This window comes from Lonchura striata, chromosome 2, assembly GCF_046129695.1.
Source record: "Lonchura striata isolate bLonStr1 chromosome 2, bLonStr1.mat, whole genome shotgun sequence".
NCBI classification, from domain to species: domain Eukaryota; kingdom Metazoa; phylum Chordata; class Aves; order Passeriformes; family Estrildidae; genus Lonchura; species Lonchura striata.
Window position 1 is genome coordinate 63,043,826 of NC_134604.1, and position 144,179 is coordinate 63,188,004.

At 40.4% G+C, this 144,179-nt stretch overlaps 1 protein-coding gene and 2 long non-coding RNA genes across 3 annotated transcripts; 1 reads left to right on the forward strand and 2 right to left on the reverse strand.

Moving 5' to 3' along the window:
* Positions 1-25,112: 25,112 nt before the first annotated feature.
* Positions 25,113-30,080, reverse strand: LOC116183600 (uncharacterized). Its single transcript, XR_004148240.2, has 2 exons — positions 29,873-30,080; positions 25,113-29,544 (listed from the first exon to the last, which is right to left on the reverse strand). It is a non-coding gene; the product is annotated as an uncharacterized LOC116183600 (long non-coding RNA).
* Positions 30,081-30,191: 111 nt separating this feature from the next.
* LOC144245912 (uncharacterized) lies at positions 30,192-70,376 on the reverse strand. The gene is made up of 3 exons (XR_013339491.1): positions 70,130-70,376; positions 30,906-31,001; positions 30,192-30,268 (listed from the first exon to the last, which is right to left on the reverse strand). It is a non-coding gene; the product is annotated as an uncharacterized LOC144245912 (long non-coding RNA).
* Positions 70,377-76,051: 5,675 nt separating this feature from the next.
* RNASEH2B (ribonuclease H2 subunit B) lies at positions 76,052-115,655 on the forward strand. The gene is made up of 11 exons (XM_021526626.2): positions 76,052-76,151; positions 86,842-86,913; positions 89,827-89,934; positions 92,153-92,229; positions 95,478-95,598; positions 101,992-102,056; positions 103,284-103,389; positions 106,474-106,552; positions 107,336-107,378; positions 112,384-112,464; positions 114,381-115,655. The coding sequence occupies exons 1-11, from the start codon at positions 76,052-76,054 to the stop codon at positions 114,486-114,488; spliced, it is 960 nt and encodes a 319-aa protein (XP_021382301.2). The 3' UTR covers positions 114,489-115,655.
* Positions 115,656-144,179: the final 28,524 nt, after the last annotated feature.

Here is a 144,179-nt window from a genome sequence, read left to right on the forward strand (position 1 = left end):
ATGTAGGTGGGACCATATGGCACAAGTGTCTTTAGTAACTATAGAACACTCCTCTTCAGAGAATGAAGAAATAAGAGCTTGATATAGAAATGTTTTCCCAGGCGAAGTACTTGCTTATTATAGAACATGGAGGGAATCAAACTTGAGGCTCCTGCTAGGATCTGTATCTTTGATGGGGGTTTTTGGGCCACATGGATTGAAGAAACACTAGCAGAGATGGAAAATTGATGATAAACACAAGACTTACGTATGTGCCTGGCTAGAACAAATGCAAAGGGAATTCATCCTGTGCAGCTAAGGTTAGAAATAAAACCTGCTTTTCATCCTCATTGTTTTCCCTAAACATAGCTTCACTTTTCAGAGGAGAAATTGTGTAAAAATTTATTTGTTTTCTTCCTTATTTGTCAGGAAGCTAGAAATTCCATGCCATTTTATTTGTGGAGAATTCCTGAAACATTCAGTCACAATAGAGAGGATGGAAGAAAACCTAGGATAGTATGTTGGGTGAGGCAACACAGATGGTCCTTTCTAAGAAGTATGAACTGTGTGAAACCCTGTGAAGATACAGTGTGAGGTTTGCTGGAGTACTGGGCTTGCAAAGCCTAGGATGTAGCCCTAAGAAAACGTAAAGCAGGAATTGTTTCCTGCTGTTTTGAGTGGTTTCAGCATTTAGGGCCTGAATTAGGGTATTAGTCAAAGAGGAGCAAATTGAATTCCTGTATGACTGTAAGTAAATGCCTTGGGCAAGAGAGAGGTCTTTGTATTCATGAAGGACACATGGGAAAGAGGAGGGGGAGAGAAGATAACAGTTTGAAAAAGCAAGGACCTAGATAGTGCAAAAGGAAAGAGGGGATTATAAAAAATATGGTAACATAGTTATTCTCATTTGATTTTGAACTTCCATTTCCTAGAAGGGACAGAGGAACTGGTTTACAAGGAATTATCTCAGTAGTGGGTAACGGGGATACTGGCCTCAGGCTTGAAATACATTAAGGGATTGAACAAATTTACTGAGAATGCCAACTTTGATATAAGTGTCATGTGGGCCAGAACACAGACTGATGTGGCAGAATACACAAAGCTGCATAAATCTAGGCTGCAGTTATGGAAAAGGAAGTTATTACACTTAATAATGCTGGTGTTGGAAGAGAGAACTGCAGAAGAAGGGAAAGTCACCAGTCCAGGGAGAGGCTACTCCAAGAACATATTGAGAGCATCATCTTGCTTATGTGATTCAGTCATTTGACTCAGGAAAGGGAAATTTCACAGATGTACTATCTCCAGACACATCTTCTCCTAGTTCTTTCCTCAAGGATGTCTGGATAATGGTGTCTTGTGGTTAGCTGGACAACCTGTGCTATGTTGTCTGGATGCAACCCCAGTACTCAGTCTCTGATGGCAATCTTTCCAGCTAAAACAATGGTATTTTACATGTACCAGTGATGCAGACCCAGCAAATATATCAAACTATAACTAGGGGTTTTTGTTGTTGGTTTTTTTTTTTTTTTTTGTTATTTTGTGTGTGTGTGTGTGTGTGTATGTGTGTGTGCGCACGCGTGCAGGTGTGTTTATCACCATCCAATGATTTTATTTTAAATGAGCATGACCAAGCAAGGGGCCATGACAGCAGGAGCACATTGTAGGAGTTCTTGCACAAACATATTTGAGCTGTACAGGACATTCACATTCTTTTTGATCCCAGCTATTCCTGCACCAGCAAGGAGAGGATATCTAAAAGTAACCCCTGCACTTACTTAGCAAGCCTTTCACCTGACTAGTTTTTATGGAACTGCTGCCTTCAGCAAGACCAGAAAACTCTGGAAAGGCAAACATTTCTCATCTTCTAGTATTTCTTGGATCTGAATCTCTCCTACCTTTCTCTAAATTACTGTTTTCTTCTTGAGAGATTAAGACCCACAGGAGGATTTTCCATCTCTCTGCCTGGCCACAAGGACTGCTCACTGAACTTTGAAAGAAAGAGAGAGGTGATTGGAACAAACTAAGATTGTCTGCTTTCTTGATACTGTTGGTTCAAGGGAAGCTGTTTCTCTGAACAATTATAGTATTGCTAAGCAAGTTCAAAAAGGGAAGAATTCCCTGACTGATTGACTGATTGCAAAAAAAAAAAAAAAAAAAAAAAAGGAAAGAAAGAAAGAAAGAAAGAAAGAAAGAAAGAAAGAAAAAAGGATATCCAGCTCCCATAAAATAATTTCTTCTCATTCTAATGGTAGAAATAGTGCTGTTTTCAATAGATGGGAGCAATTTGTCCTCAAAGTACCATGATGAGGCTGTGGAGATATCCTTGTCCTCAGAGTGCCAAGGGAAATGCTGCACTCAGAACAGCCTCTGAATATGTAAAATACAATACAGCCCAGGAGAAAGGATGCTTGAGTGAACACCTCATGGCAGAGCACTATTAAAGATTGTGTAAAGTCTAAGGAGAGTTTTTTGCCAGGGACATAGTTTTCCTAAGCAGTGCAGCTCCATGGGAGGCTGAACCCTGGGCAGAAAAGCAGACCCAAGTCTAAAGACAGCTGAAGGCCAGCCTGGGAGTCAGGGGCTGTTTGCATCAGGGCTGATTTCGGGTCCCTGCCTGCAAAGTGCAGCTCTGTGAACCACTGCAAACATGAGAAAGCAGAAGTGTGTTGGAGGTTTGTACCAGAGAAGAATGAAACTTCTTAATTTCCAAACCTGGTTGCCAGAGAACAAAAAGCAGTTACTTCAAGTGTTCGGAAAGGGGAGTTTCTTCCTAGTAAACACTTAGGCCAGTATTTGTTCCTTGCTTAAAAAGTCACTGTAAGAAAGCAGAATTAATTGTAATAGTAGTTTTTTGAATGACATATTTTCCTGCTCCGAATTCTTAACATCTATTGAGGTTGTCAGAGATTTAGAACATCACTAAATACAGCTTAAATTTTCAGTGTAGTGGAAACTGGAAATGCCTAATAATTTGAAAAAGTTAATTTCAGAATTTTTAAAAAATTTATTTTCTTTTAGTTAATGTAATGTGGTTTTAACTTTTATTCTACTTTTCCACAGTATTATACAATGTGTAATTAATGACAGCATGCAACTACTTCTCTAAAGTGCTCTTATTTAAATTACCTTTAAAAATGACAGAGGCAAGAGAGGTAAGTGTCATCTAGCAAGTTTAGATTTTTATCTTCTTTTTTATTTCAAAGAGTCTCCTACTTTAATTTTGACACTGGCATAAATGCCAGAACATTGCGCAAAAATAAAAAAAAATTAAAACTTAAATATTAAGTCCCTTCAAAACTGAATAAAGAAGTTCTGGAAGCTTTTCATTTTAAAAGTGATGAACTGGCAACTTTTATCAGATATTATGAAAATTTAGGGTTTTACAACTAAGTTTAGATTTTTATGAAAATCGTACCTTCAGATAATGCAAAATGCAAGACTGAGAATAAATTCACACTGATCTATTATAGACTACTCTTTTGCAGAATAGTTTTCATGAAAGTTTTGTGAAAACATATAGACTTTTGGTCTAGAGCTCTACCTTCAGAGACGTAATCAAAGTTTCCACTAAACCTAAGAGACTTATGCATGTCATTGCAAGCATAAGTCTGGAGAAAGAACTGGGCCTAAATTTTGAACAAAACAAAATGATCAGTTGGCTAGGTAAATTATGGTGATGGAGGATATGACTAGGCAGGGATGACTAAATTAATTCAATTGCTTCATTTGTGCCCTAGGCAAACAGATACCACAGGTTAACACTGAAACTTGCTACAATGCTAGTTTTCATGTGTTTTATTTCTTTTTATCTGTGTCTACTGAGAGGAAAAACTGTTTTAGAGAGAAAATATGCATTTATATAATTTTTATGAGAATAAATATTGAATTGATTCCAGATTTTGATGTAGCAGACAATGAACCCATGCAAAACACATCAGTATTTAGACAAAACAATATTCTAGAAAAATTTTTAATTTCTTAATCTGGAGGGCATCAGCTGGCTGTGCAGGAAAGCTAAGAGAAGCTGGACTTTCACATGTGTCACCCTAATGAACAGGAAGAGCATTCTAATGGGCTAAATGAGCCTTCCACAAGTGGTCATCAAATGGTGGGCATGATGTGGGAGAGGCAATCTCCTTCTCCTTTCAGACATGGACTCCTGGCTTTAGTGAATGCCACAAAAAGATACAGAGGGGAGAGAGGAGAGTCCAGGCACTACCTGGGACTCCCACTGTCACCCCAATGCAAAATCAGCTTTATGACTCCAGGGCTTGTGACTCCATGAGAAACACACTGCAGCTCTGGGATTGGGACCTGGAAACCTCTCTTCCCAGACAAGATAACATCTGCTGCTGCTGCTGCAATTGTGAGGTGATGTCATATTAGTCAAGCAGTTTAAGTGGTAGCAGGCTGTGCAGGAGTAAAGAAAGTTTAAGTTTAAAGGCAGCTGTCAATGCACAACTGAACAGTGAGGGGGTGGAAGGGGGAATTGTTACAGCTGCATAAAATGGCATTTATTTCTAGGAGGGGAAGGTTGAGGTTTGGTCATTTGGGGCTTTTTTTTAAATGTAAATAGAGCCTTAGAAATTAATTGCTGCCTTCAGGTAGGGAGCCAGTCAAGGAGCCTCTCCGGGGTGGAGTATCCATCAGTCCCACAGACTGATGATGGCCAGGAAACTTGCAAGTATGTCAAAGCTGCCTCTTTCTCTGCATCATGCTTAATGTTTTCAATCTTATGGTGTAGAGAATAGAGAAGTGCTCTGACAGCATGAAATAACCCCAAGCTCTCTCTCTCTCTCACACACACACACATACACTCTGCCCCTACAAAGTAGAGGCCAACTTCAACTCCACCATCCTGACCCTGTTCCATATGGGAGATAATTTGTATTCACCCAGATGCTAGGGAAGTTGTAATTCCAAGAAGTCTAGAGCATGTACTAAATAGGTTCTGGATTGTATGAACCTGAGGGCAGGAGAAATGCAACACCCTGGGTGCTGCCATGAACACCTAGCCCCTGTAAAACACAGAAAGCAAAGCAGGACCTTAAGGCAAATCCTTCAAGATGCAGGTATCTCCAGGACTAAGCATCCATCCCATCCTGACAATTCACACCACAGGTATCAGCAAGGTGTTGCAGCAATGAATCCTGTATTTTACCAAGATGATTTTTTTATATTACACCAGCACCCAAAGTCAGACATTTGAGCACTTTGAAAACACCCTCTGTTCAAACCTGGGCCTCATGGTGAGTCTGCTTCGTCTCTCTCTTCAACTGTTTGGCTGGTATCCAGTTTTTGTGGGGTTTGGGGGTTTTCTCAGTGTGGGTTTAGGGTTTTTTGAAAGTCTAAATCAACAGAACGAGTCTGTGAAAAATATATCAATGGCTAATTTCTAATGAAACAATTTTGAAGACTTAAGGAATACATGGAAAGAGCAAGCTCTGGACTCTTTGTACAAAAAGGGGCTTTTTCCTTGACTTCTCACCGTGTCCTGGAAGGTGGGGAGGATACAACAGTCTTTGTGTTTTTTATTGCCACCTTCCCTATCTCTGGAAATTATGATACACACAGATGCTGATTCTTCTCTCACTAGGGTAAACCCACAATAAATGCAATGGTTTTCAGTAAACTGGTTACACTTGTCCAGCTGCCCCCTCCCCACACCACCCTGGTGTCCCCGCCGTGCCCCAGGGAAAAAAAGCGTTTGGCCAAGGGTGGGAGGAGGGGAAAACTGAGAGGGCTCAGTGTTGCTGTGCTATGAAGTGACAGATAGAGCCAGCCAGGCAGTGCCCTGGCCCTGAGCACGATGATATTCATTTCACACAGCCCTTGCCTGTTCCAGCTGGAACGATAGGAGTTGCAAACTTTGACTTCTGCATTTGAAAGAGATATTGTTTGATGGAAGTGTGTGGGTGGCGGGTAAAACAAGCAGCTAAGTGTCAGCACAAGAAGCAAACATTCTCCTTCCCTCCCTCCCCAATGTAGTTTTTGACGTAATGAGCATTGCTCCCAATTTTCCTTCCAAATAGGCATTGCACCCGTCCCCATGGCAACTGTCATGCTCAAAAGATGTCCTGTCAGGAGGCATGAAAGGCCCAGAGACATTTGTATTAGATGGTCACAACCGTGCTAGCTAATGCTTAACAAATACACCACGAGGCTGCATTCGTCAAAATGAAGAGCACAAACATTTGTGTTCCATTAAACAGAAATTAATAAAATTCAAATAGGAAGAAACCAAACTGGACTGGTTTTTTTTTGTGTATACAGCTGTGTTATGAAGTAATACAAGAAACGTTAGTATGAATAATGATTGCACATGTGCATTCAATTTATTTCTTCTACTTCTTGTATGGTCTCCTTTAACCCTTTTTCTCTATAGGTTTTTCAGAAATCAAACACAGGTTTAACAGCTGGGCAAGACAGGGATTTCAACTGCTCTTTTCACACTGCCAAGGCCCAATAGCACTTCTTTATTTAAAGGCACTCTGGGTCATTGGGAAGTTGTGCTTTTGAAAAATGTTCACATACTTCATGATTGAGCACATGAAAATGGTGGTCTCAATTTTACCAGGGAAAAGAAGCGGCCCAGTCTCTAAACAAGGCAAGTTGTATCCAGAACCGCTGGGCATCTTCCTACCTCCCTCAGCCACAGGGAAGAGGAGCTGATTTATTCCAGCTGAGGATCTCGCCTCAGATCCAGGCACTGAAAGAAAATAACAAAATAGAATCGTGTTTCCAGCTCAGCTGAAAATCAAAAGTGAAAGTTCAGAAGAGCCTCCTCCCACAACAGCCCTTCCCCTGGCTCCTAATCACCAAATATAACTTAGAGCAGTTCCTTTCACCCGCTGCTGCAAGTAAACAGCAAAAGTGGACTGTGTTACACAGCCTGACAATGACAGTCTGTACTTGGCTTTACTGGCCTCAAAAGGCTGTGGTAGCTTTGCTTTCTCTGGTCAGCTTAACCTCATGCTTTTTCTTGCAAGAAGGGGGAAAAAAAAGGAAAGTTGGCCAGGGTTCTGGTACTGCCAGAGGTCCAGGCCTGCTACCCAGTGTGTGGGGGTGTACCAGTGCCTGGACAGCCTCCACATCTGCTGCTTAGAATTATCCTTTCCCTGTTTTGACCTCCTAGCTTCACAGGCAGCAGAAATAATCATACCAGAACCTGCATTTCCATTGCACAAGGTTTATATTCTCACAAGGTCTAGTTTTGCAACAGTTTGAACACATATATATTTGTGCCAGAACTCTTACCTCCTCCTCCCCCTCTTTCCCCCTTTCTCCTCATACTCCTGTCTCTTTCTTTTTGTCCCTGAAACTCCTGTTATCCCCCAACCCTCCATCTCTCTGGCTGAACTGAATAATACCCTTATCCAACACTGGGCAAGTGGGAGGAGAGGCGGCAAATGGAAAACATTTTTCTTTCTGGCTGTAATTGCAAAACAGGAATTTGCTATTCCATCAGCATGCATATGTCCAGACCTGGACTTTTGCAGAAAAGCCAACTTTCACTTAATCCTTTGGATAGATAACTATTTTTCTGGAGAAGTTTCACCAGTCTCCCATATTCCCGTCCTTAGTTTCCTAAGGCCTTCTGTCCTGGTTTAAAGAAAATCTGGGAGGAAACTTCCAAAGGGGACCACCTAGAAAGCAGATTAAAGTGGCCCCATACCATACCAAACTGGTTCAGGAAAAATATTTCCTTGGAGAAAAGTGGAAAAAACCTGTTTATTTAAGAAGCAAAGTGTTCACAAGCCAAAAAAAAAAAAAAAAAAAAAAAAAAAATTAAACAATAAAACTTCTCACTGTTCTGAAAAGATGGCGAATTCAGAAAGTCTTTGTAGGGTTGTAGCTCGGCTTGCTCAGTCTCTTATCAATCCCTCCTGAGCTGGAAAATGCTTCATCCTTCAGGACAGGACAACAACCTAAAGAGAACAAGTCTTCCCCAGACCAAACTGCTGCATTAAGCAACAAGCTCTGGTCAGCTCTGGATGAATATAAAACAGCCCTGGCATAAGCTCATTCCTGTTGTTGCATCTCCTGTGTTTGCTGTGCAGTCACATGACATGATGGGCCCACTGCCCCTTGTGTGAAGTACTTTCAACCTTCTTGAACGTCTCCAGACTCTGAAGACACCCAGCCTTGGAACAAAGCAGGAAAATTAGTCCACAGCACATGTTTTAAATTGGAAAATTACTATTTACTGAAACAAGAAAATCTTTACTATAACTAAACCTTTCCTGAAAAACTCCTGTTCAGAAGCTCTAGACCAAGCTTCCCTCCAAAAAGAAAGAAGAGAACTCCTGTAGAAGCCCATCTTAGTGCAGTTGCTTAGCTGAAGGTTCAGACACCTGGCTCAAGCCCTGGCCCCAAACTCTGAGAGAGAGATTTAACCAGTGTCTACACCCTCCAAGGTTTGTGCTTCAAGAAATCATCAACTATTTTAATGTGTGTTAAGCACACTGTCTCTCCCTCTGAATATTTCTGAAAAATAATTAACTTGGAATCCACTGAAACAAGGATTTATTTTTTTTTTAAACTGGGTGGAAAAAAAATTTCTCAATTTATCCTCTTTATATCCTTTCTTTATCCAGCATCTTCAAGGAGAACAACCCAATATTCAGTATTCCCATGTGGAATTTCCTTCTTCCAAGAAGAAAAACAAAAAGTTAAATTTTCCTCCTAAATAGTTTACATGCCTAACAATATGATTTATGATCATTTCTTGCCATATTCATGAGCAAAAGTCACAATAATGGGTGCCACTTTTCGTGCCAAACCTTTCAGGAATATTCCATATTTCCCAGCCAATATCCCTCTAAAAGAGCACAAGGTTTCGTGATCTTGTGTTTGATATATCACACACCTATTATTTCAGCTCAGGCCATTGTTTTAGTGAAGCCTTGGAGCCTTTGCATACAAAGACATCTTTGAATAATGTTTCTGGAATAAAATCAGGCTTTGTTTTTTTATATTTTTGTCACTCCTCAGCTGGACAACATGGTACATGACAGCAGCCATCAACACTCAGGAAATATGGTCCATGTGCCTCTTCAGCAATGTGAGTTACCATAAGTTTGTCAGGCTTATTCTTTCCTCTCTGGGATGTTTTCTCCTATCTTTTTTAAAAAACTCAACATTTTAACTTCAATCAAAGAACTAGAAGCAGAGAGAGATGACCTAGGAGGACCACAGTGATACTGCCTAAGCATGCAGCACCGGGGTTGGGAAAGCCAGAGCCTATCTGAAAGGTGATGAGGAAAAGCTTCACAGCAGCAAAAGCAAAAGGAAGACCAGGGAAAATGTGGGCACACTGCAGAATAGGGCAGGAGACCTGGTGACAAAGGACATGGAAAAAGACCAAGGTACTCAAATCTCTCCTCCTTGTTTTTACTAGTAAGATATACCTTCAGGAATCCCAGGTTCCTGAAATTGGTGGAAGAGGTGGGAACAAGGCAGAACTTCCCTTGGCAGAGAAGGATCAGGTTAGGGAATATTTAAACAAACCAAATGTACCCATGCCCATGGACCTGGCAACTTACACCATGAGGAGGAACTGTGGTGGCCATTGTAAAGCTGCTCCTGATGAAAAAGTCATGGGTATCTCAAGAGACTCCTTAAGGCTGGAGAAAAGCAAATTTCACTCTTATCTTCAAGAATGACATGAAAGAGTATCCAGGGAACTATAAGCCACTCAACCTCAACCCAATCATTAAGAAAGTGATAGAACAAAATCATTTCCAAACATATTAAGAACAAGTTGGTGACTGGGAGAAGTCAGCATGGATTTATAAAGGGGAAATTATGTCTGAGCAACAGAGAGTCTTCTGCAGGAGCTAGGCAGCTGAACTGGGGTTTAGACAGGATACAGATACCAAACACAAAATTGCCTTTTTCCCATTTCTTTCTTGAGACTTCCCTCCATAAGAGGGATGGCATAATCTCTGGCAGGCCTCTGACCTTCCTCATTTCTGAGTCAACTCTAGTCAACTTCTTTAAATGAGCAGATTGTTAAGAGTCCAAAATATCTGTAGTCAAAGCTGAACAACGTGAACTGATAAAAGTCAAACTTCATGAAAGATATTGCCTTGTGTGTATTAGCCAAAATTTCAACCCTTGCTTGTTTGAAATCTGTATTTTATTTAGTTAGTCTACATGAATATGTGGTTATGGCTGCAGCACGAAAATCCTCATAATAGTCTTTATAACAATGAATTCCCTGGCCCAAATATTTTCCTTTATGTCAGTGACATTTCTGATAATTGATTTTGACACCTTGTATTAAAATAAAAATAAAGAGCCCTTACTGAGGTTCTTTAGCCAAAAATGTAGCATAACACTCAGAGAAGCTTGAAAATTTTACAGAAGACAGTTTTTTTTTGTCAAAAGAGGTTTCCCTGAATTTACAAAATGGAAATGTTTCACAAGAATCTCATTGAAATTTTGGCACTTAATTGTAAACATAGCATTTCATTTTAGCTCTATTGAACTGTCCAAAAATTATTCTGTTCTGGTCTATACCATGAAGACCTCAGAGTTTCGAATTGAAATGCTGAATGACAGAGGTGGGAAGGTGACTAAAACTGTCTCACTTTAACACAGTACAAGAACATCTAGAAGATGTCAGGCTGAGAGCAAGCAAAAGGAAGGTCTTGCACGTGTGTTTATGCTGAGGATGTCCATCAAACACGACGTCAATAAAGGTTCGGGGGACAAATCCCATGTCTGCTACTACATTACAAAGACACCAACTCCAACACAGAAAGTCTCTGAGACATGACTACTAAACAGTATTCTAGTGAAGAATTGCTATTTGTTTGCTCTTTGATGTTTGGTCCTGGATGGCTGGTTCAGGGCAAAATGAATCTTTAATCTTCTGTTTCCAGGGAAGTAGAAGTGAGCTTTCTGACTGGGAGCAAAATTTTGTTTCCATCTGAGTATTTTCTGCATGTTCTATATTTATGCTTTTCAGGACAAAAAAGCCCCGAAACAAATGCCACACACAAGCCCACACACACAGCCCAACATTCAGAGGCTTTTATTACAAAAAATTGACTTTTTTTAGAGAAAAAATCCCAACCTTTATGAAATTTCAAGTTTGTTATATACTTAAAAGACATGAAGGGTAAAATAATGAAGCATAGAAGAGAAATTTTAAGCTCCTTTAAACCAGGTAATATAACCAAACACTCTTTTTCTTTTCAGACTATACTTTGCCCATAATTCACTTAGTTATTTCAGCAGTTATTTCTGCAAAGTGTACCACGCCTTATGTAACAACACAAACAAATTAAATAATTAAGCCAACCTTAGTTTCTGCTCACTAAATTTGTAGTCTGAAAGAATTTAGGCCAGGTGTACCCTCAGCTTTTGGGAAAATGGTCTTGTCCGTTTTTCTCAGGGGGTCAAGAGAATCCAGAAGCATGAAAATTACTCAGCTAGGGTCAAAATCCAGATTGGAGATGTCATCTTTAATTTTTAACGCACTCGGCTTTTTCTATTGGCATAAGTATCACAATGTCTTACTATTTTGGAAAGTCTATTGCTTATTTTTTTAATGTAAACTTTAGAAAAAGCAACATGATTAATCACTCAGTGACTAAGTATGAAACTTGTTAGAAGGAATCTTTACAGTTTATTGAAACATTTGATAACTACCATGCAAAGATTTACTAGCCCTTTAAAATTATGATTATTTTTCCAGGACATTGGAAGCTCTTTTAAGATCTGTTACAATCCAATATGCAATTTTTTTCAGCAAGATTTCACAAAGTATTGAGCTATTTTTCATTATGCTATGCCTGGCACGTATATGTAGCGAGTTTGCAAGTTTGGTTGTCGTGAATATTTCTTGAGAAACAGCCTTGGACGGAAGTAATTTTTCTAAATTAAATAAATATGTTGTTTCTGATTTTCCAAAATACCAAAAGGAACTAGCTCTCATTCTAGATCAATGGCCTGCAAAATTTCACCTTGAAATATGATGACTTTTTTTACTTAGTGAAACACAAAATATCTCTGGGAACAAAGAAACTATGCAGAAGATTGGGTCCAACAAACTTCACTTTCCCAGAAAGCAAGTTTCCTATTGATTTTAATGATGTTGATTACCTGAATTTTCATGTTAGCTGATAGGAGCACTTTGCACAGGTGTCTGTATGGTTAGTATTATTTTGCAATTAGCTTTCTAGGATATTTGGACTTCTAAAAAGAAATTAGGTTTGTTTGCTTTCTTAGGAAAAGGAAAATTCCAGCCCTCTGACAGATAAGGATTTATGAGAGTCAGATTCCAAATAATTTTAGACATGATCCCCAAATTCTTTTTTGCTTTGTCAGTTTGTATAAGAGAAGTTGAAGACTCCAAGAAGCACAGGGGTAGGAAATAAAACCTTTTGAGGGCTCAGGCCTCTCTGAAGACAGTAACTCAATTTGAGCTGGCAGCTCTGGGTACAGCAGACCACTGTGGATAAATTTCAAAGACACTAAAACCTTTAGGAATCAAGGGAGAGATATTGATTTAAATGAGGTCTTAATGGCGTTGTTATAGAAGGGAGACAAGAGAGTTACAGAACTTCTGTCTCCTCAATACCATGAAGCATTAGAAATGAAAAGGTGCAGATGGGCATAGGGAGGGCAACAGCAGCCCTGAATTCACCCATCATTTAACACCATGCAAGAGCAGCAAGGAAGCAAAGCCAGAATGGGCTTCAGAGTGATTATGACTTCCCTGCTTCACTGCTTGCTTGAAGATATACATCACTTCAGCTTAAATCTCTCTGCAAGCAGGGCTTTGTCGTGTCTAAGATATGCTTCTTGTTAGCTTTGGCAATAGCTGCACTACTATCTCTTCTCTCAGTGCTCTTCCAAAAAAAAGGTAAATTGGATGTGCAGGAAGACTTGGACTGTTCCACAGTGTTATCCATAGAAACAGAGTCAGCAAGTCACACAGACGTGCCCAGAAAGGCTATTAGATCATCAGGATTTATTTACCAGGATAAAAAAGGCCATGATTTTGTTCAGATTTGTTTGGGTTTGGGATTTTTTCGTGTTTGTTTGTTTGTTTTAAATTAAATATGTTCCATATCATGTTTCCTACCTTGAGTTTCTCTGAATCACAGTCTTCCATATAGACATCTAACCATGAAGTGAAGTCTTCTGGGACAATAAAGTGCTTTGGCTTTCCAAAACATTTTCTTTAGTTGTACTTTTCTTCACTTTAGTCCCAGAATATCTTGTGATGAAAGAATGTGTGGCACATTCAAGTTACTTATTCATTCTCTTTTTGATCAGATTCTGAGGTCTTGCACTGCGTAGAATTTTTTTTTCCCGCACTGGAATATTTTTCCTGGCTCATTTTTTTACATCTTCTTCATTTTTTCAACGTATTTTTATAAATATGGGAGGACCAGAACTGTACATAATGTTCCAACATCTGTGTTCCTGCAGTTATATACAAATGTAAAATTATTTCCAACCATACTGATTTGTGATATTTTCTCATATATTATTTCCTTGTTACATTTGAGTGAAAAGTTTCTTTAAGACTTCTTTTAACCCATTGAAAAATGCAAATTGAAACCAATACATTTTCTGAAATAATCTTACATCTTGGAAATTATTACATCTGAAAACATGTGTTTTCATATATGTAGGTGTACAAGGAGAACCTAAAAGACAGCTGAAAAGTATTGGGTTGACATTTTAAAAACTAAGTATTAAAATATTTTAGTCTGAAATGTTTAATTTCAAAATTTGCTTCAGCTTTATTATATGAACATTTTATACTTGAATACCAAATAAAATATTGTTATGGGGTCAAATAAAGTAATTTCTTCAATCTATTGTGGGTTTCTTAAGTCATCAGTCGAGAACAATTTAAAGAACAGAACAGCAAACTAACTAGGAAATACTTCTATTCTGCCTCCTTTATTGATTATTTTCACTATGTTTACTTCTTTTTTTTTCTTAAATTTTCTGTCTGATGAGCGAACCTCTCATTACTTTTCTTTAGAGTTACCTATGTAACATGAATCCTGGCACAAAGTCAATATCTCAGTTATCTGAAATTATCCTGATACACTAAAATCTATTAATCTATCCCCTAAATCTATCTCCTAAATATCAGACCACTTAGCCAAAGGTCACCTCAGATATATCTTCCTCTGGAACAGGTGATTTTAACAGCTTCTGTAGGTATATTACTCTGTAATACTCATGTGAGCAGCACGTATCTCCTTCTGTTGCTTGTGAAGTGCCTCATGGAATTCAGACATCACTGGCTACATCTTTAAAAGAATTTTTGCCACCTCTAAACAATGAAATTCCTATAGGACTTCTTCATTGGCCTCTTTTCCTTTCATGATCCACCTACAGTTCTACAATGGAAAGACAGGTATTTAATGGACCCATTTATTTCCCTGTGCCTTTACTTTCTGTATTATTTTTCCACATTGTCATATTCATGTCTACATCATCTTTTTCCTGCCACACCTTAAAAATTATCATTGTAGTTCCTTTATACCTAGTTCTCTTTCTCCTTCTGTCTCTTGTTTATGGGATCTAAATGCTCTAGTCCATGCAGTACTTGTCTTCTAAAAAGCATTATTCCACACTATGCCTTTTCCTGGCTTTTCTTTTGGATCCCTGAAATTTGCAAGAGTCCATCTCCACTTATTATTAAAACTATCCTAGTATTTATTCACTGTGAGTCCTATTAAGCATTCTTTACCTAAACATGCTGAAACAAAGCTTTTAATATTATGCTACCATCATAACTGCCTACAAAGCTCATGGTTCACAAATGTGAAATGCTTAAGATAAAAAAGCCAGGACATAGTAGTTTCAAAGTTAGTTCTTTTCATCATGTCAGTTTGCTGTGGCAATGATTTGAGGGTTTGCCTGAGCACGTGTTATTTAAGGAGTTAATCACAGTCTTCTAGGATGCCATCACCATTCCATGCTCAGTCCTTGCACTCTTGTGCTGACTGGTGGGGCTGCACAACCCACAGTCCACTCTTGGGTTTGGGTTTTGCTTAACATGCCACTGATACGGGTGGATGCAGCCAGACTGAGACCATGCTATAAAAAATAGGATTGTTGCCATTCAAGTGTGATTAATTGCAGAGGAAGAACACTTGAACAAAAGCTAACTTTATTGACACTGGTGGGGAAAGCCCTATTCTGGGGAGATGAGTGTTTAAATGGTGGTTAAAGTAACCTCTAACAAGAAGGATCTTAGTACTTAAATAATGGGATCATGGGGTCATATGAAATCCTCCCTAAGATTGCAGACTCCTTATATAAATCATGAGAGCATAATCTCTCCAAAAAGCACAAATAACAAAGAGGGTTCAGTACATAGTTGGTAGGTCCACAGGTCACTCAAGTTTAAGTCCCTTCTAAAAAAGGGCAATTCAGTACCTAAATACTGAGAGAACAGTGTCATTGTGAACCATCATTACAATAAGGAAATTATTTTTAAGATGGAAGAAGCAATCCCTTTTGCTTCTTTATGGAAGTCTGTCACTAAAGTTGTGACATGCATTTCTAGACATGCATACAGCAAGGATTACTGTGCCTATTCCGAGAGGCTTCCTGAAACCCTGCAATTTTATTGACTTCATTTCTGTGTGCAGATGTGTCCCTTCTACTGCAGACTTACATCAGGCACATCTCACTGTCCCCATCCCTTGTCATGTTATCCCTCCCTGCTCATATTGTACCCTTGTCCAGATGCACTGTGATCACAGCTTTTTGTAAATGGTCCTGACTCCATCATGTGGCAGCTTTTATGTGGTCTGAAATACTGCCAGCTGCCCTGGTCCATGGCAAGGACTCTTAGAGCCCTCACAGGTCTATCTGGAATAACACGTTGCTTCTCAGCATGATACACAAAGACTGACACTTCAGCAGAAAGCAGCAGCTGAATAGGACATGGAGGGAGGTGTGACCTCCCCACAGTGTTTATTTTAAATTAATCATCACTGCCCTGGAAAGCACATCAAATATTTGATGTGGAGGTGCCATTTTTACAAGAGGAACACATTTTACATTACTCCTATCCATTATGGGCCAAGCTGCAATGAGGCTTTAAGAGAAGACGGTTCTTCCGGGGAGCTGTGGACTGCTGGGACCTTGGTCCTGGGTCTTTCCAAGTCAATTCTACCAAGGTCCTATGGAGTGCTACCCAGACCAGTGAGCCCCTGGTCTAAACCTATTCAGTGCATTGCTTCTGAGTGCTCCAGCCTGTTTTCAGAGTGTATTTGTAAGAGCAAGGGGCTCTTGGCTTATCCCATGAGACATCGTTCTATGCAGGCTACCACTTCAAAGTGAGAGAGCATTTTACTGTATTTGAAACATGTTATAACCTAAGAATCAGATTATGTACAACTACTATCTCATAAAATTATCTTAGTGTTCTACTGCACATTTGCAAGCAAAACATTTTATTTATTACATTTTTATATGTAATGCAGTTGTGTCTGTATGCATACGTTGCACTTAGGGGAAGAAGAAAAGCTCCCGTAAAGAATGTAAATGCATCTTCAACTCAAGCAGGCCCACTTACAGAGATATAAATCCCACTGAGGAGCACAAGTCTGACAGGTCTTTTATGTCTTTTACTTAGAAGTACATCTTCCTGGTGTAAGATCAGAGGGATGTCTTTCGTCTTGAGCAGCAGTTACATTGGTATAACTAAAATAAAATACCTCTCTGTGCTTAACAGGGGTCTGTGTCATTTGGAATACATGTCTAGATATATTTCTGATAAAAGTGTTTTCTCAGTTTGATTCAGCAAAGACAACTGCAGTGAAAAGCAAAGATTTCCATCATTAAAGTAATATTGGCTTGTATTTTGATCAGGTAACAGGTTTGCACAATTCTGGTAAAATAGTAATGTTATTATATTAGTAGTAATATATATATATATATATATTATATATATATATATATTATATATATATATATATATATATATATAATATATATATATTTTATATATATATATATATGCATGCATGAAGTGTGTGTGTGTGTATGCATATGCTTCTATAATTGGTATTCACATTCTCTTCAAATATATGCTTCTAAAAAGAGACTGGCCTGGTAGTCCAAGATGCGGAGAAACTCTGAAAACACAGGTCACATGCATACTTAATAGATTTCTGCTGCTTGGTAAGATCTCATCCTGAATACACTGAAATCAAGAGCAAAATTTTCAGTCACTTCCCAAGTACAGAATCAGGCCTGCTATCCAACCACAGCTGAAATATTTGAGAAAGCTTTGCTAGACCAGAAAAAAAAAAAAAGAGTGATAGGCACATTTTCAGATTAACTCCATGGTCACAGGAAAAAGAGCTGTTCCCCTACAGGAAAAGGAAAATGAAGGCTTCAGTACAGTGTGCAAGTGCATGTGTAGTATTTTAGGGTGTCAGTCCTCATGGCAGATGGGTGTATGCATTTAAGTACTCTTTTGGATGGTGATTAATTACTGCTGGTTTAAATTACACTAAATGTCTGTGGGTGCAAGGGCTTATCAGTGATTATAGAGATGATAAGGAGCATTAACAGCTTGGTTTTATTTCAACATTATTTTTCACTATATTCCATGTTTTCGGTGCTTGTGAATATTCCTAGTAAGGTTTTTTTGAAAAAAAAACCTTTCCATGGGTGGAAATCCGTGTGGCTGTGAGCCTTTCTACTCCTCCTGAGCAGTATAATCCTGAGAAAGGTACAGAGTTGCCAGAATCAGGGTTGTGTTTTGGTAGAAGCTTGTCTATTTCTCTTCTAAAAGAAATGTAGAGCAAAATTTTGCAGCTGCATTTGATTGTATGTCAGAGAGGTGAACTCACCCTACTTTTGTTGCCTGTTTCTGGTCCTGGAATAGGCCATCTTGTCCTGGTGGGAGAAGTTCATGACCACTAGTGATTTTAGGGTAATTAGATGCAAATACTGAGATAATGCAGAGCTGAGCCTGGTCAAAACAGCTGCAGGAATTACTTCTGTAGCATTAAGTTTAAAACATTTTTGTTGCCCATGTCTCTAATATCTAAGGTTATGAGCTCAGATTTTTTTGTTGTTTTTTGGCCAACGTAGGCTCAGTCTCCATTCTCAAACTAAGAGTGCATTGAAATCCCAGCAATCCAAAGCCATGAATCCTACATTCTCCTACACTCCAAGAAAAGGTTTTATATCAAATTCCTTCAGAAGTTTTAAAATGTTGTTTGGGGTGTTTTAGTCTTCTGTTTTCAATAGTTGTATTTTTTTGGCATGCTGCACCTACATTGTTTCAAACTTACTTCTTATAAAGACCCGCTTGTGATGTACTTAAAGGGTGCTATATAAATTAATGTAAATCATAAATCATTTCAACAAACATTTGCTCTTCAAAACCAAATCAAACTCGGGAGAGGCTGATAGTGAAAGCAACACACAGGATGATGAGAGGACAACTGTGTTCATCCTGCAGCAGACCATTAGTGGTCATCACCAACAGCCCACAAGATGCCAAAGCCCACCAGCCCTTTTTTGGAGCCACAGCCTCCAGCTTTGGGCCCCTATGTTACTTCTTGGCTGTGCTCACAGGCTGTGGGGCAAGGGGGATTGAAGGCACAAGGAGCCAACCTCGGCTCCTGGGACAGAGGGAGCATGTTGGCACACGTCCTCCTGCTTCTCCCAACTTGATGGGCAATTTTCAGGCATGAAACTATTGTTTTGCTTGCTGGGCCTTCTCTGATGGCTGGGCCAAACTTCCTGCTAGGAGCCAGGATCTGCAACCTTATGAAAGTTGCAGGGCCCGGCAAGCTGCCGGTATTTTCAGCTGGATTGAGCCCAGAACAATTTTATTTTCATCAGAAATGTTCCCTAGCCCTACCACATGTGCAAGCATATATGAAACCACCAAGAAGGCTCCCTCCCCCAGCTATCTTATTTAGCTAAAATTCAGCTGCCCAGCAGAACTGTTTCTTATCCAAGCCCTTAGAGACAGGAGAGGAGTGGAGAGATTTAATTATAATCTTTCTCTCCCTGCACCTCCCACAGTACACTAATGCTTTTCATTAGCCAAAGCCAAAACCTTGCTTTATAAGCTGTGAGAGCTGTCTTTTAAAAAACACATCCAGCATTAAAAGAGTTCTAAATGGCAGTAACAGCAGTGTAACCCTCATCCACAGGTGTGGGAGATTCGCTGGAGGATTGCTGGTGGAGAGGCGAGTTTTATTTGAAAGACATCTGATTCCTATTTCTGTCCACTGGCTGATTGCGCCTCACATTACAACACTTCTGTGCCCACTGACAATTTCAGTCCAAATGAATGAGAGAAAAGACTCGGCATCCAGGAGCTCTGGATGATTTTTATAAGTATCCAGATGTTTAGACTTTTATCTGAAGTTTATACAAAAAATATGAGGCCACTCCCAGGGGCAGCTTGACAAATATCCTGTCATTTATTCAGTGTGTGGGTCTAGAGAAGACATTCATACAGACATATCACTGGAGTAGGTACATCTGTTAACCTCAGTGGTATGGAAACGCAAGAAAATGAAGAATTACATTTTTGACCCACAACCGCAATGTTATTTGAGTGACACAATTAAAGGAGTACCTTATATTGATGGAAAGGTTCTGAGAAAATATTACTGACTTAATTGTCATTGCCTTACAGAATTCATTGAGCTGACTTTCATCTTTGAAAAATTAGTTTTTTTCTGGTACCTCACTAGAAATTGACTACCCAGTGGTCTCAGAACATTATGAAACAGATGGAACTTGGTTCCCCACAACACCTGATTCTCTATTTTTTTTCTTTTCTTTTTTTTTTTAAGGAAAATGTCATTTTTCTTCTCATTCCCTTGCCCTCATTCCCTTGCCCTCTGCCAGCTTGAATTGTATAAATAGGCAAATAATCCCTTGGAAGCTTCAGGCTGGTTGTGCCAGCTCTGTACAAACACTGAGTGCGGTGGGAAATCCTCATGTGTGAAGAGCTGACAGCCTGCGTGGAGGGAAGAACACAAGTAGAAGCACAACAAATACCTGTCTGGTCAATAAAGGACAAGTGAAAAGGCCATGGGATTACATGGATTACAGTACTTGGTTACACAGATTAACCAGGCAATTAAAGGCAGCAGGAATAATAAACACCCTTCCAAGAGGAGCTGCTATTGGGCTGTAGGCTGAATGTGGCCATTCCAATTCTAAACTGGTTTTGCCATAAACACAAAAGCACAAAAGCTGAAGGAGAGGGAGAAGGCCCTGGAAGCAAACTCACAAATGGGACACACTTTCCTTGATTCCTCAAGAAATTTTATACCGTTGACTGGGGTCTTTTTCATTTATATTTTGATGGTTTCTTATCTTAGGTTTTAAAAGGAAATCTGCTGAATGTCTAAAATGCCTTTTGGCAGTCAGGCCTTTTGTTGCTGATCTCTGTCTTAAAAATAGTTTAACTTATCAAGAAGCTTTGGTGTAGATCTGGTGTAGTGGGTTGGTTCATTTGGTTTTTAAATGCTTTCTTTTGGATCACTTTTAATCATCACTTACATTGCACATGGCCATTTATGCATTGACAGGTTGATGGGGACTTTAATGTACATAAAACTTTCTCTGTCAGGACTTATGCCTCTCTGTCAGATTTTATCCTGCAGTAGAGAGGGTTCATATACAGTTGCTGACAGATAAAATAAGCTCCTCCAGCTGCAGCTCTGCCTCCCACAGATTTTTTTTTCTGCTCTGGTTCTGTGTCCCCAGCTAAGTGTTGAAAAAGCACAGGGCTGTGCTGGGACAGACAAGCAGGAGCACGGCACCAGACCTGCAAGAGGGACAATTACTTCGTCACATCAAGGCCTGTAGTGCAACACTAAATGTTTGACATCTTTCTTTAGCCTTAGATGCAGGAGACAGGTAAGTAAACCCTTCTATTCTAAAGAAAAGTGAATTTCCAGCCTGGATTTCTGCAGAGAAAACCTAAAAGGCAAGAGTTATCTTTGAAAAAAGATGCAAAGTCATGAATCACATAAAAACTGAAAAATATCATTAATTTAAATCTGTCCCATGATTTTAAGGACCTGAATCCTGAATTTGAAACTCATGGGTTTCAATATGAGAACCTGTTTTCTGTTGTGTGGTTCAGAAGGCAAAGCCCTAAGGTTTCTGACAAGCCTGGTGCAATCATCTAACACATGAGGTATGCAGATATTATAGCTGATATGAAAAGATGCCCAGCATCTGTAATTCACACAGAAGCCAATGGAAACTGCAAACACTCAGCTCTGAAGGATCAGCCCTTTAATCATTAATGTTTCCAGATCTATAAAAAAATGTTTCCTAAGACACTTTATTTCTGCAAGAAATTCCCTGTTGGCAAGAGACTTTTCATAGCTCCTTTAAGACCTATAAGAAATTGTGGAAGAAATAAAGAGGGGTTTTGCTTATGGAAATGAGACCTACTAGAGAGCAACTGGAAATGTTTTTATGAGACTTTATAATGGAACTTCAGTAGCAGTTCCATGTTGATTTTTATTGGAACACCCAATATTTTTTTCTTCTTCTTTTGTAAGCCTAATTTTTTACCACCTGAAGCTTCACGTGTGGTCTCTTGGCAAAGGAGAATATTTTTGTAATGGTTGATATGATATGACTTTGTTTTAAGTAAGGAGATATTTCAGAGAACACTTCAAAAATTTCTTCAAAGCTTTCCTTGTTCATTTAGAAGTTGAAAACAGCTTACACTAAAAAAAAAAAAAAATCCAGTTTGATTTTATATTTGTTCTTAAAGAGATAGAGCTCAAAAGCATGTTTTTTGGTAATTTCAGTGGTACCAAAATTTTGGGGTTTATTAAAGGTAATTTTGAAGAATATAATAAAAATAACATAAAAGATGAGAAGCTATATGGATGGAATATTAAAATATTACATATAGGTGCATCAATCAGCACAAGGCTATAAACCAGAAAAGATAACAAATTAAAATGTATGTGAGAAGCTTTGAAATAATTAATGTGTTCATGTGTATTAGAATTATTCAGCCTTTTTTTGTACTGATGATAATAATTTTTTATTAACAACTTGTTCCAAGCAAATTTAACCCAAACTACTGTTCATGTCTAATAACTGATTTCTAGTAGTAGCTGAGAACTGCCACATTCCCTCAACTGACTTGGTACACAAATAGCAGTTCTTGTAGGGAAAACATAAGGAAAAGGTCATTTCAGTGAAAGCATCAAAGTGAACTTTAAACAGACCTATCAAAGTGGACAAAAAAACTGAAGTGCCCCATGTATGACAAACAGTTCTGTAATGATACTTTGAGTTACCCCTCGTATCTCTGAAGAGAGCTCTGGGGCAGAGAAACTTCTTCCCTAAGCAAGTCCAGAAAGGAGCATGTAGCTTTTTCATTAGCCAAATATTAAAATGCCTTCAGCAAAATTTTAGCAAACAACTCACAAGGTTTTGTTGGTGGACTCACTTTATCTTGTGATACGTGGCCTGATCACAGAGGTCCCCGCATCTGAACCTCTGTTTAGGACTGCTTGTTCCAGGCTTTCCTCCATGGCCATGGCTGCCAAAGTGCCTCCCTTTCCAGCACACTGGGGTGCTGAGTCTTCCCCCTCCTTCTCACTAATAGATACTCGAGTTGATGCCTGCAGAGATTTCACCTCAGTTTTCATTAAGCCTGTTTCTGGGAAGTTCTGTTGGTCTTGCCTTTTGTTTTTCTTAAGAAAAAAATTGCAGGAGAGAAAGTGATTCCTTTAATCCCTGGAAAAGGAATCTTTTTCCTAGCAAACAAGTGACACATCTGTCTGTGTGCTCCCTTCTACTTTATTCCTCTTCTCTCCTTTTCCTCTCCTTATGCTGATAAATCCATGCCTTCTTGTTTGCTTTACTATCTTCAGCACAGAACTTTTTTTCTTTATTTATTTATTCCCTACTTATACTTTTATTGCCTTTGGTTATATTTTAAGAGGAATTTATTTCCAGAAAAGAGGAGAAATATGGAGCCCCTTTTCCAATTATGTCATTATGCCTATCATATATACAGTACAGTTTATATCCTGGTATCCTGTTTTTCTTCAATTACAGCAGAAAATGAATCCACCTAATTCTTTACCACATGAAAATATACTATGCTCAGTAGGGAAGAGACTGCTTGCTTGTTCTCTGTAAACGTTTGTTGAGGTTTGATGAAGAGCAAGTGCAGAGGACTCCACCAGCAGGGTTTCCCCAGCCAGCTGCTTGATCACCATCATGCTCTTCTACTCTGTCCCTGTAATGTGCTCAAGTGACCTGGGGCTGTAACTGCTCAAAGTTGGCTCCTCATAAACTCTGCCAGGTCAAAAACTCATTTCAGTCACAAAGCAACTATTGTAGGGTGAGATGTTATACCCAGGGTAACAATAACTTCTATTTCTATACTTTTGTTCTGTACTTCTGTTTCAATGAACGACCCTCACCACCTTATTCTTATAAGAGCAATGTCGGGCAGGCAGACTATAATGTAGGTATGTTGGTTTCTGATAAAAGGGTTAACTTGCAGTCCTGATCTCAGTCAAATAAATTCAAAGTTTCACAGAAGTTGCACAACAGCTTATTTTCCTTCTTTGGCTTCTTCTGCAGCTTCACATTTCTCATAGTAATGAGTACCTGTAGCAGAAGATCCAATGAAAAACACAAAAATGTTTTTTGTAGTCTTTCTCATGTAATTAGAGATGAAAATGATGAGCAATCTCATCAGAGTATATTTTCATGTTTTTCATAAAATTCTCAGCAATATTCAATGTTTTTAGTGACCACTTGATTTAGACTTCTGGAGATTCATCTTTATTTGCTAGTCACTGTTTCTGGGATTTGATCTGTATACCTTTCCACAGACTTTTTATACTGTGCTGCTTGAGATGAGACAGTGCCATGCAATACATTCCATCCAGTGTCTCCTTTAACAGGGTTCTGGATGTCAGGTCTTGGACAAAGATTTGGAAGGCAGCACTGCGTTTACAGGTAGATATGAGCTTAAGCAGAAATTGCTCAGTGATTTTCTATGTAGGTTTCAGGGTGTGATGCTATGTAGTAACTGGAGATAAAATGTCCTTGTGGATTGTCTTTCTGTACTGAAGTAATTCCTTCTATGCTGCTTGGATGGCTCCTTCAGAAACATGACATGGCTGTCTCAAGTAGTATACCTGTTGAGAAACAGTCCTTCAATCATTGGGTTATCCACAGCAGAATTCCTCTCAAAACAAGTGGGGTAGTGTTAGTGGTATTTGAGGGCTTGGCTGCATCACCAGCTTTCTCAGACATTTGATGTGTATATTGAGTTTCTAAGCTTGTCTCAAGGTTTTATATGTTATTATTATTGTTGTTGTTGTTATTGTTATTATTATATTTACTGTGTGGGTGGTGAAACACTGGAATAGGTTGACAAGAGAAGCTGTGGATGCCCCATCCCTGGAAGCATTCAAGGCCAGGTTGGATGAAAGTCTGAGCAAACCAGTCTAGTGGAAGATATCCCTGTCCATGGCAGGGAATCTGGAACTAGATGATTCTTAAAGTCCCTTCCAACCCAAATCATTCTAGGATTCTATCCTTCAATAGCTACATCCCTTCAAGAAAAGAAGAGGTTCTGATAATAATACCATTGTATGTATTTAATGTAGGATTCACCTGACCAACTTTAGCTATCAAAGTGTTTGATTTCCACCATTCCAAAACAGAATGCACAAAATAAGTGGGATCATCTCTTTGCTTGTGTGTGCCTCACTGATTGACTCCAGAGGAAATCCAGAAAAGCAGCTGAAACCACCCTTTGGAAGTGGAGAGCGGATGCTGTCATGTCCTTCTGGACATGGACGTGGTAAATTCTCCATTTATTGTGATTTAACAATTTATTCTTCATATACCAAGCCATTTTTTTATTGTGTATATGATCCCAGCTCACCCAAGCTAAGTGCTCATTTTAATAATTCTATAAAGACAATCCTTAAGTTGTGGCAACTTAATTGCTTATTCATGTCTAATCAGACCTTATTTTCTCAAAGTGCATGGTCATATTCACCCACTCTGTTCCAGAAAGCAAACTAAATACTGGCTAACACTTTACACATAAACCGAGACACACAAAATTAGAAAAATGAGAGAAGTAAAAGGTCTACAGTTGTTTTTATTTCAAGCAAACCTTCCAAGAAACAATGCAAATGTATAACAGTAATAACATCTAGATGTCCTCTTAGTGCAAAGTTGGGAGAAAGGCACTAAAGCTATCAAAAATATTTATAAACATTAGGAGTCATATTACATTTTTATTTGCTTTCAAACAGGAGCTGTGTGGCTCAGGGAAGGGAACACACTGACCTTTCACTTCTGTTCACTCCAGCTTCAGTGCTGCTGCAGGCCCTAAGTGAAAATGAGTCTATTGGTCTCATCCAAACCTCAGCCCATGTTAGCCCACATTACAAAACACCAGAGAATTTGGCATGATCAGCAGTTTCTGCTCAAGAGAGGCCCAGGACTGCAATAGCAGAGGTGTTAGAGATCAGAATTTGGGAACGCTGGTTGAGTTACGTGGGAAAGCAAAATACTCGGTCTCCTGCTTTCATTGGGACTGTATTCACTTGCACAAAATAAACACAGTATGAACAATACAAAAAAATATTTATATCACAGCAAATGATACTTATAAATAACGCAAACAGCTCATTACCACCATTCACCCAAAGGTCACAGAGTGCTTTTAAAGCAGAAATTTAGCTGCACTGGTGAAGCAGTGTAACATCATTCTTATTTTACAGATGGAAAAACTGAGGCACACAGACACCTTCCTATCCAAGACCGCACAGGAAATCTGTGGCAAGACCAGCATAGGCTCCTGATCACAGGAGTCTGCATGTGTCGGGGTTTGGGGAGGACAGCTGAGCTCCCTTGCACTCAGATGCCTGTGGCAAGAGCTGAAGTGCACACCAGCAAAAGGTCAGTGTATCCATTCTCCAAGCCACAAAGTTCCATTCTGAAAAGAAATATAAATGCAATGAGATTTTTCTGAGGTTTTTCTTTTTCAAATATTAATTGTTTCTTGGCACCAGGAGTCATTTTTACATCAAAAATAGTTATGTATTACATACTGTTTGTTATTTACATAAGTTTGCACTGTCTGTAATTTGGAAAGTTTAATGAGAATAGAAAGAAAACCTGTAGATCACTAGATATCAGCCTGATGCTGTCCTCTTAGCACCATGTGATGGTAAACAGTTCTAGCTGAAATGAGTGAATGTGCTCTTACGTCTCTATTTCCAGGTTACTGGGTTTTTTTCCTGAACTGATATCCACATTATTTCCTCCTTACATCCTCTGAGCTGTAAATTTAATTAAACATTTTGGCTATAAATGTAGCTGCTTGGAGTAAAATCAACCACCCAGAAGAAACCAACCTAGGAGAAGCAATGCTTGGGTACTATGACAGAAGTGATTCTTATTGGAATGAAGCCAGAGGAAAATCACTTGCTCTATAGCTGGGGATCTCCCTGATCCTTTTGCAAACCTCACAATATCATCACCACATCACCACATGTGCACAGACCGTCACTCCTACAAACTATTCTCACTCTTCACTCCCAGGTGCTTGATCAAATGCTTTGGACTGCTTTGGGTGACTTCAGTCCTATCCTCCACACCTTTCAGTTTTGAAGGCTCTCCCCTAATTTGCTGTTTGGTCTCTGCAGATTCCTCATTTAAAAACAATTACTTGGATGCTTGTCACCCAGTTCCCCTGCATAATAATGAGCCCCATTAAATGGGATTACTGGCTAAGGACACTGCCATGCTCACTAAGCACCAGCCTAGTGTTGGAAGCAGCATGGAGCTGCAGAACTTCTTAGGGTTTACACATACCTGGACAGTCCTTGGCAAGAGGACCATCCACTGCAGGGAAGAAAGATGAGCTTTTCTTTAAAAACTGCACCAGTCACCATATTTAAGTGGTGTCCCACATGTGAGCTTTCAGCCTGTGAGGAACAAAGCCAGGAAGCTAAAGGAAGGCAGAGGGGACTTGGTGCAGCACACCTTAGGATGCATGTGCTTCAAAGCACATCCAGCTGACTGCACCTCTGGCTTGCAGTGTGAAGCACCAGCAGGAAGTATTGTGGAGAGACCTCAAGGAAGAAAGCAAACAAGAGAAGAGTCCCGCTGTGATGGCTTCTTCAGGCTGAGACATCTTGCTAACTTTTAAAGCCAAATCACAGCGGTAGTGTTAATGCTGCTTAGGTTAAATATCTCACCTTCTTCAGACAACCCTAAGGGAGTGAAACTCAGTCTGAAATGAGAAAAGTTTCCCGAAGGTGAGTTCATAGATCACAAAATGTGGAGATGGAAAGAATCTATTCAATCATCTATCGCATCTCTCTGCCAGTTCAGAATTACTCCCCATGATGTTTTTAACATAACTGCTTTTCTCATTAAAAAAAAAAAACAAAACATAGGGGAAAAAAATGGGGGAGAAATACCTAAATATGGTCTATGAGCTTTTCTACTAAAAACTGTTTGATTCCTTGACTTAATTCTAGTGTCTCCTTTTGCTTTGTGCAGATGAGTTCAGCATGTGCCAGGATGAAGAGTGAACCAATATTTTCTGGAGGTACTCTTCCACCATCTGTAGCATCCAACAACTGGAAAAATCCTCCCAATAACTGGGTTTCATCTGCATTTTCTTAACTGTGTTCAATTTCTCCTCCCTTTGCATGAGCTGTTCTTTCAAGATAGTAGTCTGTGTGGTTATTGACTGGCTGACCTGGAAAGTGCTACTAAGTCTCCCCTATTTCAAATATTACATGCAGAATGAGACACACCTTTGCTAAAATAATGGAAATAAGCCACAAGTCTAAAAAGTGGTTTGGACAGTGCAGTTATGAAAGAAACCATCCTATTTCACTGTGGGGAAGAGAAGAACAAAGAGTATTTTTCACTTCTAACTGAGGATTCCATTAGTCTAACACTATATTTTTCCCAATTTAATTCATGTCCATGTGTTACAGAGTCTGGATCTCTTTGAAATTTCTGGTTTGACACTGCAGCCTGTTTCACCCCCAGCACAAGTTTCCTATTTCCCCCTCAGAGTCTACATGTCCTGGGGCCCTTGCAGGGCTCCTTGATGATAGATACATTTGGGACAACCCTATCCATCCAAGAAAAGTTCAGAAAACTGAAGACAACACATGTATTCCTCAGAATATCCTGCTAACACAGGCAAATGGTAACCTGTGGGGGCAGCAGGACTTCTCCCTGCTCCCTCTGACACTAATGCTGCAGTGGGAGTGGTGCCAGCAACTGTTTGGCTTGTATGGAGTCCACTCTGGTGCTCCTCAGCCCATCCCACAGACACTGTGGCCACTTTCAGACTACTGAGGTGTGAAACACTGGTATCAGTGTAACATCACAGCTGACAAAGCTCATTTTATCAGTTTAGAGTAACAAAAGTGAAAAACTTCTCGTTCCACTCATCTCTCGCATTCATCACCGTGAAATGGAAGAACGTGTACAGAGTCGTGCAACAAGCTGTCACATCAGCTTCAAAAGCAATGGCCCACACAAGTAAATTTCCCTACTGTACAGTCTTGTTATTTAAGATTATTTAATCAAAGGTGGCAGAAAGCAAGAGGTGGTTGTTGTTTGTTAGTTCGTTTTTCCCCAAGAAAACAATTCAGCCATTTCCAGAACCGGCCTGAGTGTTGACAGCAGCGTCTACCCACAGATACAAGGTATAAATTGCTTAATTATGTGTGAAGATTATGGGAGTCATGTCAAGCCTGAGTCACCAGCAGCATTTGAAAAGGTAAAACAAAAATGATTAGCAGATTCCTTTGGAAAGTTGTTATTGTAATTTTCCTTCATGTGCATGTGGGTGTTGCTGTGTCTCCTGGCAGTACTGTGGCCACCATCACACGTGTTCAATGGCAGGGGCCAAACAAAACTCAGGGCTTGGACACTGCAATATTAGCAGCCTTCCAAGGGACAATGCAAGGGAGCAGAAAAAAAGCTGGAAAATATTATTTCCTAAAAAAACCCCCAACAATAATAACCCAAACAAGTTATATCCTTGGGTTAAAGACTATTATTGTAGCACTAAGGATCTTTCCCTCATCTGGTTTTATGCAGAAAGTTTTCAGCATTTCCAGAACTACCATTAAAATGAGGAATGTCCAGTGATACTCCATTTTCTCACGTGTAGTCTCATGCTGCTGGCAAGTGTGGAGCCCATTAGTGAGACTCTGAGCACAGAACGTACCTGTTGGATGTCACGGCACAGTGCAAGCGGCACAGTCCTGCTGGTAAGTTTAGTTAAGGCTCCTCTTCACTGGTGCAATTTTTGACGCCTCAGGAGAGGTAGGTGCTAGACTGCCACGTGTTACCACTAGAGAAGGCCGAGTTGCACTTGAGGCATCACCAAAGTAACCGTGTGATTACAAAAAGAGAGAAACCTGTTTCTTGTCATAGCTGTAGATCTCCAGTGCTTTGGGGAGTGCAGCAAACATTGTATTGGAAAACAGCCTTCCCGTGGCGTTTGAGTTCCTGCGCTTTCAATCCCTGCAAATAGCGTGGAAGTGGGTGGAAATTTAATAGCGATAAAAAATAGCGATAGTTAACTTAATTGCTTTGACCTTCTGCAAAAGCTGAGGGGAAAACGCACAGAGAAGTTTCTTCCTTTTGTTTATTTATTTACTTTCCTTCCCTTCCCTCCTTTCCCCTCCTCTCCTCCTCCGCCGCCCCATCCCATGCCCCCGTGGCCGGCCCCGCCTCCCACCACTCGCGGAGCCCTCCGCAGCCCCCGCGGCAGCATCACTTTTTCCGCTTTTCATTCCTCCCACCTTCGCGTTCCTCCCTCCCCGCGCCCGCTCCGCGCCCAGTTTCTCACCTTCTCCGCAGCCTCTCGCCACCCACGACGGGGCCGCCGCGCCAGACCGGGCTCCCGCTCCCGCTCCCGGCTCCGTTCCCGCTCCGTTCCCGCTCCCGGTGCGTTTCCGCTCCGTCCCCGCTCCCGGTGCGTTTCCGCTCCGTCCCCGCTCCCGCTCCGTTCCCGCTCCGCTCCCGCGCAGCCCCCGCCGCGCTCCGTCGGCGACTCGCCAGCGCCACCCGCTGGGCGGCCGCGGGAAGGGCGGCCCCGCGCGGGCAGCAGGCACGGAGATACTAAAGGTCGCAGGGATGCTCCTTCGGGAAGCGCTCCCTGTCCTGAGTATGTTCCCTCTGTCCTGAGTATGCTCCCTCTGTCCTGAGTATGCTCCCTCTGTCCTGAGTATGCTCTCTCTGTCCCCTGTGCAAACGCAGCAGACAAAGGGTCTGGAGTTAAAAAACTTTCACATTACGCCTGTCCAAATGGGAGGTATTGATGGACTGGCAAAAAACCAAACTTTGACAACTCTTTCTTTCCTTTGCCTGTTTGATGGCACTGCCTTAACAGTGCTCGTTGCACACTGACCTTCTCTAATGACCACAAACACGGCTAAAGAAGAAACCAGAACATTCCATGGTGTGATACAGTTATAAAATCAGTTTTCCTAGGGAAGTTTTAGATGCTTTGCGTGACATTTTCTTAGGATGTGTAAGTTTGCACATAACACAAATTTCGCAACCTCTGCACTGTCTGGAGAGGTTCAAAATGACAGTCACACCTAAGCCATGTGATATTCAGCTTAAAATTGTTTAGAAAACTCAATTTCTAGCTGTGGGGGCCTGTCAGATATTGCATATTTTGTCTGGCACTGAGTATTTGAAGTTGATGGTAAGGGAAGTACACTTTAATATCTGACAAACAAGGAGCTCTGCTTCTTTGAATCTGGTCAGGAATTTGGAAGGCTAATGCAATCTCAGAGCAGGGATTAATGAGCTCAGGTGTGCTGCTCAAAGGTGAGCGACAGATGAAATGTGCTACAGAGATATGGAAAGGTTACCCAAGTGGTAGCACAGGTCAGAGCAAAGCCAACACCTTCTGGAAATAATTGTTCCAGTCTTCTTTTATGATTTAAATCTCAAAATGTTCCAAGCAGCTAAAAAAAACCCAAAACATAACAAAAAAAAAAAAAAAAACAAACCCAAACACAAACAAACAGACAAAAAAAAGCAGGGCAGTTAGCATGAGATTTATTTAAGGAAAAATATCCATATGAAAAATCATTATAATTTTTTCCAATTAATTTTTTTCAGTTTTCAACTTCATCCTAGATTTTGGAAACAAAATTCAAGTAGTTCTATATAAGCTATGAGAATGGTGTATATGTCCATTTTTTGTTTCGTTACTATGCAAGTTTTCTATTTTCCTGGACTACTTTGCCTCATTTGTTAACCTGAGCCTCATGTGCAAAGTACAACAGGAGGATACTTTTATCAGCTGGAATTGTTGATACATTAATGCTCAGGGTTTCCTTGCTGGTTCCGTTTCTTATTCACTAGTTCCCTGCTGTAACAAGGATACCTTGAGTTTGAAACTTTGCCTGCTGCTGGGAAACATCCTGATCCTTTAGATGCTACTGTAGGAAGATCCAGCTGAAACAATAGTGTGTGCTCAAGCAAGGACTGCTCATGTGAGCAAGGATTTGAGTCATCCAAGCCCAAAAGAACTGGTAAGGAGGAGGAAGCTGTTTCATCAAAAGCCTGGTAGCAGGAGATGTAAATACATAACCCAGGCAAAGAGGCTGATTTTGTGGATCATATGCACAGCAGTTGTGCTAAACTGGGTGGTGTCATTTGGAAAGCATGACAGAAAAGGTGCATACAGAGAGCTCTGAATCAAAGATGCTTCAGTGTAGGATGTTGGGGTGGGTATATGGAATCACAGAAGTGCAAGCAGTGTTCGTTCTCCTTCTGAACCCAAAGTAGAATATCCTGGCATTAAAATCTGAGCGATTTAGGTGTGGCAGCACTGTGTGTGACACTTGAGCTGGTGACAGCAGGTCCTTTTGCACGTGTCTAGGGCAGGGAAGCAGAATGTAGGCTCTTCTCTCTGATGCTCTAAATTTCACCAGCTGCATAGCAAACACAAGGCACTGCAGAGAGCACCTTGCACCCTGGCCCAAGGGCTGCTCACCCTGGTGGGGGACTGCCAGCCTGCCGAGGCCAGGAGAGCTGTGAATCCCCACCCCAGGGGCATGTCGGATGCTTGTCTCTTCCAGCACACTTCATCTCAGTTAAGGCATGATGAAACGGGACCTTGAGCAGCAAACATGCCAAGGGGTAACTTGAGATAAATGTGCAGCTGCACGTATCTCCTGAAAGGGGTTGCGCATTTTGCAATTAGAGTGAGCTAATTGTATATGCACAGGCAGTTGCCACAGCTCAGCTGATGGCTGGTATCTTACTAAACAACAGTAATGTGAGCACTTTGAGTCATGAAACCATACCCAAAGTGTTTGCAGACTCAGGGCCTCAGAATCCATTGCCCTCTCATTCCGTTGCACCGTCATCTTGAGGACAGGGAGAGGAATTGAAAACCTGTGCTGTATATTCTGATGCAAGATGAATTTCCCAAGGGATTCTTGAATTTCTAGCCAGAATTTCAAAGAATTTAACAATGTTTTCTTTTTAAATGACCATGAATCAAAATATTCATTTTAAGTGGGAATGTTTGGGAAAGAAACAGTTCTGGAAATTTTCAGCATAAACACTAGTTCTTGTAAAAAGACATGAAGAGTGATATTCAGAAGGCCTAAATTCCCCCCAAGTCTCTGGGCCTTGTGTTTCTTCAGCTAGGAATCTCTGCAAGCCCTGAGCCATCCACAAAGGAACCTGTCCAATTTGGTGGAACTGTGGCTGGACTTGCTGGTTTCTAGGAAGCTTGAGGAGAAAATGATCTGCCAAATACTTTCACTTCTCTGCAATTCCCTCATTAGTTTTCTGTACACATGCATGTGACCTGACAAACAGAGTTCAAATCAGCCAGGGGTTGGTTTGTTTGTTTATTTTCAGAATCTTCCTGATGCCAACCCTGTTAGCAGCACTGATGAAGTGAGCTTTGACCTGGACAGCATAGCTCAGATTCTTGCACTGATTATGTCAATGGGATCTTCCTAGTGATCTTCAGACCAGGATTTCAACACACTGAGCTGCCTACAAGTGAGGGGTATAGAGATTCTTTGGGAAGCTTTTTTTTTAATGTCCTTTTAATTGAATTGGAGATAAAACCATTTGTGCTTGAGGCTAATGCATTGCTGAAGAAACTGGAACTCAGGCCCTGTAATAGGGTATTTTTGTTTGTGAGAGCAGATGGAGTGAACTTATAGAAACAACTGTAAAAAGCCTAAATAGTAGGAAATAACAAAAGAGCCCCTTGAAGCTGGGGCAGCAGAGGTCTGGGCTCCAGCGGGTGGCTGTCACACCAAAGTGTGTGGGGCTGGTGGTGTCACTTTTTGCTCTGCAAAGCAGGGCAATCTCAGGGCTGCAGCTGCAGCTGCCTCCTCACAGGTTTCCTCCCCTGGCCTCTCTGCTGCCCACGTCTCCCCTCCAAGAGGATACCATTAGAAAAATAGCCAAAAGTCTCATTTCATAGGACTTCTTCAGCTTTCTGTCCTTCCCTATGGTGGGTAGTGCTACAACAGTAGATGCACGCTCACTAGAAAGCAGTGTAGGAATGTGTATAACACCTTTGTGTGCATTCTCTCTGTTTATTTGCTGCCTGCTGTTATGCTCAGCGTTGCCCTGGAGATCACAACATTTCAGCAAACACCACCGTGTTGTGCTCCCAACAGAGCCCTTTTCCTTCCTCTCTTGAGGGACAGAGTCACACTTGAAAAAAGAAAGCTGGTATCTAGTGCTGGCTGGACCTTCATGGCACTTTTTTACTATTTCTAAATAACTCCTAAGCTAAGATATCCCATGCAAAATTCCAACCCAGGCAGCTATCTGCGTTCACACCAAGAACCAATGAGTAAGTTTTTTAAGGTAGACTTAATTGTAGTTGTGAGAATGACACCAGTGTAACATTTAAAGTGTGAACATAAAATATGGCAAATCAATCAGACTGTGTAACCACATTTGGAAAGTATTCAGCTGATGATGTTCCTGATCACATGTTAGCAAATTCTAAAAAATAATAATAAAAAATTTTAAAATCACATGTGGAAATTTACTTCTTTAAGCCAATGGAAAGAGATATTTTTCTATCTCATAGTCTACAAAATTCCCTCACCTACTGCCCAAATCACAGTTTAAAGTAGCTTAATTTCTCCCTTAAAAAAAAATTTACAAGCCCTTATTCCTGCTCAGCAATCACACAGACATTAAATGTTATTACAGAAAGGGGGTGGGGGGGAATGTCTCTTCTCAGCATTACAGCTGCAGCTGTTTGACAGAAGTAAGTGACTTCATAAACCATCCTGATTTGGCAATAGAAGAGCAGAGTTTTATGCTGTCTGCTGCACAGTCACGGGGCTGAGAAAGCTCTGCAAAGCAATCTTCACAAATGTTTCACCTCAGTTTATAAATACCTTCGCTTCACTGTGTTAATGCCTCTTTTGCTTTGCTTTCCATTCACCGTCACTGGATCATCTACCAAGACCTTTTATTGCTTTAAAGTGATTGATCCCACTGGGCCCACATATTTTTCTTCTTCTTCTTTTTTTTTTTTTTTTTTTCCTTTTCTCAACAGAAGATACTGCACTTACACCTCTCCATTGGCTAGTTGACTTATTATGGTAAAATTCAGTAAAGATCTAGCAGACTGTCTTTACTTGCAACATAATCAGGCTGTATACCTTCTTATGAAAGAGTCCATACTTAAGCACTCTGTTTTCTCTGTCTCTCTCAAGTGTTCACTCAATAAAGAATTACTTGAAAACACGTTTTCCTGAGCTGTGATGAAAACAGAGAGATTTCTGATGGTTGTCTTCTCAGCCTCCACATTTCTGTATTCATTTCAAGACCTTATTATTTAAGAATGAATTCTTGCTCCTCCAGAGCAACTTCTGGAGATATTCCCAGCTACTAATAACATGATTTTGGTATAAATTTGATATGAGAAGGCTATTCACTACTTTGCAGGAACACCATTTCCTCTGGGAAATCTTCACTGATGTAAAGTCAGCAGGAGCTCTCACTACAGTGAAATCTCCAGGATTCACCTTTCAAGATATCTGTTATTTTTATAGGAACGTTACAGCTCATAAGCTTTGCTCGTTCCTTGGGCAAGCAGCCTGCTCCTTCACATTGCCAAGGGATTTTGCAGGATTTGTCTCAGAGCACATCGGACTGGAATATAAGAATCTGAGGGGAAAACTGCCAATGAACAAATGAGTTTCTTAATGATGGCCTTCAAATACTGATGAGCTTCAAGTAAGTCTTTCTCAAATTGTTGTCTCTCTCTTTGTAAAGTCATATGACTACAGATGTTTCTTAACTCAATGCTAGCCTAAAACAACTACCAAAAAGAAATGAGGGGAAAATACTCCTCCACAAGCATTCGAGGCATGATTTTCTAAGCAGAATTTTCCTAATTATGCATGTTTTCTGATTTAGTGTGAAAGATCTTCAGGTTTGAGATAAATGTGTGTAACCATTAAATACCACTGCAAGCTGTCTTGGCAAGAAGCCCTAGATAGCAATTACACCTGCTCAGTATGAATGGGCACCTACTTCTCTAGGCCTCAACAATTAATTTTTTTAAAATTTTATTTCTGCCAGACAGACCTTTTGCATCTGTCCTCAAGCAATTTAATTCCCTCTACCCCATTAGGCAGGGGTAGGACCTCAGGGAAATGTTATATCCAGAGGTCTCTGGAGAGCTCCCAATGGCTCCTGAGGGGACTTTATGACAGCAGCCCTTGCTGAAGCATGACTTCCATGCAGTGCTCCTCATCTGTGATGGGAATGAGATCACCAGTGAGGCAGGTGAACTCAACAGCTCTGCCCATTGCACACCATAACAAATCCTGGAGGCTTCCCAGTCCCCAAGAGGTGGCATGGCCTGCAGCATGGAAAGTGCTCCTCTAACAGCTGCCTGTGATGAAGAAATGCTCTGCATGAGATAAACGCATTCCTTAATGTAGTCAAAATAACATTGTATGTTGAAGCTCATGGAACCCCTTGTCTGCTGTGTTCAGAAATAAAAGCCAAGTGGAGACAGTTTTCCCTAAGGATGTGTAGTGCTGCTGGCTGTAGGACCTTGCCTGTGGCAGGGACAGCCTTCTCCCTGCCACTGACCAGGGCCAGCATAAGTTTGTGAGTACTGTAAGGGGGTGCATATTTATACAATCACTAAAGGAAAACATTCCCTTTTGCCTCTGTCTCCTCCCATCCCTCCCTAAAAGAGCTCCACTTGACCTAGACAATCCCAGGTTCATAAAGCCAAGAAAGATTTGCAGTTAAGGATTAAAATGCAGGTTAACATCAAAACCAGTGTTGAGTGACTGCTCCAGCCAGAAGATAGAAGGCATTTGTTATGGAAACTCTGTAACTGGCCTTCCAAAACCTTTCTCGAGCCCTTCAATATTGTATGGTAGTGCTTGTAGGTCTGCTGTAGGCAAGGTGAACTCACTGCAATGGTATGTCCCTGTGCCGAAAAGCCAGGGATTCCTGAGTCAGGAGCTTAGCTGAAAAGCAGCCTTTTTCACATATATTTCCAAAGTTTCCTTTTTCAGAAAGATTTTGATGTTTCCTTTGAAGGTCACCTTTCAAATCTGTTCTGTAAAGTTGCTTTAGATATAAAATCCTTACTCAAATATATTAAAAGGTCAAATAAATTGCACTAAGTAAACAAGCTGGCTTTGCTAGCTTTTGCAGGTGTCCAGCACATGGGAGTGTTAGGATACATGACAGAGAACAAAAACTTAACTTATTTATCTCCTTTCAGTAAAAGTGGGCAGCACCTAACTGAAGAAAATGTTTCAGACTAAAAAATTTTTTTCCATTTTAGCGTCAGGAAATAGGTCCCTTGTGAGCTGAACTGATAGAGAGCAACAGCTCCTGTGGTACTTTGCCATTTAAGAGAGGGTAACAAGAATATTTGCAGTAATTTAATTTTAAGTATTTTCAATTGCAGGACAGGAGCAGATCCTCCCTGCAGCTTTCATTTGTCAAGACCCATATGTTTAGACAGATGAGTTAATAAAGAACCTCCCCCAGAATAAAAACAACATGGCCTACTAGCTTCAAGGCTAATTTACAGCTTAAAATTTTCCACTGCTCTGGGTCTGTTTCATGCAGTTGTCATTCAGTGGGAGGCTGAAGTTTCAGGATGTTTCTGATGGCCCAGCTTTTATTTTTGAACCTTAACATTAAATTGATATTATCCACCAACTTGCTCCACATTTATGAAGAAGCCACTTTTATAAAAGCTTCCTTGGAGAAAATACAAACAGCTTTCTTCCATCTTTTGTTTTACTCAGAGATGCCAACCTGACCCATCAAACAGATTCCTACAGCTGGCTGTTACAGACAGCTGCCTTTTTCTTCAGCACACTCAGCTTTTAGACCCAGGCCTGCTGCCAACCCTCAACATTTTTGCTTAATCTCCATGTGTTCTGGTAGACAAAATTTCCACTCCAGGCAGAGTGGCAGTGGTGGTGCCCTAGTCCAGGTGCTGGATGTGCTCCATGATGGGCGGGCCAAAATCTGGGAATCATGGCTGAAGTGCCAGAGCTTCTAATGTCCATTTCTGGTAATTCAGGACTACCACCTCCATCTGACCTATTTTATATTTTTCCAGTATAAACTCTCAGCATAGCTCAACTATCGGAGAAATAAAATGGCCATTTTAGAAAATGATTCCTTGGGTACACAAAAGTCTGAACTGAAACTTTTCCAGAGAGGCTCTGCATGGGGTCACTGGGAAGCAATAGGAATGGTTTATCTGACCCAGCCTAGATAGCTGCTACAGGATGAACTGAATCTGGAGTGCCTCTTTCTCTGTCATGATCCTAAAAGGAAACATGGTTTGAGCAGTTCATCCTCAGGAAACATCATGAAACAGATAAGCCCCACTTCAAGTCTGTATTCATCTCTCACCGTCTGTTTTCTAAAAAGGTTGCATTTGGAAGATATCTCCTAAGACATATACCATGGAGAATGGTGGAGTTTTTAATAATTTCTTGTAAAGTTACTGTTCCTGTGGAAAAAAAGAAGTCCCCCAAGCCCCTCAGGTAGTTTATTCTGCAGTTTGTAACTGCAAAGCCTTTTTCTAGCACAGCAGGTGCAGATTCATGCAGAGTGCAGCACTATTATATTAATAAAATGGAATCACCTGAGTGTATTTCCTCTGAGCTTCCAGAAAGATCTTGGAAGCATATCCACACCTGAAAAAGTTCAAATTCTTCATTTTTCAGTATTCAAGGAAAAAAAATAGCTACACAAATGAGTATTGATGCCTACAGCTTGCAAATAACTTTAAGGAGGGTGAGGCAATTTTTTCCAGCATCAGTCTTCATATTAATTACTTTAAAAAATGAACATTCAAAGCTATTTGGTCCAGGAACAACTTCATAATATCAGTGGCTGCAAAATGTAAAACGTGCATGTTGGCACATTTGTTCAATCTGTGGTGTCAAGCAGGGACTCTGCTTCTGTTTTATGTGAATTTTAATGAAAGCAATTTATCTTCGGGTTTCCGCCAACCCGAAGCTCTTGTTTATGAATCAGTCATCAGATCTCCTGCATGAGGAAGAATGAGTTAGTTTGGTATGGAGGACCAATCTCTGATTTGTGGCAGGAAATCAGCAACCAGAAAACAAGCTAATTAACTACCATTAGAAATGTCATCTAGCAACTGCCACCTTTCCATATTCATCACCCAAAACTGGCAAATCCCCAGGGTGAAAAGCCCTAGGTTTATGCTATGCTGAGCAGCTGGCACAGCTGCCTGGCTGCACCAGCCCTCACTGATCTCCTGAGGACATCTCCAGATCTTCAGGTCACCTGTGGCCAAAGCCAGCAATGCCTGATGATGTGCTGCTGTTTGGCCTTCAGTGAACTTGACGTTTCTTTTTTGTTCCCTAGGGGTGGGTCTCTCTCTAGCAGGAAAACAAAGCCTGTGTCTGGCACCACTGTGGCAGACTTGGCAGAGGCAATGCACTGCCCTCCTGCCTGCCTGCCAGCCTGCAAGGAGCCTGGCAGAGCTGCCTCTGCCACCACCTGAGTCTTGGTGATGTGACTCACTCTCAGTACAAACTAAGTGCTACTGGGCTGATTTCACACTAACTGCACTGTTTCACCCAGATGGAAGATCCAGAGCAAGGGAACTACAGGTGGACGTGTAGGTCTTGTGATGCTGCTCCTTTTGTCTAGGAGTCCCAAGCCTTTCTCTGTGCTGGGCAGATCAGCAGCACCATAGCAGAGGGGCAGGAGAAACTTGCACTGTCAGAAGTTTTTTATTATCCCTCTCTGCCAATCTGGCACCTTTTAAGGACACTATTTTCTTTTCCCCCTTAAAGAAAACACCATGACTGTTTTGCAATTGGGATGGCTATTTTAACTTGGCGTGATTTATGTTCCATTCCCTTCTGTCTGCCATTGAGATTGGCCCAGTCCTATCCACTACACATTTCTGATTTAGGACCACCCTTATAACCCCTTGGTAACTTCAGTGCAGGAGACAGGATGTTATCAAAAAGCTGGAGTAATGCATAACTGCACCTGAGCACAGCCAGGGCAAGCCACACACTGCTATTTTGGGAAGCTTTTATACCTTGTATTTTTCCTTTTCAAAAGCAGTCATATTGCTGCTTAAAATACAGAATCTATTTTTAAAAGAGGCTGTTCTGTTCACCTTAGCAGTGTATAATTACAGGAGAGAGACAGCACGGCCATTAATACAGGGTGCCTTTGTGGGGGCAGAAGGCACGAGGAGTTTGCTTGTGGGTAATCAGTTGGGTAGGCAGGGGGGTGAAGGAGTCACCTGGATCCTGGGATGGGAGAAAGGGGCCCCTTGGCCTTCCCCATCTTCCATCTCCCCTTTGGCTAAGCCATCTCTACAGTTGTACTGCAAGCTTAGTAACAACATGCTTGCTGTCAGTAGCAAAAGGTTTGCTCCAAGTTGCTGTGAAGGTGTCACTTGTTCATCAGAAATTGACACCTGCCTTTTAATTGCTGAGGACTTGCACTGTGATATGCACCACATGAAGTGTTGTCAGTACCTACAGAGGATGAGCTATTTCAGTGTGATTTCCCCAGTCCTTGATTCTGTATTTTCTTCAAGACTGCGTCTGTGTTTTGGGAGTATTTTATAGAGTGATTTTTTAAAAAATTTAGCAGTTCAGCTGCTAAACCAACTAATATGGGGAAAACAAGGAACAACCTTAAAACAAAAGGGTAACAGGAAAATCAGGTTTCCCAAGAACTAACTGAAAGAGATGTAACTGTAGCAATAAATGAGAAGTATCAAATACTGACTCCTAGCATGAGTGTCTCTGAGCCATAAACCTGGAGCTTTCGTTCAAAAACAATGAGTGGAGAAACATGTTATCAAGGGCTGCCATTTTGAAGAGACTTTGGCCAATTCATCATCTCAGAGCTTGCCTTTAAGGGCTTGCTCATTGGAATTTATAAAAAGGTTTGAATATAAATGGATCACTTGCATCCAATTTACCTCAAATTCAAATCTGCAGCAGTGAAATTACTTGCAATTAAAGGTATTAGTTACAGTGTTTGAGGAAACCTATTATAGAATGTATAGACCTTCACTGAAGAGGCTTGGAATGGAAAGTCCCAACAGCTCATGATAATGGGAAAATAGGACCTAACTTTGCTTCAAGTAGTATACAAAAGTCAGAACCCAAAGTAAACCATAGTCCCAGCGGTATCTAAACACATGCTTTCATGCAAGTAGATATTAAAGCTGTTCTGGGAAAGAAAAGGAAGAAAATAAAACCTCAATTGAGATGGCTGTATTTCATCAAACTAGCAAAAGCCAAATGTCATTAGCCTTGTTTATTTTAAATTATGAGTAACAAAGAAGTTACTGGAAAATTAGTATTGCAGAACTCCAGTCTGTCACTATCCTCTAATTTTAAAGAATAATGTCTGAGTATTTAATTTGATTTTTTAACACACTCTTTTTAGTTTCCATTATCATCCTTTCCACCTCAGCTTATATTTGTTTCTAGTGGACTCTCAGGTGAGTCTTCCTGGAGACTGAAAATATTTGGATCCAAACGTTTAAAGGCACTCCTAATTCTTGGTGACTGAGCTTATGACTGAGATGTATCTTGATTTGAGATAGCTTGGATTTAATTTTTAACACATTATGAACAACCACAAAGCTGGACACGGTACGCATGAAAACAGCATCCTTAAATATGTCAAGTTCATCATCCAGATACTGAGAAACAAAAAGACACAGCAAAACTTCATTCACAAATATTTATCCACCAGATGAGACTTTGAAGTGGTTACATCTTTGCTGCTTCAGTATGCCCCAGTTTCCCACACTGTACTGGTCTTTACTGGGAAAATTGGCATAGAAGCAAAAACAAATTCTAGTTTTAGCTCACCTGGTGCAGTAATTTGTGTCTATTACTGATGGTGTTTCTGTGGCATGCACCCTCGGTGCTAAAAATTGGACAAGAACTGCCATCTTGTTCTACATGGTATACCCAAGAGATAATAAGGTAAAAACATTTTAGACAATGTCAAAGTGAACTGACTGGGGACAAGACATTGGAGAGATATTGGACAACTAAACCCATGAATCACAAGCCCACACCAAGGCTTTTTCTCAGACTTCTTCCTGGGCTAATATGCATAACAATTGTATTTATTGGAAAATTGAGGATTTTTCCATTTCACCTCTTATGCTGGATAAATATACCCAGTGTATTAGTTTTGAACAGTTCTGAGCTCTGTGGGTCAGTCATATTCCACTTGCAGGTTACAACTCTGCATCTTGTGCTGCTTTGAGGCTCCTTGAGGACTGGAGAATAGCTTCACAGTTTAAGACTTTATGTATATTTCTAGAAATTTAGACATATGAAACTGGCTTCTGAAAAAGCTCTAAATAATCTTTCCAGGCTACTGAGTATGTCAGTAAGCCTTCATTCTGCCAAAAAAGCTTTTTTATCCCCTGAACTCCTGTGATGCAACTGCACTTAACTGTCAAGTAGCTTTCTGTTTTACGGTTTTTAGACTTAAATTACTTAACTGAAAATTACTGTAATTGAAACTGTTGCAGTTCACATGGAAAGACCCAGCATGTGCAATTATGAGTGCAGTCCACTGCCATTCTGTCAGAAACCTGAGATCAGTCTACTTTTTATCTCTCTCTTACTTAGGCTTGGGTGAGGAGGAAGAGGATTTCACTGTAGGAGAGGCAACAGGAGATGTTCAACATGTAGAAGATGGGAAGTTGCTTCTACAAGTAGTTACATCTTGCTGCGCAGAGCTATCTCTTGAAGTGTTTCACATCTCTCCAGCCTTGGCCGGGCCAGCCCACCTGGCCTGGGCTCACCAGGGCTAAGAGGCTGGTCTCCACTCTCTTCTCCCTCCTTAGGGCTCTCTCTTCTCCAGAGCTTTTCTCTCTCCTTCCAGCCCCTGAGCCCCACCATGCTCAGACACCTTCCCCTCGTCTCCTGGTCCGTGCTGGTGCTGGAGATTTGGGTGTGGGAAGGCCGTGGGGGCTGTGGGGAGGCTGGGGGGCTGCAGCAGCCCAGAGGAGGAGGAGAGCCCTTGCCTGGTGCCTGACAGGTGAGAGCAGAGCACCCGAACTGGCCATCAGCATTCCCAACTCTCTTCCTGCTCCAGACCTGGGTGAGGCTTTTTTAGCCCAGTGTGACCCTTTCTTTTCTTCTTCCCTCTTATCTCTGGCTCTGTGGTGGGTAGCCACCCACCCCACCTGCCTCTCCAACACCCCCCAGCAGGCTGAGAGCTGCAGGTCCCTGGGAGGAACAGGCAGGTGAGTCCAGAGCTGGGGTTGCCAAGCCTCTTGCTCATGGTGCTGAAAATCCTCCCGTGGTCCCTGCTGGGAGTGGGCTTGTCCTGGCTGGCCCAGTCAAGGGGCTGAGGTGCGTGTGGAGTCGGCCCTCTGAAGGCTGCATTAGCAACCTTGGTGCCAAAGGATTTTGCAGGGTGTTGCAATGTGTAACTTAAAATGAGAGCAAGGGCCAGGAGCAAAGTCCTTCATACCACACTGTGAGAACCCCGGGTTTAGTTTGGGGTCTCGTGTGGTGGTAAAGTCTCTCCTCCAACCCGTGCGTCCAAAGAAAAACCCTGCAGCCTTTCGTTGTTCGGTCTCAAGGCAGTTTATTGCTAGTTATCTAAAAGATTGTCTTCTCTGGCTACTGCAGTTTGGTCAGTGGCCCAGGCAGAGGCACACACACACACTGACACCCTGACTGTCTGCTGTCTTCTCCTTCTCTCTCCCTGCCCAGGGCTGCTGCTATCTTTTATATGATATATATTACGTATTACATGTTTACAGTTTTTCCCCAATACCTACTACATATATTACCAAGTGCTTTTCTACTCTAAACCAATCTGTGAGTGCCAACATCACCAAGAACATGGAGACAAGGAAAAGGAAGGAGAAAGAACAGGATCAGCCCACTTTCCTCCATCTTAGAACTTAGAACCCCATGTACAAAATAACAACCCCCCCTGTACAGGTGCTAAAACCCCCCTGTACAATACTAAAAAAAATTCCCCTCTACTTTGTAACTACTTCTACTATACTATCTAACCCTTTGTGACTGCTTGTTCCACCTTCAAAGTTGGTAACTCATTCCATGGCTCAAACTCAAAATCACAGCTGTTTCCAGCTGCCTGCCATGATCTAAAATGCTTCTGACCAAGGCCTGGAACCTCTAAAAATGTCTGAAAGACATTTTGAGTTCCCACACCACACCTCTCCAAGTTTTGGGGATGGATCTGGTTGATACTCCTTCATCCCATGGCAGGTACCTCCCAGTGACGCCCACAAGGAGAGGCAGAGATACCTGGAAATGCCCAGATGAGTCTGGCCATCAGGGTTTCCACCAGAAAGGCTGATGATAAGCCAAAACTTCTCAGACTAACTCCATTTTTATTACTATTATTCACAACCCCAAAATGCATCAAATGCATCCAAACCTGTCAAGCTGAGAATATCACGTTTGGAGCATGGAAAAAAAAAGCCTCAAGTAGGAAAACAGTGGGTTGGAAACGGGAAGGTTGAATGAGCCCCACCTGAAATAACTCAAAAAAAAACGTATTTTTGGCTTTAGCAAGTCAGCCAGAAGGATCCTATATGTTTTTGTATATAGTTCCCAGAGGACTTAAAACTGTAAGATTTGATGCTAAACCTATTTCTGTGCTGTGAAACCAGGGACAGCTGTACAAATATTTGCTGTTTTTAATTAAACCTAACATTGCTACTTCCTTCATTTAAGTTAGGTCAAAGGACTGGCAATTTTATGCTTTGATAGATGAAGAAAAACAGTTGTGGGTGTTGTGTTTTAGAAATATGTTATAAAATAAGAAGTCTGAGGGAAAAGGCCTGTGAGGCTATAATAGCTCTGCCCTTGTGCTTTCTCCTCCGAGATGTTTTTCTTGTCAAATATTTTGCCTTATCCAGATAGCAACTGTTTCTGCTGTAATTTTGCTCATTATTTTTCCTTGAAAGACTTTTATTCAAACTTTCCTTACGCTCCCTAGTTAAACTTTAGGTAACATCCTCTCAGAGTTGTGTTTTTTATAAATGTAGATAAATCTGTGTTGTTAGGGGGAAATTAAGAGGGGCATGCCAGGTCCCAGTCCCTTTAGATGCTCCCCCCACCAAACTATATTGCTTCAATCACTCAGCAGAATTTCTTACATTAATTCCCAGCGGAGAAGTGCTGGTCTTTCTCCTGTTCTGTAGAGACGGGATTTATTGTCACAGTTTCTTCCAAAATCAGGGCTAGATAGTAAACTATCTGTTCAGAGACTATTTTTTGGTTACACAGCTAAGACCAAAGAGCACTGGACTGCAACCAGCAGAGGAAAGCTCTTGTTTCAGCTCCATGGTATGTTGCTTGTCCTGGGGTGACTCCCTCAGTTGTTCACTGTGGCAAATGGGGATAATGATGTTTACTCCCATGGTGACCTGTTTTAGGAACTGTACAGTGAAAATGTCAGGTATTAAAATTCAGCAGGCTTTTAGAAGAGGGTGACAATGTTTTAGTATTAAGCAGTTGTCTTTTTGTCAAAAATTCTGCATCATAAACATGCACTTTCTGTTGGAGAACAGCCATTTTCATAATTTTTTTTTGTTTAAAAATCAGGAAAAATGCTTAGAAAGTCAGAATAACACCTTTAAAAACCCAAGTATATATTGTAAAGACTTTTTAGATTGCTTTTAAGTCAAGGTATAGACAACAGGCACCAAGGAGGACTAAGGTATTTTGTCTTTTGTATTGCTTTAGATTTTCATTTTCAAAAATTGTGATATTTCAAATTTTCATTCTAGTGAAAAACCTCAGACTTTTGTGGGGGAGGAAAAGGCATCATTTCTTCCCCTCTGCTATATACAATGAAGAGAAATGAGAAATTGTCCTCTCTGCCTAGTTTTTTATTTCTGCTTTGAAATCACACCTGATTGTGTTAAGTGAAATCAGTATTATAGGATTTAAGGGTCTTCAGTATGTTTTCAGTAAAGCTTGTCATTATTTTCAGTGTTACCATTTTATTACTACTGCCAGCAGTTTTACTTTTGTTGTTGTTGTGGTGCTGAGCATTAGCGTTGATGTTAGAAGAAAACAGTTGTTTTCCTAAAGATGTAAACCTCATCTATCAGTGGATAAACATCTGTCAGCAGCTGGATATCTGTTCCTTCCTCTTGAGGACTATCAGACTGGCCTGGCATGAGTGCAGGACACATATCAGGCACTCAGACCAAACTGCAAATGTGCAGATAGTGAAGAATGGGTACAGGAGTAGGGAGAAAACCATGCAGATTTGCAGTTTACCAGCTTTATCTCTTCCTAAGTGCTATAACTATGATCTTCCTAGGTGGTCTGAAGTCTTGGGCAGAATTAGCATTTTTATAATACTTTTTTAATACAGAAACTTAAAAATCGTTAAACCATCTAACAAACTTGTATCAGGAGTTTTCTTAAGAAATACTATACAAGGCCAATTGCAAATTAAGAAGTAGCAGTGTGTATTTCCAACATCTACCTCTCTATCTGCTCTTTGTTTATCTGTGTACTATGTGGAGTCCTGCAGATACTGAGCCATTGGTCAAGTAGAAAGTAATCCAAGAGGAGATCTATCATGACTTCCTGCTAAAGAAATCATATGCTGTGACATCTACCTGTGTTACCACTAGCACCTCACAACTAAAACCTTGGCAGGATGGGTCAGGTAACTGGTTTTAGCAGGGTTCCAGTGTTTATCCATAAGCCCAGAGGTTCTTTTCCTGGTACTGCTGCTGTCCCATCTGCATTGCTGTGCGTGCCTGAAGGGGCAGAAGTGGACATAGGAGCATTTGCTCCCCACTCCAGGACATTAAGGGAACAGCCAAATTTTTCCCCCCTGTACTTTTGCTGTAGCTGAAAATATTTCTATATTCAATGAGTTTTTCGCAATGACTTAACCATCCTTTCAGAAAAATAAGATGAATAGCTGCTTATTTTAATCTGGCAGCACTTTGAGCAAATACAGCATTTTTTCTGTCTCATGTAGCTCAAGGCTGAAAACCCAAAGAGCAAGAAAACTCTTCCCCCCCTGCCCTTCCAAAATGAAAGTCAAGATTTTGTGGGATTCAGCACAATCCATGGGATTTATGTTGCACCTGTTGAATTCTCATAAGAAATATCAATTAAAACACTGTGACTTTGGAAGGAACATAGGAAATCTGTGGGGATACTCAAACTCTGTGGCTTTCCTGCACCTGCAGCAGTATGCTGTCCCTGCTCTGTGCCTCTTGGACAAGGAGGGGCTGCCGGGCTGGTGCCACGTGCCACTCCTTTTCCATTGGCACATGGGGAGGAGCCCATTTCCCCCACCTGCGCCGTGCTCACTGTTTCTTGTTTGAGTTGGCACACGCTGAAGGTATCGGGACTATGACGCCTCGCAGACATAGTGCTGGGGCTTTTGGTGGCATGGATTTGGGATGCTTCCCCTATCCTTGAGTCTGGACTGCAAGAGGAGGCTGAGATTTTGTAGCAATTAGCTCCAAAGCCCAGTCCCACTTGATACTAATTTTAAAAATGTTTAAGGGGTTGTGAATCAGTAAGCCTTTGTCCCCAGCTGGTAATAGTAGCATTTAGCAGGAATGGTTGGGTTCTGCACTGCTGTTGGTTGCTGCTCTTGCTCTTTGCACCTTACAGTGCTGGTGGCATGGCCCCGGGGGTGCAGGATCTTAGGGAGTACTTATGCTCAGGAGAGACCATGTTTCCAGGAAATGTGGCACATGTCTTCCCAGAATTCTGCAGTTCTAATCTGAACTTGATTAGGCTGTCCTAATTCTTCCCTTCCCTTCCCTTCCCTTCCCTTCCCTTCCCTTCCCTTCCCTTCCCTTCCCTTCCCTTCCCTTCCCTTCCCTTCCCTTCCCTTCCCTTCCCTTCCCTTCCCTTCCCTTCCCTTCCCTTCCCTTCCCTTCCCTTCCCTTCCCTTCCCTTCCCTTCCCTTCCCTTCCCTTCCCTTCCCTTCCCTTCCCTTCCCTTCCCTTCCCTTCCCTTCCCTTCCCTTCCCTTCCCTTCCCTTTTTCCACCATCTATACAAAGAGGGGTGGAAACCACTGCTGTCCAGCATGGAGGTGCTGGGGATTGCTTGAGTGCTGTGCAACTGCCCTTGGAGATAAGCCTTTAGGGATTCATCCAGAGAAATACCTGCCCAGTGCATATTAATGGATCTTAGGCAAAAGCCAGGTGCTGAACAATTACAGATGCTCCAGAGAATTTCAGAGACCCAGTAAAATCCTTATGGGAAAACAAGCAGAGGTTTTTAGGAACACAGTTTTGAGCACAGACATAATTTCTGCCATTTACTTGTCCATTGCTTTGGCTGGATGTTGATAGCTGTGATGGTTTTGATTAGGGCAACTTGAGCCCACATTCTGATTCCAAGAGTCACAGGCGATACCCTCAGTGCTTTCCCTGGATCAGGCTCATCCCTAGCATTTTGGTTGCACTCATCTTGCAGGTGTCCCCAAAACACCTGAGGCAACTCATCTCACTGAATTGTGGCAATGGGGGACCACATTTGTGATCTCCCCCAGGGAAAAAGAAAAATAGTGTCCTCATTGTGATGCTTGTTGATGAATTAAAAAAGGCAAGTAAGCTGTCAAGTGTTTCCTCAGTCTCTGACCTTTCGCAACTGGAGGCATTTTCTTGTGCCTGTGACAGTTTCTCCTGCTTAGTAACCCATAGTAGATCCAAGTGCCTGTTCACTGTCCCTTTAAACCTGGGCAGACACAATGTCTTTTGGCAACAAAGTCATGCCCACTGGTTACTTGGGGAATCACTTTATGTTTGTTTTAGCCTGCCTCCCTGATAGCACATCTGTCCCTCATAGCACATCTGTCTTACACTGAAAGGGGCAAGTCAATAGTCAATCCTTCTTCTTGGCAGACAGCATTTTGCAGATCTCTTTTTCCTGATGTTCCTTTCCTGATGCTTCCCATTCCCCTGCTACAGGTTAGTGTCCCCACAGAAGGCCAGCTGGGATTGTCCCTTCTCCTGAAAGAATGTAGTCAGCCCAATTCGCTCACAAAACCCTGAAAAACTGAATTGGCATGGGTGGCTTAGCACTGGTGTGGTGCAGACAGCCCACGTGCTGGCTCTGCTGGCTCAGCCCTGGGCTCTGGGCTCTGCAGCCAAGGGTCAGGCACAGCAGCTGGATGCTGCAGCCTCTTCCACCACTGTGGCTCTTCCTGTGGGGAGCACTTGACCAGACTTAGGTGCGTGTTTCTAGGATACAAACACAAAAATATTTTCAGTCTCATATGTGTCATTCTGGGGAGACATTTTGCCCTCAGAACCGGCCTTTTTATATAACACCAGCTAAATACACATTGCACCTAAGTGGAGATACTCTGTTAGAAATAAATGTGCTTATAAGCATTTGGAAGTGTAAAGGTGATATTTATAAAGTGACCAGAACACCCACTATGTCCTGCACGAGCCAGTGAAAATAACAGCTGCTGAGTTTTATCAGCTTTAGAGCACCACAGGAGCAGCGCAGAGAGTGGTTCATCTGTGATGTGTCAGTGCTAAACACAGCTGACTAATGCACTGCTGTAGCTAAAGACAGTGTAATCATACAGAGACTATAAGTACATGATAAAATGAGTAGCAGTTTTATGGCTTTTCAGATGCTTTCTCCTAATATCCACATCTGTACTGTATTTGTGAGGGTAAAAGTAATGAAAATTCCTGCAAGTGAAAATAACTTTATTCTTTAGAGTATATCCAGGGGTGTTGTCTTCCCTCCAGCCCAGTGGTAAACATGTTGATGTTGGAGTAAAGAAATGGTTCTTATTTGTCCTGGATGAGTGAAGTACAGCTTTATCATTCTGCATTAACTGTTTCATATGCTGTATATGCATTTTTTAATGGCTAACTGATGGTTCATAAGTCACAAAATTTTTTTTTTCTTTAATTCTGAAACCATTAAGAGCTCCACATAAAATCTAGGGTGTAAAGTCTAACAGGAATTGCAGAAAATGCAATTATCTGAAGTGACTCTTTTGTTCTCAGGACAGTTTCCACCATATAAGTTCATGATTTTTTTAAATTTTCTGAGTCTCTGAAAAAGATGTAATTTTCCTTAGGCACAACTAATGGAAGCTGCAATTCAATGGACACTGAAAGTCAGTTTAGAGGGGCATTGATGCAGAAAGACACAGCCCTTCCTTCTCCCAGTCTGGCCTCACATTCCTGCTTGTGCATCACCTCCTCTGTCATAGTTGTACAGAGAACTGGAGTGAGAAGCTGATCTAGGTTTAAACCTACCCAGCAAAACCACTTCCCTCCCCAGAAAAGCTAATTTTGCAGATATGGAGGCTGCTGTGCTAGCATAGGGAAGAACGCTGTGAGGCATGAACCAGTGATGGAATATCAGAGATTTCTTTCCTTAGCAATACTTTTGCCAATTTACAGCGTTCATCAGGCTGTCACCCCACTAACCTAAGAGTAGAAATATTAATATTAGCCAGTACTAAGTGGGACTAGATATTTATTTATTAAAAACCACAAATAGATATAGTTCTGTGTCTTTACAAGAGAGGCCATGAGAATGGTTTACATTTTTCTGGAAGTCTAAATGCATGTTATTTGGCATGAAAGGCAGGCTAAGTCTCACCTGTGCTAGCCATAGTTCACTTTGCAGATGTGCTGAAGGATGTTAGCAGCAAGTGACTATAATTGGACCTTCTGGGAAACATTATGGGTCACCTACATTCAGCAAAGAGTCCAGAGGGAGGAAACTGAGCTTAAAAGACCTGAGAGACTTGAGCTTGTGCTGAACACAGGATATCAGGTGGTGGAGGAGGAACTGACTCTGACCAGAGGGGCCTGAAAAGGAGCCTGGCTTGGTAGGGACAGACCTGTAAGGCTCCTAGTGAGGATGTGAGCTGGCTAAAGAAGATGGAAGGGAGGTCTCTGAAAAGTTTTGAATTTGCATTAATGAGGCTGGCTTTCAAAGGGGAAAAGTTCTTGGGAAAACAGGAAGAGAAAGAGGTTGAAGCAGAGCCAAAAATTAGGCTGGGTGAACAGCAGAAATCATAAATCTGTGCACAGTTTTTACCTGCTCTCAAAAAATCCCAGTCATGAAGGAAAACCAAATGTTCATGCTTGAGATCTGCACAGCAACACATGAGCAGTTTCTATGGGTGAATGCTCAGCTGAGCAGCTGAATGAGAGGCTGGCTGTTGGTTAAGAGTTAGTGATTGCAAACAGAAAGCTGTTTATGTTCACAGAAGAAGAATGGCATACAAATATCCCACTGTTAAAGAAACAAGGTCGTGTCAGGTGAATAAAAAGGATAAGATATTGTTTGTATAACAAAAGGGGCTGAGTAAGGACTTCAGAGTGGGGTGTGGATGAAGTTACATAAACAGAACCATTAATAAATCTGCTGTCGGTACTATGCACTTGCCACTTATGCATGTGGGCTGGGCAAGGGGCCAAGTGAGTACACATTCATCTGTAGATTTCTAATTTTAGCTGGATAAAACTTGAGCATACCACTCTAAATGGAGTCCTGTATGTTTTCCCTTTTGTCAATGGAAAAAGAGGCAATCTCACATGGGGACATATTCTGTTGTCAAACTGTCACAGAACTCCCTATAAAGGATGTATACAGGTGGGTGGCTCAGAGCAGGTGTCTCTTTTCTAAGATGGCTGAGTTAGGTGGATGAATCCCAACCACAGAAAGTACTTTTCTTCAGAGCTATTGTGGAGTTTTCAAAATGTAAAACTAATGCTTGAGAAGCTGAATGTAGCTTGCAGTTGCTAATATTGATCTGTAAGTACATTTCCATCTCCCTCAAAATTATTTATTTCTGCATCTACCCATCTTCCATATTTATGATGGCAGTTCCCACTAGATTTGACCAAAGAGGTATTGTTTTGCTATTGATACTCCCACGATACATGAGTTCATCCAAGTCTCCTGTTTGAAACAAGCATGCGAGGGGCCAATGCATTGAGCACAATTTATTCCAGATCTTTGCAGAAATATACGATGCTCTTGAGCCTATACAGATGTGTAGCCAATAGGGAGCTGTTTGGCTACACAAGTTTTTTATATTTTTTTCAACTAAATCAGAGATCTAAATGCAAAAGTCAGCACTTGGATGTCTACATGGATTTGTGGCTCTCCTGCTGGAATTGAAAGGTTATAAACCAACTGAGGGATTAAATTCATATGTATATTTTTTTTCTTTATCTGACAAACATAAGATGAATGATATTGCTCATTTACAGAATTAGAGAACATTTAAATGGGAAAGGTTTCTTTAAGTAACTGAGGTAAAACCATGGATCTTTTGAGAGGGGTTTTAGGCTGGTTTTGAGAATCCTCAGTGTCACCATTTTTCACAGGAAGACATCTCTTCTGTTAACTCCGATGATTTCTCATGTGTATTTTTCAGCACCTTGCCTACTCCAGCTTAAAAATACTCAGAAATTGGACATATGCTGGCAATGCTGAGACATGTACTAACATAAACCAAAGTTACTTAATAAAACTGTAATACTGCTCATTTTATCCAGTCCTTTCAGAAAGCCATATGTGAAAGGAAAGGAAGACAGTAGAAAAGTAATGCCATTGGCAGTGAGCACAAAAACACTCAGGTTGCTTCAATCCACAGAAATGGGTTCGAAGATTGTTATAGCTCAGGATGTACACATCAAGTTCCTGAATCCTGCCACGCCCATCCCTTTGACCTTAGTGCTGTCCTCATCATAAACCCACCAACAGCTAGTCAGGTGCCCAGCCAAGTACATGACAGTTGTGTCACACTTGCTGCCAAGCCCTCATGCCAGAAAGGAGAGGGTCTGGACTCACCACGGGCAGTCCAGAAGCAAGAAGGTGGATGCAAGCCTGAGCTTCTGTCCCTGCGGAACACAGATCAGTGGGGCCCTGCTGGATAATTTCCTCCTCCTATTTGCAATCACAATTTCAGCTGAGGTAAATGGTTAACTGCTGAGTCCCTTCACCCCTGCTCCAGCTCCTGGAGAATCTCTCAGAGCTGGGAGGGCAGCACAGGGCACTCGGTGGGTAGTACCAACTCTCTCCATACCTGTGTACAATCAAGCAGCACAGCTTAAATCTGGCAGTGATGTGGAACATATGGCCCAGTGTGGCTTATAGGCAGACTGTCCTTGCCTGCTGACAATAACTGCAGGCAGCAGACTGAGCTGTGCAATGCAGTTCTGAGTATTTCTGTAGTGTTAAGGAAAAGAGGACCGGGAATGAATTCCACTTCTGAACCCTTTATTTACCCACACTACTTACTGGTTTATTTTTTCCTGGGCTTTATTTTGGACCACAAATAACTCTGTCCAAGATAGTGCCCAATCATGGTTTTAATGAAGCCTGTGCCAGCTTTGGTTCACTCCATTTATAGCACTCCTTAATGCTATTCCAGTAGACTTTTCATTGTCAAACTTCTCCATATGCTTTTATGTCACAGTCCAGGGCATAAAACCTGACCTCACAATCTTGCTTTAAAAACATCACTGGCAGGTTTGGTCTGAACTTTTCTGGAAAGGTTCAACTGAAAATGTTTCATAGGATAATGCTGACACCTGAGGGCAAGATGTGCTATATGAAGCCTGCAGGAAATCCTGAGCCAAGGGGCCATGGATGCAGTTTGCTTGGGAAAAGGCTTGTCCCATACAGTGTAGACTAAAGCCAGTTGGTGCCCGCTAAATGGACGTTCTTAATCCAGTTAAACCTTTTTCCAGGTTCCAGATTAACAGAAACCAGAGATTATATCTGTTGCAACTTTCAGATGATGCCCTGACTTTCCTTCAGCTTAGGGTTCTTTTCAAATGAACCCCAGTTTTTCTTGGAATAGTGGTTGTGTAGACCCTACAGCTGGGGCTGTGCTGGTACCTACATTTAGGGTAGGGAGGTCAGCAGCCCATGCTGCTGAAGCCTCAGAAAAGACAGTCCCTAAAGCCCCAGGCCTCACTATTGCTTAATCAGAGAAGAAGGAAGTCTGTACCAAAGACTGGAAGAATCCATGATGAAGTGGCAAGGCAAAAATAGGGTCAGTCTGGAAGAAAAATCTTATATGTGCAGTTAGCTTTTCAGTATAGGAAGAAGTGATGACAGCCTGTTTGCTTCCATCCAAATCCCTCTATCATCTAGTCTTGGAGAGGACCAGGGTCTCTACATAGGATACACTATATTTTTAATCCAATTATATTATGGCTCAGTCCCTTTCCTACAGCTCAGGCTAAAGCACTAATACAATTAGACAGCAACTGAGTTTAACAGCCATAGCCATAAACTTGATGGTTTGCATAATTTAGTTGGGAGTTTCCTTAGAGATTTGCTGAAAATACTGAACTTTGGGGTTTGTTTTTGTTTTTCTTCCAAATGTAGAAATGGAGACTATTACAAAGGCTATAAATACAAACCTGATTTCTCTAGAAAGAGAGGCCAATGCAGTGTGTGTTCTTATTTTGCAAACATGGTCATGAACTGCTATTAAATTCAGTGTGGCTTTGCATCTTAGGGAAGAGCCTGCAGGATTGGGCTTAGATCCATGGAAGTGGACGCCAGCCCTTCCACAAATACAGCATTATCTGTTTTCACATTGTGTTTTTCTGTCAGAGGTGTGGCAATCAAATGTGCAATTTCTATAGAAAAAATGAAGAATGTGAATAGAAAAGAAAAAAGAAAAGGGAAAAAAGCCTCCCAAAACACAACTGTCAAACTGAATGGCAGAAGCAGGGATGGGCTTACAAGGAAAGGTGAAAATTATATGGCTGCCTGTTAACATTATAACCAGCCAGAGGAGCAGCATGACATGGGAGCACTTGAGTATTTCCATTGCAGGCCCCCTCCCAGATCAGAGCTATATTTGACCCTGAAAGTACCTCACAGTATAGTCCTTGCAATAGGAAAAAACCCACCTCAATTAACAACAACTTCCTGGTGCACGCCGTAGGTGATTTGCTTTTTAATGTCATTATAAATTAACATTCCACTACTATAATACGAAAAATTAACCCAGATTAATTTTTTTCTGCTCTGTTATGTAATATATAATATGGTTTGGACAGGTAAGCATTTAAAAATCATAATTCAATTAAATTACCATTGCTAAGGTATGTCCGTGACCAAAGAGCATTGAGTTCCTTAGAGTAGAAATTAAGACAAAACACAATGTCTCATTTTTATTCTATGATTCTATTAAGGCAATGTGCCTAAAAGGAATCAGATTCTATTAGATGTGTTAACAGGATTGTAAAACACATATACATGTTTTAGTCCTGTTCATATAAGGCAAGATACTGTCATTTTCTTGAATACTTGGAGGAAGTGGTTAATTTTCTTGTTTAGATCTTCATTCACGCATGTTTGAAATTGTAATGGGCTGTTGGACATTTTACAATGAACTCTCTGCATCTTCACTCACCTGAATGCCCCATGGTCATACTAAAAGTTAGTTGGAAGATGTGAAAAGTCCAGGGATATAATTTTCTATTTTCCATTACAGGCCAGAGGAAGAAAAAAAAGAAAAAGAGGGAAACTTTTGTTTCTGGAAGACTTCATTTGAACCATTTCTAATTTCACTTACCTATAGATTCATACCATGTGGTGGGTAATTTAGAGTTTATATTATGGATGGTTATAGTTACTCAATGTAAGAACATTTGTAAAAAGGACGTGCACTGGATACAATACATATTCAATCTCTTCCCAAGCTTGTGAGAAAAAACTTGCAGAAATCTTCTCCCGTATCCCTCCCAGTTACCTGGGACTCTCTCCAGGTATCTCTCTGCTTTTGCTCTGAATTTTGCATGAGGAGTTGGTGAAATATATGTAAAGTTAAGTCTGTAGGTCATGCTCATGGCAGAGCTAGAACCAGTTTAACAGGGCTCCCAAACCAGACCTAGCAGTGTGCTCAGCAGATGAGTGGGGAACCAGACAGATGGATGTCAGACTTCTGTGACTTCATCATTGGCCTCTGCAGAGCATGCACTGGTGAATGAGTTTCAGTTTTGGGCCTGAAAAAAGGTGGCAGGGAAGAAATGGTCTGGGTCAGCTGCAGCCTCTAAGGAGAGTGGGGTGCTGTAAAGGATCCAAAGACATCCCCAAAGGGCTGACAGATGAGACACAAGGCTGTGGCAGACCAGCACCTGTCTAGGGCAGCAGCTGGAAAGCAGGAGAGGTACAGCAACACACCTCAGTCACCATTGTGTGGTTTACATTTAAGCAGCAATGTGCACTCTTTGATTCTTTCTTGCAGTGCCTTGCACTTTGATTTTTGGAATGATTTTAAATACCTTTTAACTGGCTAAATAGATAACCTCAAATGAAATATTTAATTAGACTTTTCTAAACAAAAACTAGTTGTTGTTGGTTTTTCTGCTTTTTTTTGTTTGTTTTTTGTTTGTTTGGTGTTTGCTTTTTTGGTTTTGGATTTGGTTTTGGTTTTTGGTTTTTTTTTCAGCAAAAGCAGTGCTTTCCAGTGTAGGTTTTTGCTGAGAGTACTGTTTCTTGTCTGGAAGGTCAGCCCAAGCGAAAAATTTCCAACAAGCTCTATGCTGAGAAAGTGGTGGGTTTTTTCAACCTCTGAGACTCTGAAAAGTACAGTCAGAGCTGCTGTGGCTTTTCACAGCATTTCATACTGGCTCATTTGTCTCACTGTTTATGTAGATAAGGGGCTGCTAAGAAGTCTTTTCTGGACCTTCCCATCTCAGATGTCTGGGACAATTTTTACTCCTTCATTTTGAAATCAGAGTGAAAGGATCTTTTCTCCTCTCTTTTCACTTTCTTTTCATAATGCCAAAAGCTGTCTTGAATTATGCAGCTTTTGTAAAACTCCTTGAAATGTGTTTATATAAGAACAAACCATAAAAATTGAAGTGAAAGGACCAAATCCAGTACTGCACTTACTCTCCATTGATGAGGTACTCAGGGAAAGCCTGAATGGCAGCAAGTGAATAAGAGCAGAAGAGAGATTAAATTATGCTTTAGGAGACTTGAGGCACCATGGGCAGGCAGTGCAGATTCTGAACATACTCCCTATGGATCCCATAGGTAGAGGTGGACAGTCCATTCACAACACTGACACAAAATAAAGATTGAGTTTCTCACCCACTTTGCATGGCAAACTCATGGTGTAGCTGACAGCTGTTGCTGTGGCAACCATACTTGGAAAATTTGTACAGTGCCAAAGAAAACACAGCTTGTCTTCTCTTCATACCTGGTTTCCTCATGGCTGGTGCACTGGTACTGCCCAGCATGGCAAGTGTGCTGGGCCATGGCTGGGGAAGGCACTGTGTGAGAGAATGGGGCCCTGAGCTCTGTGGCCCCCAACATAGGAAGGATGTGGATCTGTTGGAGAGGGTGAGAGGAGTGCCACAAAGATGATCAGAGAGCTGAAACAGATCTCTTACAAACACAGGCTGAGAAAGGTGGGAATGTTCAGCCTGGAGAAATTTCTGGGAGACCTTGTACCTGCCTTCCAATACCTAAAAGGGGGCCCAGGAGACCTGGGCCTTTTTACAAGGACATGTAGGGCTAGGACAAGGGAGAATGGCCTTAAATTGAAACAGGGTATGTTTAGATTAGATATTAGGAAGAAACTCTTTACTATGAGGGTGGTGTGGCCCTGGCACAGATTGCCTAGAGAAACTGTGGATGTCCCATCCCTGGAAGTTTTCAAGGGCAGGCTTGATCTAGTGGAAGGTGTCCCTGCCCATGGCACAGGAGCTGGAACTAGATGAGCATTTCCAACCAAGCCATTCTATGACTATATGACTCTTTAGCCTCCTGGGAGAGAAGCTTGCAGGCTTATAAATGCCCTCCACAACTATGCCTTGAAGGCCATCAGAGTCCTTTTCTTTAACACCCTCCAGCACTGTCATTGCCAATCAAGTTATAATAATATTTTAATGTTTCGGGTTTTTTTTAAACTAAGGTGAAAATACTAGAATTATTACAAACACTGCTTTCTGACCAGTCACTGACCCTCCTCTTTTGTCGGTGTATGGATACAGAGTTTCTAGGTGTTGAAAACATGTAAACCCCGGTGACTTATGGTCTCTCTAGAGAAGACAGAGAGTCTAACTGTTCCAAAATTAAAATTTATACTTTAAATTACCAGGAGCAGATCCACAATTTATGGAAACAGATATGTTTGCATAGATATCTGTGGGAATTCATGCCAGAGGAGGAACTGGGTCTGGAATTTGATCCATTTAAAAAATATCCTTAACAAAACAGTTTATGATTCTAGGCATAAAGAAACACATACATTTAATTTTAAACATGCATTTAATTTATTGTCATATCAGAAGTAAGCAAGTAGCATTTTTGGGGGTTGGGTTTTTTGTCGCATTCATTCTGTTTATTCCAAAGAATCTGGGAGGCCATCTTTGTAGGAGATATCAACTGGAAAGCATATATATGCCACAGCAGAAGTCATGAAGCTACCAGCCCATCCTCGGATTCTCCCCTATGAAATGACAGCTCAGTCATACTATTTACAGTACTCCCAGAGTGTCCAGGCATTTTGAAGCAAGGCACATCTCTGTCTCTTACTCGACTTTACTGCCCAAAAGTAAATCACAGTGGCCAAATCCCTACCTTCCCACTCCACAAGGCAGCTGTCCTGTTAGGGAGACCAAAGAACTAGCTGGCTCTAAGAGCCTCCCTTGTAGCAACCATGAAGAGTACCTGAAGACACCGCGCTCCCCAACCACCCCTGACTGGTCCTAATCACCCCCACCCTAAAGCCACGCTATGGGGACTGTAAGGGACCTCAGCCTTCTGCTGGGGAAGAGGCGAGAGCAGGAAAAGGTTTCATGACTTTCTTGCACTCCCATGACCTGCTCACCCTGCCCCATGTCACCACAATACCTTACCAGCACAAGACTGACCCCCTCTGGAACCTCTCCACTCCTGCCCAGGACTGCTCTGTGCAGTGATAAGAAGCTTCCCTACTCTTTACTGACTTATAAACATAGGATAATTTATGGATCTGACTTTGCCTGATTTTTGAGATACTGACACAATGCATATTTGCAAAGGCTGTTCCTTCCTCTGGCCATCTGAGTACAGTGTTTGAGAGAATATTTATGTTTGGATATGTGAGATCAAACACTTAGGCAAACAAAGGCTTCAACAGAAAAATAATAAATAGAAGACACTTGTAAGAGCTGAACACAGTTGAAAGCACAATGAATATGAGGATAAATACAGGTTCCTGCACAGCTGTATGCTTGAAGGAAGAGATCAGCCATAGACACAACAGTCAGGCACAAAGGCAGAGTGCTACAAAGTGTTTACAAAATCATGTTTGCCAGGGAGTGCCTGAAGTAGGATCTGAATGGGGTACTGGGAAGATCTGTGCATAGATGATCTCAGCCAGCACCAGAAAACGCAATGAGCATTCCAACTGAGGTCTGGAAGGACCTAGAACAAGCCCCAGAGATTGTGTTTTCCCAGCCTGTCACAGAGTGCAGAGGTAGCAGCTGTGTTTTGCCAGTGTGCTGGCCAGCACAGCCTTTCCCCTCTGGCACCAGGGGACTGTTGCTTTTCAACCTGTTTCTGGCTGACAGGCAAGAGATTTCAAAGGACCACTTTTCTGCAAGACAAAAGGGCACATGGAGTTACTGAGGGATGATGTCAGTGGATTTCCAGCTAATATTTGCATGCTGTCTTTTCCCCATGGTAGCTTACCTCGATCCCAGCAGAGTCTAATTGCAAGGCAAAGCTGCAATACAATTAAATCATACAGGGGAGAAATCTTCCCCAGACCCCTACAGAGGTTACATTGGCCCTCAGCTACCTCTTAACATAGACTCTATTGTTTCATTCTTTCTGAAAAAAATAGCCTAGCAATTTGATTCTTGCATTTTGTTTCCTGCCAAACCTTCCAATTCATTTGCCCAGAAAGAAAAGAAAATCAAACACAACCCCCAAACAAACAAATAAACAAAAACCATTAAAAAACCTTCTTTCCTTAAACTCTAGATAAATATTTTGGAAGTATATGCACCCTAAACCTGTTCTCTGAGATCTCTACTGGCGTAAGTACTGACAAGTTCTAGAGGATGGCATAATCTGGTAATAAATTAGAAAGACATGTAGATAAATGCCTGAGTTAATGCACTTTTAAGCTCATAAAGATCAGAGATGGACAATACTACCAGAACTCATGTTGCAAACAGCAGTAACTGTGTCTGTAGAGCAAAATAGTGGAAATAAAGACACAAGACACACACACATGCTGAGAGATCATTGCTGAAAATAATGCCAAACACAGCAAATTAGGCATCTTGAAGTAAGACACACAGAAAAAATTAAAATGAGCAGAAAACCAAGGAACTGACATATTTCAGGAATTGTATATTTTTCCCATGCAGGCCACATACCTAGGAGCAATGTGCTTTACAGGAATCTGTCAGTTTAGTACCTTGATGCTGATGGTTCTTATCTACACACTGCCCAAATGTCTGGTGGTTCTGGTTTGCAGTTCATAAAAGCAGTTATTCTGAGTGCAACATTTTATTTGTGACCCATTGTGTTTCCAATTTCCATTGTTTTCTCACTGAAAACCCCTAAAAATGCGTTATCTCATTTTTTGTAAACTGTAATAGCTAATCTTTTTATGCATGTTCACTTTATTTTCTTATTGTTTTTCTTGGGGATCTTCTGTTAAATGTAAAATAAGAACATAATACAATAGAACAGATTCTATTAAATTCTTTTAAAAATTGCAATGATTGCACAGTTAAGTGTTAGCAGAGAAACCCTGTAGAATATGTGAGAAAAGTGAGGCAGGTTTAGTGCATATACAGCATGGCCTCCTCAATATTTTATTGGGCACAACAGGGACATGTAATATGTACCTCCACAATAAAGACAGGTGATGAACATATTATTTTTCAAAGCAGGGTTCAAAACCCTTCTTCCAGAAATCTCCTCCTTTGCCACTCCAGCTAGGATCTGGATCCTAAAGGTGTGTCTATGCAGGTATTTATCTGAGGGCATATTGTGTAAACTCCCATTGCAGTCAGGTGAAATGTATTTACCACTGTTATTGGGGGTTCCTAAAAATATGTGTCTAGTTGAGACTACCTGGTTCCATAAAGAGGCATCTATACAGGCTGGCAGATGTAACAGAGAGTTAGGATAGGACATGTGGCAAACCAGAACCCTGCAGCAGCAGGATGCTACAAAGATGCCCTTTACTATCTGACTCTTGACTATGTTTCAACAATTCAATGAAGCCCAGTGACTTCTGGTTTTGCCTTTTTTGTTACTATAATAATTGCACTTTTTAATATATCGTGCCTTTATTGAGTGACCTGGTCCTGATCCTGACATGCAGGATAATTCTGAAGAAGCTGTACGTGACACTTTCAAACGATAATTATACACTATGATGCACAGCAATGAAAAAAAATCACAATGTTCTTTCAGACTAAGGGCTGCTCTAGCACTAGTGGCAATCTTGCTTTGGGAGGGACGTTACACTGCATGACCAGGAAATCTCTAGGCATCTCTTCCATCTGACATTTCTATGATGCTACAGGCCTGGCTTACTCATTCCTACACAACAGAGCACCTTCATAATCTCTTCACAAGATCTGTTCTGTTCTTGTGTGGAACCTGAAGTATTTACATTTTTAATGACTTTTTTTTTTGAGTCTGAATTGGTTCAACAAGTCCCCTGGCAAAGGGCTGTATCTCTACATTTGTAAAGGGTCCAGCACACCTTCTGTGCCATGCAAATAACAGTGTCTCAAGATACTGCAAGTATTCTTCAACTGGATCTAATTATATGGAGGCTTTACATGGAGAAATATCTCACCAACTTAAGGAAAAGCTGAGTATGAACTTAAAGCTGATCATATATGTAAGAGGTTTTCAGAACACAGATAATCGAGAAAATAGCAAGTATTGATTTTAACTAGACCAAGACTCTTGTTCCATGAGCAGCAAATTCTTCCTGATTGTGACAATTCATTGTATTTATATGATCTTTTGACAAGTTTGAGCTGTTAGGAGGTGTGAAGGTGTGCTGCTACAAATGGAAGGAGCTAAGGCTGAACTTGAGCACAAGGTCCAGGTGTCCCCACTTCTTTACTGTTAGCTTCTTTTCTTCCTTAGCTCCAAATAGTTCTCCACAAAGCAAACGTAAGAAAGAGAGGAGCTGTAAAAGGGGGCACTGATTGCTTCTAACCCTCTTCTATTTTGTAGCAGAAACAAAAGCACTGGTGAGACAAACCTAGAGCAGCTTGGGTTTAGAGATTCCATAGATTTACCCAGAAACTATACGGGAAAGGGAGAAGGAAGGGTAGATAATATCAGTGCAGTAGTTAGTTAGAAAGCCCCTCAGGGCTGTCCAGCTTTGGGGGGCTCTATTGCATGGTTGTTATGGTGAGTACTTGTGCAGTCAGAACAGCTGCATCAGCAGCAATGCAACAAAAAGGCACAGAATAGGACATTTATATGTCATTTATCCTTTTCACCTAAGAAATTAATTTCAGAACAGAATGAAATAACTGGATCTAATTGAACAGACATCCAGCTTAATACCTGTGTTTGTAACATTTGGTAACTATATTTTTTGGAGAACATGGTGTTGGATTCTCTGTTGACTCATTCATTGTGAAAGTATCCACTAGATTTCCAACCACTGAGATTTATTTATTTTCATTAAAAGTCCACATTATTATTTATATGGTCAAGAACATAAGTAATGTTGGAAAAAAATAAGTATTAAAGTCTAAGAAAAAAAATTCAAATCAATAATAACAGAAGAAAAGAAAAATATGTAGTACATATTAAAAATGAAAACAATTGTTATAAATATAATGGCCTTAAATGTTTGCTTTTATGTGACAGATGTTTTTAACAAAATGTCTATGTTGGCAGTTTGAGCACACTTATGATTTTAATTTGTGTAATATTCCCTTTTAGTATTGATGTCTATTTACAACATCTGTGAAGGGTCTGTAACCTGAATGTGACAGGGAAAAACTAACAGACTGCTATTGGAATCTTTCCACTGGGTCCATGTAACAGACTATTAACAAAAATCTTAAATAGCTATTCTAATCATCAACAGCAATCTTACACAAATTATATCAGACCCAAAGGACCCGATTAACTTTAAAATGCCTTACAGACCTGAAACATAAATTTTGCTCCTCCTACCTTCCTCTGTAGAATCACAATCAGATCATATCACAGGCACTGGTTTTAGCTAGGCACACATAAAATCAGTATGCAGGGCAGGCTGCAGACACGCAGGCAGGGTTCCACTTTCATGACAAGAAAAGCACATTTCTGAGTATTAAAATTAAATGTAATCCTCCTTTTTTTTTTTTCCCTGTTGCTGTTCTATAAATCTCCAACTGGAATTCCCACTCTGTAACAACTCCTTCAAACAGCTGGAACTTGGACAACATCCTGGCATGGGGAGGCATTAATATGTCATTGAAGTGATACCACTGATAGAGGCAGATACAGGATTTCTGCTGGAGGAAAGCCAAGTCTTACCAGGATGGTTTCACATAATAGGAAAGTGCAAATGAGAGAACATGAGTTGAGGGTTTTTGCTATTAATTTCTTAATATTTGCACCAAAATCTGAAATGCTAACTGTTATTGTTATGTCCCAGAGGTCTTTTCCACAGAGTTCTTGCTTGTTCACGCCTTCTAAGTCAGGAGCCAAGATTCCCCCACCTTTTGCCACTTAGGCCCTCTCTTTCCCTCCCCTCCCACACATACCCTTTGTTTGACCCCATCTATACTACAATAACTATTTAATTAACAACAGTTGTTAAATTTGTTTATGGCCTGACCTTGTAAGTTTGGCTGGCCAGTTAAGATGGAGCCAAACTGTTTTATATCTCGGTTACAAAAAAAAAAGCCTAGGTAGAGACTTCAGCTAAAGAGTTTTTTTTAATAAAAACTGAAAAGCAAAATGCAACAAAAGAAGGTCATTCCATTTGTATACCCCATTGGCCTTTTCCACTGTGGCTTTCCAAGCTGTATTATAACCAAGTCCTTGACAATAGAGCCCAACAGCCATTGACTGCTAAAGTTTTCTATTTCTCATGTAGCAGAGGAGAAGGGGCCAGCCCTTTGAAAGTTTTTATTTAAGGCAAAGATTTTTTTTTTTTTAAGGTAAAAAGTTTTCTTCATCTCTAACCCTGTCTTGCTTGGCATTTGGAAGATGTGTCTAGTTTATGTCAAGACAGGCCTAGGGTCTCTCAAAAATCTGGGTGGCTCTGCAGCTCACAGCTACTTCTGTCTGAGTTGCTAATATTGTCCCATGGGTAGGAAATTTCTGGTGACCCCTGCAGTTACTCCTTCCTTCTCTCCCACTAGACATATTTCACTTCTTTGTTTCTATCTTTTTATCCTCCTTTGCCAAAATCCTCCTTATTTCTTGTGAGTTTATTTACAATTGCTCTTTCCTTTTTCTGCTTTTTGTCCCTCAGAATTTCCTCATTAAATCACTTTAGAGTTGAGCATAGAAATCTTAGTTTAACAAAAAAAAAGGTGTTAGCTTTGGTTTACCTCTCTACTCCTAAGTGCATTAAATGTGGAAATCCTGCGAGGCAGAGCTAAGATAGCCTCCCCAAGGACTGATAGTGTCCTAGATGTGTTCTATGTAATTCACAAATTCTATATTGCATAAATAAACCCAGCTAGTTTTTCTATATTTCTTAGGCTTTCTTCTTTTTCAGAAATATTCAAATTATTAATAGTTTTAGCACTTTAATATTTTTAATACCTCAGTGGAAATACCTCTCCCTGAGTCCAGGATGGTTCCCCAAGCATTCTGCTGCTTAAGCAAAACTGACTTGTAAAATTTTATTTCAACTGTGAAGAAAAAAGTGACTGCAGATGGGTCTAGAGCCAGACCATAGAAGGCTTAGAGAGTATTTGAATGGTGGAAAAGAAAAGAAACAAAGCCTGGCTGCAAGTGAAGGAACTCACCCGTTTGCCCTCTTAAGGAAGGTTGGTTTTTGGTGGCAAGAACTGCTCTTCTTTGTGCCAATGTCCCTGCTCACAGAAGAGGGGACAGCACTCCTGTGGGAGCTGTCTATGAAACAAAGCCAGCCCAGGTGATCAGAGATTTGTTAGCTCTTTTCATGAATGCATACTTTGGCCAAACTGGCACTTAATATTAAAAAAACCAACCAACCAACCAAAAAAAGATGGACAAATAGGTATTTCATACTGTGAATATCAAGGTCTTATAGGAAAGTCTTCAAGCATTCACTGAAGAAAACTAGGTATGCTTACTCCTGAATAGCTCAGTTTGTCTGTTGTGCAGCTGAGCTGGAAACAGGTTTCCTGTGAGACATCATCCACTTCTAGTCACACTTGTAGTTGAGCTGGCACAGTGGAACTGCCATCAGAGTATCCCCTCACTCTGGCTTCACTCCAAGAGGATGAGAAGGCACAAACCTTCATTTTATAGTGTGGTTTTTGTTATCCAAATGTGCAAAAGATTTAAGCCAGATTTTCAGTCAGATCTGAAATCAGTCCAAATTTTTGACTACAGGCTCTGCTGGTTTCTTCTCTTATTCAAATGGACTTATTTAAAATTCTGTTACTATCCCTTTGAACCAGCAGTTCTCCTGCTCTTTTTGTGTAATGAGCTGTACATGTTCCAAAACAGACAAAGAGAATTAAATCATAAAATAGTAGATCTCTGAGCCACCTGAGTGTCAAGGAAAAATTAAAAATATATTTTGGAGAAAGATTAAGGAATCACATCAGCCACTCGTCTGGGTACTTTCAGAAGACACAGATATATTAGAGAAGCTGAGTTCAACTGGGGATGCATGGCATTTCTACAGAAATTTGTGCTCAAGAAGTTTTCATCTTCTGTTCAATTCAGTACCAATGTATGTAGCAGAATCAGTTGCCTTACCTGAAATGAAATTTTGGACTGAACTCTTCTGTATTTTTGAATTAAATTGTTCCAGATAGACACAAATTTGAACTTGCATTCAACTATTCAAAGAAAATTTTAATGAAACAAAATGGAAATTTAATCTATTTCTACAGTATCTAGAGCAATATTAAAGCATATAAACCACTATATCAAATACATGTGCCTCCTAATTGCTATTACTCTTAGCATAGTTTCCGATAATTCTCACAATGGGGCAATCTGCCTGCCTCCTGACATCCATGGCCATTTTCAACCAAATTTGAGAGAACAAGGCTCAAACTGGAGTCTTACCCTAGGTTCTCAACTTGACCAAACATTTCAGAAAACTGAAGAATAAGCTCTCCTAGAATAAAGTTTCCCTCTACAGTCAGTGCAGACAGGTGAATACCTTTGGATCTCTCTGAAGACAGACCTTGTCTGCAAAAAATTACATGCCTAGTCTCAGGAAGGCAGCAATGATCTACTATTGCTTTGGTAGGGCAGAAACACTGAAATAAGTCTGGCTCTCTGGCTTTCTTGAATTTAAGCTCAAGTTAGGTCCCTCAGTTAAGCAAGCTCGAGCCCCTCTCAGGCATCTATGAAACAATTAAGTTTTTCTGGAGGACAGAGGTCCTCAGACAACTTGTCCTCACTGAGACAGAGACACAATGAGCTCAGCTATGGCAGGGCCTGGGGGCCAACAGCACACCCCAGCTCTGAGTAAGCTGCAGCATATGATGAGTCTCAGCTGCCTCTAAAATGCAGAGGACCTGGGCAGGGGAGCTGGGGTTATGATGAGGGAGGCTGAAGAACAAAGACAGAATTCCATAAGGAACAATTTGTTCCTTTTAGAATTTGTTTGCATTCATTAGTTCTGCTGAGCACAAAACAACTAATTCAAGTGTGTCAGTTGCTTTTGTTTACTCTTGTAAATGCCAAATGCATTCCAAATTCAACTGTTGGAGTAATGGGTAAGCCTGTCCTTACCATACCAATTGCTTTTTCAGGACATCAAATGAAAATCCTCTGTTGTAGGAATATATCTTTTGTGGGCGGATTTGCTGATATTGCAGTCCAAAAGCCTAACTCTTACAGGAACAACCATTGCACTGACTCTTGCTTACATTTTTAATCTTTCTTTGGCCCCTGGCCATATTCTAAATAAATGAAAGATGCCTGTATTGTTCCATCCAGCAGACAGATGATAAAAGGTCTGTTTCAGACTATGGGCGAGTCAGTCTTCAGCCAGTCACTTCTAAAGATATGGAACAAGTACAGCAGTCTTTAAGTTTAATACAACCCTTTCACATTTTAAATCAATTTACAATCTTTCTTTGTAATCAGTTTGGTTACTTCCCAAATCCAGTACAGGAGATGTTTTATTGCCAATTCTTTATTTCTGGTATGATGTTCTTGATAAGGGTTATGTCAAAGACAACAATTCTTGATCTGTATAGAATCTTTGAAACAGCATCTCACACAGGTCCTTTGTTTCAATAAAGCTATGGATGGTACGTAAACCTTAACAAGTTATTCTTCTAATTATCTGCCTTGAAGGTCACAAAATACTATTAATGATGTTCCAAGTAACAAGGACTCTTTTCCTCCTAGAATTTCCCTTGAGAACATACTTGGCTGAAATAAAATTTTATATATATTAACAATATAATCTTTTTGCAGTGCTCACAAAATAAGAGTTAATTGCATTAGTGAAGACACAACACTTCATAAGACAATACATAATTCAACTGAGAATACTGATTCTCAGTCTGAATTAAAAGTAACCTGAGAGTAGCTAGTTTCAATATGATTAACACATGCAGCAAGCTAAGAACTCACCAAATACCTAATTTCTAGTAAGATTTATTTTGCACATGAATTCAGGAGACTTTAAAAAGATAAATGAAAAACTGCTGTGAAGTGAGAAGTTTTATAAGGTATAGGAGCTGAAACCATTAACTCAGAAACAACTGGAAAGCCTAAATTCTTAGGTATATCTTCACATTTCCATAGAAAAGACCTTCTTTGCTTCCTGAAAATTTCTACTGTCAGAAGAAAACATGGTCAAGGATTCCTGCATGCCGGGCTGTCCGTTTGGAGCCATGGCAATCACTTTGTCTGGGCTGGTAGTTCTGGATAAATGGACACTGTGTGTGCACCAGTACCTGCACACACCTGCAGTTGTTACATAGTCTATTTCACAAAGATGCAGATCTGCAGTAAGTTTTCTTCGTGTGCAGTCTTACACTTACAAAAATGTCAAGCTCACAGTGCATGAACTATCCATGCCTATGAAATCTTCATCCACAAGTCCTAAAAATAGGTGAGCCTTGCAAGATTTATTTGACTACTGACCTGTTGTGCCTGCTTGCAGCCATCCAATTTGGAAAAAATTCTCACTGGGCATGTCATGAGCTGTAGTGAAGCATGGCTGTGTCTAAACTAGTAAATAAACCAACCCAGAGTGCCTTCCATGGACCCAAGGGAAGAAGCATGATGCTGATACTCTTTCCCCAACACAGGGTGGCCCTGTGCAGTGGGTTGACCTTGAGTGCCAGATGTCCACCAAAGCCTCTTTGTCACTCTCCTTATCAACTGGATAGGGGGAAGAAAATATAAGGAAAAGCTTGTGAATAGAGATATGGGCAGGGAAAAATCACACAACAATTACTGTCATGGGCAAAACAGATTCAACTTGGGGAAATTAATTTATTGCAAATCAAAACAGAGCAGGGTAATAAGAAATAAACCCAAATCCTAAAACTCTCCCCACCCTCCCTTCCTTCAGGCAGGGCACAGCTTCACTCATAATTTTTCTACTTCTGCCCTGCCAGTGGCGCAGGGGGATGGTGAATGAGAGCTGTGGTCAGTTCATCACACATTGTCATCACACATTCTCAGCAGGATGACTCACTCTTTCCCAGCTCTAGCATAGTGTCCCTCCCACAAGAAACAGTCCTTCACAAGCTTCTCCTACATGAATCCTTCCCACAGGCTGCAGTTCTTCACAAATTGTTCCTGTGTGGGTACATTCCATGGGGTGCAGTCCTTCAGGAAGAGGCTGCTCCAGTGTGAGTCCCCACGGAGGCACAAGTCCTGCCAAGAACCTCCTCCAGCACAAGCTTCCCATAGGGTGACAGCCTCCTTTGGGGTATCCACCTGCTCTGGGTGGGGTCTTACATATTCTGCAGGTGGATCTCTGCTCTGCTGTGGACATCCATGGGCTGCAGGGGCACAGCTGCCTCCCCATGGTCTGCAGCTGCAGGGGAATCTCAACTCTGATGCCTGGAGCACCTCCTGCCCCTCCTTCTGCACTGACCTTGGTGTCTGCAGAACTGTTGCTCTTGCGTAGTCTCACTCCTCTTTCTGTCTGCAATGGTGCAGGGATTTTCCCCTTCTTAACTCTGCTATCCCAGAGGCACTATCACTGTCATTGCTGAGCTCAGCCCTGGCCAGTGGAGAGTCTGTCCTGCAGATGGCTGGCATTGGGTCTCTCAGACATGGGGAAAGCTTCTAGCAGATCCTCTAGGCCCTCCTACTATCAAAACCTTGCCGTGCAAATCCAACTCACACTGCTCACACTACTAATTGGGCAAAGTCTTGTTGTCCCTGGCATTGTGCTGGTGCAATGTCTAGGAAGTTTACTACATGGCACAAGATCAAGCCTGGAGTTGCTATCGATTAGAAAATACAGATGCTTTCTGGACAGTGTTTGAGGCCATGTTCTAAGCCTGTTTATTTTACTTCTCCTGATATTAGTAACAGTCACAGTTACAGTAAAGAAGCCACAACCAGGAATTATGAAAGAAGCAGGAGAAGACATCTGTGTTCTGTGGGAATTGGCCACTCCAACAGTGGCCAGATACAATAACTTCTATTAACTTGACAAAACCAATAACTTGTCTTAAACATGTTTCTTCATCTGTGAGGGCAGTGTTTGTATTCTGCATCAATGAGGCTTCTTGGATTTAAAACTCGGGTGTCTCAAACTGCTATAGATGTGTTCTTTCTAAACCCACTACCTGTGCCTTCTGCTTACAGCTCACTCTGCTTTCACTTGTAGGCAAAGCTCGGTTCTCACACAACCACTACACAGCCCACACCTCTGGCCCCATGGAGGGATTTCTGTGCATGACCAAAGATGGGTATAGGGAGATAAACCCTTATAAATATTTGGGTTTTAGAATAACAACAACAAAACAATGTTCTGGATCAAGCTCATTTTCTAATGAATTTGAGTTTTTTAGGTGATTGAATTTTCCTTTTAACTGTGGCATAAGCTCAAGTTCTTGTTAGACATCACATAATCCATGCACATGTTAGCCATTTTGCAAATGCTATTATTCAAAGCTGGGAAGCCTTCAGGAATATTCACACCTACATGTGTTGTGGTTTAACCCCAGCTGGCTGCTGAGCACCATTGCAGCTGCTCACTCATTCTCACCCTTCCTGATCAGGAGGAGAATCAGAAAATCTTCAGCCTCGTGGGCTGAGGTAGGAACAGTTTAACAATTCAAACAAAATAAAATATATTAATAATGCTAATTATATTAATTATATTAATAGCAACAATATTAATAATGAAAAAGGAAGGGAAATAAATAAAACCCCCAAAAAACAAGCAATGCTCAATACATTTGCTCACCACACACTGACTGATGCCCAGCCGGTCCCCAAGCAGTGATCTGCTTCTTCTGGTCAAATTCCCACAGTTTAAATACTGGCCATGTACTCTGCAGTATGGAATACTCCTCTGACCAGTTTCTTGTCCACCTGCTGGCTGGCAGAGTATGGGAAACTGAAAAACCCTTGATTCAGAGTAAGCACTACTTAGCAACAACTAAAACGTCAGTTGTTGTCAACATTGAGATATATTCTCCTACCAACTTCAAAACACATCACTGCACCAGCTACTCAGAAGAAAATTAACTCCATCCCAGCCGAAAGCATGACAACAAGAAGCAATAATTAAGAGAGAGAAATCTTGGCTATGATATTGATATCCCACTGCTTTACAGCATTTGAACATTGAAACACTCATTTCTAAGGCATTTAGAATTTGTGTTTCTTTATCTCACAATCCTCTTCTTCCCTAGAAAGGTCACTAATGTCATCTGAGATACACTAAGGTATCTGACATGTGGACATGCAGCTAGAGGTTATGACAAAAGACCTATGGGAGACAGTGCCTGCTAGAGCAGAAGTGGATGGCCAGGTGTATACACAGATATATGTACAGTGTATGTATCCATGTATATAAACTGTGGTAGAAAGGTATTGTTAACATTTTTTTTATCTTACAGATATTACATTTTTAATCATTGATACTCTGGAAGGAAAATTGCAGCTTCCAGACTATCAAAGTACTTTTGGCTCATAATAATAACATCAACAAAGTACTTTTGGCTAATAATAATACCAGCAAAAATAGCAATAATAATGCCATCACACAGCACTTAAAAGTTTCACTGTAACATTCAATCTCAAGTGTTAGCTTCTTTCTTACCAACCTGGACATTTTGTTTCATAGCTTTTACTCATGCTCTGTTTTTCAAGTGAACATTTGATTTCTGAGAGTGTCCTAATGGGGCTGAGAAATTTGTTCAAATACACAGTAAAGGAAAGCAGGGTTAATATGGCTGCTACAATGCTTTTGATGCAATAACTTTTAATCTGAAAAATATTAGTAAAGTCTCATATGTTTCACTTTTAAAAAACCCCATATTTCAGGGGCTTTGTAGGCTTTTTTTATTTTTGGTTGGGTTTTGGGGTTTTATTTGGTGTGGGGTTTTTTTGTTTGTTTGTTTTGTTTTGTTTGCTGTTGGTTGGCTTTGGGGCAGGGGGGTTTGTTTTTGGTTTGGGCTTTTGTGTGTGTGTGTGTGTGTGTGTGTGTGTGTGTCTGTTTTGGGTTTTTTATCAGTGTCTGAATCATAATGAGGATATTTTGCAGTAACTTACTGCTGTGGATAAATGTATCAAGCACTTTAAACAAGTGCTGCTACTGTTCATTTCAAGCCAGCTCACAATCTGTATACTCATTCAACTTTTTTCTCTAAACAGTATACATCATTCTGAGCAGCTTCTATAAACAGACTAAGGTCTGCTTGCTATAGCAACACACCTCCAATAAGTGGATTTTCTGGCTGATTGAACAGAGGAACGATAACATTTCTTATCTAGCATACTTGTGTCAATAAATATATGTTTGTGCTAACCCCACAATAAGGTCCTCATACATTCTTAGGGTGCGATGGATGCACCAAAAACAGGGGGAAAGGGAGAATGACAACAATGATCACAACTGTATGTAAACAGGGGTCTCTCCCAGTACAGACAAAAAAAAATATCGTGGAAGAAAGTTCTTACCTTTCATCTGAGGTTTCGCCAGTTTTGATACCTATCTCTAGATAGGTGGGTTAACTCTGACATAAACTAATGAAATAGTCCAGATGGATGCTAGTCTGTTTCTCTCCATTTAGTAAAAAAAGACACTATATAATCAGATTGAAACTACACATTTACAGTATAAAGGTAGGAGATATGAATCCCATGGTTTCTGTGGGTGTGCCATTTTCCCATCTAATTCAGCTTTCTTCCTTTTCTGTCTCTTGCTGCTATTTGACCTGACATACTCGCAAACCCTGGAACTCAGTAGGTATTTCTATTAAGGCCAAAAACTATAATTTTTACCTATAGGTGCACAAGGTGATGCAACCTTGTTCAGTGCAAAGGACAAAGTGATTTCTGTTCAGAGCTGGTTAGAATATTTTTCACCATTGCTTGAGTGCTTTTAAATGAATACTGTTAATTTCCTTAAAATGCACTATTTTCAATAAGAGAAACACTTGCTTAGACAAATGCTGTCATGAACAACAATTTAAAATAATTATTTTTCAGTCTGACAAATTGACTTGAAATTTCAGTTAGAAATTCAAATGATATTTTACAGGTTTGCAATGTTAGTATGTGTCCTTTCAGGTCAATGCCATCTCTGTGTCTGGCCTCCATATTTCAATTTGTTTTAACGCCACATATGCTTTGTTTTGAACAAAACCAAACAAAGTGATAATTTGGCCTGTGATTAACTTGCAGCAGTATTTTAAAAAAGATAACTTAAAATTGATCATAATTATCATGGTACATCCTCTAGTTACATGTATCACTAGGCCTTTTACTGGCATTCAATGTAACCTTTGCATACCTGCATACAGGTGACCCTCAAATGTGCAGAGCAATGGATTTTAAGCCATGCATGTAAATGCTTGAACCACTGAAGCATAAGCTAGATAAACTTGGCCCATATTTGTTGAAACAGTGTAAAATGAAACATAATTATGTGGAAATAATTTTGTCTTTTACACAACAACCTCTTCTTAACAATTAATCACACTTCTTTCTAGACAGTCTTTTTTTCTTGCTCTGAGCAAAACTTAAAACTGCCTTCACTTACAACTAGTGTAGGGTAGAAGGAAGGAGTAAATTCTGCAGCTGCAGGTGGACAAGAGGTAGCATTTCTTTGGCACCAAAAGTAATTTTTGTTTGGAAAAAGGGATGCTTTCATTTGCACAGACATTTGCATTATAAGAAGCAGGCCTAGCAGAAATGAATGAACAGACAGCACATAGGTGAAGTCTGAATGCAAATCAAATGGCTCTGAAATGTGGAAAACAATTGTCCTCAGATTAGGGTTAGGGTTAGCCCCATATTGGATGTATTTAACTTTCTGGATTTAATGAGTCATATGGACCCAAATGAGAATACCCACGTGCATGAAATTAAGATTTGAGTATTTAAAATGATATCACCACAGCAGATCAGATCAGTCTAGTATTTTAAACATCAGCACTTTCTTTCAGGGAGACACCACTACAGTTTAAAAGTGTTGGCAAGCCTGAAGGTAAAGTATTTAATTCTTAAGCAAATAAGAGTATCATCAACTCTTGACAGAAATCCCTAATTAGTTTATCTTTTGCTTATAATGATATAGTATATCCTTTGTTTATAAAGGGGAACAGTATATATCAAGTGTGGATGAGTAACAACAGGAAGTTTTAAATATTTAATACATATAAATTACTGCATTATTTGTATTCCAAAACTGATGTCATTCTAGAGCCTTATCCAGGCCTATTTGAGAATTTCCATTTGGGGCATTTCAAAGTATCTGAGAAAAACATTTCTATCTGAAGGTTCCTGGAAAAGGACATTATAGGTCCAGGGCCAATATACATCTAGAGATTGTGGGAGTTGCTCATAAATCAAAAGAAATGAACGGCTGAAATGTCCATTCAGCTCATTTGATGGTAGGAGTACTCAGCAACTCTGAAAATTAGTTTGCTTACCAGGTGCCTAAATAAGGATAGATTGGTGCTTTGAAAAATGTGAGCTTAATAAGTCAGTTTTGTAAACATACAGCAACGTTTGCTACATTTCCATCACATACTACAGTCAGGAAGGAAATAGGAGGTCTGGAACAACTGCAGCTTATGCTTCTAGACTTGATCCTGACACATGTTGCATCTGGAGGCTGGCAGACTTGGATTCCTGGCTTTTCCAGAGCTTTATAAAACTCAGTGGTGTACAACATGCTATGAGTTGCCATTTTCAGGACTAGAAGCCAAATGTTATGGAGAACCATTTTTTCCACATGGAAGGCTTTCTTTCTAGGAAGGTTTCAAACACAGCGATCGGCTCTGTTCTGCTCTTCCAGCAGTTTTGTACAGATTACAGTGGAACTGGTGAGCTTCTTTCTCTCTTTGCTAACTCAAGTAGTGAGGAGAGTTTTACAAGACCCATCAGTGAGCGTTGCAATCCAGGCATACGCCACGGCAAATTGCAATCACTCTGAGAGCAAGTGATTTCTCTGGGGACTTCAAAACACATGGTGCAGTGCGGTCTTTGGCACTTAAATCTTGCCTTACTTCAATCAGATGAAAAGAAGTCACAAAAATTAAAATAAAACAAATTTAGATTAATGTAATCTCAGTGATGAAGGTATATGCTCAAACTTCAGGAAATTATTTTTTTAGCCTTACATCAACTCAGCTGTTTTGCATATGCTGGCCTTGGTTAGTTCTGCTCTATTTTGGGGAATAGATGTTAGTATGTTTTTAATATTTTTTTCATATCTCTGAGATTTACAATTGAAATGTATACTTTAATACTTTTGATAACATAATATTTATTCCTAAATCTCTGGGAAGGTGGCCATCAACCCGGTCTTGTGCGGGTAAAGCCAAGTTTATGTACATATATGTACAAGTGCAAGAAAATGTGCATTTTGTGTTGTGGCTATGGCTTCTCAGTGCGATCTGGAGGTAAAGAAGCTATTTACCTATGTTGTACACATGACCCACACAGCTGGTAGGATGACAGCTATGAGAGAACTGTGGCTCTGCCCTCAACCAGCCTTGTAGGACTGAGGTTCCATTGAGTGGCCAAGGCTGGCAGGCACCTCTGGAGAGGGTCTAGTCCAGCACCCTTCTCAGGGCTATAGCTACAGTGGCTGCTCAGAGCAACACTCAGCCTGGTTTTTGATACACCCCTGATAGACATGCTACAGTCATTCATGACAACTTGCTCCACTAAAGACACATTTTTTTTATGTTTAAATGGAATTTCTTTCAGTCTGCACTGTTTGTGTCAACCCCTGCCACAGTTAGAAAGAACTAACTACTACAGTACTGACATGTCATGAGATAGAACAAGATGTGACTGGAGAACGGGAACATACAGAGGTTGGGCAGCACTTTTCTTGGAGAAACACCCTTGTTCCAGTTCCTAGAGATGAGCATAACACAGTACAGTTTAAGCACGGGAATGATAAAGCTAGGAGACAAGCATGGACTGTAGAGGGGGATCAAGACCACCAAAGCCCTTCAAAGCCCTCTGACCCATTTCCAGAATGATCAGACTGCACTTGCTAACTAAATTACACGGAAAGTGAGAGGCGTGTCTTCAGGGTGGAGAAAGCCTGTCCATAAACACGTACCCCTCCCAAGCCTGGGCAGAGACCCCTAGGACCGTGAGCTAGATCAATGCTGGAATCAGGACTGGTGATCTCTTTTCCTCTCTCTCTTTCTCTCTGCCCCTCTTTAACTCATCTCTTCCTTTCTCTCTTCTTTTCAACCTACCCCTATATCCAAAACCCACTCCCGTGCTCTTACACAGTAGGTCAGCGACTAACAAAACAGCTTCCGCGCCAAGCGTGCAATTCACTAATAAAACTTTCTGACTGTTTGCGGACCGTGTGACTTCTGTCGCTCCTTTGGACCACGAGCCTTTAGGAACCTCGGGGGCTCCCTCCCCGCTGCGGACGGGACATCCCGCCCGCCGGAGTCCCGCGGGGCGGGGGAGAGGAGGAGCTGCGCCGCCGGCACTCCCTCCCGCCGCCGCCGCCGCCGTGTCCCCGCTCCCCGCGGGTGCCGGGAAGGGAAAGGGGAAGAGGCGGAGCGGCGGCACAGCCCGACTCACGGCCGCGCCCCGCCGCCTTGCCGGCCCGCCCCGCCCGCCATGTTGCGGCGGCGGCGGGAGCGGCGGGATCGCGGGATCGCGGGGCGCTGGGAGCATGCGGGGCGCACGGAGCGGGCCGGGCGCACGGAGCGGGCCGGGCGCGGAGCGGCGTCCCGCGGGCGCGCAGCCCGCGCAGTGGGTGCTCATTGCCCCAGGTAACCCGGCGGGGTCGCTCCGCGGGGCGGCTCTGCCGCAGCGCCGAGCTCTCCGCCCCGCCGCCGGCTCGGGCCGGAGGCGGGCGATCGTCCCGGGGCCTGGGCAGGTGCCGGGGCTGCGGCGGGCGGCCGGGCCCCGCCCGGCTGTGCTAAGGCCGCTTTGAGGCACGGCCTCTACTCGAGGCCCCGCACGGTTCCCGCCCTCCCCTCTCCAGGGACCCCGTTTCTGTCATGAGGGTTTTGCCAAGGGCTTCTGCCGCCCATGTCCCTGATGGGGTCTCGCTATCTTCTCCCCGGAGCTGGCGGCCCGCCTTGCCTCCATGCCTTCATTCCCTTCCTGCAGTTTTTGAAGGAAAGGGTTCAGTGCCCTAAGCCACAGCTCTCAGACTCCAGTCCTAAGCCAGAGTGAGATCTGAGCTCCCGAATGTGCCGCAGCAGAGCTCCACATGGCAGCTCTGCAGGTGCGATATCCTCTGTGTTGTGGAGGCTTCCTCTCTCCCATGCCGCTCTGAATCAGTGGAAGGATGCCTTTGCTCCTTCCATGTATTTCTGTCTAGTAACAGGTTTAAACAAACAGATCACAAAATGTTTAGCTGTTAAAGAGTGAAAACAGGATGTGAGTGAAACGGGATGTGTTCAAATGCCAAGACATTAAGAGGAAGGAGACAGAGCTGTCTTTTTCTAATTTGGTTTTTAAGGAAATGCAACCTTCATGATTATCTGTTGGCCAGCTTTGTGCTGTGGTTATTTCCTAACTCGTCCATAACTGGTGAGTGTTAATAACCAAACCTGATAAAGAGGATGCGTTCTTTGGAGTAATTTAGTGAACTTTGGGTGTGGTGTGAGAAATGCTGTAAATGGCATCACTGAAGGAAAGGTATAGAAAGAGCTTTGTTCAGCAAAGGTTGAAAATAAGGCAAGAACTCTATCTTGAGACATGTGCCCATAAGAAACCAGGCTTCTCTAGTTACATGGGAAACAGAAAAAGCTGTTATGATTTCACTGATTCTTCTCTTCCTTTAGTTTTAACTTTTTGGTTCCACCCTTTGGTATCTGACATGCTTGATGCCTAAGAAAGGAATTTATAAAGCAAGGAATTCCTTTTTTTGATATTGACTCTATGAAGACTAGGATTTAAAGCTGAATCTTGTATCAGATGACTGGCTATGCCAACAGATGTCCATACTGTGCAAATATTTACAAATATGCTTAGCTTATGCATGAGTAGTCAGTTCTGTGCAGTAAGTTGAATTCTTCAGTAAGTGTTTGCAGGATTGGAGCCAGAGCTTGTAACTTTCATGAAGCCAGACAGTTTGTATTACCAGTTATGCCAGCATAGCTCTGACAAAATTTATATAGTACTCCAGACCTGTAAGAAAGTTTATTAAGCCTTAGTTGAACTTCAAAGCACATAGTGATTTTTAAAAAACGTCTGTGGCTGATAAATTCAGAACTCCACAGCTGATTAGAGCCAGCCAAACAAAACATTTCATGATTTTAGTTTTATTTTAACATTATTTTCAGAAAAGCTTTTTTAAATTAACATGTTACTTAGTATGTTACTTTTCAGAATTTTGCATTTCATAACTGCTCTGTTGAATGAATCTCAGAAATTTTTCATTGGCTGTTTAGCAGAATGTGTAGTAGGATTACTTTCAGGAATGAAGATGGTTGCAGTTGGATTTAGAACAAAAATGTCCTTTGATGGTAAAATTCTGTTCATATGACAATCTCTATCTTCATAATACCTGTATGGCATTATGATACATACATACATAAAACCAGCTGGTACAGATAACTGCAGGATCTGTTTCTGGGTGCGAGTTCAATGCCATTTGTTCCTGAGTCTACTAAAAAAAGCTTGTCTGCTTTAATATTGAAGGTTATGAAATGACTACTGATTTCCTTGTTTAAGTACACATTTATATACTGTTCTATTGCATGGACAATGAATTGCTGCTCTGCCATTCAGAGCATGTGTGATGACTGACAGGACAAATTTCAGTTTTATTTTTGATTTTGTAGTTTTTATATTGGTTTCAGTGTTCTGGAAACAGCTCAGAAGCAAGGAATCTCTTCTGTCAGGTAGAACTGAGCATGTTCTTTGTTGAAGTCATGATTCTGGCTAGAGGAATGCAATCAGAGTGAGTTTTTTACCAATGGTGTGAACTGTTTTTAGAGAGACAGACTGTCACTTTCTGTAGCAAAATAATTATGATTAATTCAGTCATATTTCCAGTACTTTACAAGTTTGGTAATTCATGGTCCTCTCATGCCTGCACATCACAGGACAGAGCTACAAACCATACGCTCAGCAGTTACTTTGCATGGTTTGTAGAGGTGGGTGAAGGTGGGGAGGGGAAGCAGGGTTGACTGTCCCAGTCTTTGTCCTCATCAGCTCTTCTGCCACACCAAGACACTTGGGCTGTTTGGCACAGGAGCATGGCACAAAGGGGAGTCCAAGTAGGAAGGGAAAAGGAGTGCCTCAGCCATATCTGATATGACTGCTAAGCAAGTCTGCTCTTCTGGGTGAGATTGCAAATTTTACCTTTAGAGCTGGTAGCTTGCCCTTGGCCTGGTGAGAGGTCTTGTGCTGATGTTTCTACTGATACTTGCTTTTTTCCACGAAGACGGGACAATTTGACATGCAAATACAATCATATTTTTGTTTTATTTTTGTGAATGCAATGGTTCCTTGGTTAGAGATTGAACCACCAAGGACAGGACAAAGAGGGAAGCCAGAAGTGCTGCTCAGACAGGGTGAGAAGAGGGTGGCAACCATATTAATCACTCCAGAAAGGCTGGAAGCTGCCGATGTACATTGTGCAGCCTTATTGGGGATGTGTAGTGAAAGGTTGAGAAATGGAGGTGGGTGGCCAGGAGAGAAAACAGTGAACAAACAGGAAGAGGGTAGATGGAAGGATTGGTTGTTGTGGAGAAAGGTGAAAGGACAGAGAACTTGGTTGTGTTGGTAGTGGTAGAGCTGTGCATGCTGGCCTTGAAATAGAGTCAGCTCTTTGGGCTGTTTCTGCAGTTGCAGATTAACTGTGCAGTGGATATACAGGCTCCAGATTTAGCCTGGGGCAGGCTCGGCTCAGAACTAGCAGTTTATTAGTTCAAGTGCTATGCCATGTTAACACATCTCTGCTGTTTCCAGAACCAGCTTTGCAGTGCAGCTGCTTTCAGACAGTGTCTGAACTAATGAGTCCTGATGGACCAAGCTGGCTCTGTGTAGACCCACTTGGGTGTTTCTGTGCTGTGCTCCATGTTCCAGGGGATTTTATTAGCTTGGCTGGAAATCTGGATGTGAGCTTGCTCTGTGCAGAGTAGTTGACGTCGATGGTTAAGAAGACCTCCTGAATCTGGAGTTCTGGAGGAATCATGGTACAGAGACACCAAAGTGCTAACAAGTCCTGAAGGACCACACGGGCTTTGCTGGTGGATGGCTGAGTTTCCAGATAGTGCTTTCCTGCATTTCTAGTGGGGGTTGGGTAATCCTTACACTTGTATGCAAACTCTTTACCCGTGAGAATGTAGAAATGCCTGTACTGTCTTTCTGTTGCTGGTCTAGCTACTGAACAGGTACAAGAGAAAAATAGTAGCTCTTGGGGATTAAACTTTGGCTCTCTCACAGCTACAAAGTTACTAATGATGTGCTTTAACAGAGCAAATTCTGTCTGATTTACTGAGTATCCATGTACTGTAAAAAAAATACTGCTACTTTTTAATGTGAATGTAGGAAATTTCTACCTGCCTTTTGAGCTGGGACTGTGGAACTACCATTTTTTATGTGTTCTCTGAAAATCATAAGAGCTAGAAGTTGTGTTCCAGACTGAGAAATATTGCTGAGACCCAGCAGTATTTTAGGGCTATCTAAATCTAAAGATTTTTAATTTTAGGGCTATCTACATCTAAAGGCAGAGCTTTGGAAAACTCAAATACTGTGGTAAAGTCACTGTGTCTGACATAGATGTGATCTGAGCTCTGTAGAACAAATAAATATTCTTACGCAATGGCTTCAAACCGGTCTTACCAAAATCACACTAGCTGCTTAACAGGATTGGTGTGAAGGACAGTCTCTTTTTCAGTATTCCTCAAGGACAGGTGTTATGTCAGAACTGAAACTATTTATATCCTTCACTGGTTTTAGCAAAGAGGTCAGGAATTGAAGGCAGTTTTTAAAGTGTGATGTTCCACTCTACACCTAAAGTTAAGACTGATGTATTTAATATGTTCTGTCTTTGTCTGTATTAGGAAAATAAGTAGGGGTTAGCTGCATGCTGAAAATTACTGTCAGCCTTTATTTTTCTGAGCTAGACAAATTTAGCTGAGCACATTTTTTCAGTCTGCTGTTTTCTTAAACAGTAAATTGATTAGCTCTTTTATTGTTTTATGGGAACTGCCGTATGAATAGAACTGGAAGGGTTTAATGGGGGAGGGAAATTTAACAATCCTATTATTTTTAGGAATTACTTATTCAAAATAAAAGGAGCAGTTTCACATTATACTTGGCAAATTGTTTGAAGAAATCTCATATATGCCAAAAGTCAAATGGAGGCAGAAATAAATGGACTGTGATGCCAAACTATGGGGCATCAGCACATATTAAATTAATCCTCCATCCTTTCAGTTGAGACTAAGGAGCTTTTGTCTTCATGCAGTAACCGAGGAAGTATTTGACTTGAAAATTTTGGGTCTTAGTGAGAGAAGGTGTCGTAGCAAAAGAAGCTGTGGAATACTTAATTTGTGAAAGTGGTTTGCTTTAAAAACAGAAGTAGACTGGTTTTGCATTAATTTTTTTTCCATCCTTGCACTTTGATACAGGCTTTCACTTAGTGTTTTTAAAAAAATTTAGTTTATCTGCTACGAAATAGATTGCACTGCTGGGCTGTTAGGGTGCTTGAATGAAAAATTGTAATGAGTGTTGAAATTAAGCAGAATAATTGAACATTAATAATTTCCAGAATAATCTAGGTAAAGAACTTGGAAATAATGTTTGCAATAAACAAATATGTATTTTTTTAATACCTGAGTCAAAACATCAGAAAACCTATATAAAATAATTGTACATGTTTATATACCTTTTTAATAAGGTGAATGTGAATATGCTTATTTTAGAAATTAGCACTCTGTGCACATATTTTACTAAACCTCCCCCTAAACTGGCATTTGCATCTCCTGAACAAAGCCTTTTGCCTGCAGGTAATTTGCACTCTTTCTTACATGTCATCTCCTAAAAGGCATATGAGCTCTGCTGTGAATAAAGCAGATATAACTGGCAAGCTAAGGAGCCAGAAGGAAGCATAGCAAATAAAATAACTGAAAAGAGATGTTTTAATGTGTAACACCATCTCCCACTTCTGCCTTCTGCCATCTGGCTTGGAAGAGACCAACCTATGCCAACTTAGGCCTCTCTGCATATGGGAATAGGGCTGATTCAGCCAGTAATACAGCTGCCCAGTGCTGACCCTATAAATATTGAGAAGGGAAGTCTGTAGTTTTTATCCTTTCAAGTGATAACCAGTTCTTGAACTTCTCAAGACTGACCTCCTCTTTATTCAGCTGAAACTTGGCATGTTCTGCCAAGTATCTTGACTTCAGTCATGGATGAATTAACGTCAGTTGCTACTAGTGAGTCCGTGAACATAGGGGTTTTTTGGCTAAGAAGTGAATTGTGCCAGCATAAGGGGAAGCCAAAAGATGCTCTCAGGCTTAAGTCTTAAAATTTAGTTGTATTGCCTAGCTGTGTCTTGGTGAAAAGACCATTCAAACTGTCAAGTTTCTTTCTGAAGTTGTGGTCAAGATAGAAAACCGTGCCATTTTTAGATACTGTGTTTTTATTGTAGAATATTCTAAATTATGTCACACTGAACATTGTTTCCTTAGGGCACCAAATAATAAATGCCATTACCAAACTGATTATCATTCTGTCTTTTACAATAGGCCTGGCGGAAGTCCCCTTACAGAAGCAAGTACTATGTACAGTCATAGAAGGAGTAAGGTGGTGAGGTAACATCAAGTTTACATAACTGACTAACAATTAAGATTATTTCCAAAAATCAAGTTTGGGCAGGTACAAACCCATACCTTCCATGTAAGCACCTGCAAAATATTGGCTGTTTGCAGAGGGGAAATGAGCTGAGTAAGCAACAATGTCGACCTGTGGGTCATCTCCTGCTTTCTCAACTCTGTAAATTCACATATGATCTAGTTTATTAACTCATGTGTACTGTTCTAAGAGACCTGTGTCACATATGGAGTAGAATATATTCTATACCATCTGCTCCTGCTGTGGGTTCTGTCTGTCTCTTGTTCCAGTGGGCTTACTGATAGGATTGAAAGCTACTTAATTCTTCATTGGTTACTTCTCAGCTGGATGAGTGAACTGAGCTGACTTGCTGTGGGATCATGAGCTTGCTAGTTTTGGTGGAAAAAAGCAGAAGAGGTACAAAACAAGAAGGGAGCGTGGTTGGGGACCCCAGGACTGCAGTTTTCTCTGGACTGTGATCTTTGGTCATTTGAAGCCATTTATGAAACTGTATCCTCAGTCTGTGCATACCTGAATTCATTTATTATGCTTGCAGTTGATTACCTTGTAACATAGAAAAGTTACCAAAAATTTGGGTGATACAAAGTACTGGATTTATTAATTATTTTCACTAGGCTTTTTTCAGGGCATGCTGCACAACAAAGACATGAACAGTGAATTAAAGCCTCTTTCTTGAGGGCTGAGATTCTGAAAAGAACACAAATAAAATGTTTAATAGATCTAACCTATCTGTACCCTTAGGCTACATAGTTTAAAGTCTTCCATAAAATGTCTATTTAATGGGCTCCATCATAATGTCTCCATCTGACACACCTTTCATGCACAGTTAGAAGTTAAGAAGGGAATGGAAAAGACTTGTATAGGTGACGTATGGTTTAATATCTGTTTTTAAATGAAATCTTAACTTTATATTTCCAGACTTAAATAGTCCTTTTTCTATGCAGGGTGGTGGTGGTTGGGAAATTTGTGCTCTCAGAGGGTTTTTTCCTCTTACGCATTTGACAGATATTTACAGCCTTTTTGCTTGCTTGGCTGGCAGCATTTTGCATGGGAACTCCATATAACTTGATATTAGTCTGTTATATGTAGTATTCTATAAGCATTTTTTAACAAAAAGAAGGTGAATAGACTTTGCATCATCCATAACAGTTTCACAGCTCTTAGTGGGAGTTTTGCATTGTTTTTCAATTTATTTATGTTGCTGTACCAGGTAACGCGTTTTTGTTTTAATTACCAGATTCATTAGTACCTCATATCTATCCATTGTGGAAGAAATTATTGTCAGAAATCCTTTGGTTCATTTTCACTTTGTTTTGCTTATGTATTTTATAGAATTTGCCTGATTGTATGTCTGACCTCCATGAAACACCATAATATATTCTCCTTTTCTTCAGTGGCCTCCTGGTTTCTGCCTTCTGTCTTCCCAGGCAGTTTAAAGAGTGACTTGCTGGCTGAGATACCTCCTTGAGACAGGATTAATTGAGCCCCTCCATACCCTTCTATCAGTTTTTATATCATTGTAGTGTATGTTGTCCTAGGAGAAAGTCATGTGGTAATGACACATTACCTGTAAGCTGACCTGACTGTGGGCCATTGTTGGTAGAAAGTGTACTGTTCAAAAAGCTTTTACCTATCTCTCCCCAAGTATTCTTGGGGGAAAAAGTTCCTCAAGGCTGAGCTATGGGAACTACCAAAAGAAAATAATAAGCATAGTGGCAATCATCCAGTGTTTTTCTTTAGAATTTAACAAAACAGCTCTTCCTGTATGTTACTTTTTACTGTTTATTTTCTGTAAGGTGATTTCTTATCTGGAGGTGAACCTTAAAATTGAAAGAAAATTCCTAACCCAGATTAACTCTCAGTTTTGGTAGAAAATAACTACAGTACTTGTTTTTAAAAGTCCATGTTTACTTAGCTATAAGCGATCCTTGCTGAAATAGAAGGACTGATAAATGTAATGGCATTAAAGAAATCCACTTACCTTTCCTGGCTAAAGTCCAGAACACAAATAAGTTAGGTTTGGACACCTAACATTAAAAATCCCTTGCTCAGCATTTTCCTAGTCATGAGGTATTTAAATTCAGATAAATAGGGCCTTCTTTGCCCTTAAGGCCATATTAATACTGCATCCAGTTTTCCAAGCAGGCATTCTCCCAATTGCCTCTTTTTTTTGTCTGCCAACTTGACATATAGTAAGCCAATCTATAACAAAAATATACTTCAGATGCCCCTGGAAATGGAGTGGAATACTGCCTACATTTTGAGGAAATTGAATGTTAAAGAAACTCAAAGAAACCGCTTTTGCCTTTGCCCGGTCCTTCCCTTCTTCTTGTGTGTGTGCATGTTCCTTCAGGCAAACTATTTTCCGTGGCAGCCATGGAGAGTGTGATAGACGCTCTGATCCCATTGCCATGGGATACTGGGACAGAAGCCTGCAACTCGGACTGTTTGTTGGGGTTTGATCCCTGCTGCCCTCTGTGCTGTGCTGAGCCCCTTGGAGCCTGAGGAGCACCAAAGAACCCCTTTGGACAGAGCTGTACTGCTCTTCACCACGTGGGGAAGAGCTCCTGGCAGGGCCAGTAGGGGCAGACTTAGCAGAGATGGATAAATTCAGTGTGTTACTAGCAGGTTAGGAAGATAACATCTCAACCCAGTAAAGATGCAAATGTCATTAAAAACAACAAAAAATTAGGAAGGATTGTCGACTTAATTGCTGACAAGATGCAACTTCAGGCTCAGTTGGACTCATTCCCGGTGTTCATCAATCTATGCATGAAGAAAGCAGAACAAGTGAGCACTGAAAGTTCCTTTGGGGTTTTTTGTTTTGCTTTTTGTTTTAAATTTTGAAGCTCACATTTACTGTGTATATTTTAATATGTTCATGTGAAACACATCAAAGTAAACACGTGCAGTGTGTTTCTTTCACTATCATTAATCACTTCAGTGTTTTAAAAAGTAACAAAAAATACACTAACGTTAAACTGTGGTCAAGAATTGAAATATATACAGCTCTAGAAATTGGAAAGTCGCCTTTGCCAGGGCAAATGTAGCTTGACAACCATATGTTTATGTATCAGCATATGAAGAAAGTCTGGTTAGCAAATACGGACTTTTTCCATTAAAAGCCCTCAACTTGTATTGAAACATTTTGAAGTATTTTTCAGGCCACCTGAAGACTCAGTTGAGTATTGAAGGGAAGAAAATGTCTTTCAGTTCTCTGAACAACTCTGAGAATTATTACCCTTCAACACTCTTATCACTGAACACAGTTGTTTTTTGTGTCCCACTTAATGTCTTTATCTGGGTAACTTCTGTTGGTGGCACAACTGAATAACAAGGAGTGGATACGAAGGTTGGAGTTATTTGGACCTTTTTCTTTTTTGCCCATGAGGTGTTAGTGAAAAGTCAAGTGTGAGAAGTCCACTTGTCCTTTTCAGATATGTTGGGGCTTTCAGGCAGGGTGGAGGACAGCTACTTTCAGTTGTTCTTACTTCCCTGTTTGCCAAAGAATTGTGTCAGCTCCCTCTTCCCATAACTGATGGGCACTTCTGTTCCTTTGAATAATCATGCAGTCTGCCTCTACTGCTCTTCTCTGCTTTTCTCAGCAGCACTGTAACACAAACATCAGCCTGATCTCTGTCAGTCCATTCTCTGGGGTCTGGATACTCATTATATATGTGAAATGTTTTAGTAATTTTCCTTGCTCTGATGAATGCCTGTATGAAAGGAATTGAGGCAGAACTGGCAATTTGCAGGCTAAGAAAGATGATGCTGTCATGGTGCTCTTTACTGAGATGTGGGAAGTTGTTTTCATAAATATAAGTTAGATTTCCCTACAAAGAGAACTTGGCTAGAATATAATTAACTGGGGATGGATATAGATGTGTTTTTTTGTACTTGAGTCAGCGTCCTTGTGGTAGCTGTTTCCCTCTTTTTTCAGTTTCACAGAAAAAATTTATGCTTTTGTGGCTCTGCTTTTTATCTTCTCTTTGTTCAAAGATACAGGAGAGAAAATAACTGTAAGGGGCTTCAGCCAGAGGTACTACATTCTCTGAGCTTCTTTCTCTTGTGGGGGAAATTAAATGCAGTCTTTATATTTCAAGTTTATACATAACAGATAAATAAGTGTGCATGTTTTTCACAGATACAACAATTAGAATAGGCTAATTCCTGCATAATTTGACTTTGTGAAAGTCTTAAAGGATAGTTTCTTCCCGTGTGTATTTTACCTTTTGGACTTCCTTAATGTCCACGTTGTGTTTGGCCTAACTAACCAAAGCATTCTCTTTGTCTTTGTGACTAATCAGGGCAGCATATCAGTTCATCTTACTTAACTGAGATGTCAAATTTAGGAGCTCTCTTGCCTGAAGGCTCTCTAGGGGGAAGTGGTTTTCAAAATCTAAATCATCCCCAGGTGCATATCTTTCCTGTGACAGATAGAGAGTGCCAGGAAGTCTGGAATCATAATTTAAGTGCCTTGATCAGGTAGGATGAATTTGGGCTGAGGCATACAGTTTTTAGGCAGATGTGTGTGTGTGTTTTCAAAAAGTGTCAATCCAATTAATTCTGAATGTCTTGGTGAAGCAGATGTGAAATACTTCACAATTTACAAGTTCATAACTTTTTCCTCTCCCCCTACAGAGGCTGCTCTTGACCCCCCTAAGACACCTGACAGCGAACCCTTGTTTACAAAACTGCGCAACCCAAGCACAGGCAAGTTCTGGAACTGTGACGTGAGCCTGTTAAAATTCTGGTTGATTTTCTCCGCCACCAAAAGATTCATATTTCGCAGAGCTGAAATAATGATGATAGCTACAAGTCTTAAGTGCCAAAGATACTGCTGGTTATGCCAGACGGTTAATGCTGTGCAAACATTTAGGATTTCTTTTATAATTTTAATTGGTTGAACTGTTTATTCATCAGAAATACTGGCAGAACAAAAAAGGGGGTGTAATTTAAGTTCTGTTTTTAAGTGCATTAGTTTTGGGGAGTATACAGTGTTGGGTGTTGAGTCCAAGCTTTTTTTTTTAAATCCAAATTTAGGCTTCTTAGCATTCATCTTATGCTATAAAATAAACAGAGTTAGAACATGTGATTCACTTGTACTTACCAAGCATTGTGGATCTTTTCATGTTTAAATCTAATTTTCTTTTTGTGGCCCAGGTCATGGTGTCTCATTTCCCCTTAACAGAGGATGAGGCATTTTGAATTCAAAATACATGAGAAAGACCAGCAAATGCAGGCAATACAAATGACACCACCATCCCACCATTACTTTCTCTAGTCATATTGTTCTTTTTGTCAAGGATTTGTAATTATTCTATGATTAATTAATAATTGGAGTATGTGATATTGCAACAGAACCTTGCAGTAAGGCTTTGTTAGGGTTAACATTCAGTTTGAAAAATGTTTTTCATACTGGCTTTTTTCCTTTATCTGAGCTTGTTTCCTTTCTGTAGATTGAAGTTTTATGGTTTTGGTCTGAAATTGACTGCTTGTATTTATATGTATTTACATATATGTGTGTAACTGAGTCTTCAAATGCATTTTAGTGTCACAGTATAGGAACCATATTTGTTCTTGAAAGAGGAAAATTGTCAAAAATAATAATACAGAATGTTAAATCACTTACTCATCATGATACCTGTTTCTTGATTGCTCAGATTTACAGTGGGAATATAAAGCCACATTTATTTTCCACCTGTGTTATTATTTCCTGCTGTGGCATACTGCCTTTGTAGTTTGTTATATTCTTAAAAGCATGTATGTTAATTTGTTTTTCTCTGTGTAAAAAAAGATCTGTTTACCTTGTAGAATCAGAGATCTTGGGAAAGTTTTCTGGGGGAAACCTAAAGTGTAATCGCCTGGGTGTGTTCCTTTAGAATTTACAGGACCTTATTTATAGGCCTGCATAGACTTTCAGTTATGTAGCCTGTTATAAATACAAAGTCTGAAAATGGAAGAACTGAGAACACACTATTAATGTATTTTCCTTACCTTTGGGTCTAACAGATGAATTGTTGATGCCAGATACTGTATAAGTAGGCACTGAAGGACTCAGTGCACTAAGCACACTATAGAATTCATACTAACTTTATTAAATAAAAGCATACTTCGTCCTTTATGTAGACAAGTAAAAAGAACAAAATTTCTATTCCTTACAAAGACTATAAAGTAAGATCAGACTGCAATTCGGAAGTACCACAAGAACCACCAGTGAAGCTGTGAGCAAAGCTGTCCGGGTTCTCTCTCCATCCCCTGCAGTTCCTGTCTAACAGTACTATAGGGAACCTGTGGTGGCTGTCCTTATAGCATAATGACATAAATTAAGGAGCTGTATTTCGGTAATAAGAAGGATCCTTTTCCCAAGATTTCATAGCTCACCACTGGATTTGGCTAGCACAATCACTGGTAGGAGTCTTAAGTTGTTCAGTCAGCACTTCTGTGAGTAGTTTGATATGGGGCTGATCAAACTGTGGTGTAGACCCTTTTTGAGGGTGCACATGGTAATGATTGAAACCTCTGCTCCCCCTTATGACTACTCATTGCTCCCCTCCTCCCCTACCCAAAAGAAAAATTATCAGAGTACTGAAATTATATCCTTAAGTGAGGTTAAACATCTGGTCAGCCTTCTGGATAAAGGGGGAAAAAATGCATTATCAGTAATTTTTGGGAATTCATGTGTCTGCCCATTTTTGCTGACCTTCCTCCGCACCTGGGAGTGTCTGCAGACTGAGAAGAGCAGTGCTGATGTCAGCTTTCAGGGCTTACACTGAGACTTCTCTGAGCCAGCCCATCATCTGCAAGTTATTTCACCTTTGCAATTTATGTGCTCTGAGCAGGACAGCCCTGCTGTAGTTGTCCTTGTTTCTTGAAGATGGATTGATAACTAAGATAGAAGCAGTCCAGCCAACAGACTCAGCTGACTGCATTTCAGTAGTTGTGGCAACTTCCCATTTCAGATATGGAAAATGCCAGTCTTGTTTGCAGTGTGTTTGTCACCCTTTCATTGTAACCCAAAACTAATGTAAAATGGTAGAGCTGTGTTATGGGATGACCTAAAATAAAGCTTTTCTTTTCCTTTCCCAACTATTAAGGTTCTGATGGGCACTTCAAACCAACTTCTTCTTGCTTCCTCGTTTACTTATATATCTACCCATACAGAGTCATCACAATCTATTTTGGTGCACAAAAAAAAGATTATTTCAAATTGTCCATGAAAGGGTTGAGACTTTTGCTTCCCTAACCCAGAGTCTGATATCCTCAAGATAAACATGATGGGAGGAGGGGGAATTCTCTTGGTTTTCACCTTCCCTCTTCACTGTAGAAAAAAGCTGATTTCTTGAGTGATTTTGATTTGGGTTTGGATCAAAGACTTTGTGTTGCAAGATGAACTATTCACACATCTTATTTATTGATTCAAATTCAGTTTCGTTTATAGAGCTGGTAAATGAACATCTGTATATAATAGTGGTTTTTGTCTGAGCTCTCTTTGTAGTGAGTTTATATAGACTGTGTGTATGTTTGTGTGTCTGTATGTATATAAGGCGCATTCTTCAAACATATTGGCTATTCTTTTGATTTTTTTGAAAGCTTACAAACACAAACCAGATTTCTTTTCAACAGGGGAAGCAACCCTTTACTTATTCAATAGTGGTGCACAGCAGCTGTTTGAAGTAAAAGCTTTTCACGAGGAATGTCGTTCCTGGTTTATAGGTCAGACTGTTCAACAGGGTGAGTTGGATAATGTGTCTTTCCCCCATCTTTAACTAATGTTTGTACACAGACTTTCCCTCTTTCTTCTAGTAAATTTACAGGTGTTTTCCTAGTTGTTTGAGACATGCTGCATCATATCCCCACCTTCTGATAGACTCATTTGCCATATAGATTTAGCCAGGGCTGGGGGCTTTGTCATTTCTCTTTAAAATGTTGCCTTTGGCAGCCTCAATTAGACAGATGTTCATTTGTCATCTCTTGAAGGGGAAAGGAGGGGTAAGTAATTCAATTGTGTTTAAACTGAAGTGCCATAAAATAGTTAGCTTTCCATGTCAATCACACCAGCAAGTCCTCTGTGTAAGTTAATATGTATTATCCTACGGGAAAGAAAAGAAAGGGCTGGAAGGCCTTAGCTAGCCAAGCGAAGTGGTGTGTTAGAGCTCTAAGCACTGGAATGTATGGTCTTGCATTCTTTAAATTGCCTCTGTAGTCTGTAGCCTAAGTGCTGGGTTCTCAGGAGTGGTCTGAAGCTCCTATTTCAGTGTCCTCTCCGAAGGCAGCTGGTCTGTACTATCCTGGACATTCTCTGATCCTGCTCACCCTTCTGAAATGAGGAGGAAGCTTGTGTAACTTACTTGTGATGGTTTTCACAATCTATTTTCAGTACAGATGTCATTATAGCAGTGTTTCTCTGCCAGCATGTCCACAGACCAGCATGTCCATAAGTATTAATTCAGAAGATTAAGGTATATTTGTTTTATTTCTTTCCATTAGAGAAAAGTCCATTTATAGTAATAAATAAAAGCAACCCTTCCAGACATATGCCTTCTTTAACGGTAATATCCCAAAGTGTGTGCTAACTTTTAAACATCCTCTGCAGGCACATAAAGCAATGCAAGCAGTATGTCTCTGAGCTTTTCCTTTCTCTGTCTTGGGGGTGAGCCAACAGACTGGGTCTGCTCCCTGCTCCCAATTATGTCCACATTGTGTTCTCTCTCTCCCTTTCTAACCTTTATTTTGGCCCTTGGGAAACAGTTGGCTTAAGAAATCATGCCCTCAGTTTTCTTTTAAAAATACAGTGGAAAAATGGTTCCTGAATGTTAGGGCTAGTGTATCTCTGAAATGATCAGGAGAAGAACACCACAAAAAAAAAAAAAAAAAAAATCTGTGTGTTTGCAGTTAAAACAAATTATCTGGTTATCTGCAGAGAAGGGCAGAGGTCTTTATACACCTCTAGTGAATCTGAATCCTCAGAACAAACAAAAATAACTCTTCCTGGAGTTTGGGTAGAAAGCATTTAAATGGAAGCTTTGAGAAAGTGGGTCTTTTTCCTCCCAATTTCAATAGCAAAGCTTTTGTGTTTGTAGGTAGTCCTGATGCTTGCTTTGCCTCACACTGAGCATCATGTTGGTAGTACATGGTAGATTGGATACCAGCTTTGCCCAAAAAAAATTCTTCCCACATGATCTTTTGTTAATTTTAGGGTCACCATAATAGGATTTCCTTTTCTTTAATTATCTTAATCATGTGCTTTAAAACAAAAAATATATTACATTTATTTGCTTTTGGTTTACTAATTACTATCAAATTGTCATCAATTACTTGGTTTCATTAGTGAATTTCCTTGATGTTACATTGTTTCCAATTATCTGCAGTTGTACAAAAGGCCTGACTAAGCCATTGTCCTGCAATGAACTCCAGATGGGCAGAGGTGTCTCTTTCAGTGGGAGACCAAGTTCTTCCTCTGTGTGTAACCTTGAATGCAACACACTGGGCCATATTTTCTGATCTAAGTTTATTTTGTTCCATTAGGAGACTGCAACAGATTCTCCTTTTACAAATGAAGGCAACTCTCACTTAACTAGCCTTTGAAATTCTTTCTTGTCCTGCCAGCACAGTGTTACCTTGTCCAGTGCTAGAGGTGGAGTATTGCTGAATATCTCTAGTGTACCAATCCAATTTCTGTTGCCCCCAAATCTGCCCATAGAGGGCAGCTTCAATTTTGCTGGTTTTAATACAGTCCAGAAAAAAGGCAAAACTCAGAGTACATAAAGCAGAACTCCAGAACTGGAGTTTGTGCTTTGGTTTGGCAGGGTAGACAATTGAGTTATTTCTGTTTTTTTAATATAAAATCACAAATACAATTTTTCTGTTTGTTTTATTAAAATATTGGGATAGTTACTAAAAAAAAAGTCAATCTATTGTAGAAGCTTACTTTTGCATGTCTGTCACCTAGATGGGCGCCTGCTGTTTGTTACACCAATGGATCCCTTATTTCTGATACTTTACTACCTCATAAAGGCAGACAAAGAGGTAAGCCTGCTTTATTTTTCTATCTGGAATTCTCAGGAGAAAACATTATTTCTGACTTCAGTTACGCAACAGTTCTATTAATTTTACAAAGAGTGGCTTCCATAATAATGGGAATTTAATTTGCTTTTAAAGCAGAATTATCTTAATACCTAGAAGTATTTTTGTTTGCATCAAGATTTTTAGTTGGTACATTATGTTATAAGAGTCAGCTTTCAATCTCAACAAACACTAATCACCTTTTTTAAGAGAGGAGAATCTCTTTTGTCTTTTTATGAGAGACTCTTTCAGAACTGTTGAATTTAAAATGCTGACATGTCATCAGATCAAAACCTTTCTGAGTTTTTGATCAGAGCCCTTTCTGAGGCATCAATAAAATGGTTATTTTGGGAAAGAAGGGGAAAAGAAAGAAAAACTTGGATGCTGTGGAGGAGGAAGGAGGAACATTTCTGTGGCAGTTTGAACTTGAAAGGAAACAGCCACATTTGTAGAGATGCCATATTGTAGAACAGAATGGGATGATTGAGTATCCAAGTATTGGGTAATTAAAAAATGGCTTCATTGATTTATCGTGGGTGTAGCAAAACCTCACTTAATTTCTGAAATATATCAAAAATCATAGGCACATTTTCTGATTTTTTTAATAAGCAACCTGTGAAGAAAAGGGGCACAAAATAAAATCGAAATGTTGATTTTTTTCTTATTTTTCTTCTTGTTTGTTTTGTTTTGTGGACAATGCACTTTATGCATTCTATGAGTTTTTGCTCTAAAAGAATTTCTATAAGGTTGCTTGCTATTTTCTGCTTTAGATTGTGGAGAATGCAGGAGTGTGAGAACCCCGGCCTTGCTCTGGGGTCCCGTGTGGTGGTAAAGTCTCTCCTCCAACCCGTGCTTCCAAAGAAAAACTCCGCAACCTCTTGCTGTTCAGTCTCAAGGCAGTTTATTGTTAGTTATCTAAAAGATTGTCTTCTCTGGCTACTGCGGTTTGGTCAGTGGCCCAGGCAGAGACACACACACACACTGACATCCTCTCTGTCTGCTGTCTTCTTGTTCTCCCTCCCTGCCCAGGGCTGCTGCTATCTTTTATATGATATATTATGTATTACATGTTTACAGTTTTTCTCCAATACCTACTACCTATGTTACAAGGTGCTTTTCTACTCTAAACGAATCCATAAGTGCCAGCATCACCAAGAACATGGAGGCAAGGAAGAAGGAGAAAGAACAGGATCAGCCCACCTTCCTCCATCTTAGAACTTCTGACCCCCATGTACAAAGTAAAAAACCCCCTGTACAAGTCCTAAAATCCCCCTGTACAATACTAAAAAATTTTCCCCTCTACTTTGTAACTACTTCTACTATACTATCTAACCCTTTGTGACTGCTTGTTCCACCTTCAAAGTTGGTAACTCATTCCATGGCTCAAACTCAAAATCACAGCTGTTTGCAGCTGCCTGTCAGGGTCTAAAATGCTTCTGACCAAGGCCTGGAACCTCTAAAAATGTCTGAGAGACATTTTGAGTTCCAACACTGGAGAGCAGATTATTTATGGTGAAGATATAAAGTCTTCCTATACCTCTGTAATACTATGTTACTGTTCCATCATGATTTTTTAATTATTTAAGGTATAGGGTGTGCAGATGTATTCTGTATATCAGTCAGGCTGGTCCATCAGAAGAGGTCATTCCACAAGTAGTTCAGTTTGTTCCCTGGGCACTGCACTCTGAATTCATAATTCCTTTGAAAGCTTTATACCAAACTTAAATTAGGGAAGTAGTAAATCTCCTCTGTTTATGTGGAGTGGTGTTGAGAAAGCCTGAGTAAAGGACAGCTACTTCTGTTGTTTCTGTGCTTAGGAAGAGTCCTGTGCTGCCCTTCACTTTTTCAGTACATTGTTTTCTAGGTTTTCTGGGACAGGCATGATGCCACATAAATGCATAGAGCTGTTGTGGGTCCTAAAAAAGGGCCAATGCTTTCCTGCAGCCCCTTGCCTACGTTAGTGTATTCTACAGTCTTGTGGCAAGGTTAGCATGACTGCAGCACAGTCACTTCCAGCTTGAACTAATGGATATCACTGGATATGATAGAATCATCCTTTGCACTATCCTTTGATTCTGATAGTGTGATGCAGGATTGCTTGGTGTGTCTCTGAGCAGAGCCATCTCCTATACAGCACCTTTCTTGGCTTAAGTTCTGTGCCCATGCATGATGTAAATGCAGCTATCTTGTTTTGGGACACAAAGAGGTAAGTTACCTACAAGAAAGAGCTTGTTGCAGTTTTATTTTTGTGTCTCCTAACTTCTTTTTTCCATGGTTATTTTGCCTTTTCCCTTTTAAGGAGAAGGAACCCTCTAAATACTTTCTTAGTTCTGCTTTTTGTGTGTTTGGGATTTTTTTTTCCTTGTTTTTATTGTGATTTAACAATAGATGGTTACTTTTATTAAGCCTCTGAGTGTCTAGCAAGAGAATTAATTAATAATGAAAGCAGTGTACTCCAAGTGGGTTTTTCATGCTGACCAGTGTAATGAGTTCAGCCTTGGCTGCAGAGATCATGCACTCTCTGAGCATGAGAAGTTCACAGAGTCTTTGTACTGATGCACTAAAGGATCTTTCCAAAGGGAAGGTTGCCAGTTGTGCCAAACCATGCTGAATGATTATACATTGTTTGGCAATGGCAAAATTTGTTTGATGGTTCTGTCATGTGTGGGGCTATTTAAGTTGTGCCAAAATCACTTTATATCCCTACTCTGGCCAAACTGGAATTGACTTTGCAGAGGTGAAAGGTTAATACTGTGTTCCAGAAGCTGCCCTGCTCCTTTGAGATTTATCTTTGTGGAAGAAAAAGCAAAATTTGACTGGAAGTTATGACACTGGGTTTAATCCAACAGGTTTTGGTCTAAAACACTATTGGCTCACACTGACTACTGTGTCTTATGTCATCTTCCAAAAAATTCTGCTGTACTTCACATTAGTTTCTCCCTATGTTTTAAATTTGGCCTTTTAAGTGTAGTGTTTGAGGAGTTCAGCATTTTGCAGGTATTTACTCGTCTGAAATAAATATTTATAGCTTGCTTTGTAATCAGTTTCTGAATGTGTCATGTGTTACCATTCAAAATACAATCTTCTTTAAATCCTTTATTTTAAAACTATTGCCATTGCATGCATATATATTTATATACATATGTGTAGTGTGTATATATGTGTCTTAACATTTTAGTAATGCTTTTGTAATCCCTTTGATGTACTTTCAGCAGCAAGGAAAGTTCCAGCCACTTGATCAAGTTGTGCTAGACTCAGAGTACCCTAGCTGCCCATTGCTGCTGAAGTGTGCAGATGTTAAACAGTACATACAGCACATAACAGAAGAAAAAGGTGAAAAAAAGGGGTGGGGGGGAGGGAGGACAAAAAAAATACTCAATTTGTTAGTGTCACCTCATTACAAGATGTATTTAAATATTGGTTTTTGCTTTACCAAACAACCAAAGTGCTGGACACAGCTGTACTTCAAAAAACAGAAGCTTAGGCTTAGAGGCTTTCATTGCAATTTTGTGAATAGAAATATGTGGATCTCAGATTATCTGCTGTAACTCTGAAAATCTCATGCAGTCTTGTTGCTAGGTGTCATACAAATGATAAACCAATCAGAGCTGGCTTTTTGACATTATTGTATATGTTATGAAGTCTCTTTGACTTTGATCAGAATTTTACATCTCTCTTTATTCTTTATTTAGTGTAGGATGGTCTGGCATGGAAGTGGTCCATTTTATTTTTTTTTCATCCTTTGTCACAAAGCATTAAAACAATAAGTAGAAAAAAGCTGGAGAAGAACGAATATGCTGCTGAGACAAAAGAACACAAATTTTCTAGCTTTGCATAATTTAGTGTTGTGGGCTTAAGCTTAGAGACTTAATTGTCTTAAAGTACAAAAATTGGTTGGGATGCATAAGTATATGAGAAAGAAAACTCAAATAGAAAAGGTTAGCAGGCTATCAATTCTGTACATAGTTTCCTCAGCCTTTGCTCAGAATTCCCTTTGTGGGGGCGTTAATTTTATTTGAGGACAATATATGCTTTCTAGGGAAGGGACAGGGACATGACATTGTTTTTGCAGGTTTGCAGATATGCAAAACTTGCAAGACCTCAGGTTTTATTTTCAGTCCTTTAAGTAAGCTTGCTAACTTCCTGATAGGGAATTGAGATTTCCCTATGTGCACATGGAGATCTGCAGGAGAATGTACAGGAATCTTTTGCACCATCAAGTACAAAACTAGTTGCCTGTCTGATTCTTATGCACTAGAGCTCGTCCAAGGAGTTGAGGTTAAAGTTAAAAAACAGATTGAAAACTACAGACATTAAAAATTTGCTTTCACAAAGCAAGCTCACCCTTATCATTGATATATATATTAGAAGAAATATTTTGATGATCTACAGATAACTGGGAAGCAGCTAAGGAAAGATGATGAACAAATAAAGTCTGCTAAGTAAATGACCAGACCTTCTAGCTGTAGAGAACATTAAGATGTTTGTGGGGGCAGAAGCTGTAAGTTTATTTAGGTGAACCAGTTTAAGTATTTTGAACTTGATATGGTGCATGTGCAGTAAGGTATGGAAGTTGCATTTGAACTTCAGGGCAGGACATGTTTCTGTTGAAAATGCTCACTTTCACAAGGGAGCAGAAAATCTAGGTAGCAAGGCTGTTGTCACATTCTGTTTGGGACCGGGGTAATTGGAATAAACACATAATTGGAATTATGTGTTTATGCATAAACACATAATTGTGGAATAATATTACTATTCCTCCTTCATTTCCAAAACAGAAACATCTAGTTACATTTTGTATCATTTGGACCAAACAACCTTTTTCTTTGGGTGAGTTCTGACTTTTGAGAAGGCTTCTTTAGGACAGGTGCATCTGAAATGCAAAACCACTTTTGGCTTCTCATGAAGTGGCAAATATTTCCATTAAAAAGTATTTTTAAGCTTTTAGGCAGTTGCTGTGCTTTACAACTTGTGTATCATGGGATAAGTAGCCAGGGTGAGAGAAGAGCTGTTAAACTTCTGCGTACAGAGTGACACAATTATTAAGGTTGGATGAAAACTTCAAGATGGTCTAATACAAGTGTCAACCATAAGCACTCCTAAACCGTATTTCCAAGTGTCACATCCAGCCTCCTCTTGGACACTTCCAGAGACTGATTCCACCACTGACCTGGGCACTTTATTCCAAGGCCTGACCACCATTTCAGTGAACAAATTTTTCTAATGTCTAATGTGAAGATCTCCTGGTACAACTTACAGCCATTTCCTTTTGTCCTTTCACTTGAGACATGGCAAAAGAGACTGACCCCCACTTCAGTGCAACTCCTTTCTGTTTCTGTTCAGTGTAGAGAGCAATAAGATCCCTGCTGAGCCTCATTGAGAGTAAACACCCCCAGCACCTTCAGCTGCTCCTCATCAGAATTGTGCTCCAGACCCTTTACCAGTTCTCTTGCCCTTCTCTGGACACACTCCAGCACCCCAATGTCCTTCTTGTAATGAGAGGCCCAGAACTTGAGGTGTGGTCTTATCAGTGCTTATTGGGACAATCACTGTCCTGGTCCTGCTGGCCACCCTATATCTGATACAGGCCAGGGTGCGTTCTTGGCCTTCTTGGCCGTCAGGACACACTCTGGCTCATATACAGCCACTGTTGACCAGCACCTCCAGATCCATTTCTGCTGAGCAGCTTTTCAGCCACTCTGCCCCCAGCCTGTAGTGCTGCAGAGGTTTGTAGTTTGTTGACCCAAGTGTAGGACCTGGCTTTTGTCCATGTTGAGCCTCATGCTGTTGAGTCTCAGCTCATCAATCCAACCTTTCCAGATCCCCCTGCAGAGCCTTCCTACCCTGCAGCAGATCAACACTCCTGCCCAACTTGCTGTCATCTGTGAACTAACTGAGGAGCACTCAATCTCCCCATACAGATCATTGATAAAGATATTAGATAAAGAATTGGCCCTGGGGTCACTAGTGGCTCGCTGCCAGCTGGATGTAACACAGTTCTCTGGGCCTGGCCATCCAGACTGGTTTTTACCCAGTGCAGAGTGTACCTGTCCAAGCCATGAGCTGCCAGCTTCCGTAGGACAGTGCTGGGAGAGACAGTGTCAAATGCTTTCTAGAAGTCTAGATAGACAACATCCACAGCCTTTCCCTCATCTACTAAGGAGTTCACATTATCATAATGGAGGTCAGGTTGATCACCCATCCCAGAAGGGGAAAAATGGAGCCACATCCTTTTGACTGTCATACTTGAGTCTGCATAGGAATTTAGGACAGGATCTGGATTATTTTTTTGAAAGGGCACTTCCTCCAAACAACAGTACAAACTTTGGGCAGTACTTATGTTCCCAAAACAAAGCTTTTTAAAAAAGTGTTTGCTATAGACAAGATCTTGTGTCTTGGTCTAACTTCCGTATCCATTCTGATACTGTATTTGCAGTTATCTGTCTGGGAGCATCCTCCCATAAACTGTAATCTGTTAGACAGTAGTGAAGATGCTTCACTTCTTGGTTTTTTCCCATTTTAAGTAATGTATTATGTACACCTATAAGTTTGTGTTGTTTTGACAACAAATTGTATTAGCTGTTAAATGTGAGTTCACTTTCTGGGTTTTGTTCTGAAATGTGAGGTGAGCAATGCTTTTGTCATAAAAGCTGTACATATGTGCACACACCAGCTTTATGTGATGTTCTTGTATTTTCCCAGGCATGTACCTGCATATACATGCTGCTTCTTTTCTTGCTCGGATTTGGATTGGATTACAGTGGGGCTTGTTCTTAGGATTTCTTTCTTTTTTGGGAACACCAAGAGTACTGTTATGCAATGAACCCATTGGCACTTGCTTGCCTGTCATGCACACATCACCTTTCTGTTTAATCCACTTCTATGTGTTTCATATTCTCATGTCTTTTATTGCTTGTAAAAAATACCGGCATTATGACTTGAGGTACTCACTCTTTGCTGGTTCTTAAGACCTGTTGTCCACTTTGTAGCCTTTCTCATTTTAGGAGTAGAACATTAGGGCAAGAAATACCAGTTGTGTTAAGGCTTCTGCAGCTCTGTTCTGCTTGACAGAACTTAACAACATAATTATTTCACTCTTCATTTAGTCTTAAGACTTTTAACATCTGTCTAAGAAATTCTTACCCCAGAGCTCTCACAGTTTACACTTACTGAATTAGCAGAAAATCCACCTTCCCTGGCCTCATTCTTGAAGGGCACTGAAAATTCATTTAGCTGAATTAAATTCTGAATTACCTGCTTTAGTAGTTGTGGAAAGGGTGTGTTACAGCTCACTAAGTCTGGGTGAGGCAGGTTGTTTGCTAATAAATTCTGACATTGGATTGAATGTACAGTAGAGAAAGTTTAAGAAAGGGTTATGAATTCCAGTTCTAGAATGTTACTCTTTGTTTCATTTTGCAAGGCAAAAGCTGCACTATGATCTTGTCTGATGTGATTAACATGAAGAGCCAAGAAAACTTACCTGATTAGAAGAACTAAATAATATTGCCAAGCTTGTATTCCCAGGAGGTAGGAAAAAGGGGGCCCTCTAAGTTTCAGAGTTATGGAAAACACTGAGAAAATGGATTTTAAAATGTGCTTTAGGCAGTTTGCTCAACAATACATCAGGGAAACTTCCAAGTCTACATAGTGATTACCCGATCACTGAACATATTATTTAATTGTAGAACCACTTATATTCCATCTGTATTTCTCAAACCCAATCTTTCCAGATGTCTCCGACCAGTTTTATAGGCACCAGACACATTAGGGAACAAAAGGCTTTCCAATATATACTCATATTATCAAACATAGTCACTAACTCTCACCAATATCAAATGTGCATCACATGTTAAATCCACGTTCCAATATTGAATCCTTTTGTCAGCAGTTTGTGACTTTCATAACTCACTTTAATTCTTCAGAGGTCTTGAATATTGTCAGTTTCTAGAGTTTAATAGTCAAAACTGTCAAGCACACAAAATATTTTCAAACAGAGTGATCTCTGAAGGGTTCAATGTAATTATTTTTCACATGTTTTAATGAAAATGGCTTCACAGTTCTACATTTCCTTTCCCTGAGTCACTCTGAATCATGCTGTTGTGGGGGAGTCTGCCTGGGAATCCAGACTAGAATTACTTTTCAGCATGGGTAGGGGGATGGTGCCCAGAGGATGTTCCTTCCTCGAACTTTCTTAGATAAGAGAGGAATCCATGAATTGTACTCACTGTGCTTGAACCCAAACCATGTTAGCCCTTTGAGAAGCAGGTTCAAGTGTCCAGAGAGTTTCTCCATTTTCTGCTTCTTTTCTTTCATAGCCGTTTAGAAGCTTCTAAGTCCTAAAGCCTGCAGCCAACCATGTCACAGCTAATTCTTTTACCTGCAGCTCATCATAAAGCAAAGTGTACATTATTTGCCCTGAAGAATTTTTGTATTTTGCTATTGTACAACTATTGAGACAGATTTAAACTTTTATCTTGCAAACAGCTTTCCTCGACCTCTCCATACCCCCTGCCATACGTACAGAAAGAGCACATAATAGTTCACTGTTTGCAATTTGGAAGAGCCAAGATAAACCCCAAAGAAGGAAATGCTGAAGGAATCATAAATAATATGTTGTTGTTTGCCAGGGGAGAAGGGAAATCCATGAAATGAGTGTTGGAATATGACACTGTATCAGTAAATTACATGAAACAGATGTAGGTATTTATGGGAATGGTAGTATACCGGAGATCAAAACATATTGAAATACCTGTTAAAGAATAAGACTGAAGCAGCAGGCTCAAAAATCTCCTGTGAAATCATATTAGGCATATGATTCCATTTTCCAAATATAGCTTTCTGTGAATTAATACTGAATTTTTATACTGAAATTTCCCTGAGCCTTGGTAATTTTCTCTTTTGCCTGGATGTTCTGAACTCGCTTACCTCCAGATAACTGATCACATCTGAATAGCAAGTGTTCATAATGCCCTCATTATCGCAGGGGAAACACTCTCCGAAGTTCTTATATCATCAAGTTAATTTGTGTTGCTCCATAAATCATGAGTGAATCATGTACTTCCTCCCACAAGGAGTGAGTTTTACTATTTTGGATTCTGTATTTTCTTTTAGCATTATATTGAGTTATGTAAAAGGGGGATAGAAATAAAAATTCTACTTTAGTCACTCTGACACGAGAGAGGAGAACTGATAGGGAAATGGTTTATTGAAGAGGTGGATAGTTCAGTAGCCAACTCTCTGTCCTGGTCCCTTACTAAGTGCTGGAATTCAGTACATAAAGATTTGAGATAATCTGTTGTTTAAAAAAAAGGGAAAAAAAAGAAAATCATAGAACCAACATTTTGTGTTATGAGATATGTAGTTAAAAGCACCATTCTGGTAATACAGGGCAGTGAAGGTGAAGTGAAACTATAAGGGCTTGAGAAGAGTCTTAGTGAATAAGAGAACCCAAGATTACACATAAATAAATAAAATATGTGCTTTGCTGGATTAATTAAATTAATTAAACTAATTAAAGAACCATCAGATTTTCCAGACTTGTTCATATCAGCTCAGTCTATTTTTTTTTTGCTTCCAATATTTTTAAACTTGCTGCCCTGATATCAAACATGTGCAAGATGCAAATTAACATTTATATTCTATCTACAAGTTAAAAGACTTTAAAGGTATTGAAAATGCAATCCAAACCAGACGTGACTTTTTTCCCGTTGCTTGCTTTTTTCTCAGAGATTGGCAGTCAGAAATTCCACAAATACAGCCAAGAGAAGACACTGAAGTGGTTAAAGAAAAAGGTATTGTGTTTCCCTTTTGGTTTAAAAATTGCTATATGTTCAAAATGGAAATGCTTATTAACTTGTCCATATTTGCATTGGAGCCATGTGCTGTGCCTCAGTTCAAGGTATGTGTCCTGTCCAAGGACAGACATCACAGTAAAGTTGCTCCACTTGGGAATGTGATCAGGTGTTAAGAGATGTTAATAAGTTTGTTGCATTTCACTTTTTGATGAGACTGGCCATGAAACGGGCTCATATGGGGTGTGGGAAGGAAGAAGAAGCTGTCAGCTTATAGCTGTAGGCTTTGCATAATATGAGGGGCTTGCTTTTGCTTTGTCCCTTTCATAGATGGGCTAGAGGAGAGTTCTGATTGTTACAGTTTCTAAATTCTGCTGTGCTTTGAAGCTGGACAGAACTGCCTTGGTTTTGTACTACAAATGTGTTTCCTGAAGTTTTGGCACAGTTCACTCAGAACGATCCTGGTTTGGTTGCTGTTATCCTGATCCAGTCATGCTGTTCAAGAGGTCTGTAGAGTTTGCCAGAAATAAACTAGTGTTAAAGCTGAGATTGATGGGGTCTTTGTTTTGGTATAAAGAAGGTGAATTTCATTTTACTCACACACATGTACCCTTAACGTGATGCCACTCTATAGAAAAAGAGGGTATGCATCAAATGATGAGACGGTCTTGTAATTTAAATTAATCAATACAAGCACAAAATCTGGTCCACTTTCTGCAGTGATGAGGCATGGGAATGAATACCTATTTTGCAATGATTACCCAAATAGAATATTTACATGTGAACAGGTACCTGTTTGTGTTGTTGAAAATACTTTCATCTGACAGATCTCTCTCTGTTGGATCCAGCACATCAATGCCTGTAAAGTCTTTAATAGTTGATTTCCACCCGGACTGCCTTTGCCATCCTGCTGAGCTCAGGAGTGTTCTCTGAGCAGGTGTATTTCTCACCTGTATAATCATGGATGTTGAGTCTGAGTAGATCAGCTCATCTTAGGGTGCTGCAAAAGTGGTGCTGTGTTGCCAAGGCAACATGTTCAAAGACATGCTAGTTTCTTTGGTTTTTTTGAGTTCATCTGCTAGTCATTACAAATGTATATTAAATTTCACCACAGTCCATAACTTGAGTGTTTTATATGCTTGAAACAAAATTACAAGAGCTTTGTCACTGCATTAACATGTGCATAACAATATTGATACAGGCATTTCATTTTTTGGTTTTCTGTAGGTTAATCAAACAGTGAAAGCACTTAAAAGCAACAATGTATCAGTAGGTGAAAGAGTGCTTGCAAGTACATTTATCAACAGTAAACAGATCACAGATGCTCAGGAAGGTAAGAAAACTAAACATGGTAATGAATTCCATTTTTGTGAAGTCACATAAGTAGAGATAAAACACATGATTAGAAACTAAAATATATTGAAATTGGCCTTTTGGGTAAATTTATACCCTGTACAGAAAATTCCATATAAGTTGTGATTGTGCCTTGGCTTTTCCAAGTTTTTTGCTAGCTTAATCAGATGACACTGTAATTAACAATTACAATTATCTCAGCTAGGATTCTCTTAGCTTCCTCAAAATTCAAGGAGGAAACATTTTTCTCAGTGAAATACATGCTGAAGTGATTTGCTGAACTGAGGCTGTTTTAAAGAATAGGACACATATTTATAATATATATGAATTCTAACCTGGTAAGTGTGTCTGTATTAGAACATGCTTCTTTTTATTATTATTTTTATTAGGATGCATGGAATATTAGCATTCATAGAATTCTTCAAAAGGCTGAAGGGATCTTAGGAAGTCATTGTCACAGGGAAAAGGCTCCTGGTCCAAACATTACTTTATGCAACAAATGTATGAATTGGATGATTTTTTTTGAGTTCACTGGCATTTTAACAGCTTCAACCCACTACAAATACACAAAATTGTAATTAATAAGGGCAAAATTTTAATGATATATGTATTAAATTGTAACAATCCTGTTACCAGGTGTGATCTTGTTTGCTTTTATTCACCATTTTACTGGGGAGGGCAATGTCCTGAATGTCACTGACACAAAATTCTGTGGAGAACCTGAAAATGGACTCATAATAAAATCTTTGCATTTTAATGAAAATTAAGAACAGTTTAGAGCAAGATGAATCAAAGCAAATTGTTTCTTATTACAAAGACATTCAGAACTCTTCATGCTTGTGAAAATTAGAAGAAACAAAGCAGCTTGCTGACAAAGTGGAAAATGAGCTACCAAGTCATGATATCAAAGGAAACAACATAAATGAGATTCATGAGGCAAACAGACAATTTTAGAGAACAGGGGTTGTAATATATGGTTTTTAAAAAGAGACAAAGCTGCGAAAGTTGTGACTTTCATGGTAGCTTTTCATCTTTTTCCCAACCCCTATGTTTTTAAAGAAAGGGGAGAGTCCTGGCAACAATCATCTTGACTATGCTTAATCACTTTTTCTCTGAAATTTATTATTAAATATTTCATCTGCAGTGGGTTTCTTCCACCTTTCCAGTGACATGATTATAATAGTCTTTTTAAAAACCTTGGTTTTTCATATTTGAGACAGCAGCATTGAAACTGGGAATACTGGGATTTAAAGTAGGTGAGTTTTGGAGATAGTCCCACTGCATGTGGCAAGGTGAATGATAGGAAGTGAAATGGATATTACTCAACACTTATTTCTAGTAAGTCTCATTTTCTTGTCTGATCCTTTCGTTGCTGTGACAGTGCAATTTATTTCTGTAGAAAATTGTTTTCATAGGGGTATTATGAAATTTCAGCTCCTTAAAAATAGGTGGGTGCATGTAGTTAGCATCTACAGATGTTGTAGGGCAAAAAGAGTGGAGAATATAATAAGAGCAAATAGGGAAGTAGGGGAGGTTCATCATATGGGACTTGAATATTTCATTCAGAAGACAAAGAAGGGAGGTGTGCAAGTATTCCTGATGTTTGACAAAAGATTAATAGCAAAGCTAGGGTGCAGTACGAACACAGACTCCATAGGAGGCAAATAGTGGTATTTTTAAATTGGTAAAGGAAGTAAGTGAGGATTGCCTCAAGTCAGAAATGCAAAGAGAATGGATTTTTGTATTTAGTATGAAATAATAGCAGTTGATTTGGACTCACCATAATGACTCATAATGCAAAGTGTGAAATAATCGGGACCTGTTTCTTAAGCAAGAAATTGGACATATTAAGTGCTAAGGTGAAATTCTCTTGGGTTGGAATTATTTCTTGTTCTCTCCTGACCCTAAAGTGGGCTTAGAGAGTGAAAAATCTTTGATGAATCTATACAGTGAAGGAAGGAGAAGTGCAGATAGGTGATAGTAAAATTTTTTTATCAGAACAGTTGAAATGCATAAGCTGCTGTAAGTTTGTTAATGCTTTCTCCTTGCCAGTTTGCATTGAGCTTTTCAGGTTAAAAAGAAAGAAAAATGGGGAAAAAGAAGATACATTTATCTCTGGCACTAAAGTAATAGTTTTTTGCCACTTTAAGGTTGGTATGCCATGTGCTTCTGAACTCTCTTAAGTGTGTAGGCACATGAGCAGATAAACTGGCCTGTTGGAGTTGGAATTCAGAGGGGAGATTTTAACTTAATATCTGTCTGGCAAATGCTTCCTGTGCATGGTGCAGTTATTCCCTAGCAGCCTCAACAACAGCAAGTTTAAAGAAGTCCAGCTCATCCAGCCCACAATCAGTAAGTACTTGTGTAGAACGTGACCGGAAAAGATCTGGTTTAGGACTTCATGTTATAAAATGGTCACTTTTTTCCCCCAGTCTCTCAGAAAAACATTTATAGCAGGAGTGCCCTGTACTGAAAACAGCTTCTAGTAGTTCATATTTCCACAGATAATTATCCTGTCTTTCCAGTGATATTTAGATAGGCCTTGGCATTTTCTATAAAGTACTGAAAATTAAGTACAAGACTTTGAAATAGACTCATTGTCTCATCTAATTGTTTTCAGTTGAAGCCAGAAAATGTTCTTTAGTACTGAAGCCCTTGCCAAATAATTGTAAGATCCAGATGCTTTAAAATTAATGATTGTATGTTCTGTTGAGTCAGCTTTTTACTTTTGCAGGTTTTTAAAATTTAATTTCTTCGGAAAAATACATGATATCTAGTACTCTCAGAAAGTGAACAGCTTTGTAAAGTACATGCAGCAGATATTAATAACATGTGCTGACAAAGTGAGTGTAATAAGTCTTTACTTTTTAAATAAACCTACAAGTGTCATATAACATAAACTACTCGACACAGAGAAGCATCACAGTGTATCCATTAGGAGTCTGTTACTAGTGATTCAACCTTGTGCCTCATGGTAGCACATGCAACATGGCTAAAGCAACGTGACTATGTAACATGAATGTTCTTTTTCTCCTCCTTCCCACTCCCTGACCTCCTCCTGAAGACTATGTACGGTATGCCCATGGGTTAATATCAGAGTATATTCCTGAAGATCTGAGTAAGGAGTTGTTAAAATACTTAGGGTAAGTATTGTTCCAGCTAGCCTATAGCTTTACATGGATTAATGTCCATTTGGTCTTTTCAGTTGTATACTGAGTTTTGTTCATCAAGGTTGCAGTGAATGACACAATGAGATTATATTTGCCACACTTAAAATGTGATTTTTCAAACATAGATATGGGTTATTTTTTGGCTTTCCTGTGGTTTTAAGGACTGTGAGCTGGGGGAGATGTAATATTAAAGTTGGATATGTCTGTTACCAGTGTTGCGTGATGAAACCCTGAGTAATGTATCCTGTTTGAAAGCAAGTGGGAGGAAAATCCAGAAAAAGTTTGTCCAGAATTGTCAAGCACAAACAGCAGAGCCAGGAATTGCGTCTTCATCCCCAGTCCTCTTTCCTTTTCCTTATTCACTCAGTGCTGCCTGGGTTGGACTTATTTATCTCACCTATGTTAGTTTGTATTTAAATCTGGAAGGTGAGCCAGCATCCTCCTCCTGGTGTTCCCTGCCAGCGGCAGACTTCGCTTGGATCATCATTGTGACTCTGCACCTACTCATCAGCTCAGTTCTGTTCAAAGGCTTCTGTTATGGTGGCCTTTGGAAAAGTGTGTAATTTGCAGCCTGAAGCCCCATAGCTGAGCAGTTTCATAAGTCAGAAATACAGTCCATGAGCTGCTTTTTTTGCAAGTGCTTGCCATGTGTGAGCAGCTGATAACCAAAGCAGCTTTCATGAAGAAGGATTTACAAACTTTAGGTTGTGCAATTCATCTTTCTTAATTTTTCATTTAAAATCTTCTGTTCTGCAGGCTCCCAGAATTTAGAAGCCCAGAACCAGAGCCACCACTGAAGGTAGGAGAACATTAAGATATTGAGAGATGTGTTATAATTCAATTTTTCTGAGTTATTATTTAAACTGGACCAGACCAAGCACTGGGTACAATACATTAAGTAAGGTTACCATGTGAAAAGCCAGTCTGAAACAGACTCAAGAAATTTAGCAGGTAACTCATATTTTTAATAAGGAATATTTTGGTTGGTTTTCCTGTTTAAAAAAGGGGAGGGGAAAAAGAGAGGCATATTTTATGGTTTTGGTCAACAGTCTTTTTCATACATGTTTTGCTTATTTAGTTTTATTGAGGTTGATGGGACAATATGACCTCATAGGTTTTCTTTCATATATAATTTATGAGAACCCTGAAAGGGACCTCCTGGGTTATGGATTCCCAGACAACCATGTTGAATAATCTCTCATACACTGATCATTCTTCACTGCAAGTCTCATTAGGATTTTTTATTTCCATTACATCTCTTGGAAGCGTGTTCTATAACCTCATTCCTCTGATGCTCAGAAACCTTTCTGTAAATTCCACCTTGAATTTATTCATGGCCAATTTATTCCCCTGCCCTTTTGTGCTAACTTTATCATTGTTTTTTGAAATTGAAATGGCTCCTTTCCCTCCCTAACATTAGTTCTTTCAATGTGTGAAGGGAAAACATACTTGCTTTGCGTTTTCATTTTGAGAAGCCAGTTTGGTTGTGTGACATGGGTTCTCCATTCCCTCATTGTGAAAACATTTTTTTACACCTATTCCAAGATGAATTCAGTTGTTTCAAAGCAGGTGACCAGAAAAATGTGTAATTATTTCTGATAAAACCTTTACTCATACAATATGATGGCATTCTTCCTTTCTTGTCTTAACTAGAAATACTTTGTCCCATTACAGACTAGAATCTCATTTGTTTCTATTGATGTGTGATCAGATAGCTCTTTGTTATGTTGGGAGTAGTTAAGACACACAGTTGGAGTTTTTTTCCACTTCAGTTTTTACTTGATCAGTTCTCAGATTTACAAGAAGTTCATGCAGTTAGTTTCTGTGTACATGACCTTTTACTTCTTCTGTACATTTAATCTGGCTTTAAGGTTTCCAGTCTTGAAGGTTCCCTGACTTTTTTACACAGTGTTAAAAGCTCTTCAGGTGTTCATAATGCTACTCAGTGGTGTACATTCAGCAAATGTTAGCATTCTATTATTATTTTTAACTAGTAATTAACTAGTGATCTCCATCTGATCCAATTACATCCCTTTCTGCATTATTTGCCTTTGTTTCCATTTTTCCCAGTTTCTCACCTACCTTAATCTTATGCAGTATTTGTTTTCTGTAATATCAGCTGCTTAAGTGGCACCATGTCAAGTCCTCTGGCAATCCTTCACATTCTGTCGCCAGAAAATGTGTTATATTTGAGAAAATAAAGGCAAGTTAGTAGGCATTACCTTGTTTTGTTTTTAGGCTGAGACATACTGAGAGAGTTGGGTTGTTCAGTCTGGAGAAGAGAAGGTTCCAGGGAGACTGTAGAGCACCTTCAAGTACCTTAAGGGGGCTACAGGAGAGCTGGCAAGAAACTTTCACAGGGGCATGTAGTGACAGGACAAGGGACAATGGCCTAAAGCTGAGAGAAAATGTAGGTCTAAATTAGATGTAAAGGTGGTGAGGCAGTGGAACAGGTTGCCCAGAGATGTTGTGAACTCCCATCCTGGCAGTGTTGAAGGCCAGGTTGGGTGGGGCTCTGAGTCACCTGATCCAGTGGAAGGTATTCCCACCCATGGCAGAAAGGTTGGAACTAGATGATCTTTTAATGTCCCTTCAAAGCCAAACCACTCTATGATTCTGTGTTTCATTTCCTCTTTAATTATTCTTCCTTCTTTCACTTTTTTCCCCCACTCTCTTCTCCTAAGTCCTACTATCACTTTTTCTTCTTTCTTATATTAGAGATGGGTCCTTGGCTATTCTGCACTAATATGGTCCCTGCCTGATAAAATATATGCCAGGTTCTGTCTCTCATCTTGTCATTTCTGATGCAGTCTTCCAACCAGATCAGCATATTTTGAGTTTTACTTCTATCTTAAATAGAGTGATTTCTATTCTGTCTTCTGTCCCTGTGCTTAACCTCTTCATTTTTATTGAAAATTATTTATTGAGGCAAAATGGTTCTTTGATTTTAGGTCCACACATAGGTTAACTTTAATACCTATCCAATCCCTACAGTACAGCAGCTTCACTTTCTCTTTTTTAATTCCCTTTTTGCCTCTGTGGCTAAACGACCTTGTACTGTTTGTTTTAATTTCCTTTCCAAGGTCTAACTCAGCTTGACTTTTTGGCAGTTCCCACTTAGTCCCAGGATTACCTGACCCCTAAACCGATCTCTTTTTTTAATATTTCTTTTCCCCAGTTGTTTTTTTCCTCCATTCATTAGATACTTCTGCTTACACCTAGTGTCAGTTGGATTTTTTTGGGGATGGATGGGGGTGATGGAATATGTGTGCATCTGTGTGAGCAAGGAGCCGCATTTATAGTGTTTAGTCTGAGAAGCTTTTTCTTCCAAGATTTTCACCTTGTTTGAAGTAAAAGATCCAAAATCACTTCTTCAGTCTTTTACCTTCCAAGTGTCTTTCTCACACATCAAGTCCCTTTGCTTTGCCTCAAGACAAGTAAGGCATATGGTTTGCAAGGTTTGCCCCGCTAGAACCAATAACCCCACTTCAGATAATCCTTTCTATTTAATTTAAACTGAGCAGCCTATGTCTGCTGAAATGAGATTACATACCATGCTGGCCTTTCCTGCAGTGTCCCTGCTACTTACCGAAAGAAAGTCTAAAAAAACCCTCATTTCTGGCTGGTTCAGTGACTGTTCTGTTTAGCAGCATGTCAGCTAGCACATAGAAGAATAATTGAGCCCTACTGTTATTAATAGCATTTGTTCTCCAATGGATATCCAGAGATATGTTATTTCCATGTGGCTGGACAGTTGTTCTGGCTGCACAGTTACTTGGCCCTTTGATTCAGTTAAAGAATTATCTTTATATGTTGTAAGAAATATTAAGCACACATCAGGAGCCAACTGATAGTCATTAGCTGTATAAGCATGTTAAAACAACTGTATTAAACTGCATGTGATGTACATTCCATATTGTGTACGAATAGCTTTTATACCATTGGGATAGTTCTGAGAATCTATTTTTAAAAACAGTTTTATTTCAGCAGTTAGGTTGCAGAGGAAATGAGGCTTAGAACTGTTCAGTTGTTGGGCAGTGAGACCTTGCTGAGGATCTGATTAATTTCCAGAGCACTGACCAGGGTGTGTATGATAAGTCCTTGCAACTTCAGAGATTAAAACACTCCTTTATTTCACAATCTGAGAGGAGCAAGGTAGGCTTATACATGGAAACTTCATCTCCTTCAGACCATTTTTAATCACTTGTGTTGACATTTTTGTTCATGAGGACAAGGTGTATTAACAGACATAATATATAGTTATTCCAAAATAAGATTCTAACATGCATTTCCTTTTTGGAAAAATAATTGCATGTTTGGGCATTACATTAAACTCTGAAGGGAGGGAAGATGTAGAAACTTCAGTGATCAGCCGAAAAGCAATAACACATTCTCTTTCTTGAACAGGAACAAACTGGGTACAGCCTAGTCTTTGTGATTTAATGATTAAATCAAAATTGCATGTTCTTTGTATTAATTGTAAGCTGTTGATCTTGTGTTGTAATCATCACACTGTCCAGTTTGTCAGCAAAGGGAGTCTGGCCATTGGCAGATGATGAGAGACATTTACAAAGAATATGAAGACTTTGCTACAGCTAAACAGCAAATGCTTTGCTGAAATGCAAACATTTTTGTTACAAATTTTAAAAGCTTGTTTATCAGATTCCAAAAAGAGGAGAAGAGTAATTCTTCATTAGATTGTCATTTGAAAATGTAATCACAGCACAGTAAACAGCCTCCTAAAGAGGCTGATCCAGATTCCATTGAAATCAAAAGAAAAGGCTTCAGCTGGATCTGGTTCTAAGAGCTGAGAAATCTAGGCTGAAGACTTGGCTTCTGTGCCAAAGAGAGAGAGGGAGGGGGAGAAGGAGAGAGATATCACAAGCACCATAAACAAAATGAATAAAACAGGATCTTAAAATGTATGGTACCATCCAAGTTGCTTGCAAAATCACTCTCTGGCACAAAAGCTGGGAAGGCCACGGTCTAGATTTCACAGGATATTAAGGACAGGGTAGTAATATCAGATACATAATAATAATAAAAATACAGTGTTGTAAAATACTACATACTTTTTTTTCTCTTTTGGAAACATACCAGAAAGTTTTCACCTTTAAACTAAACACATGCTCACAGTTTATGGAAAGAAATATTCATTTTTATGGCCTGATCATGTGGAGTACCGAGAATCGTTCACATGTATTATTTCTGAAGTTAGAAGGCACACAGCACATGCAGAGTCAAACTTCCATAATATGCTGTTGGATTCAAGTGATGAAGCAGTCAGTGGAGCTATGGCACTATTTAACTGCTGCCAGCCTGTAAAAAGGAATTAATTCTAAAGGCTGTGATCAAACAGACAACAGACTAGATGATGGTCGACTTGTGTTGGCAGATAGCTACAGCACTGGAGTTGCTTCACAGGTCCATGAGATTATGAGCACCACAGTTCCTTGACTGTCAGACACTAACTTCCAACAGCTGCTCCAGAAAGTTCTCTAAATAGACTGACACCAAAGCCACAATCATGGCTGATTTCTAATTGACATTCTTCAGAAGGCTAGGAAGAAAATGCTTCCTCTGACACAGAATGCTCTCTTCTGAATGCTGTAAAGATGGTTTATATTCACATGTAGAGAAGACAATTGCAGACAGAAATCTTCCACTCTTGCTGCAGATTCTTCAGTTGATTGCCAATCCTGTTTTGGTGCTATGGTTACATTTTAAAACCAAAGCTTTGAACTTCCATGTGTGTACATCATAAAAGTGGTTGACAGAGCAACTTCCTCACTCTAACATTTCAGAAAAGAAAATTGTCAGATGTCCCTGTGGAACCACAAGAAGACTATACTAAATTTAACAGCGACAATCTGAAAACCAAAAAGGTAAGCAAGCCTTGCATTCATACATGTTTTGCCAAAGTGTAGATGAATAGCAAATACTAACACAGAATGCTTAACTTTCTCCTTCGAAATACATCACAAATACAAAACAAATACAAAATCATCTGACATCTGTAATTATATCTCTTTGACCTTTTCTCAGGTTTAATGTGACAGTTTTAATTTCCTATACAGAACTGTTTTGTACTATTACTGCTGGGCTGTATTTCACCAGTGAACATTCCAGTAAGCCTCACAGACTCAGACACGCTCAGCTAATGCTTGAAAAGCTCTGAGATCTTTAGATGAGAAATCCTATGGCTTAGTGATAGCAACTGGTAAATTTCAGTAACTCAAAAAAGAAATGAAGATGGCAGCATTTACTTAAATTCCAAGGGATGCTAGGACAGACTTTACTTTTACCTAGAAATATTGCTTGTGCACTTATGTCAACTTAATGAAGTTAAAACAACACAGAACTTACTGATTGCCAGCTCCAATGCATGTTTGGAGGCCAATCCAAATCTGAGTCCAGCAATGCCTGCCACTGTACTATTCCTAGGAGAGCAACAGAGATGTGAAAAGAAATAGATCCTGTCTATGTCTGCCAAAGCTGTGAGGCTTGTACTGGCTTATTTCTCTGAACATTGAAAATGAATCTTCCTCCAATCCATGGGGAACCAAAATGGCCCGCTGTGCTGGTCTTGTGACCTTCAGTCTAATGCTGACTACTCGTTATCCCTTTGCAAAGAGAAGCAGCTGGTGACAGATGTATTCCTTCCTCCCCCCCAAAACCCCAGATTTCTTTTTGTACTCATTGCACATTCTAGTTTGGAAGTAAGAGGATTGCCCCCTAAGTGAAGGTGATAAATAGTTTAAATATGCATATTTCCCCCCTCTCCACATTATATACTATAGCTTTTGAACTTAGCATAAAGATAGAAATAAACTGAGGAGAGATAATTCATTTTAACATTAAATATAATTTACTTCTGAAAATAATGCACATTGATGAGGGAATCTGGGAAAGAAAATATAGCCCTTGGACTCTGTACAGCTCTTTTTAAAATACTTTGGCAGTGGTTTTGTTTGTAGAGTAACGCAGACAATCATACAGTTGTTGCCTATCTCCATTGTATCCATAGCCATCTAGCTGATCCCAAGTACTATTATTGGGAAGTCCTGTAGACTGAGGAGTATCATAAAGAAAGGTCAATGCAAAGTTTTTTTTAATAGGGAAAGCAACTAGAGATTTAAAACATAACACTTTAAAATACAAGAAAGAAAAGAGGTCAGCTCTATAAAATGTGGTTCATAAAATGTGTTTTAGGTGTAGACGTCTGGGAAGTTGTCCCAGTGGCCTCAAAAGTGCTTTGGAAATGTTAGTTACCTTTTTCATTCCTAGTTCTTAATCTCTTTTCTCTTTATTTCACTGTGCATAGCCTTTGATAGTAAATCAGTGTGAATTATTCATCATCTGTAATGCAGGTCTGTAATTCAGCCTGCTGACAGCATAATCATGAGATTGAGTCGGAGGGTACAGAATGCATCTGTTCTATTGCATGCATTATTCCTCTTAATGTACACTCAGGGATTATCCCAAAGTAAACATTTGATTTGGGATAACTCATTCTGCCGAAAGGAGAGATGTTTCACCTTCTTCTACTTGTAGTTGGTTTTCTGTCTTTGTTTGAGGTTAAGTAATTCATCACAAGTATTCTTCAGTTTGAATAATCTCAAATTTGTTTTTTAATGTTTGTCTCCTACAATTCAAAGCCTGCATAACATTATCTTTATGGCTGTACACTAAAAAAGCAATTCAACTTATTGCTTGACTTCCGTATTTAGAAGTTTGTAGCATCTGTTTCCCCCCTGTGGAGTTGTTGTTTAACTGTTTCTGTTCACCATTTCACTCACAGGCAAACACCAAGATGTCTGCAGCACAGAAGGCTCTGGCCAAAGTTGATAAGAGTGGAATGAAATCCATTTCTACTTTCTTCAGCTCCAAACCTAAAACATCAAAATGAAGACTTGTTCTTGAAATAATTTTATACAGTGGCTATTTTTATGTTAAGCTAAAAATGTCTCCTGCAGATTTTTGTTAGTATAGTGTATCAGGGCATGTCTGGGTATGAGTGTCATGGAGAGGTCTGTGAGCTGGCAGGGCACAAAGCTGTTGGGCCTTAGTGAGACTAGGCAGTACCATGATATCTGATTTTCCAGCCTGGACTGGGAAGATGGCTCAGCTGCATTACTATGGTGCTGTGAGCTAGAAGCAAGGCTTAGCAGGGTACCACACTGTGCTGGCGCTCCTTCTAGAGCAAGCCCAGTCAAGCCCACTGTGGAGTTTTCTCCATTACACTTCATTCTAGGCTGAAAACTTGCCCACCTTTGATGATTTTTTTTCTTAAATTTGTAAGGAGCATTATTTTTTTAAAACTGTCTGAAGTTTTTTACCCAGTGTTATATCAGAGTAGGATGGCATTATTGCATTTTTACTTGGGCCCACATATAAGTGCTGATGTAAGCATTGTCAGTGGTGGTATTTTAGTGAGGCAAGGATACTCTGTATTGGGATTTGGGTTGTTTTCAATATGCTGGAAACAAATGGCAATGAATGTCAGTGTACATGTAATGCAATAAAGTGCTTTGTGTAACAAACTTGTGCTTGCTGTATTTGCCGTATGCTTCAAAAGTTAGGTTGGGTTTCAGCACATTTTCTAAGTGTTTTCAGTATTTTTCTGTGTATAAATTGTAATCCTTAAAGAGTTCTGGCATGTCTTTGGCGTTACATGATAAATCTCTTAGCACATAGCAATATAGGGGTATTTTTATGTTCCGTTCCAAGGTCAAAAGGTCCTTACAAAAATAATCAGGGAAAAATTGATTTAAAGGCAAGAACGGGTGGGGTTTTTTTTTAAGAAGCCTGTTTGGCGTTGGATTCAAAAGCTTAAGTATGAGTGTCTTAGATAAGGTTTAGTTTTACAAAGTTTTGCACAAGGTAGGACTGTTACTTAAAATCCACTACCCACTCTTTTCTGTGTTCTTTCACCATTAGAGAGTATTCCTGTGTATTTAGAGGGATAGCTGATGATGTGGCTTCCCTCAGTCACAGAATTGAAAAAGAGATTGAGTCACTGGGATCATTTGTACCAATCTAGCCTATTCCATACAATAAATAATGTCATCCATCAGTTGTTGTACTGAGTCGTTACTGTGGATCAACTACAATTTGTGTTTTTGAAAGACCCTCTTAAAACACATCAGTCTTTGCTACTTCAACTCACTAGAGAATCTGCTTGTATCCCTTGGTCATGTGAGTTTCAGAAAATTAGGAATTCCCCCTTTTTGAGTACTTAGGCCATTTTTCCACTTCAATCTTACTTGCTGTCATTTACAACCCTTGGATTAAAATGGTGTCTGTTAGGTTAAAAAGCTCTGTGGCACTCTGTTCCAGCCAGAAATGAAGGAGAAGCCTTTCCATGTGTTCTGTGCAGTTTTGTCGTTCTTGTTTGGTCTTGTGTGCCTTTCAAACTGGTGTTTTTTACAAAGTGTCAGATGTAGTTTGCAAATGCACAGAGGGTCAGCATGGTTGGAATTCCAGATAAGGAAAATACTTGGAAATCTACAGAATTATTTCTCTGATAATAAATAGTGTTTAATGAGCCCAGAATGAGCAATTGTTGTTATGAACTGGAAGGGTTAATTTCATAAAACATTCAACCTCCCAAATTCATGTGAATAGAAGGGATGCAGAAGTAATGGCAGTTTTGAAAAACACCTGTCAAAAATGCAGGATGATACTATGAGAAAAAAAGAAAGAAAAAGAGCAGGCACATTCTGTCATGTTAATGGGGAAGTTCTGTGCATCAAGCAACAAGTTAAGAAGTGTTTTGATAGAAAAAAGGAGTTTTGTATCTATTAATGAAAAGCCAGTTCTAGAAAATGCTGAGAAAGACAAGCATGGGAGGGTGCTTGTTGGAAAACCAAGAATGGGGGAGAATTATGTTAGCAACAGGAGCTATGGAGCAGAACAGATATATGGTACAAGCTCATCTGGATATTTAAATATGCTAGTTTTAGGGGTGTGGGTTTTATCAGTTCAAAGGTTTTGTGAAATAAATTTTGCAAGTGCATCTTTTCATTGACTGAGCTATTCAAGAACCTTCTATGAAAAAGTTCCAGTTTCTCTGGTCAGAATTTGGGACAGAGAGAGACAAAAATTGATACAGATGAGAGGTCTTAGTGCTAACTTCTGATCTTCCAGATTTTATTTTTTCTTGCTGTCCCCATGACTTTCACATATGCTGCTGTGCTCAAGGACTAAGTCTAGAGTTCTTCCTCTGTTCAGGGATGCATTTTGCTTTAGTGCCACATCTCAACTTCAGCTGTCAGCTATGCTGTAACTTACCACAATAGTAATTTTATTAGTGACTGTGCTTTTAGTTGAGCAGGAATTTGTGCATGACAAAAAAAATTAAGCCATTTCCAAAAACCCTTAGAACTTTCATGTGAAAACAAGAACTCTTTTTCCTTAAGGAAGGCATGAAATACATTTTGTAACTTTGATACTTACATGTATCTGTAAGAAGTTACGAAGAGTATATGGTGCCAAGTGCATAAAACAATATTTCCTGCCACAATAACGATTTAAATATAGTTACCCTGCCTGGCCAGCAGTAGCAGTAGGTCATTATGAAGTGCTGTTTGCTATTTCTTCCTTGGTTAGCATAGTATGGAGCAATATGCAAGCACTATTATAGAAATGTGGTCTTACTTTATTTCTTTTTCTGGATTAACATGACATATCTACATGTTCATGAAAATATCTGATGAGCTGTGATGATTTTATAGTTGTTTATCTGGGATTAAACAGCTTTCACATTTTCACTTTTTTAGACTTTGCATAGCAAATGGGTTAACGTTAGTGGGCATGGAAAACATGGAAATAACAAGCGCTGACTTAGGAATATGTAAGGGTCAAACTGGCACATCATTTTTAGTCTTAAGTAATAAACTTAGTTCTATTTGTAGAAGTGATTGGTGATTTGAATATTTTCAGTGGAAGAGGTGGCATAGTTGGCAGAACTTGCATTCAGATCTGAAATCTGGAAGGGTTCAGTGAGCTTGTTTTCAGGTGTTCAGTTGCATCTGGCGTGATGTTTATTGGGGCAAAATTAAATGCATGAATGGTTATTTGAATAAGTAATGGTTTTGACTAGGGTTTTCTCTTTCCTTTGTAGATGCCTGAGAAAAGACATGCAAAGAAGAAATGAAAGGAGCATAAGGAGACTTTCTTATAGTAACTTGCCATAATCGCAAAGCTGCTTTTGACGGCTTTTTTTACGCACTTTCTGAAAAATAAATGTTTGACATCAGACATGCCCTGTTCCAAGAAAGAGCAAATCTCAGCAGATTAGCATTGTTAAATATGCAGTGTGTTAAACATACTCTGCTTCAAATTTTACAGCTTACACACGATTGGTCTATCGGGCCCTTCCAGGAAAGCACTTACGAGCATGCCTAATGTTAAGCACATGAGCAGTGATCCTAAAGTCAGCCGTGTTGTTCGTGTGGGTAAGTGCTTTGCTGGATCAGTGCCTGCAGCCCTGTTAGGTGCTGAGCATCCTGATCCATATCCAGCAAAGCACTTACGTCCATGCTTATCTTGAAGTGGAAGAGCCAGTCTAATATTTGTGCATTAGTGTTCACCATAAAATCTCTCTTGGCACAATGACTCATATGCCTAATATTAAGCACCTGCCCAAGTATTTTGCAAGATCAGACCAACTGCATCCTTGAGCAAGTCTTAAATACTTGATTTTCTATGTTTTGTACTCATTTTTTTAATAGAATGTATGCTTTTAGTGACTGTAATTACAAGTTTTAAAAACTGTATAGCAAAATATGTTTGTATAGCATGTTTTATGCAATTTCTTCTTTCTTTTTCAAAATCTATCCAAATTCAGAAAAGTGGCCTTTTTGGATAAGAAGTCAAATGTTCAGTCATAAAATCAACCAAAATGGAAAAAAACCAATATTGACTCTTTTTAGGACATTTACATTCTTAAAAATATTTTCACCGAGTTTGATATACATTATTTTGTCCAATGCTGATGTGTTTCACAGAAGGTGTCACCTAGCTCAGGTTGTGTGGACAGTGTGACTCTTAAGTGCTAAAGCTTCAGGTAGAGAAGGGTAGATAGAGAAGCTGTATTTTTTATTTTACTTCTTTTATTCTAAGGGATTGAAGCCTTACAAACATGTATAAGATAACATGTACATTTTGTGTTAAGAACTAAACCAAAACCTATGTATTTTTTCATGTTTTTTTTAAAAAAAAGACCTAATCATCCTTTATTTATTAATGTGACACTTTCTATGGAATGGGCTTCAACCAAAATGTCAGCCTATGTCTATATAAAACATGCAGAAAGTGGATGCTAATGAGAACTGGAATTGATTTGTGTCTTATGCAGTCTGATGTTCTTAACTTAAATACCTGGATATCAAACTACTATTAATCAAACTACTCCTTGCTGGAGAAATTTTTAAAGTCAATAATTGACAAAATTTTGAACAGAATGAATGTTTATTTCTGTAAATTCCAACTGTGACCCCGGTTCACAGATGCCTATAGCAAATGGCCAAAATGGCTGGTAAAGCTTGAATATATTTGAAGTGTTCTAGGTAAAATGTAAAGAAATATTTTGCATCAACTCTAGCAAATTTTGCCTAACTTTGAGTAAAGAAGAGCTCCAAGAAGAATTTGTTATGACCTTGCTGAAAACTAAATTCCAGGCAGAGGCAATATTTTATTCAACTTTTTTTTCACCTAATTCTGTTCATTGCTGTTTCAGAAAATGAAAAACCTGAACTATTAACTGTTTAGAAATCATATATGAAAGGATATGTAATCTGAATGCCTGTTTTAGGAAATTGCACTGAATTATTTTTGTTAGTCTGGTGAATCAATGTGCACTTTCTTTTTTTTAAGGAAAAAGTATTTAAACATCAGTTGTAGGAATATTATTATGAATTAGGAATATTATTAGGAATTTTAGAAATTATTAGGAATATTAGGAATTTTAGCAAGATTATTATAGGGGTCCAAAATTAAATTTCTATTTTTCTAGCTTACATTAAAAAATGCTTGATGTATAAATTAAGATGATATATTTCAGTATGTAGTTTCTTATTTTGTAAAATTTTATTTTTAATTCATGTACAAGAAAGAAATAAATGCCTTTGGAATAATTTGCTGATTATTTCTTCACTAGTGTCACAGAGGAATGCAAAGAAAAACACGGTGCAGTCAGGCTACTGATGCTGTTACCCTCCACAGGGTAGTCAGTAATTCTTGGATGGAGTTGGAGGAAATAATGAATCCTGATACAAATGCAAATCTAAAAGTTCATTTAGACAGATTCAGTGATGCAATTAGTCTAATCCCTAAGAACCTTACTGTCCAGGTGTTCTAAAGAGAACCCATCTCTTTCTACATACAGTTGCTGGCCTACACACTCTGGACATTGTCATTTTTGTGAACATGGTGGTGAATCTTTGAGTGTTTGTGGGATGAAGAGCATGGAGGTGAAGAGAATGATGTGGTTATTTGTGTAACTTTTTACGTATTTTGCATTCTTCACCATCACATGTGTGATACATAGATGCTCCATCACAGACTGACATGGAACAATTCTTTTCCATGTTTTTTAATAGCAGACAGTTAATAAAGCACAGAGGAAAAGCTGTTCCTCTGCCAAAATATTATCCTGGTATCACCCTGGTATTGTAAGTGCTGACATGAAGCTTCAAGGCTGTTAGGATACTCACAGTCATTGCATTTATAAAATTCAGACAACAAGGGGCAAAGCAAAGGGGATGGGTATTTTTATTTGGCTGTCAAGTTGGTTTATTGGTATTATGAAACCAAACAAGGAAAGAAATAAGGCTTGTACCATTTCATATACCCATCGCTCACCAGCGTTTGTCTGAAGAAACAGAAGCGCCAATATAAAAACAAAGCAATGGCACAGCATCTATTTAAATATGAAGTAGCATTTACATTTCTTAGTTTAATGAAGTTATCTTGAAAACAGCTTCTATAGCTCCAGTGTCCAAGCTGAACTCTAGTGCCCCCTCTGTGCACAGCTGTTGTCTTTTAGGGTCTGTCACATTGCAAATTGCCCTAATTTTTCCAAATCTCCCTTTTAAAATGCATTGCATACCCTGAGATAGTTGCAAAGCAAACAGTGGTGTGTCAGGTAAAACAATGCCCCGTGAGGCTCATCAGTTTTCAAAAGAGGAAGCTAATAGATAGGTGAAAAATTCTGCTTTAAAATTTGACTTCTGATTTGGAATTATGGTCATTGTTTTGTTCACCCTTTCTCTTTTCAATCTGAGGATCTGATTGTTTTTCAGAAGATGCTAATTTGTTATAGCCTCCTCTCCCCTTGACTTCAGGCCAACTGAGCCAACTGTTTCAGAACAGGAATCCACATTCATGAGGACAGCCAGAATCAAAACTCTGCAGGCCTAGTTGTGAATGGAAACATAACCACTTCCTCTTGAATTTCTTGCACAAGCTGGCATTGCTACAGGTTCTTCCAAAACAGTTCAAAGTGTATTCAGTAGGGGTGAAAGTGAAAAAAAACCCAACCTGATGTATTTTCTTCTCCTATGCTGGACAAACTGAGCAGAAAGGTTAGAGAGACAACAATGAGGATGGAAATTAAGAAGAAGGCAGCAAAGCTGGCTCAAATAAAAAGGGCAATGTTGAAAATGAAGGAAAAGTAGGCAGTGAGGAAGGAAATAGTGGAAAACAAACTGTTGAAAGGTTGGATATGAAGAAAGCAACAGCAATGTGGGCGCAAATGAGAATGATTATATTTAATTTCTGCTGAATTCCTCTACCTTTATTGGCATCAGTCATGCTATGGGATCTGGTGCCACTTGAGTGGGCACACTGGATACGGAGATCGGGCTGCTGTTGTCAGCAGCGGGATTTGCTGCTGCACCTTTCCTCCAGATGCAGATGGAGCAGCACTGAGCTCAATCCTGCTGTTCCTTCCACATGAGGTAGATCCCAAAGTGTCATGCCCTTTACAGGGCTCACATCATCTCCAGACAGCAGCAGATGGCACTGGGTGGCTTGTGTGGTGTCTGCAACTCCTTACATGTGTTTCATCCTTCTTCTGACTTCAATTTCCTCCTGCAAAGTCACATCCTGCCACATCATCTCTTGATGGTGCAGCCACTGGACCACGCCATTTCTTGTATTTCAAAATTATCTTGGTGGCACCAATGCCTGAAGACTCCTAATGAGTGAGTACCACTTGCAACAGCTACTGGTGCTGCAGAGTCACATTCCCAAAAGAGAATCGTCTCTGTCTTCCTGCAGAGTCACATGGAAAAGTGTCCTGGTTTAGGGCAAATTTTGGGAGGAAACCTTTGAATGGAGTCCCTCTAAAAAAGCAAATTCAAGCCACCCCTCCCCCAGCTGGTTCAGGAAAAGATTTCATTGGAGAAAGATAGAAAAAACTGTTTATTTATTTAACAAGCAAAGTATTCACAAGCATAAAAATGAATATTAAACAGTATAACCTCTTGCTGTTCAGAAGAGATGGCAAATTCAGAAAGCCCTTTTCGTGGGGCATAGCTCAGCTCACTCAGTCTCTTATCAGTCCCTCCAATGCTGGAATGCAGCATCACTGTGCCTAGTGGGCCACAGGTGTGAGCTCATGGTGTACTTCTGAGTTTTCTGTCCAAAGCAGGTTTGAACAGTTCCAAGAAAAAGAAAAACTGTCCAGGAACTTCTCTGCCTCAGCTAGCTAAAAGAATCCCAACAAAACAGCAAAGGAGAGCTCTCTCTGGCCGTCTGTCTGTGCTGCAGACAGCACAGTCGAGGAGCATGATGTGGGGGAGCAAGTGCAGTCCCTGATACAAACTCTGCACTTCTTCTCTCCCCTCTTCGCTCTCAGAACCAATCTTAAAGGTACAGAACTTAATATCCAGCATAAATAGAACAAACAATTGGGAATACCATCATAAAGTCCTCCCAGGACATTAAGACAAGGGGCAACAAATATAAGTTGCATTAGGAGAGCTTTTGTCTTGACATAGACAGAAATCGTTTACATTAGGAACAATAATTCACTGGAACAACCTTTCATGGATTGTTGTAGAGTCCCCATCACTGGTGGTTTTCAAGGGTCAGTTGGACAGAGTGCTAGATAATCTTTCTTAGGGTCTTCTGTGAATAGTTGGACCATGAATGGTTTGGAGTCCCTTCCAACATGGGCTGTTCTACAGTTCTGTGAAATCTGTAATGGATGTGCTACCACAGAATTGTAGCAAGAGTGAGTGCTATGTGCTTTTTTCCCAGCCCATTGGTTAGAGTGCAGCTTTGGCAGAGAGGAAACCTTCAGGAAGGATTATTTGCTGTGGTTTTTTTTTCCAAAGAAAGTTGTCCCTGTATGCATATACCTGACTTTATTTCCCTTCCAGGACTATTGCTTAATGACAAGCAGCATGAACCAAATGATCTATGGAGATCAGAGGGTTTTGTTGTTGGTTTGTTTGGAGGTTTTTTTTTTGCAGGAAAATATGGGGGGAATAAAAGGCTCAAAGGAAGATTGTGGAGTCTCCAACTCTGAAGATATTCAAAACCCACCTGGATGCATGCCTGTGTAACCTGCTCCAAGTGACCCTTCCTGGGCAGGGAAAATGATCTCCAGAGGGCACTTCCAACCCAAACAATTCTGTCACTCTGATAAGATTGGAAATAAAGGAGTGGAGATAGGAAGGGCAGAGAGAAAAGAGAGCTGGAATAGCACAGGGAAGCTAAGAGGATCATGGTTCAGCACTTTTCCATGCTCTCATTTTATCTGGAAGTTGTGCTTTGGAAGTTCTTCTTTACTTGTGCCAGTGGTATGTGTAAACCACTAGACAGCAGGCAACTACAAAAGGCAGTAACTCATTAAAATGGACCTAATACTCCACAACAAGAAGAAAATGTTACTGGGCTCTTTTAAGAGAAAACCACTATAGAAATGAGTTTGCCAGTAGCACTTGCAAGGATCAGAAAGATTCTTGGTGCAGTTTGCCAGGACCTTTTTCAGCAGTTCTTCATAGAAAACTGTTTATTTTTACAGTGTACAAAACAGTCCTACTTGGCTTTGAAGCCACTGAGAGATGAGGTATCTGTCCCAGTGGGCTTACAGAATAACTACAAACAGTGACATTCTCAGATGTCCTCATACTTGTGTCCATGTGTTCTGTTCCACGTGTGTGTGAGTATTTTCAACTCTGCCAAAGTGTAACCACACAAATCTTATTGGGCAGAAGGGGAGTTGTGTATCTGAATTCTGCCCAGGGGTTTGGAAGCACTGAGCTTAAACTAACAGTGTGTATAAACAGTGTGTTTTTTGGTTGACATAACCTAAGCCATAAGGCTCACAATACCTGGTCTCCATGAGTGAAGGGAAGGGCTTGGGAAGCTGCAATGGGTAAACACCTGGCTGCACACTGATGCCAACAGGAATCAGGCATTGACAACTATGGAACCCACTTTGAGGATGAGACCTGCTAGGAACAGGTGGGATGCATCTGAAAAAGTGGAGAGTTTGCCCAAATGGAGAGTTGTAGCAGATTGATACAAGCTTAGGAACAAAGCAGGGAAGATGCAGAGAGGGATTATTGTCTTTGTGAAGAAGCCTTTTGGCTGTATGGAGCTCCTCTGTGGAAGAGATGGGCTTGTTTTTGTCCCCATTTGTGAGGTGGAGAACATAGTCATCATCTGTGCTCCAAGTTGTCACTTTTCAGGGGGGAAAGCTGATTAGATTGGAGTCTTTCATTAAAAATCTGGATCCTACTCAAGATTTTGCAGTTTAATAGCCAAGAATTACATTCGCCCTGCTGGCCACAATATAGTGGATGGTGAGGGTGGTCCATCAGGAGTACACTGAGCCCTCATCATGCCTTTTTCTCACACCCATTGCTTCCTGGGATGGTCTGTGCTCTTTACACCTGGGTTTGGCCATGCTTCATGGTTTGCTTGTGGCGCACTGTCCTGACACTGTGACTAACTTTTTTACCTTTTTTAGCACCCTATCACCTTCAAGTATTCCTAGAAAACATTTTGGACATTTTTCCAAGTTGTTGTAAAAGATGTATTTGCAGAGGGCCAAAAAAGGTCATGTGTCCCTCCACCCCAGCCTTGCTTTACAGAAACTCAGCTGATGCTGATACTGATTCCCCTTCTGCACCTACAGGGAGCTCTGTAATTTGTGTCTGTTGGTTCATTTTTCCCACCTGATCTGTGGGACACAGATTTTTCCCTCTTGTTGAGGAAGCTATGTGGTATCAATCTACTGGTGTTAGAGCAGCACCTGTTTGTCCAGTGATCATCAATCTCTTCAAGGAAAGCTTCCAGGTCTCATATGGTTTACCTTCTGCAGGAGATAGAGAAAGACATAAATGAAACAGGAAGAAGAATGAGGAGTGGTGTGTCTTAATGAAAAAGAGATGTCTTCCCTGGGGAGCCAGGAAAAGATTTAAACTAGATCCTGTGACCAGGGTTGGTGAGTGGGCAGGAAGAGGTGAAGGATGGGAAAAGAAAGGTTCATGTCCTGAAGGAAATTACATCAGCACTGCTTCCCAGCCCAAAAGCTATGACAAGAGGCACAGTTGCCCACTGAGCCTTCTTGGACTGTGGAGATAGGATAGGGTCTGATGTTCAGAAGTGTCCAGGTGCCAACAAGTGTTTCTGCTCTGCATCTCTATGAGCAGGATATCTGCAGCCAGCTGGACCCAAACAGACATCTGTGAGCTTTATTCCCCTCTCACTTAGGTAAAAGTGACCTGAACAGCCAGAGGAGGAGCTTAAAAGCCTTGACTGGCATCCAAAAATCTGATTACATTTCTTCCCTTGCTCCAAAACTCCATTGATACCTGGGATGATAAACATACCTTTTTTGCCTCATGGAGGGGAGGAAGGATAGAAATTTCTACTTTTCCCCCATCTCAGTGGTTTTGTGGTGCCTTGCATTTTGCTATGAGCTCATTGAGGCAACAGTTATTTTCTCAGTCATCTTCATGGCTTACAGAAGTCTTGATCACTTGTTATTCCTCTCAATCTCAATTGTAAGAATTTTGTTTTATTCAGGGCTATGGGATTTGCCCATCTAAAATATCCATGAAACAAATAAATTCTCCTTGAAGAGTCCTAAGTCCTTTTTGATATTTTCTAGAAATCCATTTAAGTGAAGGCTTGGTTTATGTTGTACACTGCTGTGCTTCTTAACAGACCTCTTTATAAAACGTGAGGATTTGATTGAAATATTTTTAAAATACTTCATTTTTTAAGATATTCTCTTCCTTGGGCCCCAGATTTCTATTGCTTTCAACTGGGCACAAGTACAGCCCTTTGCCTGAGCTCACTGGCTCCTGGCTTTGGACTGCTGTTGGTCTATTACACCCGAGGGAGTAGTATGAGGCTAATGACCAAGGGCAGAGGAGAGTTACACAAAAGGCTGCTGAATAAAGCCTGCAACAAACCAAAAATAGCTGGGGGGGGAGGTGAGAGGAGGAGGAGGAAGGAGGGTTGTGCTGCACGAGGTTCCAGATGGACTCTGCGTGCTGCGTTACAACAGAGCCATGGGGGACGAGCGGAATGTTCCCATCCCTAGAGGATGTATGGCACCAACCTCCAGCACACATTCCTCACCAGGTGAAGGACTGCCCAGCTCCCTGTCCCAGGGACACTACCTAACTGACTGGGCTACAGGGCTGGTGTTCAATAAAATGGGAACCAGCATGGCTCTTTGTTCCTATGGCACTTAGTAGCTAATAAGACCGATTCCTAAATAAGCTCTACAAATAATCAACATGCAGTAGCATCCTGATTTAACTAGGAGTTGAAGATAGTGCTGAAAGCATTTATTCATGTTTTAAAAGGCTACTGGAAACCTCCTTTTCAAGGATGAGTTAAGTAGCCTCATTGTCATGTCGCTTCTGCATTTTGAAGTTAAACAGCTCCATGATCTATGAACTCAAATCACACAGTTAATTACACTACATTCCCCCTTCTTGCTCCCCTCCCTCTCCCACTTTGCTCTTGAAATACATTATATTTCTTTGGCAGTCCACTGAGAACAATGTCTGCTTTTGTGACAGCAACATTGCCAGTGGTGTAAAAATCTATGCGTCTGTCAGGTTTCCCCATGTGAAACATAATTGCTTGATTTCCATTTGAAAGTACATCCCTGACATTAGAACAACGTAGACACACCAAGGATAACAATGATTTCCTGACACCTACAATGGGGCATAATGTGGTAATAAATATGTGTGCAAAATGAATGCTCCGCACACAGAGGGAGCAGGTCTGAATTTACAGCTGCAGATGAAGTGTTCCTCAGGAAAAAAAAATAATAAAAAGAAAGAAACCAACAGATTAGCATCAGTGTGAGTCTATGTCAACCAGATGGCTTGCTATGGAAAAAGAGCTTCCCTGCTTTACTCCAGTAACCCTGGCTAGCAGGCTGAATGTCTGAGATGAGAAGAGAAAAATGATCTCATTCAGTCTGAGTTTTTTTTGTCCTTGCATACATACAGTTTGAGCTGGAGCAGAGTAAAAGTTCTGAAAAGAACACAGAAGTTGTTCCTTAATGGTGGCATGTGATGGACCAGGAAAGCTGGTTGGATGGACCAGTTCAAGCATGCCAAAAGCACAGTGGAGAGCACTGCCAGCTGGGAGGAGGAGAGCCCTCAGGGGATAGCCACGGGGTCTAGCCAAGTGTCTACTCTGCACCTTGAAATGAAGATGTATGTGCTTCTCCCTCTGACTTCTCTCTACTTCAGATGGTCCTTAAAATAGTTGGAGCAGAGGTCATCTCCCTAAAGTCCCAGTACCTAGCATCCTTAGATGTTAGTGTGATGCCAGGCATGGCCTGGCATGTTTGGTCCTGGCCTGCCAAGACTGGACTTGAACTGGAGCACATTTGCAGTTCATGTGGAGGCAGCTACACCAGGCTGCTGTCTGGTCCAGGCCACCTCATCTCATTTTAGGCATTTAACTGAATACTTAGCTAGGAACAGTTTCCTTCAGGGTCACTGGGGACAAAAACACATCTTCATTTGAGTGTTGACAAGGGGTCTGGTGGTGCCTCTCTCTACAGACTGTGGGAAAAAGTCAAAGTGTAATAAGACTCTCAGCTTGGCCTGAAATGAAATGGGATGAATCCAGGCTCAGATGTCTCCCTTCAGGGTGATGAGTGCTGTCCTTTGCCAGAGCAGGTCAGGACATCCTCACTGTCAAACTATCTGAATTACACATGGTTTCTCCCCTGAGACACTGCAGTTTGACAGCTAAGGAAGGGACCTGTAGCTGACAGTTTGAAGAAGTCCAAGTGCACTTATCTTTACAGGCATTTGAGACCCAATATGAAATTTACAGTGCTGGCTTTCTGCTAAAGTATCATTTCACAAAAGCTCTGGTACAATGGTTCCTAGGACAGACATCATCTTTGGCCAATGTGCTTCATGCAGCAGGAAATTTTGCTTGGAGTCTCTGGATTCCAGTTAGAACAAAATGCATTTCTGTGACACTGTCCTGAGGGCTGTCCTACAGAGAGGTTGTAAAAATAATCAGGGTGATTTGACCTCTCTTATCTGCAACAAATGATGAGTTGTGACTGTGCACCAAGAAACAGGAGATGAGAATCTTCCTTCTCTTTGGAGAAGTTGTGACACCATTTGTTAAGACGTCCTTCAAGGCTGGGGCACCATTCAGAGGGCAAGAATTGAATAGGTATTTTTCAGTTTTCTTTGTTTAAATTCTGTTCCCAATGGAAATTTCACAGTAAGAAATGAGGAGGATGTTTAACTTTGATTTGGTCTACGGTAGAATTAATGTGCATGGAATATCCAGTCATCGATTCTTTTCTTGTCTTTGGCACTGAATGAATGTCTGTCATTGTGAATATCTACAAAATTACTGTTTTAATGACCTGTTTGCTTCAATTAAGGCCTGGCTATTATCTTTCCAAGAGGCAGAGAGTTGGGGAGGGGGAGACAGAACAGGAGAAAAAAGCTGATCACTAGGATGTGTGAGTAGAACATTTAAGGGGCCAGCTGAAATGGAGAGTGGATTTGGAAAGGCTGTGTGATTAATCTGTGACATTGCAATATTTCAATCATCACATTTCAGATTCTGGTTCATGCATCATTTGCTATGAAAGTTTTGAGATTTTAATCAGTATTTCAAGAGTAAATTGATACAGCCTAATCATTTAGAATCTCTGGCACAAGACCAAAGTGTATTATGTTAAGTGTATGTTATGTATTATAAAAGCTGCTTGCTGAAAATTAATTGAGTATTCCCGTGCTAGATAATGTTTCTCCATTCCCCAGAGCCCATCCCTTTGCGTGCGAGTGTTTTCCCAAGTGCAATGCAGATGCCAGAGAAAAGGTGAATATATAACATATGTAAAAGACTGGCTCAGTTTGACATAGCACAGCATAGCTCAGGAGGCCTGCTTGCCTCCCTGACTGGACTGTGGAGTTGTTTATTTGTCTGCATGATGTGTAGGAAGAAAACTTCCGGGTAGAAAATGACAGAAAAATGTATTTTCCATAAAAGAAAAATATAAGAAAGCCTATTAAAAAATATAATGTGTTTGCATTTCTACTGATGACCTATGTGGACTTGGCAGAACAAGCAGCCCAAGTAAATGACAAAGTTAGCAGCCAGTGGGTCTAGGTAATGAATGTGCCACACATGTGTATTGAAAGGCTCACTGAATTCCCATGTTGTGCTTGTCCTGCATCCTGCTTGACCTGTGACAATGCTGAATAAAGGAAAAAGTTCCAAGATGAGCTGGTCACAGCTTTGATTTTCCAAAAGACAACAGTGGGTGGCCACCAGCATTATTTGTCCTCTGTGCTGACATTTCTGCTACAAAACATTTCCAATACAAAACATTTTCATCTGCTGAAGTTGGTTTCTCAGGGGGATTTGGATTTTGGATTTGGGATTTTGGAACTTCCCCTGTCTACCTAGTATACAGGAAATATGTTCAAATACCTGTTCTGCCTCATGTGCAGTTCTGCACAGGGACTTCCAAAATGAATCTTCCCAGCATCAGCACGTTCTTCCCAGCATGCTAGTCAAAGCTGTCTTAACTAGTTTATTGGTCAATAGGCAAAAGAAGATGGGTATTTGCTGGCTGCAGTTGGATCTCAGTTCCCTCAGCTCCAGTCTCAAGTCCTCATTACACATTTTCTCCCTTTACCACCTTTTAGAAAATGGAAAAACGCCAACACCTGGAGCATGTGTCCATCCCCTCATCTTCTCATGAGATTTCAGCGCAGGCTCATTAGCCTCAACTGGGCAAGCCAAAAGTTTGAAGCCCATTTGTACACATCCCAGGCAAGAGTCCAACCCCTCTCCCTACCCCACCTCCCACACTATTGTTGAAGTCCCTCAGACACGAAGTGAGAAGAAAGGCAGCATTTGTCTTGATAGCTTTGACCAGGACACCTAGCTTTCCCCTTTGGCTGTCTGTCTTTCTTTCTTTGACTCTTTTTAAAGCCCCAAGGCAATGGAAGGAAAGCATTTGTTTGGGGTCACTTTGAATTCTTCAGTCAAACAGAATGAATTGTTTAATTACACTAAATATTAGGAATTTATTTTTTTTCTGTTTCAGTTTAATGGACAATCTCCTCCTCAAGTGGAAAATCAGTAATTCCAGTAGTTTTAATTTGAGCACACCTATTGCCAATATTTTTTAGATCAGATATAGTCCATAAGATGATGAAGTGAGATAGCTGGAAGGAGGTAATTCAGCTCTCCTGAGGAAGTAGCATCTCAAAGGACTCAAGAACTCCTTTCTGCCCAGAAAGTTTGTAGTCCCATGCCTCCACCCATGGCCTGGTTTTTATGACAGAAATGCCAAAAGTACACGTGCTGGGTGCACGCACGGCATCTCTCATGGGCTGAGAGGGGAAGTCCCACAACTGGCTTCTCCCTCAGGGCCCGGTTGCCCTCCAGTCATACATCTGCAGTTCCACTCTGCTGTACTCACTGGCCCTTCTTTCAAAGGACAGCCAGCTGGCCACCTCTGTTGGCAGCTTGCTCATCACCTGGTCACAAAACAGCAGAGGGGTGCCTTGTCAACAGGCCCCCTGCTCCCAAATGAGTCATCCTGCAGTTTAGGGCTGCACCCTTTGCCCTGATGCCTGGCCCTCTGATATGCTGTCTTTGATAACTGGAGGTGATACTTGGGTGTCCTGTGGGAGAGGCTTCCTGCTCATGATTACAGGTGATTTAGCATTGCAAGAAAACACAACTTAGCCACAAACTCTTATTATTAGCATAAATATTCCAAATTTTTATTTATCTATTCTCTGTTTATAGTGGCACCCTTTGGTAGAACAGTGAACAGGAAATAGAAATGGACTATCCAAGAAGGCAAAATACTCATAAGATTCACAACTGATATCCATCTTCAACTCTTGGGGTGAAAGAACTTCCTTTTACGATTAATTGAATGATATATTGACTATGATATCCTCATCTTCTCCCCTTGTGTCACTGAGACACAGCCAACATTGCTCCAAGAATAGGAGGCCAAGCTTCTTTTTTCATATCTAGTGGACAAGCTTGCAGAACTTCTTTGGAATATCCTTCAGAGGTATTGGAGACTTAACACCAGATGCCAGAAGACACAAATACTTCTGCTTCATTTAACACATACATGAAATGGCACAACCAGGCATAAAATCTAACAAAGAGCTAGAAGTTTGGGCTGCTAGAGGTAGCATCTCTTGCCTGAAAGTCCGTAACTTCCTTCCTGTTGCTGGTTGCTTATTCACCATATGGCTGTGGCCATCCAACCACTCCTGATTCCTTCCTTGCCTGTCCCATTGAGCTGGTCTATAACGTGAATTTCTTTGATCCACTAAAATGCTGTTGACGGGTCTCTTGTTTCTCTAGCCCCATCAGAGCCCATAAGCCTCACACAATCACTCCATTCCTCTCTAAACTCATCTCTGCATCCCCCAGAAGCATGAAGAGATGAGATGGCATCAGAACTTTCCTTCTGTCACCTATCTGGAGCTCCTACAATGAAGAATCTGAATTGCTTCGAGGAGTAACCAAGCTACCATGAACTGTTTATAGAGTTTGACCTTGGGAATGCCTGCAACAGGAAAGGAAGAAGTCACTGGCAAAATATTTACAGAGGTCAGTGCAGACATTGAGTGACAAAACCCATCAGCGTAAGATGCAAGTGTTAGGGCTAGTAATTATAGCTCTGCACAATTCTATAGATTCTATAGATTAGTGTTTTGTCATAATACATGGAAAATAAGGAACAATAAATTGCAGAAAGCCTGATATTAGGCACTTCAATGAAAAAAGATTCATGACTTCCAAGTTTTCCCTTTTTGCAGGTCCCTCAAAGCTTTTCTAAAGGAAAGACACATTGCTTTATTGTGAATTTAAGTCCACTAGCAAGAGGCATTCCTGATCTCAAAGAATTGAGGTAGAAAATCTCTGCTATAACTGAAAGTAATGGCTCCTAGGTGCTTCTTCTTCCAGACTTTACAGGATGACAGAATCTCAGTTTCTTAGCCAAGGTATTACATGGGTCACCTACTGCTGAACCTGTGGCTCATCATGCTTAACTCTGTGCTCTGCTTCACCTGTGAATGAAGTCAAAGACAGTGATCCAAAGTTCATGGTCAATGTTAGTCGGAACTTTCTGTATCACGCAAAGGACTTAAATTATGGCTCCAGATCCAGCTTGAAGACACCTACCCTCATGCTGTGTGTTTCTTATTAAAATAATATCTCATTAATGTCATATATTAGCAAACTGAAATTTGGGGGCTCTTTCCTCTTTTAAAGGGCAGTCACTCTGGAATGACATATAGCTCATCTTGAACTTTATATTAGCAGCCAAAGAGAAAGGCTGTAGGCTGTATTTGATTTTTAAAATATAGGTAATAAAATTTCATCTTTTTTCATTTTGGAACTTGAGACCAAAAGCACTGAACACTTCTGTTTACCTTTATTACACAGTATTGGCATTACTAAAGCCTGGACTGAAAACTCATCATCTTTTTTCATAAAGTGCCTAATATCAGGCTTTCTGCAATTTATTGTTCCTTATTTTCCATGTATTATGACAAAACACTAATCCTAGAATGTCTGTTGCCATTGCTAATTGGAAAGCCACTCTTCATTGTTCCTTTTTTTTCATTCTACATTAAGGCCAACTGGCTTTAGTTGCTGGCACATAAAAAGTGAGAACAAAAAGAGGTATTAAAAAAGTGCCAAGAAAATCTCCAAGCAGTCCTCAGTGTGAACAGATCTAGCTTGTCAGTCACCTCAGGAGAAAACTCTGGTAAGGCTGACAAGACACTTTCTTGAGTGCTGCATTCAGCTCTGGGATCACCAACATTAGAAGAACATGGACTTACTGGAGCAAGTCCAGAGAAGGGCCACAAAGATGATCAGAGTGCTGGAGCACCTCTCCTGTGAAGACAGGCAGAGAGAGCTGGAGCTGTTCAGCCTGGAGAAGAGAAGACTTTCTGGCATCCTTGCAGTACCTCAAGAGGGCTGTCCTGGTTTAGGGCAAATTTGGGAGAAAATCTCTGGAAGGAGCCCCCAGAAAGCAAACTCCCATGGCCCCTCTCCCCACCTGGTTCAGGAAGAATTTCCTTGGAGAGAAGTGGAAAAAACCTGTTTATTTAATAGGCAAAGCACTCCCCAGCACCAAAAAAAAAAAAAAAAAAGACAAAACTCTTTCACTGCTCTGAAGAGATGACAAATTCAGAAAGTCTCTCCTGGGAGTGGTCGCCCTGTTATCAGTCCCTCCGGCACTGGGAATGGCTGCTGCAGGCCACAAAGTGCAAAACTCTTGGTGTTTCCCAGGTCCCAGTCTGGAGCAGGTTCAAATAGTTCCAAGAAAAGGGAAAGAAAGACAGTCCAGGGAAAATTCAGACTGCCCAGATAAACTAACAAGCAAAAAGCAAAACAAACAGAAGCAGGAGCAAGGGCAAAGAGCAAGAGCAAAGGTGAAAGCAAAAGCAAAAAGCAAAAGCAGCACTATGTACCTCTGTGTCCAGCAGACCGTGGGGGAGTGAGCAGGCTGATAACAAAACATAACTTTGCTTTTCAGAGCCAGTCCAGAAGGCACAGAACATAATATCCAGCATAAACAAAATGGGTGACTGGGGATACAAGCATCATAACTTCACCCTAGGACAAAGGCTTACAAGGAAGCTGGAGAATGATTTTTTACAAGGATATATAGTAGTAGGAAGAGGGAAAATGGCTTTAAACTGAAAGGAGTGGGTTTTAGATTAAATATTAGGAAGAATTTGCTGTGAGGATGGTGAAGTGCTGTCACATATTTCCCAGAGAATCTGAGGGTGCCTCATCCCTGGAAGTGCTCAAGACCAGGCTGGATGGGGCTTTGGGCAACCTGGTCTAGTGGGAGGTGTCCCTGCCCACGGCAGGGGAGTTGGAACTAAATGATCTTTAAGATTCCTTCCAATCCATACCATTCATTGACTATGATGATTCTATGCATGGGCTGTCCTGTGGGATTTGCTCATTCTCCGTGGCAGGGCTGGTGCATCGCATGCAGCTGTCTGACAGAGCTGCTACTTTGCTTTTGATTTCTTTTGTCATCTGCCATATCACCAACACTACAGCTCACATAGCAAAAGCAGCAAACCCAAAAACCTCAGAGGAAAACTGTACTAGAAACTTCCTTATGGAAGATGGAGTAAGTCAGGTGGAGTGGACCAAAACCAGGCACAGCAAATGCATGTGAGGTGGCTTGAAGGGCCATATCAGATCAGAGAAGTGGAGTGAAAAACCTGGAGAATTATTCCCTTCTGTTTTGTGACTATCACCCAGCAGACCACAGCTGTGGGAGCATTACTGTAGGTGTCCACATCCTTAGAGCCATTTTTTTTCCTTTGAACTGTCTGACTTTTCGCTACCTTCAATTCCCCATATAGCCAATAGCAATTTTATGACGTCTTCAGGAAACTTCAAAGTCTTCAAAAACATTCTTGAAAACTCGGTGATGAAGGAGACTTTGAAGTGAGGCTGCTGTGAGACAAATGGCTATTAGAGAGATGGGTGGTGCTTTGTTCTGCACAATGTGAATGACCCTCATGGTCACCTATCATCAACACATAAAGGTGAGAACTCTGCAGTGATCAAATCAGATTAGTACTGTATTTAATGGAGTATGGTTTTATTCACAGTGTTCAGCATGAATAAGGACAAATCAGACTATAAAACTGCTTCAGCTTGTGGGTCTCACATGGTACAAAATTGGAAATCTGGTGTTTAGCATGGCTTGCTGTGGTGTGGACTTCGTAGTGGTGCCCTTTAACTATGGTTGGGTTTAGCACTAACGTAAATACATCTGCCAAATCCCTCTGCTGCTGTGCAAGCTTATTAGCCTTGAGCAAAGCTTTCCACTGGCATCAGCAATTAGGAATGTCTGCCCTGGAAACAGGCAGGGCCAGGTACAAACCCAGGTCAGCAAACAAAGCCACAGTTTACACCTCCTGTCTCTCAAGATGAGGTAACTCATTAAGGATGTGGGGACTCCAGTAGCAAAGCCAAAGGGACAGATTTTAAAGGGGTTTAGTTCCCTCTCTCCCAGGTTAGTAAGGAGGAGGGAAGCCCATAAATGCTGTAGAAAAAAAAACTTGACCCTTGGGGAGCTATTTGCTATAGCATGCAGATGAGGTATGACCTGGCTTTACTAGGCTCATCTGGATCATCCTCAGCCCACCTCCCCTTGTGTGAAATAAAGTATTAGAATGCTCCATAGCAGTTACCACTTCTCTGCCCAGGCTTCCTGCAGCATCTGCCTCCTGAAGGGCTCAGAGGAGGAAGAAAGCAGGGGTGACAATACATAGTGCTCTGAGGAGCCAGGAAAACACAGACTCAAAAGCAGGAGGGAAAAAAGGCTTTTAAGAGCCAAGTTTTCTTACGTTTTCTTTTCCTTTAATGAGTACAGGCTTGCTTGGATCCTCACATCCACACAAAGGCATGTGGGTAGTTGCCAAGTTGGGTTTGTGTGTGCAGCTATCACAGAGCTTATGGGGTAATGGATCCAAAAAGGGATTAGACAGATTCAGAGAGGCTAAATCTGTGGTGGCTGTTAAACTTGGTGGTCTGGACACAACCTCAGGCCTAGAAAGCCTTTAAGTTGCTGATTGCTGGAAGCCAGGACAGGATACCAACCAGAGCCTTATTCCCTGCATTTCCCATTCTTAAAGATCTTCCCTAAGGATTTTCTACTGAATGCTGACCTAGGCAGACCTTTGATCTGACTGTGTTCTGCCAACTTCATGTTGTTATTCCTGTATATAACACGGGCACAAAGAGTGGGGAATGAGCTTAGCTGTCCTCCTCAGTCCCAGCAACATCCCCAGCATGCCCAATGCTTCTGTAGGATATGTGTTCCTCACATGTGCTAGCTAAAGGCTGGTGGCTTCATGTATTGAACAGAAATTCACAAATCTGTTATGTTTTCACAGTCCTGAGGTTAAAAACACAGTCTTTGCCAGAAACAATAGCCTTTTTGTCTCTCTATATGTGAAGTGGGATCCTGCTGACTTGCTTTCTGCCATGAGTAATCCTGCTCTGTCAGAATTTCACTCTAAGGTGAGGTCCCATCCCTGCAAGCAGTGATATATGAGCCAACAAGCAGGCAAAGTGTTTGCATATGGACCAAGGTTCCTGGGGCATTTCATGGTACATTGCTGACATTTGTTTGATTTACTGTAGGGTAGGAGTCAATGCTTCACCCATGGGTATTTGAAAGAGAAGTCACTGAGCATGTGATGGAGTGAAACCCCCTCGTCTCGAGGGCAGAGATGTGCTAATCAGAGAGATTTTTTCTGCCTTCCATGTACAGAAGGTGCATGGCCCAGTGAGACACACCTGTCTATGCAAGCATAGGCTGCTGCATGTGAAGGTAAGAGGCAGTCCATATTCCAAATAGTGGGGCTGGAAAAGGGCTCAAAACCAGATATTTGAGTCATGGTTCTAAATCTAAGTTAACCCTTAAACTTCCCTATCCTACCATGCAGAAGATTTATACTTGTGCTCCTGACCCACTGCCAAGCTGTTTGCCTGCTCCTTTGTCCTTCTGCGTGTCTTTCTACTGGTTTACCCAGATTGTTTCAAGACATGTTTCCCTATTTCCACCTTGCTGGCTCTCCTCTCCCCTTCCACCAGCAGCCTCAAAAAATATTGAGGTAACAGCAACAAATAAACTTCAGCATTTATGTAATTTGATATCTTATTCACACAGGTTTTTTGTTGTGTCCTCCAGTTCAAGGTTCTTGGTCACTATCTGTTCAGGGCCAGGGCAATATTTAGTCCTTTTTACATTTATGGTTTCTACAGCACGGTGAGGCATAGATCTAATTCTATGTCTGCTGCATCAAGTTTCCTCTATATCTACTTTCAAAAGACATCCTGCTGTCTCATTTTCATATCATCCAGAGTGTTCTCTGACAGCCAACATGAAAGAAGAAAAGAAAGTACAGCTGGGCACTGGGATACAAATTGAATTTCTTGAGGGATTTTCTTTAGGCCTGAAATGGAGAATGGCTGAATTACGTAACACTTCAAAATAAATGGAGCTTGCTACCTTTTCCTATAATTCAGAGCAATATTGTTTTAGCTGCTTTATATTGGGCCAGCAAGCCTCCTGTATGAACCTTTCTGCTCAGCCTGGCTGCAGAGAAGCTTTGATTTCATCCTCAGTTGCAGATGCTTCCTTGAAAAACCCTTCTCCCTTTCACTTCCTCTTTAGTTTCTCTTCTTCCATCTATTTTAAAGTTTATCATTTGGCAGATTTCTGAACAAGACAAAATGTGGAAGTTAGAATAAGGAAGCCTATAATATTCCTAGAATAAGGAAGCAAACATGGGGACCAAGAATTATTTGAAGGAAATTAAAAAACTGAAATGACAGTGTACCCTCATTATTACTGCATACATTTTGATGGCCAGGGCAGTGGTATCCAAGGCCATAGTTTATTGTTCTAGGTCACTTTCTGCTGTATTTGGTTTTGGGTGAAAACAGCTTCCTGTGTACTCTGCTCGTTTATGTAGAATGGCATAAAAGCACCGAGTAGTGTCAGACCAAACACTCCAAGGAGCCAATATACCACTGTTTCCTACTTCTGGTAAGGGTCTGCCTGCAGTGGAAGAGACATCAAAAACCTCATTTACTTTGAGAAAGGATACCAAAAAGCTGGATGGAAGATAGATTTTCAAGATATTAAGGAGTTGTACAAAAGAATTCAAGTAGAATTCAATAAGTAGAATTCAATAACCTCTCAATAAGTATCTCTTAATGCACGGCACATGGGTAGATAGCTAAACCACATGGAGTTCTTCTGCCTCCCTCCCTGTACATGTAGCACTCTGCCCAGGCATGTCATGTTGTGGGGCTGGGGCTCAGAGAAGCCTTCTGTAATTCATATTTCATTTAAGTATCCAAATTTCACACATAAACCAGGAAAAAATGAGTTGATAAAAAAGAGAGTGTGAGGGTCCATATTTGTGGATTCTGGTCTGATTCATTCAGTTTATACCAGAAAATCTCTTTCATGAGTACCAGCTCTGCAACCATTTGGCCCCTGCTCTTCTCTGGCTCATAGATCATCACCAGGGAAAAAAAAAAATTCCTGCAACTGGAATTTAACAATTCCACTGTGAAGCATGAATCAAAAATAAATCCAGAGTTCTCTGCTACAGCTCGATTAGCTCTACAGTGCTAGTAACAATTATTTGTTACTAGCAATTTTTTTAAGCAGAAGTGAGCTTTGCAAGAATTCTCAGAAAGGAGTGTGCTCTAGACATTTAAGGCTTCATTTGCACAATTTCCCTGTTTGTTATTGCACTTTGTAGTAGTTATTGGTGGTGTGAAATACATGAAGGTGCTATATGTCAAGCACAGCAAGCAGCATTTTGTGACTTTACTTAATGAGTATTTCTCTCTGTTCTTGGGAGAGCATGTATTGGTAACGCCCAAAGCAAAAGTCAGAAAGAATCCATGATTCTTGGTTCTTAAAGTACATTACAAGAGCATTTTTATCTCCTTTCTATAACAACAAGTAAATTACTTTATCTCACAAACTGGGAATTGTTTCTCCTGCAGATAAACTCAAAATTGTCCTATGTTGCATGACATGAAGTGATGCTGAATGTGACTAGGTTGTAAGAGCCAGATGAAAACCTTGGGTTTTGCACAGGGAGCAGAGTGGAGCATCTTCAATCCACTGTATCACCATTATGACAACTGCAGACCAGATTTTAGGATCCTGAGGGAAAAAGTCACACTAACATCAACAGAAATTTTGCCTAGATGTGGAATGCAGAGTCAGACTCTTTGTTCACTAGGGAAGGAAGAAATGCCACAGTAAGAAAGCTGTTATGTAAGTTATTTATTGCTGAATTTAGGGTTGGTTAGGATTTGTGCCAGGTACTAAATCAATTGCTGGTCATGGAAATTTTATTTTTAAGCATTGCTCATTTATATGCCCCAAAAATTGCTTTATCTGTGAATTATTCTGAAAGACCATGACCAATAAAAAATATGCGAATCATAAATCAGAGACATGTTCCTGCTGGAGACCTTGATAATATAAAATAGGAAATCAGAATCAGGACTACTAGGAAATAGGTTCGTTTTTCTTCTATGGGTATGGGTAAACATAAATCCGAAGTTCTTGCTTTTAAGGAAGTTGCCTCAATTATTCCACAAAATCTTTAGGTGCCTGCAAAGAACTCAGGTTTATGTGCCCAAGCAACTTCTCTGCATCCTGTATATATCTTGCCTTCTTTACCACTCTATTCTGTGCTTCCTCTTTGTTGGATATCCACAGAAAGTTTCCAACTCCTTTGTCATGCATTTTGCACCAAACTTGCAGAAGAACTCCTTCCAAGCAGCACTAGAGAGTACAAGTCTAAGATACTCAAGAAATAGCTAGATCCTGTGTGGATCAAATTTCTCCAGGTTGAAGCCCAAGAGGAAAAAAAAAGAGCCTGCCGGCAAAAAAGTCCAAACACGGAAGCCAGTGGATGTTACACCCTTTCCAAATTATTACCTCACTCAATACACTGTTGCTCTCAGGGACCTTGAGCCCATGGAAGTTTGTCCAGGCATGGAAGCATGCTACTGCTTACAGGTCTGGATCTGTCTGCCAACAATTGGGTCTTGTGTGAGTAAAGCAATTGCTAGGATTTTTACAAGGTGAGGGTTAGGAGAATCTTACTCCTCCATTTAAGCACCTGGATTTTAGGTGGTGGGTGGAAATATTAAGTAATGTGAAAATAATTCTGTTCACATGGTATGTGTGTGTGGGTGGCAGTGCTAACACCTCCACTTACAGCTTCCCTTGATGCCTCTCTTAGACACGTTGGATTATCCCCCTGTATCACCTACCTTTTTCCACTGACTCATGTTGATTTGACTGATCTTAGGGACATCCCTAAAATGAAATCTCCAAAGTAACCTGCTGTAGATAATTCCAAAATAACCCTTGTTGTATGATTGCTCTAAAAAGTGATGGGGAAGAAAACACGCAAGTTGGTTTGCTCCATTGACACTTGGGGTCATGCTGGACATGCCTCTGAGAACACAGAGGGGTTAAAAGCAGAATTCCCAGGGGAACTCGCTCTCTTTGGTTCCAGTCATCAGAAAGTGCAGATTCTCCGCTGCCCAGCCCGTGGGTGGGTGGGGGAGGGAAGCTGAGGTAGGCCAAAGGGTGGGTGGACTGGAACCAGCTCTGGCTCCCTGCGGATGGAAGGGTGGAGGAAATCTGGGATGCTTGTTTTTCCCCCTGCAGAATCTCTCTGGAGAGAGAGAGAAAGAGACAGCGACGGTGCCAGCAGTACTCTGGCAGAAGAGGAAGTGGGGGGCAAGGTGCCCAGCATGGGAGCTGGAGGTCTGGGCAGAGAGCCTGGCATCCGGGGAAATTGAGACTTTTAACCCTTCCCTGAGAAATGAAAGCTTTGTGAAATTTTACTTCTCCTCTGTTTGAAAGAGAGGAAGAGAGACAGCCTGGGACCTGAAATGTTAGGAAAAAAATGTTGGGGGGGAAGATGATTGAGTGGCTTTTGGCCGGACTTTTTCTTGTTAGCCATAGACTGAACCAATTTCTCCTCCAAGAGAGACTGTATTTTAGGAGGATGCACGGTGAGCCAAGAGACCTGCTTCAGCAGCTGTGAAAAAGACAGGAGTAGAGTGAACAGAGAAAAGCTGAGGAAAGCTGTAGTGATGCCCCCTGTCTTCAGTGAAGAAGAAGAGAAGAAGATCTCTGTTCTTGGACCCTTGGCCCCAGGGGGAAATGGGGGGACTGCAATCCCAAAATGAAAAACTGAATTGTTGTTTTTCCCCTCTTGGCAAGGCATCCTTGAAAAGAAAAATCCTAAGAGCAGTCTGTCCATGCACTGTGGTGAGAGCACTGTGCATGGAAAGAAAGTGTCACCATGGCAGATTTTCTCCAGGCGGTGCCATGTGTGACATGGAAGCACAGGATGTGGCAGCTGTGTTTCCTGGGTGGGTCTATGGCACAGGAGAGGTTCCTCTCTCCCTCAATGGACTGAGTATTGATTATCTGAAGGGTGGGGACCTGACTGAGGGTCCAAGTTGTGTCTCACTGTGGTTTGTTGGAATCGTGGGGGGAAGAGGAGGAATGTTTTGGAAGGTTTTCATTTTGGTTTTAGTGTGTGTTTTTTCTTTCTTTTTCCTTTTATAGTAGTAGCAGTAGTAGTTTAATAAAGTTTCTCCCTTGTTATTAAGCTTGGGCCTGCTCTGCTCTGTTCCTGATTGTATCTCACAGCAATCATTTGGGGTGTTGCATTTTCATGGGGGCGCTGGCATTGTGCCAGTGTCAAACCATGACATCCTGGAAGACTGTGACTTTCTTTCCAGTAAGCTGTGTTGACAGTATCTCCAAACAAGTGGCACTTTTGGCATTTTCTCATCACCAGCCCCAGCAAGCACTGGTCCAGAGCAGATCCCAACTCTGATCAGCTTTTAAGAATCAAAAAGGAAACATCATATCAGCTTCTCATTGTCTCTACTTAAAATATTTATTGTGTCTATTTAGAATATTGATTATATTCTAATATTCTATATTAGAATATAGAATCTATATTCTAATATTCTATAATACTAGTATATAGAATATTCTAATATTCTCCAAAATATTAGAAAATTTTTAGGCTGTTCATAGTTCCTTCTTGAACAGCCATGCCTTGCAAAAGCTTGAACGGGCTGGTCCTCACTTAGCATTCTAGGACCTAACATCTTATTCCTCTGTAGGAACCTGTGCACTTCCTTGGAGAAACAAAGCTGTAGCCTTGGGCTAATGACAAGGCAGGAGGTGCTCATAAGGGGAAGATGATTGAGACTGTAACACCTTAGCTGTTTTCGTGTCATCTTGTGACTGCCACCCCATGACAGCAATTGGCGGAGGAGGAGAAGGGATTACAGCCCCAGTGCACTTGTGAAAAGCATCACATTGAACATGTCTCACTGGACTATTCTCTCTTCCTTACAACCCAGCATGCTAAAGTGAGTCTTTTGTGTTTATACAATTAATGTTATACTTTTATAGCTGGCTGATGAAGAGCTGTAAATCTGCATATTTCCCATGAGCAATTTAAAGTGTCCGTGTATAAGTACTTCTTGCAAGCAAAAAGCAAGTGCAAAATAAACCATTACATCAATTATTTTGTGTCTGTGCATGAGTTACTAAATGACTTTCTGGTTATCCCTAAGCACAAATACAAAAAAAGACAAGAGTTTGTTTCTGAGCGCTTGTTTCTCTAAATTGTCAGTGAACTGACTACTTGGCTATGGTTAAATGCATGTTTTAGTGCATTATTGGATTCTGAACTGCAAAGTTGTTCCTGCTGCAAAATTAGAGTTCCCACAGCCTGAATTTAGCATAGCATTACACATGAATACCAACCTGAAGTTCAAATATATTGACATTCACTTGAAATTGAAATCCTGCTTCAATATCTACTGGTATATAGCATCTTTTCCAGAGCAAGAATCCAGACATACCTCCCTGGTTGGTCTCCTCAGCCATGGGGCTCATGATCTCTTGGAGGCAATTCTCATGCCAAATGCAAGATTGGCTGCTCTTCATGCATGGCTGGTGATGTGGACGATGATCCCTCCAAGCATCATCTCCAACAGTTTCATCTGAACAGCAGGAGAGTCTACAGTCAAGCAATGCCCAATCCCTATCACAGCACATGGGTATTAACCATTAAAGTTAATGGTAAAGCTCCCATAGGGATGAGATGGGCTCAGAAAATACCCCAGTCTTAGGATGTGCTAAATGTTTCCATTGCCATTGAAGGTGTGGGTGTCAGCCATTGAAAGGATAAGTACTTATCATTAACATGGACAAGAAATTTTTTTTAATATAGCTTCAAAAATTTTTCAATGGCAAGGATTTTGTTTGTTTGGTTTTTTTTACATAGATGAGTGAAAGAGACATTCAAGACATCTCTAAAGTCCGATCTCAAAGGCTTAAAAGGAGTGAAATACTATTTACAAGAACTGATATTTGAAATTCTGAAGGAACTCTGTACACCCCACATTTTCATCCAGTTTCACTTCCTGTGATGACATCAGGTTCTGTTGGGTTAGGCAGAAGAAAGCTCATCAGAAACTCAACCCAAATGAACGAAATACACACACAAAAGTGTCACCCACCAGAGAAAATAATAATGGAAACATTTACTTTACAAATTCAATGGACATTGCCAAATTAATCAAATTTGGAATACATTTAATTTATCATATCCACTGTTTGGAAGGGCTCCCAGACAGAATAGGTATTTGTGATTGTCATAACATCATCCTGTACTGTACAGGAATTAAATACTCATGAGGAAAAACTCAGATGTACATTTCTCCATAAAGGCTTCTATTCTTATTTGACTAAGCCAGTTTGACAACAGATTTCTGTAACTTGCCAAAATTCTATTAATTGCTTTGCTAGCTGAAGAAAAGCTTTCTGTAAGAATAGGAAAGATTCCCATCTTTCCCTGTTTGGTAGCTTAATTACGCTGTTTGAAGTATGGGCATCTCCTGTCTAAGTTTCTTTTGACATCCCAGCCTGAGTATTCTAACATCCCCAGCCATGTTGGACAGAATTTTAATCACTTCTATCTTGCATCTGTTTATAGATTGGATTTTCCTGAAGAAGTGCAAGTTCCCAGAGACATACAGGGGACCTCACCCTAAAGGTGTAAATTTGCAGCATTAACTCCAAATTCACCATCACCATTTTGTGCAGACACGCTGAATCTTGGAATTCTAACACAAATATACACAACAGACTGGGCAGTAAATTATTGTGTGCTAAACAAGAAGCAGTCAGACACATCTAGCTGTAGTGGCTAAAAAGGGCTTGTTTGGTAGATGTTGTACAGGACCTTGCTAAGCTGGTATATTCCAGGTTGAAGATCAGAAAATACACATGCCAGAAATGCTTTCCTTTCCTGCTACAAACTATCTACTTCTAAATCTACTTCTTCATAACAGGGTTCTCTTTTAAAAAGCTTTGTAGCTGTGGTATCAGTCATGAATTATGATGCAACTTTTCTAGGTGGAGTTCCCAGGCAAG

Excerpts from the sequence above, each read along its gene's own strand:
- RNASEH2B (XM_021526626.2), top strand. The coding sequence starts at position 76,052 with ATGCGGGGCGCACGGAGCGGGCCGGGCGCACGGAGCGGGCCGGGCGCG. Across the intron at positions 103,390-106,473 it reads GATCACAGATGCTCAGGAAG|ACTATGTACGGTATGCCCAT; the intron begins GTAAGAAAACTA and ends CTCCTCCTGAAG. Across the intron at positions 107,379-112,383 it reads AACCAGAGCCACCACTGAAG|AAAAGAAAATTGTCAGATGT; the intron begins GTAGGAGAACAT and ends CTAACATTTCAG.